The sequence below is a fragment of the Idiotropiscis lumnitzeri genome, chromosome 4 (genome assembly GCF_059441095.1).
Source record: "Idiotropiscis lumnitzeri isolate Australia: NSW breed Sydney's pygmy pipehorse chromosome 4, RoL_Ilum_1.0, whole genome shotgun sequence".
Lineage (NCBI taxonomy): Eukaryota > Metazoa > Chordata > Actinopteri > Syngnathiformes > Syngnathidae > Idiotropiscis > Idiotropiscis lumnitzeri.
In genome coordinates, this window is record NC_142394.1 from 10950447 (window position 1) to 11077500 (window position 127054).

At 41.2% G+C, this 127054-nt stretch overlaps 12 protein-coding genes across 23 annotated transcripts; 5 read left to right on the forward strand and 7 right to left on the reverse strand.

Annotated features, from left to right (window-relative positions):
- Positions 1-433: 433 nt before the first annotated feature.
- slc43a1a (solute carrier family 43 member 1a) lies at positions 434-24190 on the forward strand. Its single transcript, XM_088293056.1, has 15 exons — positions 434-674; positions 6007-6167; positions 6270-6462; positions 7777-7832; positions 8468-8544; positions 19082-19174; positions 19379-19512; positions 19602-19729; positions 20014-20160; positions 20245-20280; positions 20362-20497; positions 20946-21075; positions 21171-21244; positions 21536-21659; positions 22140-24190. The coding sequence occupies exons 2-15, from the start codon at positions 6014-6016 to the stop codon at positions 22320-22322; spliced, it is 1665 nt and encodes a 554-aa protein (XP_088149182.1). The 5' UTR covers positions 434-674; positions 6007-6013; the 3' UTR covers positions 22323-24190.
- On the reverse strand, positions 24191-28439 carry med19a (mediator complex subunit 19a). Its single transcript, XM_088293057.1, has 6 exons — positions 28086-28439; positions 27630-27752; positions 26832-26965; positions 26336-26432; positions 26167-26264; positions 24191-24791 (listed from the first exon to the last, which is right to left on the reverse strand). Exons 1-6 carry the CDS (start codon positions 28303-28305, stop codon positions 24726-24728), a joined length of 738 nt encoding a protein of 245 aa, XP_088149183.1. The 5' UTR covers positions 28306-28439; the 3' UTR covers positions 24191-24725.
- Positions 28440-29035: 596 nt separating this feature from the next.
- pmf1 (polyamine modulated factor 1) lies at positions 29036-33854 on the reverse strand. The gene is made up of 5 exons (XM_088292963.1): positions 33239-33854; positions 30879-30984; positions 30198-30298; positions 29798-29993; positions 29036-29188 (listed from the first exon to the last, which is right to left on the reverse strand). The coding sequence occupies exons 1-5, from the start codon at positions 33451-33453 to the stop codon at positions 29123-29125; spliced, it is 684 nt and encodes a 227-aa protein (XP_088149089.1). The 5' UTR covers positions 33454-33854; the 3' UTR covers positions 29036-29122.
- Positions 33553-36908, forward strand: tmx2a (thioredoxin-related transmembrane protein 2a). The gene is made up of 8 exons (XM_088292962.1): positions 33553-33814; positions 33959-34019; positions 35234-35347; positions 35545-35621; positions 35721-35827; positions 35981-36046; positions 36173-36302; positions 36369-36908. Exons 1-8 carry the CDS (start codon positions 33626-33628, stop codon positions 36534-36536), a joined length of 912 nt encoding a protein of 303 aa, XP_088149088.1. The 5' UTR covers positions 33553-33625; the 3' UTR covers positions 36537-36908.
- Positions 36909-38283: 1375 nt separating this feature from the next.
- Positions 38284-54439, reverse strand: zdhhc5b (zDHHC palmitoyltransferase 5b). Of its 3 annotated transcripts, XM_088292961.1 has the most exons (13): positions 54274-54439; positions 47881-49200; positions 46915-47036; positions 46484-46641; positions 46087-46259; positions 45862-45964; positions 45489-45580; positions 45207-45339; positions 42799-42907; positions 42614-42720; positions 40926-41860; positions 40803-40826; positions 38284-40114 (listed from the first exon to the last, which is right to left on the reverse strand). In XM_088292961.1, the coding sequence occupies exons 2-12, from the start codon at positions 48027-48029 to the stop codon at positions 40808-40810; spliced, it is 2100 nt and encodes a 699-aa protein (XP_088149087.1). In that variant the 5' UTR covers positions 48030-49200; positions 54274-54439; the 3' UTR covers positions 38284-40114; positions 40803-40807. The 3 variants fall into 3 exon arrangements, with proteins under 3 accessions (XP_088149087.1, XP_088149085.1, XP_088149086.1); XM_088292959.1 differs by lacking the exon at positions 40803-40826; XM_088292960.1 differs by lacking the exons at positions 40803-40826; positions 54274-54439 and adding an exon at positions 54119-54263.
- Positions 54440-55822: 1383 nt separating this feature from the next.
- Positions 55823-60118, reverse strand: clp1 (cleavage factor polyribonucleotide kinase subunit 1). Its single transcript, XM_088294083.1, has 6 exons — positions 60015-60118; positions 59329-59608; positions 59134-59241; positions 58114-58233; positions 57227-57364; positions 55823-56730 (listed from the first exon to the last, which is right to left on the reverse strand). Exons 2-6 carry the CDS (start codon positions 59599-59601, stop codon positions 56044-56046), a joined length of 1326 nt encoding a protein of 441 aa, XP_088150209.1. The 5' UTR covers positions 59602-59608; positions 60015-60118; the 3' UTR covers positions 55823-56043.
- A 240-nt stretch (positions 60119-60358) lies between these two features.
- Positions 60359-63399, reverse strand: selenoh (selenoprotein H). 3 transcript variants are annotated; one of them, XM_088294236.1, is made up of 5 exons: positions 63331-63399; positions 62905-63054; positions 61788-61930; positions 60711-60824; positions 60359-60598 (listed from the first exon to the last, which is right to left on the reverse strand). In XM_088294236.1, the coding sequence occupies exons 1-4, from the start codon at positions 63348-63350 to the stop codon at positions 60724-60726; spliced, it is 414 nt and encodes a 137-aa protein (XP_088150362.1). In that variant the 5' UTR covers positions 63351-63399; the 3' UTR covers positions 60359-60598; positions 60711-60723. The 3 variants fall into 3 exon arrangements, with proteins under 3 accessions (XP_088150362.1, XP_088150364.1, XP_088150363.1); XM_088294238.1 differs by having other exon boundaries at positions 62905-63022; positions 63335-63396; XM_088294237.1 differs by lacking the exon at positions 63331-63399 and adding an exon at positions 63189-63306 and having other exon boundaries at positions 62905-63022.
- Positions 63400-68206: 4807 nt separating this feature from the next.
- Positions 68207-72820, reverse strand: rtn4rl2b (reticulon 4 receptor-like 2b). The gene is made up of 4 exons (XM_088294971.1): positions 72591-72820; positions 71349-71575; positions 71019-71252; positions 68207-70874 (listed from the first exon to the last, which is right to left on the reverse strand). Exons 1-4 carry the CDS (start codon positions 72640-72642, stop codon positions 70005-70007), a joined length of 1383 nt encoding a protein of 460 aa, XP_088151097.1. The 5' UTR covers positions 72643-72820; the 3' UTR covers positions 68207-70004.
- Positions 72821-77785: 4965 nt separating this feature from the next.
- Positions 77786-86198, reverse strand: LOC148338094 (equilibrative nucleobase transporter 1-like). The gene is given in 12 exon segments (XM_088295126.1): positions 77786-78043; positions 78124-78247; positions 78701-78887; positions 79941-80048; positions 80272-80415; positions 80534-80637; positions 81010-81335; positions 82779-82855; positions 82966-83012; positions 84547-84676; positions 84754-84973; positions 85946-86198. Coding segments are annotated over 11 exon segments (1551 nt in total). The 5' UTR covers positions 84947-84973; positions 85946-86198; the 3' UTR covers positions 77786-77932.
- Positions 86199-90988: 4790 nt separating this feature from the next.
- Positions 90989-95173, forward strand: LOC148338095 (equilibrative nucleobase transporter 1-like). Of its 8 annotated transcripts, XM_088295179.1 has the most exons (7): positions 90989-91030; positions 91259-91542; positions 91831-91877; positions 92017-92116; positions 93266-93358; positions 93421-93560; positions 94378-95173. In XM_088295179.1, exons 2-7 carry the CDS (start codon positions 91279-91281, stop codon positions 94391-94393), a joined length of 660 nt encoding a protein of 219 aa, XP_088151305.1. In that variant the 5' UTR covers positions 90989-91030; positions 91259-91278; the 3' UTR covers positions 94394-95173. The 8 variants fall into 8 exon arrangements, 2 of the variants coding, with proteins under 2 accessions (XP_088151305.1, XP_088151306.1); XM_088295180.1 differs by lacking the exon at positions 92017-92116 and having other exon boundaries at positions 91259-91465; XR_015842997.1 differs by lacking the exon at positions 90989-91030 and having other exon boundaries at positions 91365-91465; positions 92017-93024; positions 93421-95173.
- A 12276-nt stretch (positions 95174-107449) lies between these two features.
- On the forward strand, positions 107450-112459 carry smtnl1 (smoothelin-like 1). Its single transcript, XM_088294457.1, has 5 exons — positions 107450-107641; positions 110107-110657; positions 111191-111305; positions 111384-111535; positions 111832-112459. The coding sequence occupies exons 1-5, from the start codon at positions 107561-107563 to the stop codon at positions 112214-112216; spliced, it is 1284 nt and encodes a 427-aa protein (XP_088150583.1). The 5' UTR covers positions 107450-107560; the 3' UTR covers positions 112217-112459.
- Positions 112460-114187: 1728 nt separating this feature from the next.
- LOC148338097 (uncharacterized) lies at positions 114188-122307 on the forward strand. The gene is made up of 4 exons (XM_088294076.1): positions 114188-114690; positions 117279-117364; positions 117440-117515; positions 121165-122307. The coding sequence occupies exons 1-4, from the start codon at positions 114396-114398 to the stop codon at positions 121917-121919; spliced, it is 1212 nt and encodes a 403-aa protein (XP_088150202.1). The 5' UTR covers positions 114188-114395; the 3' UTR covers positions 121920-122307.
- The last annotated feature ends 4747 nt before the right edge of the window (positions 122308-127054 follow it).

The following is a 127054-nucleotide window of genomic DNA, read 5'->3' on the forward strand; positions in this document are numbered from 1 at the left end:
CTTTATTTGTTAAGTAATGGGGTTACTTTGGTTGCGTGGCACATGTCATTATGGATGAAAAAGAAGAGAGCGCTTACCCTAGGTCTACCCATTGTCATAGAAATTATTTTTCCCCCTCATTTTGCTAATGATGTCATCATTGTAGACATTGCTTGTGTGTGAATTTAAAATAATTGTCAGAAAGCGTTCTATCCGTAATAAAGACCGAATAGAGACAGTCTGGTTTGTTGAGTGAATGGCTGCTTTTCAGCTCACTTTGCTGACATTCGCCTCGAGGAGTGTAAAAAAAAAAAAAAAAAAAAGAAAGAAAAGGAAAAAGTGGAGTGAAGGCTGATGGGTGGTAACTTCTCTCCACCCCTTTAACGGCGGTAAAGCCTCGAAGAGAGGGAGGGGATTAGAAGTCAAATTAGGCAAAAGAGGGGGCGCTTGAAATGAAACCAACCAGACAAAAGAAGCGTGGACTCTCTGGAATTAAAACAGGAAAGAAAGCAGTAAGAGTAGGAGGAAACTTTCTTTTGATTACATTGTTGGTTTAAGTTTTTTTCAATTTGCTGTGAGAGTCAGGCATACTTTTAAAAGTACACTTTTTTGTTTCAATTATTTAAACTAAGCAAGAAAAATCTTAAACGACCAACTTCACAAACATTTTCCTCAGGACAAGCGACACAACTACAGTAAGTCGTTTTTTCCTCTATCGGGGTTCCCATGTGTGTTCAGTGGCGCCATGAACGCAACTGGGCCAACCGGCTGCATTTCACCACACGTGGCATTTATACTACTCACTTTAAACACAGTTAAAAATCATACTTATGTCGGGCGATGGAATTATAACTTGCCAAGAGTTGGAGAGAAGAAAGGAAAAACAAAAAGGATCAAGTTGCTTTTTGGGAAGTGACCATGAGGGAGGGGGGAAATGTCATTGGGAAACTCGACCACATATATTTTAAACATTTGTATTCGCAAAGATAAACATTTCTACCAAACATTTTTATATTACACACACAAGTTAATTGATTTATATCCACAAGGAACAAACGTAGACCCCAAAAGTGGTCACAGACGCGTTTGTCTTGCAGATAAAAATGATGCATTCACAGACTCCGCGTAAAGTCTGGTATTCAGCAATTAAGTTTAGGGAAATAACGTTCATCAAAGTGACTGAATGTCAAACTTGCGTGATGCTCAATAAACCCTTTCATTATTCTTTTAAATGAATGAAGGTGTTCCGGGCACATTCAAATTCCTTCACCTCAAGTATCGAACTCAATGAACTCGCATGTTTGCAGTTGACATTTTTTGCTTTTTTTTCTTGGAGTGACTCTCCACTACTGATTCGCCCTTGTATGTGTTTTTTGGGTGGAAACTAGTAAGTGAAGGCCTCCTCTCCTCTATGTATAGTGGCAGGGTTGTTTCGCATGTCGCATACGAGCCTGGGGCCTGCACGTGAACGTTGCAGAAGACTGGTCTCGGGACGGGTCCTATGGCCGCCCCGCGGTACTCAGTAACCGGACCCGCAGAGAAACAGCTGTTCGCTCAGCATCTGGGATCTGTCGTGTCCCAGGCTTTGAACGCCTGTAGGGCCGCGTTTATTTTCACGGAAACTAGCGAGGATAAAGAGTTGTCTGCGTCTCCGCTGTTTTGGGTATCCCGCGGTTGTCCACAAACAAGAGTGGTCGAGGTCAGAAACATCCTTGTCGAGAAATCTGAGTGGGAACACCAACTAAAGGACTTACACCAAGTAGCGCCTAAAAATATTCTTGGCCCTTCGAGTGTATAACATCATAACCAACATTAAAGTACAGCAGCATAGCATTGCAAAAACAAAACTATGAGAATCACTACTGTACTTGTAGCACCAAATTAGTCCTCACATAACCTCAAACCAATGCAATGCAATATGGCCTTTGTGCAGTGGTGCGGACTATGTAAGTATGTTCCTGTATTTAAGTGAAATTTTCAGGTTTCTGTAGCTATACACAAGTATTTTTATGATAACTTTTTACTTTTACTCCATACATCCGAAAATAGCATGTGGTTTGACCTTTCGCAAATTCTCTTATTGACATTTTTTTTCAAGAATTGCTTTTTGCCATCTGTGGAATCACGCTGTCAAATAACCATGTTGAGGTGAGTTTTTGTTTGCTTCATTAAGACAAAATTAGAGCTTTGCCACCATCTTGCGCTATCTTGGTGCAGAGGAATGATGTTGAAGTGAGTTGAGTAGCTTCATTTAGACAAAAGTAGGGCTTTGCAGAGATGGGGATTCCTCCCCAGGGATGGAACGGTCCGTCCATCAGCCCCAGACCGACAAAGGTTTTTGGGACGCAGGATGAGAAGTTTTTTAAAACGATGGCCTGAGCATGGACGGAAGTGGGCTTTCGTCTGTGCCTTTAATCATCCCGAAATGGGTCAAGTACCGCCTGTATAGAATTTAAATATTTGTACTCTGTAAATGAAATCTTGAAATTATGTTATACTGGCCCTAGAACTGAGAGCGAGACAGCACCTATGTGAGAGAGGGAGAGAGAGAGAGAGAGGCTGCAAAACAACAGAAGCGATAAAACAGCATAGGCTGTGTGAAGAAGCAATTGAGTGCCAAAATAAGCACCTTAAATTGTGTTTTTGAGCAAGGGAATGAAAAGCAATAAATAAAGCCATCTCTACAGTTTGACCCCGGTCCGAGCTCTGATGAAAAGTAAGGACGGAAGCTCTTTAAAAGGACAAAGACAAACGCCGACGGAGGATGATTATTTTTTTGAATAAAGACGAAAGGACGATGACGGAAGGGTGCCCAGGTCGCGGATTGAGGACGAAGGACGGGCCGTCAAAATAGGGCAAAGTGCCCATCTGTGGTGCTTCGTCATCATCTTGTGGCATATTGAGCTATATTGATGTGAGTTGAGGAGCAAGACAAATCTTGTACGTTGTACATTACATTTGTGAGAAATTCTATTTATCTATCTATCTGATCTACACATCTATCTATCTATCTGTCTGTCTGTCTGTCTATCTTTCGGTCTGTCTATTTGTCTATTTGTCTATGTAACATTGCATCATTCAGTTTGTTGGGAGAGCTCATGCGTTTCAGGAAGCAGCTTCCTAATATGGCATGCTTCTCTCCTAGTCACCCCCCCCCCCCACACACACACGCACACACGCGCACACCCCCTTCACAGTGCTGTGACAACTCTCTTTCAACCTTTTGTTGTTTTGAGCTGTGTGTTAATTCTAAATGCGTCTTATGAGGGCCCTATGATCTCCCCTCCACACCACACACACACACACACACCCCCACCCCCACACACATGCACGCACCCCTACACGTGTGCAACACATTTACCGCAATGGTGTGCCTTAGGCTGCCCACAATGCCAGTAAAACTGTCCATTTTAGAGTGGCCTTTTATTGTGGGAAGCTTAAGGCACTTCCGTGTAATAATCATGCTTTATAATCAACATCTTGATGTGCCACACCTGGGATGTGGATGAAGTATATTTGGCAAAGGAGATGTGCTCACCATCGCAGGTTTGTGAGCCTGTTATCTACATAGAATAAGTCTTCGATGTTTTAGTTCAGCTCAGAAAAGTGGTCGCAAAAACAAGTGTTGTGTTTATATTTGTGTGCAGTATAAATACAAAACACCGCACATTTGCGACACTCAGAGCGTAGTGACACACACTGTGCTGTAACTGAGCCATGGAACACCTCAACTGACATTTGACTCTCTGCTCCTTATTGCTCCATTTATGCTTACAAACATGACCGTTTGACTTGTTGCATAGATCAAGGCCGCTTCCTGCATTTGGCTCAGAAGCGCAACATTTTCTTTTGGGTACGCTGCGTCTGGAAAAAAAGATCAAGTGTCACTTGCATAAGGAGAGGTTTCGGCATTTTATTATTTGGTGCAAATGTTGTAGACAGCAACACAGAATTAGTCTGCCCGTTCAATAGTTATTAGGTTACTACATGTTACATGCATACTGTATACCGAGCATTCCCAATTTAGCGTTGTGTGACATACGTGATGCTGGACTTTCCCTCGGGGTCTGGAATTTCATTCAATCTAATGTACAGTAGCGATCACATTGCTACTCAATTATAATGGCTATTTGCTTTAACTGTGAACTACTTTATCTGAAGTCCCAAATTAGTCCTAAATTCGCCATTTGGGCCTTCATACGTCCAGTACTGCCATTACATTACATACTCTTTAGAACCGATCTTTGTGCCAAGGACCTATGTTGATGTGTATTTCGGAGCTTCATTTATACAGCAATAGTGCTTTGCTTCATTGTGTGTGCATCGTCATCATTAATCATCAGAATTAGGAGACTCAGAGTCACACAAGATCAATTAATCATTAATTTACCAATGAACTTAACCATTTTTTGATCAAAGGACATCTAAAATAAGGAGTGTGTATGTGTGTGTAGTAGTAGGAGGGGGTTTCACTTACAAAACAACCGCTCCCCCATTGGAACTCTCTTTTCAGCACAATCGCAGCCTGCTGGACTGTGAATAATCACATTACACACTCGCCTCATGATCACATATTTGGTCATCGGTGGCACACGCATGTCATTCGGGTACAATTAGCGCCTGCGAGGGGAACCAATGGCCCGGGACACCATTCAATCCCGTCCCTTCAACTGGAATTAAATCTTAAATTGGGATTTTGTTAGTTAAGGAATAACTGTACTGTATACCCATATGAAATGATTGCATAAAAATCGGTGGTGTATCAGGGGAACACTGCACTAGGGTCCCCGGAGGACTTCCCAAAACAAATAGAAAAAGGTCCACAACAATTACACGTACATGATGAAGCCCTCATCAAGTTTGATTCACACTCGCAGCCAAAGAATTCCATCCCTATGTTCCCATCCACGTCTTCCTGGTCAACACCAAATGAAATAGCCGGTGCTAATTGGACTGGTGTTTCCTCCTGAAAAGTTTTCCTGCCTGGTGTGCGCGACAGAATGAAAGAGTGTGTGTGTCAGGTGGTCATGACTGTATTGGTCATTCATGTTCCAGGTTGGAGTGACCTGTCCTGTGTGTGCAGAAATGTGCGTGTCCTCTCCAGCCACCTGATATTGTTTGTTCCGTAACGTCATCTGTCACAGGGTGTGTGTTTATATTGACGTGTGTGTATGTGCAACACCACTGACCCATTCGGTGCTGTGGTAAGGTGAAACTGGAAAGACGTCACTTGTCTTCGCGGAGGAGTATTCACGCGCAAACATCGTCCTTCCCTTCATTCTAAAAGAGGCACAGCGGGTGTCAAGGGTGTCAAACTTGTACCAAACGATCACTCACCACATAGGGCCGTGTTCGGGAAAGGGAGAGAAACTGTCGTCATTCCATGTAAAGTAGTACTTGGAAAAATAAATGATCACTTTTTTCATTTGTACTGCAACTATATCGTAAACTCATTGATGTCAATCTGTTAAAATGTATATAATCATACACTCAAAACTGAAGAAAAACTGGCATAGTTTTTGACCACTTTGCACTCCAGCAACGAAAACGAAATAAATTCCCCAAAAAGAAATCGATGACTAAAATATACACCAACAGTATTAATGTCCCTTTGTAAGACAAGATGGTGAGGCTAGTGAGTCATGTTTTAAATACGCACATCAGCATCTGGATGTTCTTTGCTTTTGAAATGTTAATGTAATAATTTATTTTTAAAAATAGAGGAAAAGCATTTCTTTTTTCATTCTCGTGAAATTAGTTGAAGAGCCTGTAAAAGGAATTCTGACATTTGTTTGTAAATACATTAAACAGTATATGACATCAGTGAAATTGCGAGTTACTTAAATATTAACTAAGCCCAAGCCTGTTAGTTTGCGAACTAGCTGGTGACTAGCGCGTGGGATGCCTAGCCCATACCCAGTGAACACATACAGTAAATGGAAGCAAAAGTTTTATTCATGTTTGGCCTTGAATTTGTCTTTTGGAGAGTTAATAATGCGCCTTTAACTTCTTTCTCCTCTGTGGCAGAGCAGCGATGGCACCCTCTCTCCTCCAGGCCTACAGGAGGCGCTGGTGGATGGCGGTGACAGCGGTGATCGAGAATCTGCTGTGCTCGGCCGTGCTCTTGGGCTGGGGCTCGCTGCTCATCATGCTGAAACGAGAGGGATTCTACTCACACCTATGCTCAGGTGGCCCTCACTCATCTATCTGTTTAATATACTAGTGTGCCCCACATGGCTGTTTTGTTGTTTCTTCTTATACTTTGTGGACATGTGTTTCAATCACCACAGAGAACGAATCTGTGGTGGTGTCTTTGAGCAACTCGTCCGACGGTGAGGTGGAGGAGTGGCTCAGCTGTGTGGACCAAGAAGAAATGTTGAATCTGGGTTTCACCATCGGCTCCTTCTTGCTCAGCGCCACCACCTTGCCCCTTGGGATCCTGATGGACAAGTTTGGGCCGCGCCCCATTCGCCTGACGGGGAGGTAATGGATTGGAAGTCATCATTTTGGATGTCCTTGCTCAAACTGCTTAAACCATTTGCTCGAAACATTGCATTGCATCAGGGTGGTGCAGGGTGAGGCATATATATATATATATATATATATATATATATATATATATATATATATATATATATATATATATATATATATATATATATATATATATATATATATATATATATATATATATACATTAGGGCTGTCAAAATTAAAGCGTTACCTCAGGTGATTAATCCAAAAAAATTGTAACTAATAATTAACTACTAATTAAATATTTCTACTCATTTTATTGAAAAAATAATTTGCATACTTTGTAAACATTGGGCCATATTAGCTGTGCATCTTTAGCACGTCTCAGAACAAAACACCGTGTTCAAGTTACTACTGGGCCTTGCAAACCAACACTGCTGGAGTCTGATGCGTGTGGGCAGTTATGAGAAATGTTTCGAAGAAAAATGCCTGTAGATTTAGATCGGATTCAAGAATCAAAGGAAGCTATAAGAACAGTCTTTGAATTAAATATACTTCATATTGGGTGATTTTGCATCAATTCCAAGATATAATTCAATTAAAGATCTGTTTCAAGCTTCGCAAAAAATAGTAGTTGAAAAATGTGATTAATTGCAGTTAATGATGGATTTCTTTCTGATTAATTAGTTAAATTCCCACTAAGAAACAGGCAGCATGAGCAGAATTGTCAAATAAATCACTTTTAATTAGAGAGGTTAATTAAAATAATAATTTTAATCTCCCTGCAGGTTTAATTTGCGTCAGCAGTCGTGAGAATGTGGGGTGAATGAAACAGAGTGAGAGTATTTGATCCATTACGTCTACCTGCAGTAGTAAAAAGCAGACCGATTGCATTCCCAAAGTGGGAGGACTTTTTGTCTTTTGTGTGTCAATGAGTGTGGGTGGGGCACGAGTGTGCAAAGACTTGGGTGTGTGTGCATGTGCGTGTGTGTGTGTGTCAAAATGTTACAAAGTATTTAAGTGAGCCTGTCAAATGTGGAAATTCAAACAGAAGACGCAAATGAGGAAAAAAAAAATTTGACTTAGAAATTAAATTTCCAAGCATACACCATGACAAATTAAATATCAAATATGATCTTCCACTGTCCCTTTTTATTATTCATGTGTGTTGGCAAGTCGCACAATAGCCACTAGTGTCAAGCAGCATACAGACAAACATAGATGAGTAAGATGTCTCTGACACACATTAGAAAGTGTTATGAATGTGCGGCGATGACATGATGTCACATGTCGGAGGTTTCAATTTACTTTCTCTGGTTACAGCTCATGTTTTGGTTTGTCCTGCATCATGATGGCCGTGTCTGCCTACGACCCACCAAGTGAGTGCACAAACACACACAACCGATATGAACATCAGCCGTGATAACCTTCAGCTCTGTCACACGCTGTTCTCGCAATTGTGTCCGGATTGAAAGTGTCAGGAGACGAGTGCAAAAGTATGAAATGGAACATTAAGAGCTCACATGCCAATCACTAATGCGTCCCTTGGCAAGCATATAACAAAATGCCTGACGTGATGTCATCGCGATCCAACCATAGTTTTTCTGTCGCCACCGCAGCATCAGATGCTTTTAAATATGCCAACACTTCATTAGGAACACCTGCCCATTCCAGTGAGACACAAAAGATGCATCAAAAATTCTGCCATCGCAAAGACGATCTTCCTCATTCAGTTTTTTTTTTTTTTAATGTAGTGAAACCACATAAATACACATTTCAAGCATACTTTTATTATTGTGCAGCTGAATCATGTGTGATGTACAGTAGTTATCCTTTGAATGTATGTTTGAGAGTAGTCATAGCGTTACACGGTGTTGTGGCATAGCAGCGTGGGACTCAAGTTGCACATAAATACACACATCCTAAACACATTGAAATGAGAGACTTTTGTATCCATGCCAGAATCTGGCGACAAACGCGATGACAGTTTTGGCTTTTAACTCTTTGCTGGCAGCACTGTCGGCGCTCATCTTTCTGGCTCTGTCCATGAACGGCTTCGGGGGCATCTGCCTGACCTTCACATCGCTCACGGTAAGACACACAACCAATAAATGTACAGAAAGAAAGCATGCTGAGTTTCCACGTATATTGTTGTGGACATCCTGCATTTACAAAGTCAAAGGTCCTTGAGATTGTGCGATTTTGAAACGTTTGCCTTTCAAATCATGAAACTGCCGAGCGCTTGCTATCACATTTTTTTAAGACATTATTTATGTATGTTTATAATATTGTTTTACAATAGCATACTATTTTTCTTTATATACGGCATGTACTGAAAAAAAATTTTTTGGGACCTGGAACAGATTAATAGCATTTCACTTCATCTCAATGGGGAAACTGATTTTAGTGACAAACTGATCACAAACCAAATAGAACTCATCAGACCAGTTAAACACAGTATTAAAATGTTTCTTAAAACATTGGCTTTCTAGTTGATTTATGTTGTATGATGGAAAAAGTTCCAGTCAAGGTTCCAGTCTATTTGATATTGCCGCTTTCATATACGTTAACTTCCCCAGGTTTGAGGTCACATTGATGAATGATAAATCATTTTTCATCTGTCAGCAGACTTGAATACTGAATATTTGCCCTTTTTATGATAGTTGCTCCAACTGCCGCTTCTCAGTGTCCACCATGCAGTGCACTCCAAATATTTAGTGTTATGTTTAGAGGTGCCAAAGTACAAGACCAGTGTCCTAAACTCGAAGGCCGCAAACACACACAAATAAGAATCATGTTATGCTTTCAATGGCACACGTGTTCCGAGTCAAGTGCATGACGATCTTCCTCGTGAGGCCGAAGTGGCACTAAAATGTACTTTCTGACAGCTGCTTGTGTTAACCCGCCAAAGCCTCAAGCATCTGCGTTGCATAAGAGCTACACTGAGAAAATCGGCCATGTGTTCTTTTATCAGGAAGATTTTGGTAGCTAGCGTGGCCGCGGCCTCTGTTTGCCTCAGCTGAGGCAACAGTGTGTGTTGTGTTTACATTTACATCAAACACGTGTTTTCGCGTGTGATGTGTCAGCTGCTAAGAACAGCCATCAAGCGCATTTTATTGTTGCTGCGCCTCCCGTGGCTTGGCAAGTATTTTGGTTTGTACTGTCCCCTCAGCAGCGTATGTTTCCATCCCCTCCTCTCCACCAATAGCGGCCCTCGCTCAGCAACACACCCTCCGCCCGCCAGTTCTCGGCCCACTCACCTCTATTTCAAACAGTCAAGGCCACGCTTTCTCCTCTTTTAGCCCCGTAACTCCTGCCCTTCCCCTTTCTCTCGGGTTTGTGCTTCAGTCTGCGACTAATCAATTCTGTCTTTATACATGTGGCTGCGTAATGTGTCCACGTGTTTCGGGACACATAAAATGGACACTAAATAAATAAAGAGATTCAAAGCTAAATATTGGCAGATGACATCTACCTACTCTAGCCAGGAACTGTTCATTTATTTAATTTATTTATTTAAAATGAAGATACTTTGCACTGAGATAAATTGTGGCGAGCTGGTGGGTGGAGCAGGCCACCTCCACTGTAGTAGTACTTCGATGGGAAAAAGGTTGGATGTTTTGTCATTTCCCCAAGGATTCCCCAAGGAATTTTATGGAATAATCCATTGGATAATCGATTCTAAAATGATTTGTTTGTGACAGCCAGCCAATTGAACACAACTCTGAAATGTCATGTTCGCACAGATGCTAAAGCTGATATGATTGAAAAGGTCTTCTGGCTGTTCCACCAATATCATAGCGCACTTAAGTGATTGCCATGGTAACCACAGACACACAATGGGTCCCATTAATTTATTTTTAACATAGATTAATATTTTAGCATACTTTTACCAAATTTTTACACATTCCTCACATGGACGCACTTCAGTGTATAACGTGCGATTTTGGCCAACTTTCACAAATCCACAATGGTTTTTGGAGACACTAATCGGAGGAGTGGAAACACTCTACAGCGTTTGGAGGAGACGTTTCGATGCTTTGGAGGAGGAGGAATCCTGCCAGCGTGCTGGTTAAACTTCGTCAGCAAGGATTACGAGCTCCGCTCCCGTCAATTCGTCTTGGGAATCTATGCTCTCTGCCCAACAAAATAGACGAGCTTCTCTAGCTCACAAGGATTAACAGAGACTTTGCACGTTCTGCTGCTCTCTGCTTTATTGAAACTTGGCTCAGAGAATGCATCCCACAAGGGTCGCTACAGCTGCTTGGTCTTTCCCGTGTGCATCGTGTCGCTGAGTTTTTGGGGGAAACAAAAGATGGCGTAATATGCTTCTACATCAACAAAAACCGTATGTACGGATGTCAAGGAGCTCATCAAACACTGGAGCCCGGACTTGGAGTTTTTTGCTATGTCGGTGGGTGTGTGGAGAACCCAAGAGCGAAGAGGCAGATGGATTAGTAGAGAAAGGTGATGGTTTTATTTAATAAAGGCTGCAGCAGGTGATGGCAGTCCAGCGAGAGCAGTCCCAGGTAAAAGAAAGGAATCCAAGAGGTTACTGGGCTGGCAAGCAAGGAGCAGAAAACAAACAATCTGTGGAACGCAGGGAACAAACAATTGTCGGTATACAAGGCAAGCTGGCTGGATGTACAAACTCGTAGGTGAGGTGGAGCCAGTCCCGAGCTTAAGTCGTGCTTGCTTGCACCTGGTCCCAGCACCACAGTCTCGTCAGCGCTGAAAGACACGCACGAAAAGGGAGGGGCCCAAGGTGCAGGGCCAGGAGCCCTAACAGTATTTGAACTGTAAGTCATGCCACTCGATGTGCAGGTTTTCCTCTTTCATACTTGCCAATGTTTACATTCCACCTCTCACTAACACCAATGCCGCGCTGCAAACACAGGCTGACCAAGTAAGCGAACTCGAACAAAAGCACACAGATCATCCTGCTTGGGGATTTAACAGAGCAAAAGTTAAACATGAATGGATTAAATATAAGCAGCACATTGCTTGTCCCACCGGGGAAAGCAACATTCTTGACCACTTCTATACAATGTTGAAAGACTCCTAAGACTCCTCCTGTTGCCTGTACAGCTTTATTATAAATTTAAATGTGACGAGCCTGCAGTGAAAAGAGAGAAGGGGTGGACTAATGGAGCTAAAATGTCACGACAGGACTATATGGACTGCACAAATTGGAATGTCTTTGAGACTTCAGCAGGCAGATAAAATGAATTGTGACATCCTTCATCAGTTTTTGTGAAGATGTGTGTGTGTGTGTGTGTGTCCTGACAGAGTTCCGCACGTTCAACAACAACAAGCCATGATTCAACTGGCACATTTTGACAACTTTAAAAGGCGGAGGATAACGCCTTTCAGAAGGCTGTGAGAGCCCTTTACAAGCAGGCCCAAAACCAGCTAACCCAGAAAACTAAAAATTGCCAAGAAAGCTATGCAGATGAGATGAAAAAATGTTTTATGCTAAGTCAATGGAATGGTCTGAAATCAGTCACCATCCCCCAAGGAGAGAACAAGAAGGGACTAGCTGACGAAAGTCTACAATGACCAGTCTCCCTCCAGTCTTCACCCAGATATTCACCCGATCCATGAAACTGTGTGAAGTCCCATTCTCCTTCAAATGCTTCACCAATATTACAATCCCCAAGAAACCTGCAGTCTGGGGACTGAACAACAACAGGCCAGTCACTTTGAGAAGTCCGCAACTTTGCTACTTAGCCACTGCTCTCCTCCCTTGACACCAGGGGTTCCCAAGTCCGATCCTCAAGACTCCCTGCCACGCTTGTTTTAGATGGCTCCCTCTTCCAGCACACCCGATTTAGAAGTTCAGCTCATCAGCAAGCTCTAAGAATGGTAACAATCCTGATCATTTGAATCAGGTGTGTTGGAAGACCAAGACATCTAAATGCGTCTGGATAAGGGATCTTGAGGACCGGACTTGGTCACCACTGCTCTACATGAACGACTGCAGAACAACACACCCAGCTTTCAAACTCCTGAAGTTTGCCGACGACTTCACCGTCATCAGACTCATCAACGATGGTGACGAGTCTGTGTACTGACATGAAGTGGAGCAGCTGGTGCTCTGGTGCGGCCAACACGACCAAGACTGTAGAGATGATCGTGCACTTCAGGAAAGATTCTTTCCTTCATGTTCAACTGTTGAGACCTTCAAATTTCCGAAGGATGAACACCAAAGTGGGAAACCAACATCAACTCCATCCTTAATAAAAAGGCCCAGCAGATGTATGTAGTTCCTGCGGCTGTTGAGGAACCAAAGGCCTACCACAGGAGCGGTTGAAGTAGTTTTAAACAGCAGTCTTTGAATAAGCCCTGTGTTCACCTATCACAGTCAAGAATATCACAAAATCTGACTGCAGCAGACACTTAGGACTGCGGAAAAGATCATCAGGTCCTCCCCCCCACACTCTTGACGGCTTGTATGCCTCAAGAATCTAAGACAAGGGCAGACAAATTTCTCTCCCCTCACCCTGGTCAAACCCTTTCCAGCTTTTTCTCTTAGGTAGGAGCTATGAAACTGCACATTAAGACCAGCAGACATTCCAATAGCTTCTTCCTTCCTGCCATGAACTCGCTAAACAGTTGACTCACAATTCCATAGTGGCATTGTGAAAATGATTGCCTATTTTGCATATTCATTTTTATGGCTTTCTAAACTGTTACTGACCTCTATTCCACCTTACTGGGCACTATTTAGAGCTCAAGGACTCTCTGCATCATTTGCACAATTTTCATTGGATCGTAATTACCTCATTATTGTTCACTTAAGATTGCTTGATGACTCTTGGCATCATTTTTGCACAGCTGTCATTGTTTGGCACTATCACATTAATGCTATCCTTACATAACTGTGCTTGGGTGTTACATCCTAAATGTTCATTTTGTTATACTTGCTGCTATACTAGATGAACAAGTTGTGAAATTTTAACATACTTGGCCAATAACGATGATTCTGATTCAGACTTCACACGCATAAATAGACTTGTGGCTGTTTGACCTTCGATTGAGTCGTCCCCTCCCCACTGTTCAGCACTGAATAACATCCACAGTGTTGTTATTGTTGTTTGGAGAAGTTGGAGGCAAATCACCCAAATACCAACAGTTTGCTTCCTTGAATGAAAGCTTTCAGTTCCAGCTGGAAGGGAAATTCCCTTTTTTTTGTTTGTTTATTTGCCATACTGAGAAATGCATCAGTTCATTGTGTCACATGGTAGCTGCATACCATATCAAAACTAAATATAATTTTGACTAAATATCATCCTCCATTAAAACATATAGCCAGTTAAATTGCAGGTTGTGTAAGCAGCTAATGTTAGCAGTGAAGCTAAAACACTCTGTCTCATAGCGCCTCACTGGCTAGCCAGTCAACTCGAAGGTAATGTAAACAGCTAACGTTAGCCTGAAGCAAAAACACACATTATACCTTGTCAACCTGTGGCAAGTGTGAGCAGCTATTGTTAGAAGTGATGCTAAGATACTGATTTTCACAGCCAGTCAACTGGCTGGTTGCATAAGCGTCTACTTTTAGCCGTGGAGCAAAAAAACACACTGACACGCTAGCATGTAGCATTTGCAGCTTGCATTAGCCGTAGCACTGAAATACTCCTTCTGGTTTCTACAGACATGTTGCGGAGTCAATATGCGGCGAACATAAGAAGCTAATATACAGATACGGCTGGGTGACATAACTATAAAATAAAATTTCATTTTTTTTCTACAAAAAATCAGATTTCCAATTTTGATTATTATTTTCCTCTTTACGAAGCAAATGACATGTTATTTTCTCTCCTGAGCTTCAGGTTTCTTGATACCAAACATGCTTTGAAGCAATTATTTTTCCCTGCCTTAGCTAAGCAAGAATTTAATTAAATTATTCCCAACGTAAAACTGAAAAGTTGAAAAATATAGTTAAGCTAATTTGGCAACACTGGCTTTCCTTTTGTAAATGAGCCACGCTGTTTGCAAATATGTAGTTAGTATAAGCAGTGGGATCTGCTTTAAACTCTGCACGTCACAAAAATTAATTAAAAATAAAAAAAATATCCTCCTGACAAATACATTTGAATTCATCAATAAAATTGATTAATCATCCTGCCTTCGGCAGAGGTAACATTGTCTGAAAGACTCACTGTTTCCATTTATTTTGTCAACATATTCTCACATTTATTTTAAACATGTACTGCATACTTAAGGAAGTTGAAAAAGTAATTGAAATATTTCTTAAAAACAGCCCACAGAGCTCTTTTGGAAAGTTCAAACAAGGTGGAGGATACTTCGCTTAGACGCAACGCTTTCCCGCCAAACTATTACCAGAAATACACACCCTCCAACATACCTTACAGGTGTGCCTAATGATCACGCATGGTTTGGCTTTTACGTTTTTCATCGGCACTGCAGGAATGAAGACAGGCCTCTCGTGCACAGTCTTAACAGCCGTGGAATTTCCTCTCGGGGCCTGTTGCCACACAAAAAAAAACATGTTCTTTCACTGTATTACGAAAGTTGTCACAATTCCAAGCGCTCAGCAAATATTGAGAAAAAAATAATAAAACACTGTAGTGAAGCATGAAGGTGTCTGTAAAGTCACTCAGGGTCAACTCCAAAGTTTAGGTGTCTTATGTTGTTGTTATTAGAAAGTGGCATGATCGAGTCAAATCAAGTCAGCTTTTTGTACACGTGTGGCGAGAGGGCGAGGTACAAGTGAGAGTTTCTTTTACATGGTCGGCACTAAGTAGTTGTGGTTTGGTGATTCCCACTGGGAGCGCTGGGAGAAGCGCTGCAGCTGTCAAATCAAAAAGTTCACACTACAGGACTTTGTTATTATTAGCCGAGAAAATCACGAAGACGTGGATTCAGGATTTTTTTTTCCTGCAATGCAATAAATGGCACATTTTGCCATTTTCCGTACTTTGGCGGCAGTGATGTTTTGTCTGTGGTGTTATGCAATTAGTAGAACTAAATATGTAACACAAACATTAAATACATTAGCCTGACGATGGAAAATCAGAGAGCATAATAAGTGTCAGAAAACATTATATGGGAGACGTAAGGAGAGACAGAAAATGTTCCAAGTCTCCTCAACCCAGTTAGCAAGAGATTGAACAAGGCTAAGATACCCGCTGCCACATTTCACATTTTTTGCCAATGTTGTTGAACGGGTGTATACTATTCAGAAATGGTGCAAGAAATTTGTTACGTGCATCCATTATCCAAAGCACTTCTCCTCCCGAGGGTTGCGGGCATGTTGGAGCCTATCCCATCTGTCTTTGGGCAGTAGGCCAGGGTACACCCTAAACTGGTTTCCTGCTAATCACAGGGCACACAAAGACGAAAAACCATCCGCACTCACAATCACACCTAGGGATAATTTAGAGCCTTCAATCAACCTACCATGCATGTTTTTGGAATGTGGGAGGAAACTGGATTACTCACGCAGACACGGGGAGAACATGCAAACTCCACACGGGAAGGGCAGTGCTGGAATCGAACCCATGACCTCTGCACTGTGAGGCTGACGTGCTAACCCGTCTTCCACCGTGCTGCCCTGCTTTCTTTACCCATAAAAAAATGATTACAATGTCAGTACAGATTTTCTACCAAAATGAAAAGAGTAAATAGATTTAGCAAAACACTCTTATCTGCTTCAGTGTACCACCAAAAGATTACATGGCCGGCGGGCTCTATCCTCAGGGACTGGAGTTCGACACTTGGGATTTAGAAGTTTGAATTTTGCACGTTTATCAGATGCATTCTTCAAAGTAACAACATTTGTGTACAGAATATCATCCAGGACCATGTGCGTTTTATAATTTACTAAGCCTAATTTTTTAATATATTTTTTTAGTAATATTAGCAAACATATTTCTGTAATGATATTTTCACGTCACTGATGAAATGGTTCACTCATCTGAGTTCCATGTAGGCAAAGGGTCTGCAGTCCCCTCTCAGTGACGGTGTGAACGTGAGTGTGGAAGGTTGTACTTATGACTTTATTATGCTAAAAATATTGCTTAAATTATGTTCTTTATTGCTATATTTGACTGAATTTCCATGATCAGGAAAAAAATTACAATAAAATATTTTATCAATATGTTACTTTTAATGGAATGGACAGATTTGATTAAAAACAGATGGATGGGACAAGAGAATCTTTCTCTAAATGTGTAAAACTCCTGCTTCCATGTCAATGTTGCATTGAAAAACTGCCTGGAGGAGTTTGGGTGGAAGTTGCTCAATTTATCACAGCTAATATCATTGCGGGATTCTTTAGGCAACAAAAGTATTGCGTGAATCAGCAGCCCTCCTGGTTGCAGCACAATCAGCCGAATCGTTAATCGAGGATTACTCGATGCCAACCCGTAGTAATCTCAGTATGAACCAAAGGCGGAATGCTTAGCCTTAGCTCCACGTCCAGAAGGGGAGTCTCCGCTTTATGGGGTTATTTCCGTCCTTACTCATTTACACTCCTTTCATCTTTAATTATTACTAATCCAAGAACCGTTTTTTTTCCATCTAATTCCACTTCCCCTTAGAATCCAGTGTTGCATAATTAAACCCGAAATCTGGCACACTGTCTTGATTGATTAGTGGTGATTAAAGTCACTGCGAGGGTCGTACAAGCCTCAGGTGAGTGAGCCCACCAGGAGCAGATCTTGAGGTAATTGGGGGCGACAAGTGGGCAGCCAACTCTCCATTTGGGACTGACTTCTTTTCCCCGGTTTACCCATGTGAGCCTCAGTACGTCACTTAACACTGTCAATTCTGGACACAAATGTACCGGATGAGTGCAGACACGCTTTTTCTTGCTGCAGACATCAGTGGATTGTTAAACCTCACAAGGCTGGATTAATTTTGCTTTGAAATTAGTAAAAGACACAAAGTCCCCTGTGTGCTGAGGGCCCCCTCGCCTACATTTGATAAAAAATAGCTCAGCACTAAACTGCTCATGGCCTTTAACTACGTCCATTCTCCGAAGCCATGAAAGAGGACGGGTGTTCTGTGCCTCTATGACATCCTCTGGAAAGCTTTAAATTTCCTGTTTACCCATCATCGTCATCTTCATGTCAGCTCTCACTCTTACCCCCAAGGTCATCGTCGGACAGCAGCCAAGAACAAACACACTTGGAAAACATTGACATTTTCACATGTCTTTAGGCTTTTGGGCGCTGTTAAATTCCTAGAAGTTTTTATGACTCGCCGTGTCTGCTCTTACTTTTAATTTCAACAGTATTAAGTAGGGCCCAACCATAATGGGCCAATATTAACACTTTTCAGATCGAGAAAAGAAAATGCTTGAATTTGGTGTCAGTCCCATGATCGAATGACGAATGGCATTGTAGAGTTGTCGTTTTAAATGAGAATGCACACTTCCAGAAGCCACTTCTAGGATACGGAATAAAATGGAGACTTGCTGAATTGGGAAAACCCAGTCATGGAGGTTGTTGGGTTTTCATAGAGGTAATTGTTGGTTCGAGAGCAAAGTGGGCTTGTGGGGCAGCATACCTACAATCCGTCACATGTGATGCCATAATCGTCATTGGCCCACTGAAAACTTGTAATTAAAGAACACTGAGTGTGCCGCTGCCACAATAGAGGCTTTGTCGTGCAAGGTAAGCAGCTTATTCTATAAAAAGGTCAACCTGATATGTGGTGTCTCAGTGCCTGGTGCCAGCCTTTCTTTCCCGCCGACGTTCATCAGCGTTTTTAATCCGTCATTACTGAGAATGGGTGCTAAATGCGACATGAGCGGAGGTATTGCTTCGTCTGACTCCGTTGTACGAGGTCAGCATCCAGTCAGGTCAGATGTCTGCTGCTTTCTGTCCTTATGACACCGAATGTAAAATGGCTGACATTCTCAAAGTGTCATTGGGTGCGCACCTACAGTACTGTAATGGAATTGTGCGGTCTGGCTGACTCACACAGAAGATGCCAACAACCTTGGTCACCCGAAGAAACCAAGCAAAAAGAAAGACAGAAGAGGGCTGCCCCCTGCTGGTCACAATTATACAATAAAAGAACGCGATAAAGTAAAGGCAGAAATAAATAGGAAAAGACAACAAAAGAAGGAAAGAGAAAGCTAGTGAATAGAAAGGTGAATTTAACGTTTTTAAAAAGTTTATTTATTTGTCCCCACAATGGTCACGGGCGTGCTGGAGCCTGTCCCAGCTGGCTTTTAACAGATTTAACAAATATTTTTACGACAATATGTACAATATAGGTGACTTTCATTTAGGTGAGGATGGTTCGTTATCCGATGACAACATTCATCATTACTTTTCAACAAAATATTGAGGCAGATGGAAAGAAGGAATGAAGGATTTTTTTTTTTAAATAAAACAAAACCCACAATAAGACAACAAAATTACAGTCAACGTCACTGAATTTCATCTCATTTTATATCTCATTTATAAAGCAAGTGAGGTTGATGGCAAGAATGCAAGACAAAGGTAAAACAAGAGCGAGTGGGACACATCAGCTCGTTAGCTGTTGGCTAGGTTCACTGATTAGCGGGATAGAAAGATGGAATTTGTTCCTTGAGTTATCAATAGACATGAGACAGCATTTGTTTGATCCATCCTTCTTCTGTGTTTACCAGCTGCCTAATATGTTTGGTGCCCTGAGCTCCACTGTCATGTCTCTCATGATTGGCTCATATGCCTCATCCGCTGTCACCTTCCCGGGAGTAAAGGTAACTTTTTAATAACTAACATGCTGCTAAAGACGATGATTGTGTCACTTAATATTGTAATTGATGCAATGGTAAAGAAGAAGGTACAGTTCATATTTTGATGAAATGTATTTGATCAAATTATTCCTACTGATTATGATTTATTTGAACAGAAATCCCAAATGTGATGAATATTTTTTTTTGGTGTGTTCCACCGCCCTCCAGCTCATCTACGATGCAGGTGTGTCCTTTGAGGTGATCATGTGGTCCTGGGCAGGTCTTGCTGGCTTTGTCTTTGTAAACTGCTTCATCAATTGGCCCACTGAAGGTTTCCCAACGCCCGGAGAAGTTGATTACAGGTTAGTGCGCCGTGTCCTGCATTATGTCATGCTCCGAATATGATAAACTTCATCCCAACATGCTTTTTTTCCTGTTTTGTGGGTGATAGTAAAATCCTCACCGTGCAGGAGTTGCCATCACCAGACCAGAAGGCTGCTGGAGAGAAACTGAGGGAAACAAATGGCGACATCCAACCCTCCACAGAAAAACTTCCCAACGGAGGCAATGCTGGGCCTAGTATGTCAAACACATGTGATCAAGTAGCCATAATCACCTTTCGCCTATATACGGTCTAATGAGATGCAAACCATTATCAGAGAACTGTGTTTTTTAATTCAACAATATATTTATTTTTGGGTAGCATTTAGGTAGTGTTCCAAATTAGCCATAGAGAAGGTCCAAATTCCACACCTGTTTTGGATCTCATTCGATTGTTCTGTTGTTCCTAATAAAGTGAGTTGACCTGTGACTTAACTTGATTTGCTGTTTAAAGTAAAAAAGTTTCCTTCTCCCTTTTCAAGACACCGTTCCCTTCCGCCGCTCTGTCTTCTCGCCCATCTTCCTGTGGAGTCTGGTCACAATGGGGATGTCCCAGCTGAGAATCATCTTCTTCATGGGCGCCATGAACAAGATGCTGGAGTTCATGGTGATGCACGGCGAAGAACACCGTGAGTGTCTCTGTGCCTCCTCACCGTCCCAGAAGACAAGTTAATTTTACTGACAGACTGATTTTCCTCCCCTTCATATTACAGCATCTGAAGACTTGGTGATGGAGAGTGCAGAGAAAGGTGAGCAGTTGCTCGATCAAGACACGCCGCATAAATGCTTCATTTTGTCTGACAATATGACTTTATAATGCTCTCTTTCAGTGAGCTTCTACTCATCCATCTTCGGCACGCTGCAGCTGCTGTGCCTGGTCACGTGTCCTTTGATTGGTTACATCATGGATTGGAAGATGAAGGAGTGTGAAGAGGAAAAGGCCCTCACACCAGGAAGTGAAAAGAGGTAGTGGACCTTGCACTCGTAGATGAATTCTGATAGATTTCAGGGAAGTGCTTAGAGGGTGTGACAAAAAAAAGGTTGTCTTTGAGTGAGGCACAGCTCAGGTTGTCGTGATCATGTCCCAAGCGGAATGCTGTGGGCTCAATCCCCCATCCTCCCTTCATGGTCATGTCTAAGTGTACTTGAGGAAGATACTGAACCCGCGGTTGCTCCCGTTGCTGTGCCGTTAACAGGTGGTTGAACTGCTTTGAATACCTTGAAGCACTTTCCATGAGAAAGCCCATTTTACCCAGTTGATCGCTTTGAGAGGCACAGGCGATGCACATTTTCAAAATAAAACTTTTTTTTTTCAAACTCTGATAATTATTTTTTTTTTAATCAGTCAGTGCGGCCAGATGGATAATGTCGGCGTTGTTTGGTGGTTTTAACACGGCCGCTCATGTCCCCTCAGCCAGACCAGTGGGACCAAGCGAGACCGCACGATCCAAAAGCTGACCAACGTCATGAGGGCCTTCATCCTCACCAACCTGCTGCTCATCGCTTTCGGCTGCTGCTCCCTCATCGACTGCCTGCCGCTACAGGTGGCGCAGACATGCGAAACAAATACAACAACGTTCACAGCTGCGTGTCGGGAGTCAGCCGCTAACGTTGGCTTTTTTTCTCGTTTTTCTGCTAGATCCTCACCTTCATCCTTCACACGATGGTCCGAGGCTTCATCCATTCCTGCTGCGGAGGCCTCTATGCTGCTGTGTGAGTGTAGCTTTGAGATGTAGGATCATGTTCAATTAGACGTCTTGTAAATGAACGGGTCAAAACAGTCAATGAAATTTGCAAAAAAAAAAATCTGCCTTTATGGAAATAAAACTATGATCCATTATGCTCTTGGTATTAGCAGAAATTTTGTTACAGCTTTTCAATTGATTTCAAAGTCCTCTTTGTCACCCGTCTTTCGTTCAACTACACTTTTTTCCCAAGCATGCCTTTAGCGTATTCCTTTTTCATTCATCTTTTGCTAACTATTCATTGTTTCTCCCATCATAGCTACCCGTCCAACCACTTCGGCACCTTGACAGGCCTCCAGTCCATGATTAGCGCTGTGGTCGCCTTGCTCCAGCAGCCACTCTTCATCGCCATGGTCGGCCCCCTTAAAGGAAACCCCCACTGGGTGAGGACATGTTTCCCTATCTGGGCTTGTAAAACACTGCCCAGCAAATAATTTACACCAATGACCATTAATAGCATCTTTTAGCATGTCCGTCTTAGAATCAAAAGTTTCTAGGTTTGAGTCTCTGCTCATGCGCTCCTGTGGGGGATTTGCAAGTTCTCCCCGGTACTTGCAAGGGTTTTTTCCGGCTTTGCCCCGCATTCCAAGAAAATGCATGATAGGTTAATTGAAGACTCAAAATTGCCCAAAGGTGTGAATGGTTGTTTTTTATTTTTGTGTTGAACCGACAAAATGCAATTGCATCTGGTTCTTTGTTCTATTTATGCCAGTGACATACACTGAAAGGTTGAACAAATAAATACTAGGTGACAGAAGATACGTAATTCATTTTTATTTTCATATTTGTGATTTGGTGGTGTGCTGTGAGGTTTGATCAATAAAGGTTGTGCACTAACGCAGACATTTTTATTATCCAATCAGATCAACGTGGGCCTACTGATCCTCTCATTGGCCGGCTTCCTGTTGCCTGGTTACCTGTTTTTCCACCGCAGATCCCTGATGAGGGACAAGAGGGCAACCGGCCAGGAGATGCAAGCGCTCAACCACGCAGAAGCCAATGGTTACAAGCACCACGGCAACGGCCAGGCAGCAGTCGAGGCTTAAAACTCACCAACAGAAGCAAGGATTTGAGGAATTATAGGATTTATTTTTGTACGTGCCTTCATAATAAGCAGCAATATGTTCAATGTTTTTTGGCTCATCGTAAATCATATCATAGTTTAAGAAAGGAACAACCTCCCCTGGCCCCTAAACTCAAACGCCCGCGCTTTGCATTGGCAGAGTGTAAGCCACATTCACGCTGTGGTGTGATGTGGGCCTGAACTGTGTCACCGTCATTTGTTGTTGTTTATTTATTAGGATTGATGTTGTCACAGAGCCAAATGAGCGCGTTCCAAAGCCATACATGGGTTCTACTCAACAACGCACACATTCGCCATGGTGTGGCCTTGGCGTTACACTGCGGATATCACGGTACTTGAAACACTTGAATGGAGTTTTCAAAGACAAATCATTGCAATCCTCGCTAAAACCAAAGAGCAGCTTGGAAAACACTAATGTTCTTTTTCTGCTATTGTTCAGTTTTTAATGCATTATTAATCATGCAGCTTCCACTGAAATCCAATTCACAAATGTCCCAAGGGAGGAAACATGATCAACATTTAACTCTGCAGCTTTAGGCTTGGTTGTAGGGACACCATATCTACCTCCTCCATTTCATTATTTTGTACTGTTTCTCTGCAGCTGACTGCGCCATCTGTCCACCTACTTTTTTTTTTAACAGTAAAAGATATTAATTTTCCAAAACAACAACAAAATTTAGTCACTGCATTGTTTTCTCTAAATACTTTCATATTCACGTGGAGTTGATTTAACCATAGAAAGCCTAGACTGATTATTCAATGTAACCACACAGTGTGTGTTAATGTTGTGTAACACTTTGTACTGATTTATGCACAGAAATGAGATAGTGTGTGTGTAAAATATGTATTTAAAGTGTGTTTTTATACTATAGCTGCAGTAGAATTCAAAAGGGAAGCATTTGTTGGACCAGCAAATGTTTTGTAGTGTGCAAAGATGCTTGCCTGCATATGCTTTGATCTGTGTGAGTTTTCCTGCCATGTCGTGTTGATTCGCGTGTAACAATCCAGCCAAAATAATTAACTTTCTGTACATAGTTTTCTGTGTGACATATTTTACTTGCTTCACCATATACGGTGTGTGTGTCCAGTATGTTCCAGCGTATTGACCAGCAGATGCTTGCTTGAAGCTCATTCAACTACCGGTAGTTTTATTAGATGAGATGAGAAAGCTCACTCAAGTCTGCTGTATCATTGTACAATGCAACAGTACAGTTTGGACTTATGCAATCACTTTGTAAAGGATGATTTGTTTTGACTCAATGCATTTCAGTGTTCTTACATGTTTATTGTTTGGCTGCTTTTAGATGTGATGAATTCACATTTTCTTTCCTTTTCGAAATATATGCAATACATGCATTGTGTAGTTTGCCTTTCCCTGACATTTGGCTCCACGGCAACACTGACTTGAAGAACAAAACTGTGCCAAACTAAATCCAATGTATTCGGGACCGTAAACAGCATAGAGGTGGTCAAAGTTGCAGCACTTGCATGTGAAAAACGGACGATACGAAGAAGTAAAACACACGTGCGCATGCGATTTCTAAATGTCAGTGGTGTTGATTTCTCGTTCCTGCAGCCTGTGAACTTTCTAAATGTTAAATCGACGATTATCAGCATCAACGAAACTGAGGCAATGCTTGTTTTCTGGTCTAAGTCAGGAAGGGCTTGTTTTGCACATGGCATTTAATCAACACCTCTGACATTGTTTATTTTTGTATATCATCAATCATGCACCGTTGCTAATGTAATCCTGCTTGAAGTAATTAAACCTAGATACAACAATCATTTTAACAAGCTTATGCATTTTTATAAATAAATACATCAATGAAATACTTGTGTAAAAGAGGTTTTATTTACAATTGCTCCAAAACACTTGAGCCTATAAATTCACAACAACGTGGGTCAGTGTCACTGTATGCACAGGTAAGCCCAAAATATTCATAACTTGACCAAATTCTGAATTAAAATGAATTGTCATTCAGATCGATTATGAATCATTTTGGATTTGAATGTACACACCTGGTCCTACTGTTCAGAAATCTAAGCTATGAGGCATGTGGCGAAGCAAGCATTAAAGATTGTAAGAAAAGTTTATGTTGGAAATATGGTGAAACATTATTACAACCAAGTCAAAGAAAGAGGGACACAGAACTCACAGCTGGCCGTCAAAAAGAGTCTGAAGTGTTGTTGTGCCCACTGTTCCTGAACACATCACACAAACATTTGTACTTTCCAGTCAATTTGTTCTTCCACCGTAGCATACTTTGAATCATACAATAATCTGTGCAACACTCACACACGCGTGTGCGCACACGCTTACAAACACGACGCAGTCACTCTGAGGCATGCACACGCGGGCTCGGGCCTATCTGAGGCTGTTGCTGTTGGGTTGTGAGCCGGCCAGGCCAGTATGATCGGGGCTGTGGCGGTTCTGGAAGACAAAGAACAAACTCTATTAATATCAACAATATCGTTGAAGATTCCTGAGGCAGAGCTTTGTGTGGACAACACAGAGGGAGACGTGTGTATTTTGAAAAGGCAAACTGAAGGTTAAATCAAACAATCTGACTGATGTAACAATTTCATTTTTTTCTGTGCATTGTTATGGAAGTTAGAGTATTTTCTTTAAGTGACATTATGAAAACAAATAATGAATTGTTTGGGTTTTGGGGCTTTGTCTTGATTATAACATCATAATGACATTTTTACAATTCTTTCTCATACAATATATTGTTAAAGGGAACTCTGACTGCAATGTCATGTTTGCTTTATGATTTACTTGGTTGTTAGTACCATAAGTGTAAGATACAATTTTATGTGGTGCGTGTGCGTGCAAAAATATTTTTCTAAAGAATCAGTATCTATAATAAACCCAGCAAATTTCAGCTGGTTCAATGTATAGACCTGATAATTTTTATCAGTTGTCACATTGGAACATGCAGGCACAGCCTAGAGCCCTGGTTCAAATAAACCCCTCAGGCAAAAACTGAAGCTATGTTCAAAAAATGGCTCACGGTTTACATCGAAAGGTATTACCTCCTATGTCATGCAGCACAAGCTTGGACTCATAAAGTGACAGTAACCAGACACACCAACATCAGAGTATTTGAGGCAGCTTTGACTATCAGCCTGATGTAACGTAATATGGGCCCAATAAATAATCTGTCCAATAGTTATCGTGTATTCTTACACTTTATTGATATGTTTGAAACATTCATATCAGTAACTCTGATAATGAAGGGCACCAGCAAATCGGGGGCACAGTATTGTGCACAAGTACACAGGAAAAAAAATTGCATTTAAGGTGATTTTGGGGGAGGTGGGGGGGGCGTATTAAAAATGGGTGCATATAAATAAAATTGTATTGTATTGTATTGTTATTTATGGGATTTTACAGGAGTACTGTGTGGCACAGAAGCCCCAACTCATGGAGATAACATTTAATACAATTAATTTAAATTTTAAATTACCTCACCCTGATGCGAGATTGTAACATTGGAACCCGGCTGCCAGAAACGCTCAGTTTGCGTTCGGTATGACCGCAGGATTAGCTTAGTTGGACTACATTTCCCATGATTCTTAGACAAGGAAACAAGAAGCAGTTCTAGCTCTGGGATGTTGACAATAGACGCCTGTCAGCGATTAGATGCAAATGAGAATGAAAAGCCCACATCTATTCACAAGGTATACCAGATTACAAGGCGCACTGTCCAAATATTGAGAAAATTAATTTTTAGTACGCCGTATGGTCTGAAAAATACGCCATACATTAGAAGTGTCTTTATGTTTGTGATCTTGTTCCTTACCTTCTTCTTTTTCTTATCTTTCTTCTTCTTCTTGCGATCTGGATCATCGTCCCTCTTTTTCTTCTTCTTCTTGGGGTCGGTGTCTGACGGCGTTTCCGCTGTGTAGATAAGGTTCCGGATGAGAAGGAATGTTAAAAACGCTGATGTGTGTGAGTGGTGGTTGTCCTACCTTGTGGTAATGGATCCTGCGGGCGATGGTGTTTGTGCTTGTGCTTGCTCTTCTTCTTTGGAGGCTGTATGTGCATCAGTCGGTACTGTTCTGGGAGCTGGAACAGAGGGAAAAACACAGATCCACATGCACTGTGATTAGCTTTTTTTTTTTTTTTTTTTTTTTTTAAAGCATTATGACACACGCACTGGTCGCTAGCCTGTTGACAAACAACCATCATACACACATTCATCCCTAAGGGTAATTTAGAGTTTTCAATGAACCTCACATGCACATTTTTAGAATTTAGGGGGAAGCCCGAGTTCCTTGGACAAAAACTCACGCAAGCACCGTGAGAACACACAAACTGGATTAGCAAAACAGAAAATACATGGGAAGATCCACTATGACTCAAATGGGAAGTGTGAAGTTGACCCCAAACCCTGACTAATCAGTTGACTTATGGGAGTTGTGTCCCAATAAGACTGCCTCAAGAGATCATTGTACTTGATCTTACCGGCCCAGTGTGTAGTCTGAAGCCTGTTAGCAAAGCTCCGGTGAGCGGACTGAAGGAGTTTCCAGACACCGGAGGCTTATCGATCAGAGATCGCAGTGAGCTCCCATCTTGATTCCCTGGACAGTCGATCATACCTGTGACAAATAGGAAAACAGAAATGTTAGCATTCAACAGGGCTACCACAGATGACACGTTTTCTTATGGACTATTCATCAATAGTCGTCGCAATTCATTGACAAATCGGACCATATGTAAATCGCGACACAAAGCAGCTGCTCTTATATGACCATCATTAGCTTGCAGCTTGAATTCTTTAAGGAATGTGCAAATTAAAAAGACAATAGTACATTCAACTTTGATTCCACTTTGCAGATGGTACCAACATTTCTGTCATGATGGTGCAACATAAATTGAATTTGATATTCTGCGTAGTAGAGTACATTTTAAAATGGAACCAATAACTTTACAAGATGCATAGTTTATTGATGTCTTATTGGATTTATAATGAATACTCCATCCATACATGAGCCTGGTTGGAGATCCTCTACGGATTGAAATAAAGGGTTGCAGAGTATGCTGATTAAGACAACAAAATTACTGTGAAGCATCAAAGTGAAACAATACCACACATTTTTTGGTTGTATCTGATAGAATCATGTCACCAGTGTGGCAGTGTTTTACAGTAAAATACATGTTTTTAATCTAAAACCTAATAGGAAGAATAGAGGATAATGTATTGAAAACTGAACATCCTTAACTTGTGGTTCATCGTGTTAGCATCACGCGATTATTGCCCACCTGGTAACTCTGGTAGAAAGTTGCTGAGCTTCTCCTTCACCTTCTTCCCACAGAATTTGTTGTAGGCGTGTTCCAGGTTGTAGTGCGTGATGAGGTTACTATTCCCAGTTAACTCGTTCCCAACTAAACACAAGTGGTCCAGATTAACATGCAGAAGTTAATTACAGTGTGTACAAGTTGTTTTGTACATGATCAATTGTAAACATTATTAGCGTTTGGCGACACAAAGTTTTTTGTTGAAAGGTTGAATACACACATGAGAAATGTAGTCTTAAATGGGTTGCCAATGTGGCGTTTATGTGGCATTTGGTCGCAAAACGTGATGAGTTTGCCTGACGTTAGCTGCGTTACCATTGTTTACAAACTACTTTTGTTAACACGTCGGTTATTTTCATCGCCTTGCCACACGCAGAGCACACATTTCAATCAGGCAAAGCTCGTATAATGATGCAGTACCAGGTAGTTCTCGTAATAAGTAGAAAGGTTCATTCATGGCTCCAGACTTGCGCAGAGGAGGCCCCTCATCCCCGAGCTGTGGTGGCATCTGCCCCGCCACGGAGACTTGATTTTGCGGGAGAGGCGGCGGAGGTTTCCCGGGTCCGAATCCCAGGGAAGACGAACCAGGTGGTCCCTGAGTTTCATTTTGCCCAAATAAAGTGGAAAACATTTCCGTCATTCTTGTCAATATTAAAATTATCGCGATGTATGGGTTACGAGTGAACGCGTTTATAGGAAACGGTGATGTTTCCCATTGAAATATTATCTCTCTGTGACGTTCTCATGTAATGCCATGAGTAAAGTGGCAGCATAACCGTAATACCTGGTCAGTGTGCGCATGCGATTATGTGCCATATTTTTCGCGGTTAATTGGAACGGTACAGCTCGCGAAAAGTGAAAAACCGTGAAATAAAGGTGGACTTTAAAAAAAAAAATTATTATTATTTAAATGTTTATTTTTGGGTCAAGCCTCTATTACGCCCCCCAATCGACATGTTTTAAGGTGTTTTTAGACAACTGTTTACTATTTGCTTATCCGACTCGACTCTGACGAACTGAACACATTTGAAAAACTTTATGAGTTTCCAAATATGACATTTAAAAGTGCCCCTCGTTTATTGTATATATGTGCACTGGCAGAAAAAACAAGGGTAGATGCGCAGCCAATCAGCTCACGGGATAAAGCCACTTGTGCTCTCATTGGTCAATCTTGCAGCCGGGAACCAATCATGCGCCTCATTAGTGCCTGTCGGTGTTTCAAAGCCTCAGACTTCGTTCATATCTTCGGAGCAACCCGTTTTACCACAATTTGGCTGCATTTTGTTGTTGTTCCACAAAACACTGACTCCACAAAGTGAAGCACGAAGTGGCGAGGTATTACTGTATTCAGAAACCACAAAACCACATGCTTTGCCTCGGTTTTATTTTATTAAGCAATATACATAAAGAAAAATATATACAGTTATATAAGTACAGTCAGACAATTATTTTGAAGCTCACACATCAAACACATCTGCAGGGCACAATGAAGATGCCAGGCTTTCGATTTCAGTGGCTGATGCCTGCAGATACAGAAATACACACATAAACACACAAAAATTGTAAATAAAACTAGAGATACATGTAAAACACAAGTAAAAAATGTATGATAGTTCTATTTTTAATAAGACCTGGAAAGGAATTGCTGATGTACACCACCCACATATTAATGAAAAATAAATACAATATTTCGAAAACTGTGATCAATCATCACCAATATGTAAGTTTCCATCGTTATTTATGCTTACTTCAACCTACAAGCGTTTTCCTGAAAAAAAAAAAAAAAAGAAGTCCACACTCTCCCTCATAAAAATTAAAACAGATCTAGTAAGAGTACCTGACTGTGAATGCTGCAAAGCACGTTTTTTTTCTGGGCTTCTTATCTTGTTCAAGACATTCATTAATTTCATCGGATTTATGTATGAAATTATTAATGTCTCGGTTTGGCCAGCTGAACTTCGTGTGGCCCGACACAGACATCTCGTTGGCCCTGAACACTGTTACCATCGAACCCTGACTGCACATGAAGGCAGTGATTCCCAACCTGGGTGCTATGGTATGCTCGTGTGCCTTGAGAGATCATCACTGATCCAACCAGCCATATTAAACAATTTGCCACATTTGTTTCTCACCTCCCACTCTGCAACAGCTGTAGAAATCAGATGTTCGGTTTGAGCAATCTTCTCCCTGCCCTCCTGAACCTTTTGTGCAAGGACAGTATTCTCAGCTCGAATCTTTTTGAGCTCCCGTCGCAAATAAGCCTCCTGCTTTTGATAGAAGGGAATTACAAAGCTGCTGAAGTCTTGTTCCGGAATCCCAGAAGGGCGCCTAAGAAAAGAGGTGCACAATTATTCAAATTTTAACAACACTGTTGGATAAATAATAGTTTATGGTCAACGTAGACATTGTACCAAGCAATAAGGCAATGGCGCGACTAACACAAAAATTCTGACTTAGAAAAAATTTGAATGAGTCCAATATCGCAAGAAAAGGAGAAAATGGCAGTTTGAGTCTCTATTCTTGTATACCAACCATGCAGGGTCTGGATTGTTTTTAGCATCACTTTCCAGTTTGTCCAGTTCATTGAGTTTGCACCCCAATCTTGCTTCTTCATTCAGTTTGCCGAGATCACCCTTTTCAGGGAAAGAAACACTCAGGTAAATATGTCTACAAACAATACATCAAAAAAATAAAATGTTCAACGTAAAACAGCATGAATACGACTAGGCACAGTGTCACTGAATTCGCCCACCTTACCATGAAAGCTCATCGATTCGAACCACAAATTCACCCGCGTGATATTCTTCAGTACTAACAGTGGTTATTATCATGTCAAACATCAAAACACAATAACATCCCAAGTGTTCATAAAAAAACGACAAATAGGTTGTATTCCAGAAAATTAATATCATATCTCATTTGAATTCCATCCGCGTCCATCCTCTCATATTCTGGTTAAGATAGAATTACTTTCAATATATGTACAAAGTATGTTTATAAGGATTATATGAATGCATCATGAGTGCATTTCTACCAAAATGTACATGTTTATTTGTTCACTTCATTTCCACAAGGCTGAGAGAGTGCTTTTCTCTTTTCAATTCCACCCAGGTCCATCCACTCATGCAGTATTCCCAATACGATGCAATTTCTAGAAGTATATGAGTATCTATAGGGTTTATATTTGTGCTTTTTACATGATGTATTACTTACCTTTATAGCTCTTTGCAACTCGTCTACAAACTGCTTATGAATGTTTCCCATCTTCTGCCGGTTCATCTTGTAGAACTGTTGGAAAATGCTGGAAAACCTCTCTGAACTGTTTTAAAATAAAAGATACATGTGGTATAATAATAAATCCAAAGGGTATGAAAATATGCACTGCTCATTACAACTGAATAATTCAGCATTATTCATGTTACATATTTATATGTTGTCACTCGCCTGAATTAATCCGCCTCACGTCTCAATTTTAAAAACCACCCATATACAAAAATGGAGACATTTATCAAATAACATGACAAAAACTTCAAACATTCAAATAAAATACTTAATACTTAACATAGATGCTGACTATTAAATGCTTTCATGTGTGCAGTTTGCTAATGGAAATTGGCTGTCTCAAATTTTGCTCGAACCAGTTCATCAAAGGACGGTGACATCATTGAGGGTCAGGCCTCTGACCATGTGAGGACAAATGCAAAAATTGATCGGTTATAGAAATAGGGACAATGACTTTAAGTTACATCGGCCACTGTCAGAACTTCTGTGATTCTGGATACCATGTCGTGAATAAATTATTACCATTTCATATATCAAATTCGGGCTGAACGATTACTTGCATCTGCAATATAATTGCGATTTGAGAAAGGACGATTTTATAATCGCAAAGGCAGGAGTTTAAGTATTTTGTGATGTCATGGCTGCCGTTGTGACTAAAACATAAAATAATGATTTATTTGGTGTTTTGAGGCTTGGTCTTAATTATTAATAATGTTACACTGAAATAACAAATAACAATTTTAGAATTCTCTCTTACAAATTTGGTGTCTGGAGGTTGTCTGTAGCTGCAGCTACTCAACAAGCATTGTCCAGGAACGTGTACACCTCCTGTCTTTCGAGTCGAGCAGTTTTCACTCGTTGCTCATGGGCAGTTAGGCTCCTTGGGCCTCATTTACTAGTAAATGAGTGGGAATGTTCATACAAGTTGAGCACAAACGCAAAATCACTGTCGGATAAGATAATAAATCAGAATTCATCCTAAAAGACAAGGCTTGTGTGTGCCACCCTAATTTGCATAATCATGCTTAGACCAATAATCGGTTTGACCATTTACTGTGGCTTTAAAAAGTCAAGGTTTCAATACCCACTAATACTTGTATTGTCTGTCACCAGTAATGAGCCCTTTTTCTTTTTTTGATGGGACATCTAAGCAGCGCACAATAAGATGGGCTACTTGCAGAGTTGAGTAAACATGCAGCCTCATTAAAGTTGATGCCTCCAATTCTTTTTTGTTTTTCTCCCCAGCGAGTACCTATGCACAGAGGAGGACGATGACGGAGGACGGAGGGAGGTTAGACAAAGGACACAGATACCTTTTGCATCGTTCAAATAAAAAAAATGTGTATATGTTAAGGCTGACCGATTACTTGCATTTGCAATACAAACGCGATTTAAGAAAGCGCGATTTTGTAATCGCTAGGCTGCGGTTTAAACACACAACATGTACAGACAATAGTGTGCGGCTTTTTGAGATACGACAAATAAAAATGCATCAGTGCAAAGTTGTCATGTGGATGAATTTGCCCGTATGTTTCTAACCAAAAGATAGTCGAACATATGTTTAATGATAAGATGGAGCTGAGTGATAACGCAATAAATGATTATATCATTTCCTACTGGAGCTTTGGCGTGTGTGATGTTACTACCTTGGGTAATATTTAATTTCACACACACATGTTTTATTTATTTATCCGGCTATATGATTAACTGAGAGAGTGATTAATAAAAGGTGCAGTCTACGTTGACATCGGGTTTAATGAAACAAAGAGATCTGTAGGAAGTTGAAGAGCTACTAATTTGTTTTCATTACTGTTGTAATCTATACTTGAGTATATGCCTTTGCAGTATAATATACATTTATGTTTACACCACACCTATGTGGCAGAATGATGTCCCTGCGAACACTTCCCAAACTGCACGACAAAAACATTAAATAAGTTAATAAGTGTAATTGTAGTAGATAAAATTTAAATTAATCAATGCTTCATTTGTCTTTACCTCCGTATTCTATAATGCACAACAGATCGTTTGTCGTTTATTAGGAAAACAATCGCAACTAGATTATTTTCCATAATCGTTGAGGCCTAGACCAAAGAGAATTTAGTTTCAAGGTCACTAGTCAGTGTATCTGATAGTTTAGTCAGCTCAGAGCGAGAGTTTGGCTCGACATTGGCCACACCACTGCAGATTACACATTGTGTCTATTTATCAGAAAGAAATCCAAAACCAGAGCGCTGTATTAATCCCAATGTGTTATTCAAATCAAATCAAATCAAATAATAATAGCTCACCTGGTGAAGTCCATGAACTTTTCGAGGCTTTTCTCAATGACTTTATTGTACAGCTTTAACCTGTTGCCTGTAGTTTCGTCATTTTTGGATGGTTCACAAGCCTCTTTTGATTTTACAGCTTGTGACGAAACCTCCCCCGTGGATTCATCTGTGCGGCGTTCTGCAGAACAGTTTTCATTTGACATCTTTTCCGTTGCTGCTTCGGTGTCCTCCATCTTTTCTTCTGTTTACATTTTGTATTACGCGCCCAAACTACGGTATGCCACAAAGCCCAGAACACGCGTATTCGTTTTTCTCCGCGCATGCGCGGGACAATGCGGACGCAATACTACGTCACTTCCTTCAGTTGACTTTCGCCCGTCAGCTGGATAGCTCCCTTTGGTCGAAATGGGTTTAATCACCGGAGTCTGCGCTTTTTTGTACCACCTGCCTCAGATTTACAAATGGCTGCTGAAACCCTATTACATCACCTCCTTCTTCATGACGATCGCCTTCTTGGTTGTCCGAAAAACTCCCGGCTTGTGCGAGCACCTGGCGACGCAGCGTGAGGACGGCAACTCGTGCGACTTCGATTGGGTGAGCGCCACCCGGCCGGGCCGGGCCGGGCCGGGCCGGGCCGGGTCGGGTCGGGTCGAGTAACGCAGCTAAATTAATATCGAGGCGTCTTGTTACTTTCCAAGGGGTTCGCGTACATTCTTGTTTGCCCCCTTTCATATATAGAGAGAAGTGGAGATTCTCATGTTCCTCAGTGCCATAGTGATGATGAAAAACAGAAGAGCAAGTAAGTGCAACCCACCCGCCCCCTGCACACACGCCAGCTCACTGATTTGTCAAACAATTCATTAGGTGCATCTAATACGAATGTATGCAATGGCAGTTTGTCAAACAGATTGAACTAGCCACCAAAATTCACATGCACATCTCCATCAATACACGCTTCAACCTCTGGAAATATCAAAACAATCACGCCAATATTTTGCGAACGATCATTTTGATATTTCTAGATATTGATGTGGGTTGAGGTAGAGATTGGTCTTAGTTTATGCCATCAAGTGACTTTAAGCATTTTCACTATTGTGAACTCTATGGGGAGGAAAAACATTAATGCCCTTAAAATGCACAAAACTGTGTTGATTTATTTTCAGAGGTTGAAGTGAACATGAGTAGAGATGTGCATGTGAATTTTGGTGATAGTTGAAATCAGTTTTTTGAGATAAGGTGATGTTAGGCTTATTTTACATGTACATTAAGCATTTTAAACTTAATGCTTTTCAGTAATGAAGTAAAACTGTAAGCAGAACAACTGAATTGAAGTTTTTATTTCCCACTGAAAGGTGCTCTAATATTTTGGAAGGAGAATGCAGTGTAGTTCTACGCCACCACAAACTAATCAATGACTGGTACACTCTGCAGTTGAGTAAATAAGAGACTGCGTAATGAAATGTGATGGTCACACAAAATGGTGCAAATATTAGAAACAGCTAACAACTAAGGATTGTAATCTTTGTGAAGGAAGAATGTTTGATCAAGCGCTTATGTTTTGGCTGATATTAACAACTCAACTTTAAAAACAACAGCAGCTGCATACAAAGTGCTGTGCGTAATGTAAAAATGAATGAAATGATAAAAATTGTCAAATGTACTCCTCTAAAACAGTTTTAATTTTTGGGGGAGTTAGCATACTCATTAGAATTTATAAGGGGTAGATGAAATCCCATATTAGCAACAGTATTTACCTTTAATAGAACAATTGCATGCTGAAATGTAGACTTTGCTCTAACAGGACAATTGTGTCCTTTTTTTTTGTAACTGTTTAACCAACGTGTGATCTAATGTGTGACTATGTCACCTCCACACAAGTCTTGCCACAAGCAGGAAGCACTCCACTACAAACAAACCAGCCCATTGTTGTGTAAACATTACCCTTCAAGGTGCCCCTCTGACCTTGAATGCACTGTTTTTTTTTCTCCCACCTGTCTTTTCCCCTACCTGCAGTCACCTTGGAGCAGCACATTGGCAACCTGTTCCTGTTCAGCAAAGTGGCAAACGTCATCCTCTTTTTCCGGCTGGACATTCGCCTCGGCATCCTCTACCTCGCATTGTGTGTCGGTCAGTGGCTTCATCACAACCATTTTTAATAGTCTCCTTGAATCATTGTGCATCTGCAATTATGAGGCATGTGTAGATATATTTTAGGGAATTAAAGAAATAAGATGAAAATGAAAAATATATTTCCCTATACTTGACTATAAGCTTAATTAAAAAAAAAAAAAAAGTCATAGTAACGGTCTGTCCTTTCTCCCCAGCATTTGTCATGACATGCAAGCCTCCTCTATACATGGGCCCCGAGTACATCAAGTACTTCAGTGACAAGACCATTGATGTGAGTTGATTAAGATGCATCACATTGAGAGTTCTGCAAATGTTAAGGATCACTTCTGTTCTATCTTCGGAGAATATAATGTTTCTTGTTTTCTTTCAGGAGGAGCTGCAAAAAGACAGCCGCGTCACCTGGATTGTTGAATTCTACGCCAACTGGTCATCTGACTGCCAGTCCTTCGCTCCAGTCTATGCTGACCTTTCGCTCAAGTAAGAGATGATTTGTCACTCACTTTGATCAGAATTAGAAAATAAAATGCAGAGGTGCTAAGATCCCCTTCTGCGCAAATATACGCATCCATAACATGACTTGAATGTGCCAAGTGTATGGCTTTGAGAGGTTTGCGTGATCTGTATCTGCAGGTACAACTGTGCTGGGCTGAGGTTTGGGAAGGTGGATATTGGACGTTATGGGGAAGTATCACAGAGGTAGTTTTGAAACAGCACATTTCCTCTTCTTTTTGATATTATGGACGTGTGCCAGTAATTTTGTTCATGCCAACTGTTTACGGCAAATGGTGAGCAACCATTCCATCCATGGATCTTCTTGACCAGGTACAAAGTGAGCACGTCGCCTCTGTCCAAGCAGCTTCCTTCACTGGTGTTATTCCAAGGTGGGAAGGAAGTTATGAGGCGTCCAGCAGTAGACAGCAAAGGCAGAGCTATTTCTTGGACTTTCAATGAGGTTTGAAAACCACAGTAGTAACGTAGCTACAAATTTACCCCCACTAATATTTTTTCTCATTGTTAGGAGAACATCATCAGAGAGTTTGATCTCAATGAGCGCTTCCAGAAGTCTAAGAAGCTGAACAAGAGTCGTGGTTTGAAGGAAGAGGAGCAGCAGAACCCCCGGCAAGAGGAGGCGGAGTCTGACGCAGCCACTCAGGAGCAAAGCTCAGAGAGCAAGAAAGACAAGTGAAGATTGGGAAGCGTGGTTCACAGATCGACTATATGTTTTGTTTTTTTCTAATGATGACCTGCCTTCCAGTATTTTTTAAAAAGAAATCCCTAATAAGGTAGAACGTAGACTGATTTAGAGTTTTCCAAGTGAAAAAAAGTGGGTCAGTGCACTGGTCTGTTTCTGGAGTGAAGTCGGTAGCCTAATAGTGATCATGCAAAATGTTAGGCGATGACGAAGGGAAGTTTTATCAACTTATTTAAATAACTTTTTTTGTATGTAATGTTTGTTGGCTGCATAACACCTCTACTGTGTAAAGTTGTGGAAACTTGTGTTTACTAATGTCCCATTATTCAAAAGCAAATTAAAACATGCATAGAAAGCTTTGTCACACTTTGTTTCATCAATTTGACCTTTTTATTCTTAGAAGACATCTTCAAAAAATCTTGATAAGGCCATTTTGGAAAAGTCTTAAATGTTAGATATTTGTGAAACTTGTTCCAATCCCACATGAGCAATATTTATTCTCACAAGTATTGTCAACGTACTCACACAGGTTTGAATTGTTCAGCGGGCCTCATCCTCGGCCAGAGCGGAAGGAAAAGTAACACAGGTTTGCTAATCTCTTTTTCAGCTACTTGTGCCATTAATGTTGACTCAATCGTGATCTCGGGAAGAGGTACAAAAAAAAAAGTCATGTTTGCGCACCAGGGAAACAATCAGCATGAACAAGGATCACATGCATGATGAAGACACAGCCTGGCAGAATTGAATGTTAAACAGTCCCAGTTAAAAAAAATGGTATATTTTCCTTGATTGGGGAAAAAAATAAATAAATAAAAAGCAATAACTTTTGCAATGCTCAATTGGAACAAACATGAACTGACAACCCATGTTTTTTTCCTCCTCAACATGGCTGCGGGTAGCAAATATTTTTGGAATAGATTCTATCGATCATTTCATCATCATTATAGTGTATTGTGATAATCTTTTTCCCCAATTACTGTTTATTGACCAATTATTGTTTGTACGATTAAGCAACATCACAACAGAGAGTTTGATGTACTCACCATTTTTTAAATTGATTCACTTGCTAGTTCGGTCGTTGTTTTCCAAAGTAAAAGCAGACGTTGCCAATTGATTAAACACAAAGACAATCAGTCTGCGTTCTTAAAGGATTACATAAATCAGAGAATAATTACTGTAGAGAAGCTGAAATCAGAGGACTTGGACAATTTCAAGGTAATGAGCAGCTCTAAATGATGGTGATTGTTAAAATAATTGTATTAATTTGATTTATTGGTGTTTTTGCTGTCCTTGGTGGGTGTTCAAATCACTTGTACTTTGCAGACGTTTTGAGTGTAAATCGCCCCCAAAAAATAAAAATAAATCCTACCTGCTTTACATGCGTCAGGAAAAGTTAAAAATACCAACGGGAAAACTTTGCATCTGTCTAAAGGGAAACAAATATTCTAAATTTTTTATGCAAATCTGTCTCGTACGATAAAAGACAATGTATATTCTAGTGATGCACCGAAAGGGAAATTCTTGGCCGAAACTGAATATGAAGAAATCAAGGCCGAAAACTCAATAAATAAATCATGTATATCTATTTTTTTTTTTTAAATTGGGGTTGGGAGGGGCGCTCATCTTCCACAGGATCATATTCTGCATTTCACCAAATGTGTCTTGTGCAAGCTCCCTGCTTCCTAAGCACAACAGTATGACTGCAGGCTTGTTAAAAATAAGCAGCTCGCTGAAGCTGGCATAAACGTTCAAGTTGATGCTTTATTAAGCACAAGAACTTTACAAATTCAGAGTGATGTAGACAAATTCACGGCCACCAGAGAGGATGTCCACTGTGGCTGATCGAGGTGCACCGTGAGCAGCCACGGCAAAATGACGCACGACTAACCTTGTCTGGTCCTTTTCTGCACCTCCTCCCTTTCCCTAACCTAATCTGATCAGGCCGAGCTGCCAATTTATAGAAATTCACATTTACAACAATTTTTTGGGCTTGGGGCCCCAAATGACTAGCTGCTAGGTCTGCACAATATTGGAAAAACGTGAACGTTAAATCAATTGTGAGAAAATACAGTTCAGACAACACAAGCTAGGCTTTGTGAATACGTCAAATATCGCAGTTATCGACCAACTACTTCAGCTGGTTTTCAACCAGTTTGAGAGATTTGACCCATGACTTTTCTTTTCTTTTCTTTTAAATACGAGATTTAATGTTACGGTGAGTTAGCGTTGAGTCATTTCTGAATAATTTCAGATGATCCTTTACATTTGACAACATGGCAGTGATAAAGATGAAGAGTGACGAGACAAGACTGCTTTGGCCGCCTAGGTTGCTTGCTTAAAAGATTTTTGCATGCACAGCATCCTATTTTTGAAGTGTTACCTCTGGAACAAAAGTCTTTTGGACCGAAATCGAAAATGTACTTTAGGGCCATTCTTACCCGGAAAATTTCCTTTGCCAAATTTTCGGTACATCACTAGTATATTCCACTCTTAAAAACATATCCAAACCTAAGTTGAAAAGAACTGAAAGCGATTGGTTTAACATGTTTTGCACTGAACTACATTTTCTTTTACTGCTGGTGAAATAAATAAGCCCATCCCTCGCTGCCCTTAACTGGCTGGTCATCCATGGAAAGGATTAAAACAGTTCTGCAAGCATCGGAAACAAGACAGACGATGATCTTAAAGCTACAAAACTGATTTTGCATAACGCCTCAAGCACAAAAACATTACACAGGTACATTCAACGAAAATGCGTTCCACTCCACATTTTTCTGTGGCTTTTGAAAATAAAGCTCAATTGTTTGCCACGTCCGAGGTCGACTCTTTGGATCACGACAATTTCGGCAAGAGCTCACGAGTGGCTGATGCAGCCGTCAATTATAAACAGGCAACACATTTGTAATTAAAAATAAACAATTATACACATTATACATTTGCCACCCTCATCGATAAGTCATCTTAACCACCTGACGAAAGGACCCATTAATAATCTGTAAGGTCTTAAACATTTATATAAAAAACATATTTAAAAACAAGGACTTATAAAACTAAAATGATATTGTGTTTTATAGGTTGGATGCTCTCAATGCTTTTCACTCGACAGGATGTGTGGTCCATAAACAAGACAGTTCTCATTGGTCAACACTCAAATCCTCCTTAAAATTCAATAGGCCACCCTCAAGTGTGAAAAATACTGTGTCCTAATGGAACCACCTCAAACCGTACCCATGCATGTTCTGTCCTTGAAGAAACAGCTTCCAAACGCTCTGTGCCGGTGAAACAAGAGCCATGTGCAGTGTTTTTTCGGATTGAAAAGGCCAGTCGGAACCGGGGAGGAAGGTGCGCGCGCAGGGCTGCTTTTGGCTCTGCAGGTGTGAATAGTATCCAGCTCGGAGAAGAGACAAGTGGAAGTTGTCCAGTGACTTTTCTTTCCTCCTCCTCAGTGGAATAGACTTCCTGTCACTCAAACCGAAATCTCGTAAGTTGTCCCTCCGACACCAGTCACCTTCTTCACGCCGCCGCCTGGTTTAGATGTGTTGTGATTGGCCAAGATTGTGCGAGAGGACGATCTGAATGGAGCGCAATCGGGAAGGGAGAGGAAGACAAATGAGGGTGAGAGGTGTTATTTTTCAAAATCACAAGTATATAACAACACTACGGCTGCGTTCGGAATCAATCACTCATTCCCAACTCACTTTATGAGGCTCTTGATGTTGTGGACAAATTAGTTCACCCATCAGCCAAATGAAAACGACTTGAGAACACTACTTGGGCGTGACGCAATTACGTCATTGTTGTGGCATACTGACAGCTATTGGACCTTCCATGAATAATTGTGAACAAATGAATAAATTACTACTGTTTTTAAGAGGAGTATAGTGTGAAAAAATTTGTGCAAATTAAGTACTTAAAGAATATTTGCATGATAGTTGCCCTCGTACGTCGCTGGCTGGCATTTTTCCCCCTCGATTAGTGCAATGCATCATGGGATACAGTATATGGCTTTTCTAGTTACCATTGTTTGTTTTTTTTATTTAAGTTATATGCAACAGAACTTGACGTAAAACGTTTGAGAACCACAGAGTGGATAAGGAGTGATTCCGACCACAGACTAAAATTCTCTTTGATTAAACTTGAGATCTAGAGGGTTCGAATGGGACGACAAAAGAAAAAAGCTACTTGAAAATGACTGCATGCCGGCATGCTCCTTACAATAATTGTCTGTCTGGAAACTAAAGGAGGAAAAAGAAGACTCACACAGATCAGGGAGGAAGAGGATGGCTGACACAAAGTAGGGAGGAAGAAGAGGAAGATTAGGAAGAAAGGGGAAAAAGAGGAGGAGCAGGCTAAGCGTGACGATGACGACGTATCTTTACTCACTGTGGAGCCTGATGCCCTCCTCCAACTCCTCCCCCTCCCAGTGCCACTGCGGCCCGAAGCTTGTGCTGGGGCCCCGCCTCCCCAGTGTAAGACTGGGACTTGCCCAGGGAGAGGCCACGAGGCGGTGGGGAGACAGGAGGCTCTGGCGAGCGAGCCCCCGGGGAGGAGGACGATGACAGAGAGTTACGGGGAACTCTGGACGAGGAGGAGGAGTCGTGGTTATGCTGTAGCAGGTGCAGCGTCTCGGGAGGCCCGGAGAGAGGGGGCGGACTGATGGCACGCAGGTAGGCTCTGTGAGGGGAGGAGAAAGTGGCGGAGCCCTGGAGTAGATGGCCCTCCCTCTGCTGACTGAGCTGAGCTGAGAGAAAGGGCGACGTATAGCCCTGCAGTGGAGAAGTGGGGGACACGGCTTCAGGCTGGCCTCTGACCGCAGCCCCTGTCGTGGAGGGGAACGGAGCACGAGGCTTCTGCGGCGACAACTCGTGGGCGGCAGACTCAAACTCGGGGCTATCGGATGGCGTCAGCAGGCTGTCGTAAGACAGACTGCCGTTGCGAGGGGTCTGGTTAGCCAGACTTTTGTAGCTGGTGTCTGTAGTACCTTCTGACTGGAGGGTGGCCAGAGGATTGTGTGCCAAGTGCGCGGAGCGCAGGCTGGAGGAGTGGGAGCCCCCAGTTGACAGAACCAGAGAGGATGGGTATGAAGTGTGGGAGCGCCCGGTCAGGGAGTAACCCGACATGCCCCCCGAGACCCCACCGACAGTCCTGCTTAAGCCTCCGGGGCCCTCGCCCCTCTCCCCTCCCCCTCTGAACGCCCCCGCACCACCCGCCACCACTGTGGCCCCGTCCAGGCTGCTCGGTTCCGAACGGTAACTGGGATGACGGCTGGAGTGAAGAATAGAGGGAGATGGAGAGTCGAGACTCTCCCCGCGGATCACCTGAGGAGAGCAGAGAGGAGGAGAGACAGATATACAAATAGTAGGGGAGGTGTTCACAGGGGAGAGGGGGAGGGACAGTGATGAGGATGATGAGTGAGGAGAGGATGAAGAAAGACCAACAAGTCCCCATGTTACCACAGGAAAATTTGCAGAGGCAGCACAGAAACACAGTTTGTCCGACAGATTCCAACAGGAATAAAAGAGTGGTGGTGGACAAAGGAGGGGGGGGGGGTGGATGCTTAATCTGTGCTCTACTCCATCATCACACTACTGCATTGGAAACATTGACTGGCTTGAACAGGCACTGACGCTGCATGTCAAAGACAGAAATGGAAATATACACAGTACGTCGACTACACATTCCAGTCAATGCACTTTAGGGGGGAAGGGCAAGATCCACTCCAACACACAGACTGGCAAAGGGAAACACACATGACACTTGCTGAGGACTTACTGATCAACCGATGGCCACTGAACGATCAATTTCAAGTAAAAACAAAAAAAAAAAGAGGGGCTTGGTGTTAACCACAAAGGACATCAAAGAGAGGAGGGAGTAATAGTTTCCAAAGCATTTGGGAATACAAAAGTAGAAGGGAAATGCAGGGGAGCTAAGTTTTCCTTATGAGAGTTTTTCCAACTTCTGATTTAACTTTTTAAGTTAAATCACAGGCTGCAGTGTAACATATTTAAGGTTTATATTATGAACTTTACACTATCCGTATAATACAGTATGAACATGTATTCAAATTGTACCTTGCCGGCATGTGTGTGGGCACTGTGGTTCCTTCCTGGGCTGTTGTACGCAGGTCGATACTTGTACATAGACTGTGTGGGCACACCTTCATTCAACAAGCTGCTTTCTACAATTCAAATTGAGCATGTGATTAGGAAAGAAAATCTCAACTTGGATACGACAATTATGTGTGCGTGCGTCCTACCCTCAGCGTCACCACGAGGCAGCCCAGGGTAACGAAGCTCTGGCTTCGGGGGAGGTGGAGGTTCGGTGTCTGCCGACTGGCTCTCCATTTGATCCAAACTGCTCTTTGACTGAAATGACAAACACAAGGACCAACCAAAATGTTGAAAATTAAACAAAGTATTCCCTTCAAAACTAGATTTTGCCTCTTTCCAAAGTCTGTAAAAAAAAAACAGAGGGCACCTGCTATTGTATAATTTAGATTCTTTTGTTTTAACCTTTTAACCTTCAACAAGAGGTCAACAGCTATGAAAAACTCAAATAAACTGGTTAATACAAGATTAAATAAAAGCCTTTTTAAACAACATGCTTAGTAGAGCAGGGCGATATGACTGAAAAGTGTTTCACAATATAACTATTGCATTTCAGTCAATATTGATAATTCCTGTTTTTTTTCATACCAATTTAACATTAAAGGAAAGAAGTTAAGGTTAGGCCACACTTTCATTAAGCATACGGATCCCACACACAAACATTTTTTCAGTAGTTCGGCGGACAAGGTTGACAAAAACAGTTCTTGTGCACTCAAAACATGCTTTTGTACACAAGATCTCTTCCTACGGAGTTTTTAATAGTGTATGTAGTATGCCTACAGCACACAGAATGCTATCTTCTGGGTTTACTTACTGATTTAAAAAAACATATATAATATTGAGTGAAATTTCTACTGATGAACTATCTACGGTGATTTATATCGATATTGAATTATTGTCCAGCCCTACAAGCACATGACATCAGGCACTGGCACACCAATACGCACACTAGCACATTGCACCAAAAGGTATCAAGTCATTACATTTAACTTTTGTCATTTATTGGTTTCTTTTGACTGAGAACAAGGTCCATTCAAGGACTGCCAACAAAAAAGGACACCTCAAACTTTTAAATTGGCATCGGAAAAGTATCTCCTAAGTATTTGTGCGTACCAGTGACAAGCTCCCTCTCAGAGCATCTTTTCAGCACTAACGGCAACATTGTAAATTGCGATTGTGCATGTCTGATACAAGCAGTGGTTGATATGCTGCTTTTTCTAGCCCCACAAAAAACAAATAGAATACAATATAATCGCCAGAAGAGAGCACCTTGTACTTTTCATCAAATAATGACATTAGTGATTTGTATTATAATATTGATCAAATTCTTTGAAACTAAACTGACTCACAATCGTAGTTTTGCGAGCATTGTGACAAGCTTGTGTGTGACGTGTGGGTGTGCGTGTGCATGCGTTAGGAAGAGAGCGGTGGAGGAGATGAGCGGATATGCTGCAGTGGCGAGCGAGGAAATGAGAGACAAGTGTCAAGGAAAAGTTGAAGAGTGAATAAATAAAGCAAGTCGAAGCAGAAATGGATAACAGTGTAATGTATTGTGAGATATGTTTACTGTCCGCGATTGTTTTTGTCCGTCCCGCTTGCTGTACTGAGCGGCAGCGAGTCATGGAAGTGCACAATAAAGAGACAGCGCTACAGCCTTGACTGACATACTGATTGGCTCTTGTCGTTAATACTCCTTAATAATTATTTTACAAACAGTAGCATTTTAACGTGTAAAATACAAAACCCCCAAATCGAACCGTAATCGCAATATTGGTCTGAATAATCGCAATTAGTTTTTCTTTTTCAAAATTATGCAGCCCTAGTGAGTAAGATGAGACAAGAACAAAGTTTTGTCACACTTTTGTTCGGTAATATGCCTTAGTGAATTTAAAATATGTCCCTTAGCTCATTAAAGGTTGTGAAACACTGCTCTAACATGACGCCAGACATCTATAGAGCTTACAGAGCTTAAACCATCCCGCCTACACATGACAGATCCCGGTCCAATGCGCACCGAGGCAAAGGCTAAAATACACTGCACCGTGCTCGTGCGTGTTCAAAAATAAATTATTTAAAGGTATCTAAATATTGCCATATCAATGCAAGTTTCCCATAATGTTAACGAAATCTCGCAGATTTGATGCAATGGTAAATGGCACGAAATTAAGCTTCCCAGAGAGAGGGCTGCTCTCGCCAACACTGTGAGCACATTGATACTGATAGTAGTACATGGTTGTCTTCATTAATATTATTTTATTAATCATTGTTTTGTTTTTTTCATGTCCCTAGTATGGTTGTATCTGCCCTGTGCAGGCGCACAGTAACAATAATGGCTTTCTATTCTACAGTATTTATGTTCAATCTGTATTTATGTACAGCACTTACAGCTGTGGTTGCTTTTTAAGGTGCTCTAAAAATAAACATTGGGGTGGGAGGATGGGCCAAGTGACGGCTTGTATCTCAAAAAACTCAAATCGGCTGACTTGTAAGTCGAGGTAGTGGTACAACAGAATATTTTTTAGATAGGGAATAGTCTGTGAATGTTCACTGAACTTACTCTTGTGCTGTGTCGATCATTCTGGATTCCATTGTCCAGGACCTTGGCTTCTAGCTGTGCCTCCGTGAGAGGCGGCCTGAGGAAAGGGGGCTGTATTTCGACTGTCTGAGGCTTCCGGGAACGACCCGTATATCTGGACAAAAGACATGCCGATGCCAGATGTTAGTCATTATTTACTTCAATTAAAAAAAAAAAAATGCAAACGGACGGAAAGAAAGAAAGAGTGGGGCAGGCAAAAGAAGAACTTAATTAGAAGCTTTTAAAAGATAAGTGAAGACCAACCTGGGTGCCAGTGAGCTGCAAAGTACATGTGAAATATTCCTAACACAGCCGTTGGTGAAGGGGTTAACACCTCCACGAAACTTTCCTGTCACCTAAAGAGTGTCAGAGATGGAAGGAGGAAGAACACGTGGATTAGGTAATTTATCTGGAATATAAAAAAAAATTCCACAAATAAATAATAATAAAAATGAAGTAAGATAAAATGTAAATACACCAATAGGTAAATCTAACAAAACAAAAGACAACAAGTACATTTTGAAGAGCAAAGTCCATTGTTTAGATCAAGGATAGTAGACTAATATGTGAAGTGTAGAATGGGTACGAGAGATTGCAGTTTAAGTGGTGTTGGTAAATAGTGTCAATTTCCATATACCTGCTCATTTGTGGTCCGACCTCGAGCCACCAGCACAATATGGAACCCAGTCAGGCCAGCAACTGGGACAAAAAACAGACCCGCAACACACATCACAGCCATACTGGTAGGGCAGAAACTAAGGAAACATCCCAAAACCAAACCCCAACAAAGGCACATATGAGGGGAAAAAATAATCAGGGAAGAGTGCAGTAATTTGTATCTTGGACACAGAGTTAAGGATACGTCACTGCAGCATGTGGCGTGTCGAGTTCCTGGCGGTGGTGCAGCACATAAACGAGGCCAAAGCCAAAAACATCCACGATGTGGGTGGTGAGTGACAGCAGGAAGAGGAAGAAGTAGCGATAGTTGCGCCGACCAATACAGTTGTTCACCCATGGACAGTGGTGGTCAAAGTCCTGACAGTGCACAGATGAGAATTTATTAGGACCAGCAATTCAGGACAATCTCCATCCAAAAGTCAACATTATTTATCGATCTGTGCACTTGCATACAATTAATTCACTGTCAATATTGCAGATGAAACTATTGGAAAATGTTGAATATTAAATGTAATAAACTTAATAATTAGGTGCGGAATTTAGTATCGGCAAGTCAGACAATGCGAGTGTTGTGCACATACCTCCACACAGTTGTCACAGACCGAGCAATGTGAGCATCGCGGTGGTCGGTAGAAGCGACAGGTGGAGCACCACTTCATGCGCACCTGGATGCCTTTGATCTCCACCGTCTTGTAGAGAGGAGCGCGGAAATCATCCTCTTTGTCCTCATCCTCCTCCGCTATATTGGGGATGAGGACAAAACATAAGATTTCAGTCTGTTTACAACAGCCAAGATCAAATGGCGTTGATGAGTTTGCGTGACTCAAACTTAAAATGTTTCAGATACATGAACACCGCATTCCAACTTAAACCTACCGACATTGAAACTGACAGAAAAAGAAAAATGCAGTAAATGCTTGTCAGTGACACTGGCCCATCTGTAACAATTTTACTTGTATGCACCTGTGATCCTTGTAACATCATCCTTATGTACAGCTGAAAAAACTATTACCTCGGGGGAAAACTCCCGGATCCATGAATGTAGCCATACAGAAGTTGGCCAGCGTGAAGAGGAAGATCACAGCAATATAAACGGGAATGACTGGGGAGAAATACTCGTACAACCACGGACAGCTATAAGGTGGAAGAAAAGTGCAAGAAAAATACATTGTCGTTAACAAAACAGTCAGTCATTCCTTCATCACCACACAAGTCCCATAAGGATGCGGAAAGGATTCAAATTCTTGATTTGTCTGTAAATACAGTAATGTGTACTCGAATTGTACAAATCTGGCCTTCCTGCGATCACCAGGTCAATTGACATCAGAGGCACTGGCGACTAGAACTGAATCAATGAAGCTGTATCATTGCACCATGTTGACACAATGGGGAAATATTGGGTTTCAGTTCTTGACAATAAAACGTCATAGGATTTAAAAAAAAAAAAATTGCTCATGAATATTTGCTCCTCAATACTTCAACAAGAGTGACTTGGGCAAGTTGAGGCTGTTTTAAGCAAGCTTTGTTCCTCCATGTTCTACACCATTGCCTCTAGTAAAAAGCTGGGCTACCCTGAGGATACCCACGCAGGTGCAAGGAGAAGATGCAACCTGGGGTGAGAATCAAACTCGAGACCTCTTAACAGTGAGAGAGGCGGGCTAAGAAGCAGTCCGCCGAGCTGCAACCCAGCACTGTTTGTTACGTAAATAGATCTAAATGTGATTAGAAAACATTTCCAAAACCTGTTTTTGCTTTCTTGCTGTACATAGCTTGCAGGGAGAACGATTTGAATCCATTATGAATTTGGCAGCGTAAAAAGTTAAACAGTTCTGCCAACATTTTGTGGGCTCGAATACAAAAAACTGCGCACCACACACTATAAACAGAATACGAATATAAAGCAGATGTATTCCACGTTAATGCACTTCCTATATGTACATTGCACAGTGTATCGTTTGATTTACAGTATGAAACTCACGTGAAGCAGAAGAAGAGGGTGGTGGATCCAACAAGGAAGGTGGTGGCTGCAGACACCGGGACATATCGGCTTGGTTTAAAAGGGCGGGGAGGAGCAGAAACCTGGCCACCCACTCCTCCCCCAACACCGCCACTGCTGAAGCCCGGCATCAGTGATGGAGCAATGGGAGGAAGACCAAGAAAGAGGTAGCTATCTACGGTCTACCCACTTTAAAGGCTTGTTCTACCAGCTAATATAACAAATATGGTGTTTGTTTGGGCGAGGCCATGGGTTGACTCGAAGCGAAGCAGCATATAAATGGAAAGAGTCAGGAACACTTGCCACCACTACAACACTTAATCAAATATATATACGCTTTAAAATCATACAGCAATATACAATTCCACTTGCATGTTTAGACAATGTAAATATAAAATGTTCTATGAAGAATTATAATTTAAGCATAAAAAAGCAGGAGCAATGTGATACAAAAATATGTAGTGGAAATTCATAAATATTTTTGTATGGCTTCAATGGTTTGGTGCAAGAAGGTAATTAGGTCTTAATTGTAAAACCGTTGCTCGTGCATACAAAAGCAGTCTCAGACTTTTTTTTTAAGTGAATTGCAATTGTTGTGCTTGAATTCTGATTATCTGGCGTGGAAAGAAAAAAAGGAAACCTTAAAGTAAGGGAGCAGAAAATGCAAAATTTTGCGGACGAAGGGTCAGCAGGCGGATAGCAGATGGACATCGAAGAAAACAGGCAAAGGATTGAGCACGGTAGCTGCTGATGACTTTTGTGATTGTCCCGAGGGGGCTTATTTAGGCACTGGGTGGGAGGAAGAAGCTGAGGATGGCTGAGGGCTGCAGGCGGGACGGTTCCACACTGTTGAACTGTCAGCAGCAATACACAACTGAAGAAAAGAACAAATCCAACTCCAAAGGCGTCTTTGGAAAGTTGCTAAAATGGTATAGTTGCGTCTCTAACCTTAAAAAACTCTCGCCAAGTCCATAACGGATCGTTTGAGAGCACTGCCGTCAGTTTGTATGACAATGTGGCAACAGGAGGGGAAACAAAAGAAGAAAAAAAAAAAAAATCAACTCATTCCAAAATGAAGCCCTGTGCACGTCACTGCGGCGTCATTGCACTTGTCCAGGCCTGGATGTAGAAACCTCTCCCACCTCCACATTCTCTGCACATAGACCTCCTCTCCCATTGTCCAGCTTTGAGATACAGCCATCTGCAACATGGCGATTACATCGTCTAAAGCATGATAGTCCTTATAGCTCGTCCCTGTGATGTTATTCCTCCACACCTTGTGATGGCCGATTGAAGGAAGCCCTGTTCAAAAAAAAAAAAAAAAAGTAAATGTCATCGTGGATATGAATGGTTATCTGTCTCGATATGCTACCCTTATCTTGCACAGTAACATGATGTTGGTTAAACAAAAGAGGCCTTTTAAGGGTTATGTTTTTAGTAGAATGTAGTTAATGGAGTACTGTAAAATTTCCTGAAAAAACAGATCTCGAAAGTCAAGGAAAATTTGAGAGTTGAAACCATCCTCATTCATGATGAGAGCACAGATAGTGTTTGTCAACCAGTGGGTCGGTGTCCTGAAAGGCGCTTCCAAATCTAATTTATTATTATTGTTAAAAGTGGGACACAGTAAAAATGACAGAGATCGAGACTTGTCAACAATTGGGAAACGCGGGTCGCAACAACAGTTGAGAACCAATGATCTAAAGCAGGTGGGAGCAATTAATTTTGCAAAGGGGGCGCATGATAAATTAGAACGCTTGCCGACTGTCAATATTTTCAATGCATTTTGAAAAAGTACATTATTGTACTGTTTTAATAAAATGTTGCTTGTCTAGATTTTGCACGTACTGTTAAAAATGAGGCATTATAAAGAAAATTAGAAGCATTATTTCAAATGACATATTTCCACTTAAAAAAAATATCAAACATTAATTTGTGAACGAACAGCCAACTCATTGAAGCCATTCTTAGTCAGGACTCCAAAAATATATAGTTAAGTGGGAAGTATCATATTATTGACAGTGATGTAATGATACAGTGATGACTCGAAATACACCCAATATGTACAATATGTGAGACTGTAGATTTGCATACAGTATTATGAGGCCAAATGTTGAGATCGAATCTAAAAATAAAAACGTTGGTAATATTAGGACCACTGTTGTCATTTTTGCCACTCTCTTTTTGGGGATAAAAGGGAGTCGTAAAAGTCGTTAAAGATGGGGGAAAAACATCTCTGAGTTGGCAACATTTCAGACAAGTCACATCTCTTGCTCGCTACCTCGCATGTACTGCCACCCATACGTGTGCACATTAGAAGCACAACTTTCAAAATAAAAGTAGCACTTATATTACATTTTACTTTGACTTCATAGTTACTGTGAGGAACGCTCAGAGACTGTGGCCGGGCCGGATGCAGCACCATGGTCTGATCTAAAGGATTTATAGGTGCGTGGCTTTTCGTTTTATTTTTATTTATGGTGCCGCCAAAGAATGATGCACCGATGACAAAGCGACGCGTGCTGATAACAATACACTGACCTTGTTGTGACGGGAAAAAACGTCTGACTGGTTGATACAACGTGAGCAATACCAATGACATACACAAATTAATTCTACCAAGCAGTAGCAAACATCAATGCACTTTTTATACACTACACAACACACTGTGTAATTAATTCTAGCAGAATCTTTAAAACACTATGCTATGTACCTGCCAGGTGAGCGGTTTTATACATTTTGACATGTCAATCAGGCAATGTATTAAGTAACATTTGAATAAACTTTAAGTAACTTTAAAAATGGCCGTTAAAGCTAACAAGTTTTATGGCGGCTTTAGCTTGGAATGAATCTTCTCTGGGTAATTTGGTTTTGATACCAGAACAATTTGAAAGTCCACCAGGCTCATGGAACACAAATATTTTTGACATTGGTTGCTTTCATCGTAATATTTGGCACTATACAACATTTTGAAAATTCACACACAGTACAAACCCAATCCACAATACTCAAAAACAAATTACGTATTACATTAGGTATTCACTGAACTCAAGATGCCTGACAGAAGCAGAACTTTGACAAGCACGTCACAGGAAGATTGACTAACTTCTCAGAGTGAGTCACTTTTGGTTTCACCATCACAACCTTACAACATTGAGGAGTTATTAAAACAAAGACAAAGAAAAATAATCAAGCCATATCATTGTATTCACCCTTTTTTTTTTTACTGTGCACATCTGCATACATTAAGATCTCTTATCTACTGTGCGTACATTCTAAGTTCGACTATAGCTGCATCATGCTTATCAACAACCCCTTAAAGGGTCTGTAGCAAATGAAATCAAGTTTGTTTGTTTTTTTTGCCATGTTAAAATGCCAATTCTTCTCCCCCAAAGTAGTGTTTCCTCCATTCACCCATGTCAGAGCATACCTGCTTTCTAAACACCAGACCATCCAAATGCCAGAAAATGAAAATGTCAATGATTGAGTTGTCACCTCTGAACCACCCCTGCAGCCTAAACACACGCCCACGTTCTCCCAGGCACCGGAGTTGGGGACAAGTAGTTTGTTAGTTGCAACATTTTAGTTTAGAAAATGTGCAAGTGGCCAAAATTTGTGTTTGGCTATAAGAAGTAGGGCTGCACAATATAATTGAAAAATGATATAGACATTGTGATATTGGCACATGCAATATGGATATCACAAAAACTTGCTGTACATTTGTATGGAATTGTATGCTTTTATCTGAGTTTTGACGATTCAGATGCAAAATGTGCATCGCCATCCAATAGTTGAACATTGCCTGCAGTGATTACAATTAATTAGCCAAGATCACATTGATCTTGCTTATTTTGCTTTGTGAAAAAAATTTATTCTTTCATTGGATAATAATTATGTAACTTGTTAACTATTGCAACAATATTGATATCAATAAACTCAACAACCATTTCCAATATCGTACCGCCCTAAACGTTTAGGATAAGTGCGATGTGTTGGTAACACAGCACACTGTTTTTGCTGAGCAATGTTATTTCAGAGTGTTCTTGAATACATCACATGACTGACTGGACAGGAGGGTGGGATTGCGAGAGCAGTCGGGTAAGCGGACGTTATGCTACCAAGAGAAGAGTTCGCCTGTGTGTGCTTTGCCTCGGGCTGTTGTTGCTCTGTTTTGATGTGTTTGTGATTTATAAACAAGTTGAGATAAACAACGTCTGCCGTCATATCCTTGAGAGATCTTACAAAATGTTCTTCCATCATTATTACGATTTACTGTTTCGTGGGCTGTGCGCTCAGCAGCTGGCTTCAGGACATTACGAAAGGGGCGTGGAAGCCACACGTAGAGAGGTGGGGTTTTAGTGAGCCAGGTATCTTACTTAAACAATCATCAAAATAAATATTATTTCATTAGAAATTAGATCACCATCGTGCCAAAGGTAATATATAAATCATATATATTCCAATAGTTAACTGTGGAAAGCTGAAAATACAATAATACAGATTAGGGCTGCACAAAACATTGAAATAATTTGGATATTGCGATCAGGGCATATCGCAAAGACATGCAATAACTTTCTTATGGAATCGTATGCTTTTCTCAGAATTTTACCAGTCTGGAGCAAATTTATATGTGCGTCCACCCAATAGTTAGAAATTATCTACGGTAATTACAATCAATTAGCTAAGAACATATTGAGCTTGCTTATTTTGTCACATGAAAATTTTTACTTTTTTCATTAGATAATAAAAATGTAATTTCTTTAGATACATGTTAAATGTTGCAATAATTCCAATATCAACATCCATATTGCATGTTTTTCCCAATCTTGTGCAGCCCTAATTATAGACCCTCTAAAGGGGAAGTCAACACAAAAATTTCTTCACAATAATATGTTCTATTCGGCCCCACTCGTCAAAACGTGGTATTCTGATTAACATGACATTTTATCATTTGGTGTCACCTGAAAAAGACATTAGATTTGCGCCGGGCTTAATTAATGACCAACCATGGCTTATGTTGCAAATGTCACATAACCAAACCCAGAAAACAGGTGAGCCATTATTGATCAATAGTTGAACCGAGAGCAACTGTAATGTCATTTGAAGTCAGTAGCAAAAGGCAGAGATGGATAAAAATGGGTGGGTTTTGCATCTTAATTCGTATTACACAAATGCTATATTAATCAGAACTGTGTTGAGACTATTGGGGCCACATAAAACATTTGTGCAAGGATATTTTTGTTGACTTCACCTTTAATGTTACAGGTGTTAGAGTATACAGCATATATAATACAACTTTATTTATATAGCGCATTTCACAACAACTTGAGCTGTCACAAATGTACAACTGTCATATCGTTACCTCCATCCAACTAGCTTTACCAACGTTTTTTTTAGACATTTCGTGAAGAATTATCATTTAAAAATTCGGAGGCTCAATGTCGTTGAGCAGCAAGGAAGACCAACTCCCATCAGGCGGCGTGCAGTTTTGCCGTATGAATGCCGCAAAAATTAGGACGAAAGATCCGTTTAGGTGACAACCGCAACAGTATTGCACTTTTTTACCTATTGTGTTTAAACGTAATCTTCATTGGGAATGTCGTTGTCTGTGGATTCAGTAGGTCCCCCCACCCGTCACAAGATGAAAAACTAGTTAGTGCGGTGTGAAACCCCGTGAAAACGGATCTGGAGGAACAAGCGTAATCTGATCGTTTGGACACGCCCCTCTTCCAGACAACCGAGTTGGGACAAACGCCGAGCTGTCGGACTGACACTGTGACACTGTGTCTGTTGTTAATCATCTCATCTGCCCCACACCAAATCCCCCCATCCCAGCACTATAATGGATGTTAATCCTAAAATCTCCGCGTCGCCCGTGATGTTACCGCAACAATTCACATCAGAAGCTAACGGTCACGTCACCAGGCGTCCAGTCAAGAAAAATCCAATCGGTTTAATGCTCAACGATGTCCAAATGACCTTCTGGTGTTTTTAGTCTGATCTTAATATGCACTGATTGATAGATCATAGCGCCATGTTTCAATGATCTGTCCAAATTGGGAGCTGGCGTTGAACAGGCCAGGGCAGTGTTCGGCATCATCATCAAGCAACGCAATCAACCACATCAAATTAATGTAATAACCGACGACGTTACGTGTGATCCAAAATGACAACAACAACGGGTTTTGGAAGCAGTTCCTTCATGATTCCTTGTGCTTACCTTGCTTCGAAAGTTTTTGCGACAGCATACGCTAACGGAGTTAGCCGACGAGCAATGAAACCTTCACACTCTCGACTAAGCCTCTTTGGCTCCCACCGTTCTCAAATATTCAACATCATTTACCGCGATTATTGAAAAAAGAAAGACACACGTACCTAAACAGGCAAATCGTTAGTGGTTATGCTCTTGGATATAAGAGGTTTCGGTCCGACCTCAGTTAGCCGATAGCAGACCGCATAGCTCGCCTAGGCCGACAACGGAATCCCGGAAAAGGAGCATTGTTTGCTCGTCCTCCAGGTGGGGCGAGTAGCCAATCAGAAGCCTAGGGGCGTGGTCTTATGAATCGGTTCAGAAACATACTTCTGCACTTTGCCATTTTCCTCGAATACACTGAATTATGGAAAATAGGAACCGTATAGGTACTCGAAGTTTCTAAAATTGAAAAAGAAAGACAATTAAAAATAACTGATATTGATGATTGGGAAAAAATATTAACCGTTTTTACTGTAAACAGAAAAGCACGAAGCACTGGTTAGCACGTCTGTCAGTCGAGAGGAGGCAGGTAAGAAATAATCGATAAAATTAGGAAGTCCCCCCCCCCCCAACTTGTTTGTGGACAAAACACACTCTGTAAAATAAATTACACGGTTATCCTGTATTGTTGTATATCTATTTGCAAGAAATGCATTAATCTCAATTGCCCATTCTGGAATTTGAGCACGTTTCCCATGTTTTTGTCAACGCAAAGATTTCTTCGTGGAGTATTTTCTCTGGCCCTATGTTCATTTCTGAAGCCAATTACAAGAAGCAAGACAAATTCAAGTGACAATTCTCATTAGTTTTTTACTGCAGAGACAATTGCACGCTGACCCTAACTTTAACAACGTGGTCTTTTGAAAGCCAATTGAATTTTGGAGTTTCCAGACCACAGAAAACTTTACTTGTTTGGAGAAGTGGGGTTTTGAAGGGGTTTTATGCAGTGCGTCTGAAATAAATGAACTTAAGTTCAGTGTTATTTTTGGCATAGTGAAAATGGGTTGGTAATAATCAAAACTCTTATAATGCTAGTAGTAGTCTTTCAACAGCCAGCAGAGATCTTGCTTACCACTTCTTAAAATCAAAATTATATTAATTTGCCCCAATTGAAAACAACATTACATGAATTTGCTCCCTTGTCCAAGAATTTTTAAACTATTAATCTCCGAGATTGTTGAGTCTAGAATGAAACCTTTTTTTTTTAACCACTTAGTTATTTTGGTTGTAAGCCAACATTTAGTTCATTTAAAAAGCATGACATTGATATTTCTGTCGAGTCAAAGTTGGAAACAACAAAATGTGACAAAAAAAATCCCTACACCCACACAAAAGGAAGTCGCCCAAAAACAGCTATCAAAGAGGTGAGAGGGTTATTTATAGTAAGTATAAGATAAAATAAAAATATTTACACACTCACATACTGTTTTTAATCCACAAGTTGAAAACAAATTGAGGAATGTTAAATATGACCTGCAAAGTGAGGTGTCAAGTGTTGAACAATGAGCTTTCACGACATCAGTGTACTTTCCCACATTTGTAGTCAAACATCATCGGGTGTATCCTTCTTACCTTTTAAAATATTTATTGTGCTCGGCAAACTAGGATAGGCTGCAGCTCACCCTCGACCCTTATGAGGACAAGCGTTATGGAATCAGCAATGCACAAAGGTCAAGGGGGAAGTTAATTTTTATTCTTAAAGAACTTATTTCCAATACGACAAAGGAAAAAGAAAATTTGTATTTACAATCAGACAAGAAAATTAAAAAAACAACAGACTATAAAATATTACTTATCAAAAATAGCACAATGCAATCTAGTTAATAAAGTGGAAACTATTGTACAGGAGATTCTGTTTTGTAAGCATACCATCATTTGGTGTAATCGGGACCTCATTTGGTGTCCATGAAACGTATGTCCATGATGAGCAGTGTGTGTCTTGGCAGTGGTCTGGGTGCGGGGGACAACACTTTCATCACCTGCGCTTGCGTGTCCACATTGGTCACCACAATAAAGCCACACACGGGACTCTCCACAATTCCCTTTCTTGCCCCCTCGTCTCCGTCCTCTGCACTGCTAACACTCAGCACGTGATAGGTGAGGTCTCTTCCTGGTGTCACAGGCACCAGCTTCAGTTGAGTGTCATCCTGAGACATTCCCAATGGGAGGCATGAGTCTGGGATGGAGGGTGCCCCGATTTTATAGATGCGGACATCAGAAAACCGCACTTCGAATGAGAAAGGGTAGAAGGACACTCCCCGGAAGCCGTAGAAGTATTCCCGTATTTTCTCATCCCGAACCTCGCGTCGGCACTCCTTGGAGCGCTCGACCACTCCCCCTGACTTGGGCAGGAGCACCACGCGGACAAAGTGAGGAAGATCTCGTTTTAGTTCATTGTACAGCCTCTCGTGGTCCAGCACCAGCACCACGTCCACCTCAAAGACGGAGGCACAGTGGACCAGAGCATGGTAACCAGAGCCTTTCACCCAGCCACATGTGTTGATGATACAGCCACCCACGCTGGCCTTCCTGTTCACCTCACAGCGCTGAGAAAATACCTCAGCCAGGCACGATGTGAGCTTGTGGTACATAAAAACATTTCAGGTCATCGGAAGTGAACAGATACACTTGATATAAAAAAAAAAAAGTCTACACACACACACACACATAGGATGTGGCTGCATTCAGATTTAAGCAATCACATTCATACATTAAGAGGGCTAGTCAGCAAACACCTATCACAATATAAAATGCCCCTGATTAACAACTAATAAATTTCATAACTTTTGTGACAGGAGTATACTGGCTCCTAATTTAACATGAGTTTGAATGTGGTTAAATCAGAACGCAGCCACATTCCAATTATAAAAGGATGTGAACACCTGTGCAACCACATTATCTCAATTGTTTATTTTTACTTCTCCTTCCAAAATGATTTAAAAAAAAATCTATTGAGTTGTACATTTGATAGGTCATTAATGGTGGAAACGTTTTCAAATCATTTATCTTGCACTCACTAAAGTAAATGTGAATTTGGCTTTTATTTGACACCCTCATGTTTAGTCTGGCTCTCACCTTATTGTAAAGTTTGATGTTGGTCCCTGGAGAAGTCGAGCCAAAGTGGTAGACCAAAGGAGCCTGGACTGAGAAGCCCTCCTCCACATCTGCTGGACGTTCGATGCACAGTGCTGACACTGTCCCTGGTACTGACACCTTGAGAAAAAATAAAGTCCAAAATCCATGTTGTGAATCGCTAATCCTCACCAAAGATCTCACTCAACTAATAGGTATACTACCCCCACAGTAAAAAAAAAAAAATAATGTCAGAATTCTAGCAGAATGCCGAAAGAGATTAATTACATTAAAAAATCCAAATATTCGTGTGGAATACAGTATTCTTAGACCCATTGATATTCTGCTATGAGTTGTTGATATTAAATGCACAAAAAACACGTATAAATTGATATTTACAAACTTAAAAAGAAGTTGCCTTTCTTGCAGTCAATATCAATCAAAATCATTACTTTCACATCATAGCAAGCGAACAACATTGGCTTAGAAGGCATTGTTTATCATTCCATCCAGTCATGGTGTCATGAAATAAAATGTACACATGTATCAACACACACAAAAACATAGCCACAGCAAAGAAAATGGCATTACCTAGTAAATTAAGCTCAGAAAAACATTGCGTTTTACTTAGACTTGTTCCTGCTTGATTATGAGTGTAATGGGCATTGTTCTGGATATGTGTGAATTTTATTTCATGAAATCCTGACTGTGGATGGTATGATAAAGAATGACGCAACCTGTTGTTTTTTTTTAAAGCCAAGGAATCTGAAACTTAAAAGAAATTGTTCTGTTCTTTTCAGGCAGGATGGGTGTGTCCAGAAGGTGCAACAGTTGAAACATCATATTATGTTTCAATTCATTAAAGTAATGTGCATGTGTATTCATCATACCCCGCTCTGGCCAACATCTAGTTCCACCAGCGTGGGCCTCCTGCCCACTCTCACAGCGTAGCTCAGTAAGAGGCGACAAACTGTCGACTTGCCCACGTCGGTAGGTCCCACTACCATAACCTAGAAAAAAAATGAAGCGATAAATTATATAAACGGGAAGCCAGAGGTCAGCAACACAGGGAGGGGAGCCCGGGAACGGTGCATGCTTGCCGCAAAGAGCATATTTCGGGCCTTTTGGAACCAAGGTCATGCATCATATTGGTTTGCTATTTATTATTTATTATACACATTTTCTTGTACACGTGCACACTGCTTACCAATGTGTTGTCAACAGACGTGTTTCAAGCTATGCTAAGTTAAATGTAGCATTCTTGCAATTTAAAAACTAAATTGTTTCCATATCCAACTGTCACACATCTTATATTTATTCTTGCAGTACTTTCCAAGTAGCAGTGCTGCGGTAACTACGTTCCAACTAGTGATGGGACATTAAAAACATGTTACCATGGGTTGAGCATGGCACAAGGGACCACGGTTCAAACCCCAGTTAGTACCCTAGCCCTAGTTCCAACAGAGCTGCATAGATGCCACTCATTAGCCTTTCGACAGCATTTCCCATTATGTGTCAAAAATAAGATTTGAAGGCAAATTAATGTTGTTTTAAATACATAACATGTATTTCTTCCTGTCTAATGTTTAGTTTAAATGTCAATTGGGAGTGATACGAAACAGCTTGAAGCATCTTTTTTGAAGAACAGTTCACTATTTGCCTAACTGTTGCTTCGTGTCATTGGGTTAAATTGAGCCCACCTACATGATGAGTGCTTGCATCTCAAATATCTGCAGTTGAATCTGAGCAAAAAAAAAAAATATTTTTAAAAAAAAAACATATGAACAAAGCCTAAAAGCTCAAAAGATTCATAAATCGAGTCTATCGTATCTCAAGGTACCAACGTGGTCCATATTTCAGTTTACAAAGAACTTTAAGGGTTGTGTTTATGACTGGATATTCAAACATACCCTAGGCCCTCTCTCATTTTCCCGCTCGGCCTGTTTTCTCATCTGTTCCAGCGCAGCGTGTGTATTCAGGTAAAGCAGCATAGGAGTATCTTTGGACACGTAAGCCACCTGAAGTAGTTAGGAAAAGAAGCTGATTATTGAGCATGATGAAATGCCACTACCATAAAAATCAATCGGGATGAGCACCATGCTGACCTCTGGCTTCCCGTAGAGGTTTACACTGCAACCTTGCCAGGTGAAAACTGCAATCTTGGCGCCTGCTCCAAAAGTGTACTTCTTGTTTCGGTTCAATTCTGATCCAAACACTTCTGCCATTCCGGTGAGGAGTTCCAACTCGACCTGCTCTGCAGCCTCCCCTCCCTCCACCTCAAAACGAAGTTCAGTCTCCTTCTCCAAGTCATATCTGGTGCCGACTTTACCTGGTTGCAATGGATCATCACTTGTTTTTTCTACCCCTTCTGTTGCCATGGTAATTCTAAAAAGAAAAAAACAGGTAAATATGTTCACATGTTCATTAAGATCAGATACGCAGTTCCACACCCGCCACTTAGTTTGGATATGATGCATTTTACTTGATAAGTAGAATATAAAATGGCGACCTTGACGAAAAATCTGCTTGTTAAAGACAGAAAAACAATACACATATATAATAGTAAGCTTAGCATTATGTTTCATTGCATGATAATTCAGTTAAATATTTCATCTAGTGTGGCGTTTGTGGTTAGATTTGAGTCTAAAGCAGCTAACCTCTTAACTACTGCTACTACCACTAACATAAGCGACACAAACGTTAAACATTGCCAAATATATCAAGTCTAAGAATAAAACACTAACTTAAAAATTAATATAAGCACACTCATAATCATTAATGCCATACTTACAGATGTATTTACGGACTAATAACGTGTTTTCTGGCATCAATCGCGTTCGTGGTGTGGCTGTAATGGTCGCGTGTTGATGACGTCGCTACTAGCAGCCAATAAAAGGCAACAGTAAATGACACGCGTGTACTTATGTTGTTCGTTACTGTTTATCATAGTCGCCCATTACTGTAATACTAGCGTCGCTCATACAGCAGAGTCAAAAACCTTGTTTGTTTTACATGCTTGGCCATTTAAATATTATTCTGATTTCGTTGCGGTGTACCGCTGGTAGCTTTTGGTTTGTCCTGTACACTGCTTCATTCACAAGTCATTAATAACAATCCAATAACATAAACAATACAAACAAGTAAAGATTTTATTTGATAAGAAATATCTCAAAATACCCAAAATGTCAAACTTGGAACACAGAAAACGTTAACACTGATGAAAGCGTTAGTTCTATAATGCTCCAGCAGATGTCGCCAAATGTTCATATATATGTGAGCTGGAAAAGCTTCGTTCATCAGAAGAGAGACTGTGCGCTTCCAATTGAGTCACTCCTCGTCATTCTGCTCCGCAAGCCACACCCCATGAACAATTACCTGAATGAGAGAGAATAAGGGTCTTTATAGACGACAATATTTTCTAATATAGTACAAACGACTTTGAGAAATGTTACGAGTTTTACCAACTGTAGCTTTCAAAATGACCAACCTTCACTCTGCATCTAGTCAACAGCTTCCTGTAGAGCAGAAACTACAACATCAGGTTCTGGAAATTTGAGTTTACGAGGCGGCCCCTTTTTTATTCCAGTCCAGAGAGTTGTTTCTATTGATATGAGACAAGAAAGAAAATATGGTAGAATGAGAAACCAACTAAATAACTGTGAGTATTAATTATAGGAATATAGAGTAGGTCAAATCGCACACATCCTCTTCCATCCCCACCTCTGAGGCAGGTTAAAGAGCATCTAGCATTACCACGAGGCTGAGGAACAGCTTCTTTCCGCAAGATGTTAAGGTCGTGAAACTCAAACAGTGCTCCGCAGCCCCCACATCAGCCCCCCATTTCTTTTCATCCCTGCAATTGAATACATCATTATCTACAATTTGTTCTACAAAGCCCAATCCCAGTAAAATGGAGGCTCCTGGGACCTTGGCTATAGTATTTCATGGCATATCATGGGGAAATGTGTGTGATGATAGTATGACAATAAAATTCCTTGAATCTTTGACATCAAACACAATCAAGGCGGACTTCCAAGTTGTCTAATTTAAAACCAATTTACCAATAGGAAATGTATTAGTGATAAAGTAATTCAAGTTCCAGTTAAATAATTGTACAAATAATTTTCCAAGTCAGGGAAAAAAATGACAAAATAACACACTTAAATCATAGGTGTCACCTGGCTGCAAGACAGCAGATTCAAATGATCAGATCCTAAGCCATCTCTGAAGAAGCCTGATAAGTGTCCTGCTCATTTGAATCAGGTGTTTCGCAGCTGGGGGAGATGGAAAACATGCATGGAAAGCAGCCCTCAAGGACTCGAGTTTGACACATGTGCACTAAACTAACAAGTGCCTATTGTGCTTTATGTCAGAAGGGGAGAAAGACAACAGCTCCTCCATTGAAAAAGAGTCTCCTTCCAAATAACGTTATTTAAGCAGAAAACTTGTGTAGAGTAAAAAGATGTTGCAGATTTCCAGCATTTAAGTTGCCCATCCCTTTTCTAAGTAATATCTTAACGGTCATGCAATTCTAAAAGTATTGAGCACCATTCATTCAGCTCACCTTTGCCTCCATCAATGAGAGTGATCTCAAAGCTGTTCCTGCGAGGCTTCTCAGGGTTTAGCACCACAGTCAGTTCTGGGCGTGCAGCCAAAAGGGCAGCTTTCACCCCCTCGGCATGACGCCCATACACTCGTCAGCTCTTACTGCCAACAATAACAGATCACCACAAGGATGTTAGTGCTGCTAGTTTTATTTTCAGCCGGAGTACAAGAACTTACATTTGACTACATGCAAATACAGAGTCTGTGATAATGCCATTCTGTCTAGTGAGTGATGAAAATGTTTCATCTCAAGAAAATGTTCAAAAACACAATAACTTGAATATGGCTTACGTTTCCCTGAAATCTAACATGATTGAAGTCACAATTTTGCACTTTCACAATCCAGGTCCGTGTGCACTTTGACAGTCAACCTTAGCACCCACGGATTTGCATATACGAGTTGTTCATTCCACAAAATATTTTTTCAGTTTTTTTTATTTATTTATTTTTTTTGGGGGGGGGTGAAATTATTAGATTTTTATTGTCAAATGCATCTGAATTGGTGCCAATTATATTTAGGTTTTCGCTATTCACGGGTCAACCCGGTCAATATCCCTTCGAATAGCGGCGGCCGCGGCGGACGATTGCATATGGATAATGCTAAAAACAGGATAAAACAGATAGACTCCAAGTCTTGCACATTGGATTAATGATAACCAGTAAAATGAGACACACTATAGTGTATGGCATGGTGACCAGACGTCCTCTTTGTTCACTGTGTCTGGGCGACCGAGTGAGTTTAATAAATCCATAAAAAGGTCCAGTTTTAATTTTATTTCACACTAACAATTAGCATGTGTGAGGTGTTGCACGACAAATGAGAGATGGAGTGCTTTTTTTTAAGTCACTGGACTGGGAACTACTATAATATTAATATTGCAATATGCAACACTGATATTGCATGTTATTCCAATATTGTGCAGTCTCTCTCTCTCTCTCTTTCAGTATCATTTCATTCCATATCACATATCTCGAGGCCGGGCCAGTGTCTTCATTTTTGGAAATCAATATTCAGACGTATTTTGAACACTAGCTCTAGACATGTAGGTCCCCTGTTTTATCAAATACATGCTTACCAATGTTCAATAACCACTCTTTGGTTTTGCAGCGCAGGCACCTCTTCTGGTTTTGTCGCTTTGGCGGGTTTTTCCTCCACATCCTCATCCTCAGTTTTGCGCTTTCCCCCACGGCGGTCTAAAGACGTCGTCACAATATGTTGTTTACATCTATAATATGCATATTTGTGAGTTCATGTTGTATTAAATAACACACAACAAAACGGAGATAACGACTCCACATATTCAATCACAGCAGACCGCTGAAGCCAGCAACTTGCGGTGTTGTATTTGAAAATACTGACATTTAAAAAAAATTGCCCCACTTTGAAGAATTAATAGCGACATAAAGTCACAACCAACAACGTAACCCCAAATAACTGAACGTTTGTAAATAACCTTGTTTTTGTGACATCACGTAAGACAAAACACAAATGTGGAATTTACCGACCCACTCCAGACGCCATTGCTGTTGTGAAACTTTCGCGGGTTAGCGGATTGTACTAATACGACATTGGCTGATGGGGGTGTGGATTAAACCATTACAAAACTTTTTAGGAATGACGACGACACGCCCACGCTATCTGAGAATAGCAAACGTTAATTGAGTTAACAATTTCTAACATGGGTTCTCAAAGATAATGGGTGTAGATTCCTCTAACAATGGCGGAAATTAGTGAATAACATTTTCAATAATCCCTTACACTCTCCGTAGATTGAAACCTGCCTTTAAAACGTTATTGTTCTGCACTTGCCATAAAACAGAAATGTTAAGTCGTTATCTTGTCTTTCATTTTAGACGGTCTTTTCAAATATGCTGTTTTATGCTCGTGTTTATATTGAGTTTTATCTTTTGATTTATTTTCATTTCTTTGCCTCTATAAAGCACTGATTTGATCATGAATTAGGGCTGGACGATTAAGAAAAAAAAAATGATAATCCCGATTATTTTGATTGAGATGAAATTACGATATGAATTAGCTGATTATTCACTTCTTTCATGTATTTAACTACTAAAACTCAGCAACTCCAAACTATCATAATAGCCTCATGCCCATTCATCCCTGCATGTGAACACAATTTTTTTTTTCAACTACAAAAGGACCTTGTAAATAATGTGAAATTCAAACGTCTTGAATTTTAATTCTTAAGCATTATCCTTATCCCTGTATCATGTTATCAGGATGGCCGAGTGGTCTAAGGCGCCGCGTTCAGGACCCAGTCTCCCCAGGATGCCTGGGTTCGAATCTCGAATTTCCCCATTGTGGGACTAATAAAGGGCAAATTATTATTATTATTATTATGTTATATATTTGCATCCATTTTGAGCAAAGTAAAATTGCTTGAAAATTCAATTGGAAAGGAGGAGAAAATTAATTACAACCCCTATTCCATTCCAACATCACAGTTGCTCAGGGCTGAGAAAACGACCATCATGGCTCACCTTCAGAAAACAGGTGAACCGTGATGTTGATGTTATTTTCAGTGGACAGAAATTACAAAATGGCCGCCTCCTGACAAAGCTGAAAACGGGTGGATTTTACTGCTTAACATCTTATTCTACAAACACATTAATTAGAATACCATGTTTAGACTAGTGACGGCACATAGAACATATGATTGAAAAGCCGTCCCCTTAAAAACTACTCATTTTGCCAATAATTTTGTAGACCCCCCAACCAACAACTCATGAACCCCAGGATGCCCGGGGAACCCAGTTTGAGAACCACTGCACGACTTTGTTATTAACTAATTAAGTGTATGTCTTTAGTTGTGTCATCGTTTTAAATTGTATTTTTCCCAACAACAGGGTACTTTTTCAAAATATTTGTAAAACACATAAACCTAAACATTAATGAGGGAAAGTGCCACAAATGTCTGAAAAAGGGATGAAACTATTGTTTGAATTATTTAAAATTTCTGTTAATGCTAATGCATTCCACCACATCATTCCATTTGCTAATCATTTCATTCAACATTTTGGCACTCATAAAGAAAAAAGATCAGCTTTGATTTAAGTTGCTTCATCCATCTTAAGTCACCCTTCTGGTACTTGTTACTGAAAATCTGTGCTTAAAAACGTCAGTGCTGGATACAGAATACAGTGCTGGTGTCCATTTGTGACTTTTAGTAATCCCTGAATATCCACTTGTGTTGAACATCTTAAGATGATATCCAAAAGACAGACAAATACACGAGCAAATCTGCCAAGTACCAGATGGATGTCCTCCATTACTGTACTTCAAATCCAAAAGCCAATACCATATGTGGTGACCAAAATCATAACGGATGCCTGCTTCTTACACAGGATGTGGCGTTGGCATTTATAGAAACTGTGCAAATTTAAATGTTTGACGACATTAGAGGGCGCGACTGTGCCAACAAACAAAGGCTGTCAAATCTCCCAGAGCGAGGTGGCTGGTGACTCACACGTGCTCATAATCTCTGTCTTTTTTGTTTTGTCCTCAAACAATTCCACATTTACACTTTTTTTCTCTTGTTTCAGTTTCAAGTTGTTTTACATGGTAACATGAGTTGCGCCCTAATCGCTCCATCCTGTCCTCTCTTTCCTTAGGCGGTGCGCCCGGCTGTCACCTCCAGGCTTGGACATCAGTAACACAATCACAATCATTCCTAGCTTGACTTCAAATTAGGGTATTGGTAGGGTTTAAACTAGTGTTAGGTTTTGAAAGTTGGGTTTTACACTCGAGTAAGAGTTTGAAAGCAGGTTTTAAAACTAGAGTTAGGGTTTCAAAGTGGGGTTTCAAACAAGCTTTAGGGTTTCCAAATACTGATATCATCTTTCGGTACTAGCCTTATTTCAAAGTATAGAATACTCACAAAGGCGGCCGATAGTAGTCACGATACAAGTCACTGGCACCCTCTTGTGGTCGTTCTACTATTAGGAAGTGAATTCATTCATGGGTGAAGAACGTGTTTCTAAGAGCACTGAATCCATTTCAATCCTTTAAAATGGCCATTTAGATGCAATCTTGTGTGTACGTACGTCTATGTATCTATATAGTTTGTATGAACAAAGCATGTATGTTTATACGGTACTTTATATGAATGCTTGGAGTTCATTATTAGTATGTTGATACCACCATTCGTTGCAAACTCAATTTCTGCATGGCTGACTGGACGTTTTTCTCTTTTAAATCCCATCCATGTCATGCTTTATTTTGCACTTTTGTTAATTTATTACAAAGTAACAGAATCAGAGTGAGATGTTTGTGTTTAAATAAAATCGTATTGTATTGTATTATTTTGATCTTCATTTTGCTATTGCAGAGTGACCGCTCAGCCTTCTGTCAGAAATGAATCAAAGGTTTTTCTTTAAAATGATCTGTCATTGGTTTAATTGGAATTCCATGAATCAAAATGTTCTAGTGGTATCGGTTACTTGGTATCTATCTGTCTATCTATCTATCTATCTATCTATCTATCTATCTATCTATCTATCTATCTATCTATCTATCTATCTATCTATCTATCTATCTATCTATCTATCTATCTATCTATCTATCTATCTATCTATCTATCTATCTATCTATCTATCTATCTATCTATCTATCTATCTATCTATCTATCTATCAATCTATCTATACACTATTTTTATTAGATTGTTTTGTCCCTCCTAAACCAAATTTTGACTGAAATTTTCAGATACACAGCAGCTCTTGTATTGGGTCTCATTGGAAGGCCTCAATATTTTATTCTTCACATTGTTGGTGCAATCATAAACCCAAAGACTCAGGTTTCCATGAGCAAGACAAAAGGACTACAGGTAAAAGTTGAGCTATTATGCATGATATGGGTCTCTGGATATTCTATTCTATTCTATTCTTTTCTATTCTATTCTATTCTATTCTACCCTCTAGAAGCCATAGACACCAATGCGCCAACGCGTCAGTTGTCTTAGCCAAATATGAAATGTGCGTGAGTGAACGTCATCAAAACACGTCAATGACAGCGACTCATAAGGGCAGATGCACGTTAGAAGCATCTGCACGTGTGTGAGAGCGACAGAGAGGGAGAATTGTTGTCCAGGCAAAGAATGAGTGACAGCATAAAAAGCACACACAAAAGCGAGAGAAAGAAAAGCCAGGGAAAAAATAGCACAGACATTTTGGAAGACAGGGAGTGGGTGCTGTGTGCGCACGTCACCAGTGACCAATGACTTCCTCTTTTCTAAATAATAACCTTAACATTTATGGTTGCGTTGTTGTCAAATCAGAAAAAAAAATACAATATATTCAATTTTTGGATCACAAGTTTTGCCGAGAACGAATGCAACCACCTGCAGTTTTCTGAAATGAGAACATACTGTAGAAATATACAAAATGAAGCAGAATCATAAATTCAAGGCGTGCGTGCTAACTTTCATCAAGTAAAATTTCAGGATTAACTATTTTGCTAAAAGTAAAATTCACAAGATGTAAATTTACTTTTCGATTTTGCCTCTATTGTACTAGTCAGTCAGACCTCAGTGGATGTTGCGATAAATGCAATTTTAGGTTTGATGAGTCTCATCACTTTTCATTCGTGCGACACTTCTGTGGTGGCATCACAACACAAAACTCCTTTAGGTGCTCACTAAGCTGAAGTCTCACAAGATTTGCAATTGAACTGCCATTTTTCTTTGAATTAGAGAATCTTTTGTTTTCCACTTAATTGGCATGGAAGTTCCGCTAAATCTCGTATTACAGTGAGACATTGGTTGTACAGTATTTTGGATTTGTGTGGGTGTGTATATATCACTATCACATTTGAATCAGTAATATCACAGTTATGATTCTGTTGAGGGGGTGTGCGAACTCCAGGACGCGTTATTGCATCACTGACAAGTATATGACGTGTATCCTATTTGGATATTTACACCTTTACTCCAGCAGACCCTTCCCAACACATTTCAGACAGGTCATATACATGTTATAGCGCCAATCTTGTGAAGTATGAAGTTTGAATAGTATTGTTTTTGATCAACTTTACCAGATACAAAGACACTGTCACTCGAAGTGCTCATAATTGAAGGACTCTCACACAACAAACATGATGAAGGACAAACAGTGACTCACGTCACAACTATCATCTTGCAGTGCCAAAACTTATTTCTCACAACTTCCCAAGTGACATCAACGTCGAGAGTTATTTTAATATAATTGTTTTGCTGTAAATGTTTATGTTATATTGATTTTAGTGAATTGAGTACTTGAATTGAGCTTAGCGTTTGTCACAGACGTCTAATTTTTATTCCTATGAACCAGACTCAGCCACTTAATGCAGTGAAAAAACAAAAACAAAAAAAAAACGCCCACTCACATATGTTTGATCATTTCTTTATTAAAAATGAGAAACAAAAGCAAATCACTGTTTCTACCAGCTTTCAGTTGAAAAACACAGAACTTGTTGAGTCGTCAGATCAAATGCAAAAGCAGTTTGGTAAAAAATTGACGATACAGTATACATTTGACAAACGGCTTCAGTGAGTACTGCCGCTTACAATAGTGTGTTTCACACTGTCGAAAAGCATGTTGTCTAAAATGAAGCTGTAAAATGTCAAATAAATAAATACAGAAATAAATAGATAAATAAATAAGCTACTACAGCAAATCTGTAAATTACTTTCCCAATTTTGGAAATTTCCACGGAAACACACACAAACAGATGTGCAACATAAAATCTACATTTATGAGTTGATTTGTTTGACTTTGACAGCCAAGTTCGTTTGTGTGTCCATTACTAAAGGCTACTGAGTGAAAAGTCAAACTAGGCAACAGAAGTGCGGAGAAGCGTGTGGCATTTGACGTATGTCGTGTGATGCGTGTTTCAAGTTCCTCGAGTTGTTTCAAGTTGCATGTACAAGTGTGGGCGGCTGCGCTGCTGGCATCTCGGTGTTGACAAGACGAGTAATCTCAGAGAAGAGAGTCACCCTTGGCTGCAATATCCTGCACTTGGCCGCTCACTTTCTTTCTGCAGCTCAACGTCCGAGGCAGTTTATTCCCTTAATTTCAGAGCATTTCTCTTGGCTGCACTTCTTTCACAAACTGTATGCGGATGTTGGATATTTCTTATTTTGTCCGTCCGATTTAAGACTCGATTTGCTGCCATGTTTAAATATAATCTGCCCAGCCCGTTCGAAATCAGAAGTAGGCCGATGCAATTTAAACGCTTACCAATCAGATGGATTCTGTAACCAATCAGATTTCAATTTGACCTTGCAGGCCTTTGTTGAAAGCAGCATTTTTCTGTTATCTAATTGGTTGGTCAGAGTAAGCTAGGTTCAACAAGTAAAACATACAATCAAAAAAATCTGTATTGATTCGCAGTGATACATAATAATCTATAGCTCTGGTGAGTATGATCTATTTTAGGGCCACGTTTTTGTTATGTTATTAGATAAATATTCAAGTTCAATTATGTGGCACAGTTGTGTGCTGTTAGGTTAAAAACTTTCTCTAATTGTGGTATGATAGTGGTGTGATAGCTTATATTTGCTAAGTGCCTTCGGACTGCCCGGTTTTAGATGTTCTGACTTGAGTGACCACATCAACTCATGAAAAGAAACAGTAGGAAAACCAAACTTTTGCAACCGTACATACTTCCTAATCATTGTTTACTTAAATTTTTACTTCTTGCAAAGCAATGTGTTCAAAGTTTTTTTTTATCTCCATTGGTGATGTAAATAAAATCAGTGGTACAGATTGTGGTTCGTTGTTCGTGTAGAAAAGATCTCAAGACAAGAAGGTGCAATTGGTGCATTAATTGCTGCCAAATAAGCAAAACAAATGCATGCCCCTACAACTTACGATGTGTTGTGTTGTCTATCAACGGTAGTTGTTTGCCACCTATCACAGTCTCCATGATATGATTGCTGTTATTGTCAAGGCCACATCTTTTAATAAGCTGCAGCCAAATCAACAATAATGATTAGCCTTATATTGCCTCAAACTTGTATCTGCTTCTGAAAACAGATTTTTAGCTCCCTCGCCTGTTTCCTGTGATTGTGCACCGCCACCTACTTGCAGCTCAAGGAGTTGAGACTCCAGGCTTTTGTTTGAAGTTGAAAAGAGCAGGACGGAGGAATGAGAAAACATAGATAGGTTGAGGGAATGGTGGATTCAGCCAAAAAGTAAATGAAGGGAGAAAGCAACTATGCAGAAGGAGAGAGGGTGAAGGAGGGCTGGACTGGTGGCAAAGGATGAGACTGAGGATGCAAAAGCTGGATTGTCATAGCCTGGGGAGCACTCTGGCTCAAGGCAGCGGATGGCGGCATCTTCGTTGCCATAGTTGTCCCAGTACTCTTCTGGGTCGAGCTTAGGGAGAGCCACTTCGTCCTCTGATAATTCATACTTGGGAGGAAATGCATCGAATTTGCTTTTGGGGAAATACTGTGGCTTTCCTAGTGGGAAAGCCTTCACTGTCTCTGTGGTCTTCTGATTATTGACCTTGGTGGAAGAAACGGGCTTCTGCTTGGAGAACCACCAGCGTGTCTTGGTACTAAAGGTGGTTGTGGTGGTTCCAGCCAGGGAGCCCGGGTCAGGCATTGGGCAGAGGGCAAAGTCCAGCTCCCGGAGGAATCTGAGATCTTGGCCGCGACGCTGTGATGGTGATGAGCATATCAGCTCAGAAGAGGAAATGCGAGCCTTGCGAAACCATTCCCACAAGGAACGGGCCTCACAACCACAGGACCATGGGTTGCCATTGAGCCGAAGGAAGTTAATGCCCTGGGTGTCTCTCATAGCTTGGCCCGGGAGCTCAGCGAGGGAGTTGTTGAACAGGTAAAGAATGGAGAGGCGGCCCAGGTCACGGAAAGCGCGACGGTTGACCTGCCTGATTCGATTGTCGTGGATAAGGAGGCGGTCCAGATTGACCAAGCCTCGGAATACGTTCTCAGAGAGGACACGGATGCGGTTGCCATGGAGGAATAGGTGGGTGAGGTTGACCAGATCTGAGAACAGGTCATCCTGCAGAAAGTGGAGTTGATTCTCCTGAAACAATGTTAAAACATCAGATGAGAAATTGATTTTGCTTCGACTTATGAGCGCAAACTTGAGAACATATAACAAATATTTATCAGAAAAGAAGTTTTCATTTAATTGTATGTTCAAAATGTGTGTTAATGCAGTCTTCACCTGCAAGTAGAGAAACTGCAGACTGTATAATTTGTGAAAGAGGTCATGGGGTAGCATGGCAAGCTTGCATCGGTGCATGTGCAGACTCTGCAGCTTCTCCAAGCCTCTGAAAGCTCCACCTTCTAGGCGCCGCAGTGTGGGGTTGTCACCCAGGTCCAACTCCTCCAGCACCCTGAGGTTACTAAAAGCCCCAGCCTCAATCCATGTGATGTTATTACCATAGAGCCAAAGCACCTGTGTCGGATGAAGAGAGAGAGAGGGGGGGGGGGGGGGTGTGAGTTGATCCTTCAAACACCGTAATGAAAGTACATACCGGTCACGCAATTTTACCTGTGTTTCAAAGCCAAAAGAATCTGCACGTAGCTCTGTGATGCGATTGTTTTGCAGGAACACACGTTGTGAGTCGTAGGGCACGCCAGCGGGAACGATGGTGAGGTTCTGGGACTGGCAGCTGACTGTCATGGGCGTAGGGTAACACACACAAAGCCTGGGGCATGCAGCCACACTGCTGGGCTTTACCACCACCAGCCACAGGGTCAGCCACAGACACAGCCCACCTAAGACACAATTGGAAAATAAAAAACAAAGAGATGATCAAAAACACACAGGTCAACGAATTCATACATAAGTAAATCTAGAGAAAAGGAGCATGTAAATTAATCCATTGAGTTTACAATAACGGATGTCCTGGAAAAGGAGTCTTTCCATTGAGGCGTTTGCTAAACAGAGGACACACGTAAAAGCAGTAATTGGACCCAGATCAATTTCACTCCGGCTTCAGTTACTTCCCTGTGTCTTGGCGCTGCTCGGATGACGGCCCACAAAAAAGGTTACAGAAGTGAAGTGCAGTCATTAATTTATGATGAACGTCCCATTCATCTGTTGTACGCAGGATTTTCCAGTGGCTCACCCCTTGACCTCTCAACAAGTTGAACCGTTATCTACTACGACTTGTGTTCACAAGACTGGGATTTCAAGTGGAATAAGACACCAATCTGAAATCGTGGGTAGTCTTATTTACCGCGAGGCAAATTAAGATCAGTTTCATGATTGCATGAAGATACAGTATGTAAAGGACATATGTTGGAATTTGACAAATTTGCAGAAAACTACACACAAAAACCACTCACTGACAATAACTTTAGATCAACCTACACAACATAATGGGATTCAATACAACATCAACAATATACATTAGTGCTCAAAGGTTTTGGGTCACTTTGTAATGTCCTACGTTGTTTTGATCAACACTACGGCAACAGACTGGTAAATTCCCATGAGATGTAAAACCAAGTAATTTGGAGGGGGATTTTTTTTTTGTCACAAGACATCCAAACAAAAAGGATATTTCAACAGATTTATTTGCAAGTAGAATTTTATCAAGTTTTCAAATATGCTATTGAACAATCAATTATTTTATTGAAGAACAATAACATGAATTTTGAGTTGACTATTAAATATTCCTCCCTTTCCCCCAACCGGTTAAAAAAAAACAAAAACAAAAAAATCAAACAATCAAACCACAGAATAAGAACAAATGTTTAAATGAATGTTGAGTGCATGGCAACTCACTCTTGAAGTTGTGGGCTGTTCTGGAGCTCTTCGTGGTCCAGCGAGTCTCCATGGCGAGTAAAACCGAGAGCGAGTTAGCCTGCGCGGCGAGAAAATGCCTGCTTGCTGCTATCTCTGCTGACGTTCGGCTCCGGAGACTGCGTTGCTGTGCCTCCACGGGGAAGTGAAACTCGGGAGTCTCCGCAAGCTTGTTTATACTTGGCGGTGGCTTGGTCGCCCACCAGACAACGTAGGCAGAGTGGTGGACGTTATCATACGTCAGCCTTCTAGGTGGGAGGAAGAGGGATGGCACTCAGCGAAGGAAGAGCCAAGAAAGGGAGCAGCACACAAGGTTTGGCTTCTTCCTTCTTATGTCACTCAACAATTCAGCATCATGCGGTGGGAAGTGAATATTTATTTTTCTGAAGACTCTTTTATTTTACTCATGACAATGGGTTTTTACTAGAGCTGGGCATTCCGGCCCGGGGGGCGGAACAACCCGGCTCCCCAACACGGCCGGACTCCCGTTTTTTAGCAGTCTATTTCAATGCAATGCAAATGCCAATTAAAACAGAGATTTGTATGAAAATAATGGACAGCAATTTGCAGTCACAACTCCAAGCTTCGTGTAAACATTTTGTAATTGTTATCTTCTGTCAGAAAATTCTACCTGAGATTTAATCTTTCTCGACCAAACACAAATTGGACAGACCAAGCAAACTGAACAAAAATGGGGATGCCAAAAATCATGGCATTTGACGGCAAATGCATTATTCGGCCCAAAGTAGTATGGTCATCATCAGAACAGGACTAACTTTTGTAATAATGCTTATAATGTTGCATAACACTTCTTTGTAAACAAAATGAATATGTACGGTTTATATTGTTTTTTTCTCATCTTATTAGTGGGTCTGCTTTCAAGTGTTAGCTGGTAATGTGCAGTCAACTGTGTGATGCTTAGTGAGAAAGGGACAAATGGGCAGCACCACTTGTTTTATGTAACAGACATAACACCACCATTTCATTATTCTTTTCGTCATCGTGTTCTTTTTTTTCATTTTCTTTTTTTTTAGCTTTTAGAGTTGTGTAATTGATATAGAGTAATATCAGCCATCTGTCAGAGGTTGGCCCCACCAGCCCGTGCCACACAAGACACAGTGAGCGTGAGAAGGAGGAGGTGGGGAAAATCATATTCATTGTGAGCAGGTTGAAGATGAATGAATATAGGGAAACACTGTGTTCCATGTTTTTATGTTTGATCCCCCGCAATCACTGACTTCTGAGGACAGTGTGCCATATCCATCCATGCATTTTCTGTACCGCTTCTCCTCACTCGGGCCTATCCCAACTATCTTCGGGAAGTAGGCGGGGGACACCCTGAACTGGTTGCAGTGTGCCACAATTTTTGTAAAGTTCGTCTTTTTTCATTTGTGACTCGTTGGTTAATAAGGTGATTATCTGATAATGCTGTTTGATCATTCCCACGACAAGCCCCGTTTATACTAATTAGCCGTTCTGTCTTTCATAATTCGCCAGCGATTTGCTTGCCAGAGATTTGCTTGCCAGTCTGTCACCATCAGTCCGTCATTGTTTCAGTCAGTCAGTGATAACTCTGTCATCTTCATTTTAACCGTGCTTCCGTCATTGTTGAATTACAATTCGACAGTGCTATTTCAGGACTGTCAGTAAAAAGCTGTTTACAAGGGTACAGCTCACAATTTTATTCATGACAGACGGACCTTCCGTTGGTACTGACGGATTGCAGACTACTGTTATTTTGCATAATTAAATGGGGGCGTGAAGTGGTCTGGTACCCCAACTATTTTGCATTGACTGAGATACATGAAAGGAATGTGCTTGGATTCATGTGCAGACAGCTTCATATATTTAGATTATTTTTTTTTGTGCATGCAAACATTTTCTGGATTTGGCCATACATTGTTTTTTAGCAAAAAGCCGTGCAAGTCTTTGTATATGAGGCCCTTTTTGAAAATACTTGATATGCCTTAACATAGTATTAGCTATCGTCTAAGAAAAGGAGGCATGTAGTGTATGTCATTCCAGGAAAGGTGTGGCATAAAATACATGACACCCGCTGACGTGTCCAGAGGCGCGTGATGTCATGGAAAAACTCTCTATTTCATACAAAATTATGTGAATTTGAGAATTGAGTTCATCAAGGTAAGATCGAGTTAAGACAAAGGGTTCGACTGCTAAAGTTAGCTGCTAATTAGCTAGCAGCTAACTGGTTTACTTCTATATGCGTTATTATTTGTAAAAAATAAATAAATAAATAAAAGTTATTTTTTTTACAATAAAATTCAAACAAACTAGAGGGCAACTAATGTCTTTCACTGGATCGTTTATTTTTCTGGAAAAGATGGAAAAACAATGCAGTCTGCCCGTGGGTTTCTGTGACAAGACTTGGGGTTACTCATAAATTGATCTTTCATCCACCACATGGGTCAAGGTGAGTACCTCCATGACGCACTCCATCTGTTCCCAAACAATTACATTTACACCAAACTGAAATTCCCAGTTGAAAGATGCTTACAACGCATAGTTTCTTGGCTTTGGCGATTAGAGGATACATACTGTACATTTCACCGTACAGACTTTGGCAAGTAGTCACCTCTGGGTTGTGGAACAGCTTTGGAAGCGTGAATGTGACATTTTTACAATATTCTTGGCCCTGGGGTAAACCGACCAGACTCCGTGGAGGAGGAGGAAGTCTGTGATTTCACCGCATGTGCGTATCATGTAGATGCAACGTGTATCTATCTACACACTCCACGCCAGCCGCTCCTCCCTTAATGATGCATCATTTCACTCGCCCGCTTGTGTCAATGTGATTCACAGGCACAGTGACATTTGAATTGGTGTAAACACAGCATGTTCATAGGATCTGTCTTGATTCTATTAATGTGTCACTGACTCTGTCTATAGCCAATTCTCACACATGCAAACTCATCTCACACAGCTGAAGACCTTCTACAGTATGTGGTTAGTGTGCGCTTCTGCTCAACGTGTACATCAGGCCAGTGAGGATACAAACCATCAGAAGTTGCACTTGACGTTTCTTTTGAAACTTGGAAGTGTCTCGTGTGTGCAATTTGTTGTCTCATTTTTTTGCATGAAACGGATGAAAGGTGCAGAGGATTTGCAAGGTCCGTCCGGATTTTGTTGAATTTACATGTCTTTTGATATTTACTTTTAGCACCATATCGCACTTAAATTGACAAAAAGTGAAAGAACGTAACAACAATAACAAGAAGATTGCAGATTCAAACTGTGCATATGTCAATAAAATTCAATACATCATTATTGTGGTACTTGGTGAGCAAAGTATTTTTCAAGGTGGTGTGAGGTATTAAAAGAACGTCTGTCTTAGAGTAAAGTGAGTCATGTGGAACTGCCAAAACATGTTGCGCATTCCATTCATTTGAATTGTTTTGTTTTTCCAAGAGCGACCCTGAAAACAGATGGAGACTAACACTGACGCTTGGTGTTCGGTTTTTGTTTCTATTCTCAGCTCCTCCCACTTGTGATTCTATTTCTGTCATTTTTGTTGTGCAAGTCTCCATCTGTAATTGGGAGATGTACACACACTTACATTCGAAGTGACAGGCTTGATCAAACTCACGTGTTGTTGCACAGCAGGGGTACGGTGGGAGATTTGGTCAGTGAAGTTGTCGCTGTTATTTCTGGGCGCAGACACAATTTAGCGTTGATGAAGAGTTGCACAACACGTTATTTATTCTCTGAAAACAGATTTACTTGGACAGCTCGCTGTTCCAGAGGGCATTGGTTGATCCTGGGATAAGTGAAAGATAATGTTGATAATCCCCATTTGTGTTGTCCAAAATTGCTATTTGCCACAAACTTACGTTTTGGGAGGTGTTTGGTCATATTCGAGGGATAAATAAAATAAGCAAAAGTTTTATTCTTGTTTAAATCTAAAGGTAATTTTCTACCGTTAAAACAATAATTTAGTGTACATTTTCTGTCAGCGTGCATTCTAGCTTTCGCCAGCAGAGGGTGCTTAGAACCTTGCTTATCGGTGCAGGGATTGATAACCATAGACAAAGATAAGTCAGTTTGAGATGAAATGCACTGTAGACATAATGAAATCACACGGTTACAAATGAACAATGTGTTTCTTTACTTAATTTTTGAACGTATAGTATATAAACAAAATATTTATAGTCCTGCTGTAGCTGCGCAGTTAGTCGGCGAGGGCGGAGTTCGCGCTGAATTAGTGACGTCTAAAACCAAAAAAGATGGGGTTAGTGATGTATAAAACCGATCTGCTAAAACAGGGTGTTTGATAGTGATGTTTGAGCTTTGTTTATACAAACTGCTGCATAGGTCGTTTTTCTCACAACTTCTGGGACTTTGTTAGGTTGAGTCAATGCATATTTATGATGAAAACCTCAACAAAAAGAGAATATCATATTAGGGCCCCTTTAAGAAGGTTTTCATTAAAATACCTGAGCCTAATTTAGCAATTCAAAGTGATGTGGCGCCCCTAGAGGCGGTCAGGAGTAATGCAGGAATTTCTCCAGGTTGCTATTAAATACCTACACTCTTACAAGTGGCTCTTATACTCACTACATCAGAAACTGCATGTTTTAGTACTTTGTATTTGTATTTTTTTTTATTTGATGTGTGAGACGTAAAATGTACTAACATTCTGTAATGACCCATAATCAGTGCATGAGTGTTGGATATTTACAATGAGAAGAAAGCAATTGAAGTTTTGGTTGGCCTTCCTAAAGTCAATCATGTTCACAGCTTACGAATCAAAGACTGCGTATCCCTTTATATTCTTTTTAATGCCGCTATAATTAATGTCCAACCTTCATCGCGTCAAAGTCGTTGAGTTAAAACTCCATGGAAGCGTCTCTTTTCTACATTTGCGATGTGGTCTGGAAACTTTGCCAGTTTGTAGCATGACTACTAGTCACCACTAGGTGGCAGAGCAGAGTCGTGAACTGCTCTGTTGAGTCTGCAACTTGTATCTGAGTTATATTATGTCAACAGTAACAAATATGCTACATGAGTTCAGTGACTGTACCCTTCTGGATTTTATCCAGTTAAAAAAGTGTCTCGACAAACTTAACATAAGGTGGGCAAAATAAAACAAAACTGTTCGTGCAAGCAGCAGCTTTGGTTTTGCTGACAGCACATACACCACAATATAGGATTCTAAAATACACAATTTGAACTATGTTATTCATTTAAAACTTTAAAAACAAGCATATATAGCAAATATATTGCACTAACAGTACAGTATTGATATTGCAGTTGCTGTGTCAGCGTCATTGGTGGAATTGAGAAATTGTCATAAGTCTTTTTTTCCTCTACTGAAGCTGGTTCTTGGCTCGCTGTGATGCGAGACTTCGACAGTGCAAAAAGACAGACATAGGGTGGACAAAGGCGAGCAGGATGACCAGCGTCAGTGCGATGTTCACCTGCGGACACATGGAAATGAAAGTGTCTGAAGGAATTTCTACAGGTATTTATTAAAGAGTTTGTCTGTGTGTGTACTCACATATAAAGGATCTCCATGCAGAACAGATTTTACCAAAGCAAAGCAGGCATACTGCAGTAAAGAGAAGAATGCCGAAAGAGCCATGATGAGGCCGTACAGCTTCCCAAAGTGGCACGATGGGAATCTACAAAATAGAAATCACAACATAACACGAAGTTCACATTTTAATGAATATTATAACGACTACTCGGGGGATAAATATACAATGCACACATAGCAACTACTAGAAGAGCAACGAACAATAAGCTTGGAAAGCGACCTTTTGGAATCGACCACATTGTACAGAGCAGGTGTGAGCAGTGGTGTGCACTCTGACAAAAAGGTGAAATTTGAAAAATCCAGCACGCCCGCGCATTACCTTTGTGAGGATAAGCAGTACAGAAAATAAATGGATAGTTGGACAAACTGTGAAAATTTCAGATCACCAAGAAGAAAAAGAAACAAATGACCATGTGTCTAGCTTGCTCAACATATAACCAAACAGCAATAAGAAAAATAGATCTCTCTGCAAGACTTTCCTGCTTTGTGGAGGAATAAAGAGAGATTTTGTTCCACTTTTATGTGCAGTTTTACTCACGCCACGCTGAGGAATGCTGCATTGCCACCATACAGGAAGGAGCGATTGAGCACTTGGATGATGAAGGTAAAGTACTGAAGTGGTAGGAGTGGTGTAGCGGCAGAAATTGAGAACACCAACGCCATCAATGATGTCAGCAAGAGAGAAAGAACTGAGGAATTCAGATCTGCCTCTTGTTCACTCATACCTACCGATAAAAATCACAGTCATTTGCATTTCAATTTACATTGGCAAGCTACCAGTTGAGTGTAGTTTGAGGACTAGACTTCCCAGCCCCTGCGTTACACTTTAGCAGGAGTCTCCAAGTCCAGTACTCGGGTTCCCCGATTCATAACCTTCATATCATATACTGTTACAACGGCACCCTGCGCCCTATTAAGTGCAGTGTGAAAAGGACTTAAGCGTGTGCATGGGAGGAGTTTACTTTCCTGTGATATTTTCCTACACCAGCGTTGATAGAAAGGGGCATTTGCTCCGTTGTGGGAGGGAACATAGCCGACTTGTTTGTCATCTAAGGAAAGCGGCTTTCCTCATTTCTTTTAAATTCGATGCAGCGAGACGCACGCCGGCGTTCGAGAATTACATTTTAAAGGAACTGCAAGAGGATCTCCACTTGGAAACTGCCTTCTACCTCAATCATGGGTCTGTGTATGACAATTATCACTCGCTTTCTGTCACCCTGGCGCCAGCCAGTTGTTTTACAAACATTATGAAAGTGTCTATACCTGTATGCGAAACAGAGAAAAACTGTGGAAACTTTAAAAACAGCTTCCCATAACCAGACAATGAGATACATGACAACATTGCTGCCCGCACCTGATAGTATATATGAAATACTTGACCGACTTGCTTTCAACAAAGCAGAGTGAAAGAAATGAGTTTTATGGGTCAAATCTCTGTAAAAGCTTCACAACTTTTAATTTTAATCTTTTGCTTGATGCAGGTCAATAATTTGACTTCCCTCAAATGTGTTTTTAAACACCTTAGGATGTGGCTTGTCTGTCAGGTTCATCATTTGTTTGAAACACATGAATCACCGCATTTTCTCTTACCAATTTGCTTAATCCAGCCCTGATGGTGACTTCTTTTTTTGGACTGACATTGTATTTGTTCAGCGGGTTTTACTTTGTACCCACGATCAACGTCCCACTGAGTTTGTTCTCCACCAATGTTTCCGTCGGTTAATTTTTAATTTTTTTTTTAGGTGATGACAATGTCAAACATGCTTGTTGTTCATTACCTTCCGCCCGAGGCTTGCGCTTGTTCCTGTCCATTATGAGGCCATTCCAGGGTGCACACAACACGCCGCACAGTTGGGTAAAGGCAAAGGCGTTGATGTACTGGCTGACTGCCAATTTAAAGAGAAAAGTTTAAACGTTTACATGAGGTCGACTGCCAATTTAACAGTGTCAGTTTGTGTTTCGTGTCTTTCTGGGATAATGAACTAAAACGGAAAAAAAAAAAAAACATTGAGTACAATTACGGACCAAGTAGACTTGTTTGTGTAGTACAGGATTTAAATTGCATTCCACTGCAATGTTTGAAGGTGATGCTATGAAGTGTGATCTTACCAAGTGAGGGCTCTCCACCAGTTAGCTTCTGCAGCGTGGGGTTTAGGGTGCCAATGAACAGATAATGCCTCAATTGGATCACCGACAACCAGATTACATGCCATATAAATAATCTGGACAGAACACACTCACGTAAAGTTTTCTCTGGTGGGACAAGAAATTGCAGAGATTTGACAATCATTCGTTTCACCAAAAGGTTCACCACAACACTTACACTGGACAATTATTCAACCCGATGTATCTCAACAGAACACACACTGACCTTGTTTTACAGGTCCCTTGTTGGCTAATTGCTCTGTCTCTGTGGTCTCCTGTGTGCTCACATTCATAGACCGCTTGGCGGTATTTAGGTTGCTGCAGGATAGCCTGAGGTCACAAAACAGTGTAAGATGGATTGCAATTAGTTACGTGTCTATGTGTCATGCCTCACAGGCCTGAATATTTACACTTTCTAAGAACAAATTGCCATTTTGCATATAGCGTCGGGCCAAAACCTCATAAGTCACATTTTGGTGAATTATGTATATTTTCAAGAATCTATGCTATTTCACAATCCACAAGCGTGGGTGATACTTTTACACATTCTTGACAAATCCAAAGTGTTGAAAATGGCTTGCTCTCTTTCACGGTGCAGTGATAATGGTTTAACAAACTTGATATTTTTGGATCCTCCTGAAAAGTGACCATTTGGAGGTACAAGGTTTTGACCCGACGCCAGCGCTATCCATACATACATACCCATATGTGTAGTGATCAGGCAGTGGGTATGGAATGAAGGTTCTGGGAAACAGGAAGAAAGTCCTGAGTACGTGAATGACACTGCAGATGGACAGGAACAGGAAACAGGCACGTAGAGAGATGCCCGACTCGTATACCAACTATAGCAGTAAAAAGCAAGATCAATATCAGTGTGGGATTAGAGAAATCACGTGATTTGGGGGAGTGAGGAAAATCACTGCATTTAGACTCACCTTGATGAGTAAGAAAAGTGCTGAGGAAGAGTCAAAGGCCCCGTTGTAGAGAGTGATGACTGTTGAACGACGAGTGCCAAAAAGGTTTCCCACCTTCAGGAGGACATTGTATTAATGTTGAAATGTGTTATACTGATGTGTTCCATGCAATTTAGTCTTTTCTTGTTCGTATATATCCTTTATATGATGTTCACAAGAAACGTTCATTGACACCGATGTGGCATATTTAAGACTGCGGTGTCAAACTTGGTTTCATCATGAGGGCAAGGGCAAACCTTCGAGACCCATTCCAAATATGGGCCGCATCGTTGGAAAGGGGCTTCATATGTAGAGAACATATGTTTGAATGTACATGCAAGTACGTACTTGCGAATATGTTCGGGTATACTTGCCAATACATTCGAATGTACTTGTAGGCTGAATGCTACAAAGGTAGCCTTTTTCCCCATAATGGCATGGGGTATTGACTTGCATACTCAGACAGTATTTGTAAGAATAAGCAATGTAGAAGCTGTCATTAAGTTCTGTTAAGTCAAGATTAGTAAAGTACAATAAGTGCGGACTACTACATAAACAGGAAAAGATTCAAGTGTTTACAAAAATCTTCAAAATAATGATGTTGTTGTGCCAAAGTACTGAGTATGTCAATCTTTATTCATATAAGACTAGGACGAGGGCTGCTCGATTATGGAAAAGAATGACTAATTACTCTTATTAGTAATAATATAAATCACAATTGTTGAAACGATTAATTTTGGGGTGAACAAACAATGTTTGAAAACATGCCATCTCCAAAGTAGATTTGGTAGCTTCGTGAAGTTTTTCAAACCATTCCACATGACCAGTTTGTTACTTTGTAAATGGTAGAAAAGAGAGAAGAAGCTGAGTAGACACTAAGCGTGCAATTGTTGGCACTGCGGAGAATAACGGGAAGGAAGAGTGTTAGTTTCACCACCGTTTACTTATCTATTTTTTTGGGGGTGGGGGGGCAGACGTGGCATAGGCGAATTTTCGGGGGAGCTGAGCTTCCTTAATTTCAACTTCAAATTAAGGAAGTGCCTGTCTAGCCTTCACATGTTTCAGAAGCTGTTAATGTAAAAAAATAAAAAGGCGCCTAAAGATAAGTGTAGTCTATAGTTTGACATCATGAATTAAAATACGTTGCTTCATTGAGAAGCAATTTGAATTGCATGAATGTACACACATGTACTAGTGCGCGTGCACTTGTGCAAGTTCTGGCTCCATCCCGGTTACTAACAGTATGTGTTTGCTGTGTCCAATCCTGTGCTGGGTCAAATTTCATTTATGTGTGTGTACATGACAAATATTGATGATTCTTCATCAAACTATCATATACTTAAACATGCCAAGCCCTGTTTTCACACCGAGTAAGTCAGTTGGTGAGGTCATTTAACATCATTTCGAAAATTTATACTTCATGTGACATTTTTGTTTGGCAACGTAAAACCGTGTCAAATAATTAACTGCTGCTTGAAGCAACCACTTCAAGATAAGTCCCAAATGTTTTTGACCTACCTGCATGTTGGTGATGAGCAACATGAGGCCACCCACAGCGATGAAGGAGAGGGCTGGAAAAAGCAGGATGGACAGAGCTAATGGAAAAAAAAGACGAATCAATGAGTATGCTCCCCTGTTTGCTTTCGGGACTCAGTAAAAGCACAGACAAAAAAAAAAAACACCGATAGTGTTTTGTTTGTTCTACCTGAATTTGAGAAGGCCACCATCAAGGTACCTACAGTGTGAAAACCTCTGAAAAAAATAAGCACATTATATTCATTATCTATGCATGTTTTAAGAACCTAACAATGTAATAAAGGCTTTTGATTGTTGTATTTCCTGAAAATACATACACTACACATATTAGAAACAAACAGAGACATTGAGAGAATACTTTACACATTGTGTTTATGCAAAAGTATTTGAACAGTGACCTTTTCAGGATTTGGCCTTTACGCGACAACATATTAGATTTGAAATAAAATATGCACATGTGATTTAAGTGTACTTTCAACTTTAGTAAAAGATGTTTCTAAAAGATTTGGTACATCAATTGAGAGTCGAACCGTTTTAAGCAGGATATCTCAAGTTTTCTCAAAGGATTTTGTTGTCCAAACATTTAATTACCAGGCTCATGACTCGACTACGCCTGGGGCTTCTGTCTTCCTATGTGTTCCTTACATTTTTTTGTACATACCCCAGAACAGGAGATCCCTCCAACTCATCAAACTATGAAGTAGAGAGCTGGGAAAAACTATTTGCATTCCTCAATCCTGTATTTTCCCTCCACCCTGTTTTAGTGGAAACACATGGACATTCCTTGTGCCAGTATATTTTTGTTGTTCGTTTGGATTATTCTGGAGCAATAGCTCGGTTTAAATTACAAAATAGTTAGACAAGTAGTCAGACAACTCCTGCTTTCAGTCTGCCAAACTATTTATCATTCGCAGGTCAGGTATTATCGTTTCCTGCTTTCATTTATTTAGAGATTCCTTTCCCCCAACACCACCACCACACACAAAAATATCTGTTTTAGAGTCAGCCATTTCAGTGCAAATTTGATTCCTTGCTAGGTGTGTGTGGAGACCTGGATTAAATTAGATTTTAGTTATTTTAGCCGGCCGCCTAAAATGAAAAAAACAACAGCACCGATTTGCGGTCCAATTTAAAATCATTACACAATTTAAAACCCAAGATTGACAATTGACTTAAGAGGTCAGGATGTCCAGCTCAACAGGGTGGAAAAAAAAATCTGTGCCACCTAGGTCCCCAAACAGGACAAAAGAGACCTTCATAAGAAAGGGTCCTTTTTTTTTCTCAGCGGAGCATAGATTTGACTCTCATCCTCAAAGCAGTGGAAGGAAATACTATGTTTTCTAACAACAGAACCAAGGGGCAGCAAATAAAATGAAAATAGAAGGGGCCCCAAAATAAAACCCTGTGGAACACCATAAATACAGAGGGGCAGAGCAGGACTCAGAGCAACCACAAAAAGTTTCCTCTACCAAATAGGATCTAAACCAACCCAGGGTGGACGCACAAATGCCCACCAGGTGCAGAATACTGTGTCCACCATATCAAACGCTGCAGTCAGATTCAACAAAACAAGACATAAATAATCTCCTTTGCCATTTGCCAGGAGGATATCATAAAAAAATGTAGCAGTGCAGTGGTATATCATATTATTAAAAAATATTTCTAAATGCCTATGAAGTGAAAACAAATCTGTTGTAAATTTGACACAGCACCGACAGTAGTATAGTCAACAACTTTAAGATGCACTCACATTCCCAAGAGTCGAGCCACTGTTGTGCCAAAATGGTCGAAAATGAAACCACTTGCCACTGTGATAAAATTATTCATAAAGGATGCAATGGTGAAGACTAGTGAGAACTGCTCATCCTGTCCACTGCAATCTGAAAGAGGCAAAATAAAAAACAATGTTGAACATTTTTTTTTTTCAGTTAAAGGAGTGAGAGAACCGCAAACTGACCTAAGACCAGTGAGCCATTGATTCCTGTGCTGTTGACACACAGATAGTCGAAGTAACCGTCCTTCTTGAGGACAAAAACAAGTGAGGCCCACCCAAATAAGATGCCTGCAAAACAAAGACACTCCACCAGCCCCGTGATGAAAGTGAGGCTTCGTCGCACCCCCGGCATGGTCCCAGCTTCTGCCACTCGCATACACACCAGAGGAGTCTTTGTTCACACCTGCCAAAAATAACCAAAGATCAGTGGTGAGAAGTGATGAAGGACAAATATTTAAGTAGATTTTTCAGTTATCTCCAGTTTGAGTATGTATTCTGATTTTCTTATTGCTTTTCATTTTCTTTGCCCATTACTTCGAGGAAGAAGTGAAGGAGCTCTCAAGAGTGGTCAAGACAGTACAAGGGATCATTAGCTGCCCCCCCCGCCCCACTCTGTGAAGGACATCTAAATGTCCGGTTACCTCCGAAGAACAGAGGCAGTCACAAGTAACAACACCCATCCAGTCTACCACCGCTTTGACCCAATGTCCTCTGGCAGGCGCTCTCATCAGGATTAGAACGAACAGACTCGGCCAACCATCACTGCACTGACCTCACAATAACACCAACACTCAATGCGCTTTGCTGCGCAGTGAGAGCAAAAATATTTTGACATGCCAACCCTTTGATAAAGACGATTAAAAAAATAATTTCGAGAACTCTATCGATATAACATCATGTATCTTCAATGAAAGTTTCATTTGTCAATTTCATTAGTCATTTATATTTATTTCGCAAGGTATTGTGGATGTTAAACTATTGTTATTTTCTATAAAAGATGTTTTCGTTGCTATTTTCGGCTGCCTTGAATGGATACATTGGATTTACATTATTTCACATGCAAAATACTGCTTTGTTTTTGTCAAACTTTTTTGGACTGCATTCATCACAAAAACTTTGAAGAGTCAAACTTCTGAGTCCAGCATTTTTTTTTTTTTTTTGCGTTGTTTAGCACGTGTTTGAAACACAAATCTGAGATGGTGCCCCAATTTCATTGTATCTTCACCATAGAATGACAATAAAGGCTTTGGGTAAGCGAGAGGCGCAACTTTCTTAGAGAAAATGTTGATTATTGGGTTTATTGTCCTCCGAACATTACTCATTAATTTTGACAAAAAAATGATAGCTGCAGTTAAGAAGAAAAAAGGACACAGACCTTTGACGCTCTCGTCTGCCTTGGTGGCTCTCACAAATCACATCTCCATATGTTCTGACTCATTCTCTTCCTTTTAAGTAGTACAGCTCCTCCTTCCTCTTGCCTTTTAGCTTCCGCTCTCCAGTCTCAATTTTTCTCAATCGCTTTTATGCAAAGAGAGACCCTTTCCACCTTGGTTAGTTGCAAAAGAAAAACCAAAAAGGCTCCACAGTTCCACTGCTGCTATGATGAAAATGTTGCAATTGCTGCAACACTTGTTTCTTCGGTCTAAAGGTCGTGTGACTGCAGCAAGAGAAAAAAAATGTTGAAAGCTGATTGGAAACAGACACAAAAGCATTCTTTCAAACAATTACTGTTGTTTCTCAGAACTGATTCTACTAGTTGAATCCTTTGTTTAAAAATTCCCTTCAAAGATCTACGCTGACTTTAATTATTTCCAATATCATTGAAGACTACAAACAATAAAAAATTTTTTTCTAAATGCTTTATGCTTGTTTGATGAAGAAGGTGCAACGACCAAAAATTCTGTCGTACTCACGTGAGGAGATATAGTGCAACTGTTTTTCACCTTTTTCTGTATTTCGATGTGGCTCAATGGTAGAGTGGTCGTTTCCCAACCTGATGGTTGTGGGTTTGATCCCTGGCCATTGTGACCATGTCAAAGTATTCTTGCTCCTGATGGCATGTCATCACTAGGTAGATGTGGTAACAGTGTGAAGAGCTTTGAGTACCAACGGTAGAAAAACTCTATACAAGTGACAGCCCATTTACCATTTTTTTTATAACTAAAACAGGGACAAGTGACAAATTTGAGCCAAGGCATAAGTTGCCCCTTCCTGACAATACGGTGCATAAACTTGCGTCCCTTTGTTCATCGTGATGTGCAGTTGGCTAGCTAGCTTTACCATCACCCCAAAAATGCACATTCCTTCATATATATACCTCGGACAACGCTGCTTTTTTCGGCCACGGGAGACTAAAGTTTCACACAGGTGTCAAACCCAAGGCCCGTGGGCCGGATCTGGCCCGCAACCTCATTTTATGTGGCCTGCGAAGGGCAAATCATGTGCGTCAACTTCCTGTTTCTAGCACATTTTCTTCACTTTTAACTACATTGAGATATGAGATATTGCCAATTATTTGTTACCAATCCTCCCCCATTTAAAATAAATTGAAAAATTGTTGAACAAACAATTACTGACTGGCTTCTGATTTCAAATCTGGTTTTCCATCAATTCATACATTTCTATGGGTTCACAGTCATAACGGCTCTCTGAGGAAAACCATAACTACGATGTGGCCCATCCACAAAAATGAGTCTGACACCCCTGCTTTAAAGTGATAGATATACATATACTTACAATGTGTGATTTTCTCCAGGTCATAGAAGTGATATTTGATTGACAGGTGAGCAAAGGGTGTTTTTAGTGCATCCAGTAGGCCCGCCCACAGCATTGAGTGCAGTGGGAACTCTTTGATTTATTTATTTTTGTAATAATTATTATAGCCTCATTTGACATACTTGGCAATTTATTTTTAATCATTCAAATTTGGCATCACTCATATCTACGATGTGGCAAATTTAGAAGCCATATTTATTTTCACTTAACATAGCCAAATTATGGAGCGCAAAGAATGTGTCCTAAGCTTGTTAATTTGTCTGCAAGCATCTGCAATGGAATACCGCGTAAACATCGACAATGAAAAACTTGAATTTCTGAAATCACATTTTAACAGATGATCTCACTTCAACCAGCGCACTAACTGCAATTTAGCAACGGTTGGCACGCATGATTCCGAAATTCAGGAACCCCAAAACGAAATTCAGGAACCCCAAAACAAGAATGGTGCCAACATCAGCAAACCTTTGTAGCAACTTATGATCTAATGTCATTGAATTTAAGATGTGACGGAAAAAGGAGCCAAAATAGAGATGAACACGGGATTGTCTTTCCCAATCATTGCTTCCTCTTTTACAAAATTTTGTATAGAAAATGATGACAGTGGCTCGAAAACCTATGATAGTGTTGCTTAACCCACAATATAACATAGTATAAGAAAACTTTCCATTCAAAACATGTGATTTGATGTAATATCTATCTCACAAAAATGTTGGTAGAAATGTTTATGGCAGGGGTCAATCCTGTTCTTCGTGCCTGTTTTCCATCACGCCCTTTTACAACCCTCCTGATTCAAATGATCTGATAATCAGCAAGGTAACGAGCCAAACCATTTCAGTCAGGTATGTTGCAGCAGGGAGACATAAAACATCGAAAAACCGGCCCTCGAAGAACAGGAATGAACATTCCTGGTTTGTGGAACATTGGTTTACATTTTTCTCTCTGTTGGTTTTGCTCATTTCTTGAAACTGAAATTACTTTCTTAAAACTAAAAGGGCATTTGGCCAAACAGGCTTACAGTTCTACACAACAGTACAATCAAATTGCAAAGACACTTCTTAATTGCTTTGGCTCATTTATTTTCACAAAGCAAGTTTGCCAAAATGTTGCAGGAGCGCAATCATTTGTGCGTGATGTGTGCGATGGCACCCCCTGTGGTCATTCCTAGCCATTGCCTTTCATTGCTGAACGCACTGGAACAGATCGCTCCCTCTAAAAAGCACACGTGACAAACTAAGGTCCCTTATTCTGCATGATTTAGTTTCCCTACTCCTACTTATCATATTGGAATGATCAGCTCATCAGCAAGCTCTGCAGGAGCCTGATAACGACACAATCAGATGTGTTGTAATAAATGCTCAAGTTGAAGTGCTAAAAATCACACTCAATAAGTATTATAAAACACACACGTAAATACTAAAATTAATCCAATTCAATACAATACATCAAATTAGTGCTCAAAGCCAGTTAAAAATAAGCACTAAAATTCCTGTCATTCCCCCAATTAAGGAGAGCAAACAAAAGAATGTCCACTCATCCACCAATCATTACCCATCCATCCCCTTCACCAGGGATCAATTTTAAAGGGGCCCCATCATCCTGGAGCTTCTGGTTCAGGGTTCTTGTTTTCCCTTTAATCTCTCTGTTATAGTGGGAACGCGCATGCGTATCTCCATTGCGTCTCCTGCATGATAACAGGCTGTTGTATATTCCGACGGACAAGATCACCCCTGTTCCCTTTCAAAATTTGATACACGTGCTGTTTAATCCGCCATTTCAGCGCATTCCCCGTTTCTCCTTTAATACAGCATCTAACACTGTATGCATCTGATTCCACAAAACACATTGTTTTTCCGAGTCAATCATCTGATAGACAGGCCGTCCTCGTCTCGAGTGGGGATTTGTGACATACGTTAAACAAAATGAAAAAACTAAGGTCCTCCCTTTGTGATTTCATTCGTTCATTTTGGAGTTTTGAGCCAACCAATACATCCTTTAAGCTTTTATTTTTCCAATAGGACGAAATTATTCTAAAATCCTGCAGTGCCAGGTCCGCCTCTTGGGCCTCACAAAAGTGTCTTTTCAATTTATAGCCGAGGTTTCCCGCTGTGGCTGAAAAAGTGAAGACAAAAGGTGTTGGGTGCGGCTTCTCCTCCCTGATGGGTTGCTAAACCTCTCTTCTCCAAAATAAATCCCTAACTTCTCTTTTCATGTCTCTCAAGTCACATTCCGAATATCCTCTCCGTCTCAGATTTGCAAAAAAGAAAAAAGGCCCGGGTTGCTGTCTCCACGTCCTCCATCCGTGTACAAATCCTATGAAATCTGATGAGTTGAGATTTGAGGTCCCTGGGATGAAAAGGATTTGTGTGTCCAGGAACTCTAGCTCCCTCTGCTGGACATTGTGTGTGGTGGAAATGGTTGGATGGTGGGAGTCGAAGATGGAAATAAAATTGTAGAATTCCTCCTCCAATCCTATCCAGATCCCAAAGATGCCATCCCGGTACCACGGGTAGAGGGCTGGCTGAACTTCCCATTTTTCAAAAGCTATCTCCTCCCACATGCTTATGTATGGGTTAGCGTAAGCCGGAGCAAATTTCTTCCCCAATACAGTGGCATGAATTTGTAAATATTTCTCATTAAAAACAAAATCATTGCAGGACAGACAATTGTATTAAGGCCGAGTCAGGGCAGTTCTGGTCCAGGTATTCATTAAAGGCCCTGCTCACCACCTACAGACTCAATTTTGTATCAATATTGGTATCGCGTGCACTCATGTCAATGGAAAATAGAAAGGATTGTGTTGGTACCTGAATGTCTTTCAGCCTATTGATGAAATAATGTTTTAGGGTTGAGGGTTAGGGATTAGTGTTAGGGGGGTAAGGGTTTGATTGGTTAGGGTTCGGGGTAAGGATTTAGGGTTACAGGGTCAAGGTGGTTAGGGTTGTTGTTACCTTATCTTGTCCATGTTGACATAATTCCCCCATGGAAAAAAGAGCTGCGGGTTATCCTTGTCTTCGGATATTCTTCGACGTGAAGTGCGGTAAAGTGTTTTGCTACACGCGTCTCCTTCCCTTCAGCACCAAACCAGCCAGAACCGCACGAGACAATCGTTCCACCAATTGTTACTGATTAATTTATAGTCAACATCGAGCCTTCATTCCACAAGTTTAGAAATTATTTGAAAGGTGTTATGAATTCGAATTTCAAACACTGGTTTTATTTTATTTTTTTCAGCATGGAAATTCCCAACACAGAATTTTTTTAGCGTTGAAATTGCACACGTACAAAAAAAATCAACATCTCAAAATATTCAAAAGTAAATATTCAAGCTAAAGAAATAAATCAGTGGAAAAATGTTAAGTCTTAAATAATTATTCAGTCTGAAATCAATTCTGCTGAAAAAAATGACTGCAAAAAAAAAATCTGCAGCAAAAAAATTCTGAAACATCTGGGTAACAAGGGTGACGAATCAATCCCTGAATTTTGAATTCCGGCTCCGATGGCACAGACACTTCCATAGTTTAGACTACCAAAAATGCCGCTCATGTGTGTAAAAAGATGAGCCACAGTCACACATGTTCACGTGGTTAGGTGAGGAATGTGAACAGATAAAGCGTAAAAAATGAAACAGCAACACGGAGGAGGTGTGGCATGTGATGACATTAGGAGAGAACAGAGCTGAGAGGTCTGTACTGTATATTGTCTATTTCAACTTTTGTTCTAACAAAATTCGTAAAGCATATGGTTGTGCAACATTTTTCAGTTTTAATTACAAAAAAGGTCCATTGCTTAAACATTTAAGTTGGATTCTGTTGTTCTAGTTTACCTGTGCAAATGTACATTTCATCTTATTGTGTTTCATGAACATTGATTGAAAAATTAATTGTGTTTATTTTGTCTCTTCTTTTTGCAGTGGCTTGAAAAGCTGAGACAATGTTGAAGTGTCTGAACGGTTTCGGGGTGCAACAAAGTCTCTCCTTTTTCACGGGCATGTTGGAGTGTATATGTTTGGAAGAAATCATATATGGTTGGGCCTCACTTGTTTTGATCCTCAAGACGCAGCGTTTCTTCAGCTCTTATTGCGTCAACGCCACAGGACTCGATGGCTTGCAGGTCTTAGGTCAGTGTGCTCTTCTTATCACTGAGAAAATGATAAAGACACCACTTTGGCACCCTCGTTTTGCGGCTCTTGGGAATGTGAGTGCATTTTGATAACAGTCACTTAGAACCCCATCATGAAATGATCACGTATCGCTCGCATTAGTCAAAATTAAGTTCAACCTGTTAGCATGTAAAACCAAAATGAATAAAATATGTTGACTTTTTTTTTTTTTTTAGCCGGTTGTAATTTTTTGAAGCCATATTAGTCGTAAATCACAAGACTTGCTGCGCAAATAAATTATGCACCCATTTCTACCGGCTGTGCTATGAAACAATTGGCATGATGACGATGATGATGTATGAAAGGTCTTTTCATTCCGCCAGATGTCTTTACATCACGGGTACCATGTTGCTGGCTTTTTCGACTCCAGGTATTCTGCCGTGTGCTTTTGTAGGCTCATTTTCAACACAAAGTAACAAGTGGAAAAACTAAACTTTTCGACAAGAATGAGAGCCAATCAAAAGTAATTCATGTATATTTCTGATTCTTCTGATTCTGATTTCCATTAGCTCTGTCCATCCTGCTTTTCCCAGCACTCTCCTTCATTGCTGTGGCTGGTGGCATGTTGCTCCTCTCCAACCTACAGGAAAGCGAATATTACATAAACCAGTTACGTACAGTCATATTTTTAGCGACTTTCTGAACTCTGTCGATTCAGACGATAAAGCAGTGTGTAATCTTAAACGCTCGGAGGTGCATCAGTATCTACACTGATGATCGTTTAGAAAAGGAAACAAAACAAAAGACAAGCATTCAAACATACCACTTTGGAAAACTAAAGCAATTGAAACAAAAGGCCAACCATTTCTTTTGGTGTCTCTCAGGAAGTCACTCCCGTAATCATTCCTCCATGAGAGTGCTCAAGAATAAGGTGGATGCAAACAATTACAAAAACTGAAATGCTACTTTTACCGACTGAAAAACATTTACATTGTAAATGACATAACATTTCGACAGATCTAATCTTGTGTATTTTTTGTGTGCGGCATCATAACTAGACAGTTTTACAGGGTGGCAGCTGCCACAATTTCCAAATGGCTTGCAAAGTATGTTTAGAATTTACTCCCACTCCAACCCCTCCTTTCAAGAAAAACCCGTTGTGTTCTAGTGATGGGCATGATCGTTCTTTTCTGTGAACGGAATCATCATTATCAATCATCCATCATCATCCATCCATTATCTGATCTGCTTCTCCTCACAAGGGTCGTAGGTATGCTGGCAGAAGGCGGGGGACACCCTAACTGGTGTCCAGCCAATCACAGGCCACACAAAGACAAACAACCATCTGCGCTCACAATCACACCTAGGGACGATTGAGAGTGTCCAGTCAACCTACCATGCATTTTTTGGGAATGTGGGAGGAAAGCGGAGTACCCAGAGAAAATCCCCGCAGGCATGTTGAGAACATGCAAACTCCACACAGGAAGGCCGGAGTCGGAATCGAACCCTTCCCCGCTGTACTGTGAGGTCATCGCGATAACCAGTCATTCAAAAGCTTCATTCACCGACTCCTTCGCGTAATTAACACTTTAACCTGGTCCCTTCTTGTTATATTTAAGTAACGCATCACCTTATACATTCATACAATTATGTATTCATTTCCAACATAAAATTACCCAAGTTCTAACTTAACTAAAAAACTATAAATTATTTTCAAATCTAAGAGTCGTGTGCAACAATTACAATTCGCTTTATTGTCTTCCCACATGAAATGGAAACATTTGTCACCTTTAACCTATTCAATGTCTACTCCCAAAGGTGGCAAATCTGTTCGACGCTCATCGTTCCACCATCATCACGTTCATCAACGGAGCTTATGACTCTGCTGCAGTCGTCTTTCTCATCATCAGCGTGAGTAGCATTGTTGTTGATATTTTATTGAAGTGTTTATATCACAATTTTTTTTCCTACAGGTGGTATACCTGTCTGGCATCCCTCTGAAAGCCACTTTCCTGTTCATGTCTGCCTGCAGCATTATTCACCTACTCAGGACCTTCTTCCTGCTTCCCAGTTCTTTTATCCCATACCCGCTGCCTGATCATTACACATATGGGTATGAATCCTAAAGCTCACGTTCTTAATGCATTTAAATTTGACTATGAAATCAGTTTATTCGTGAGCTAAGGACTCATTTATCCACATGATTTTGACTCGGTTCACTGTAACAATATTTATTGTCATTTATTTGGGTGGGGTGAGGATATCTAAAAAAATCCATATCTATACAGTAGAACTTCTGCAGGTCCCTTTCAGGACATCCAAATTATTGTATTAAGTCACAAGAGTTTAACTATTAGCACTTACTCTAAAACATATTTTGGTTTAGTTTTGGGGCTACACAGCATGCAACATTCTTTTTAACTTTAACTGTCACACAAATGTAAACTGAAGTGAACCACTGAACAATAGAATTTACAACAAAAAATAATTGCGTACCCTGCCAAAAATTTGCCAATCTGGCAGTTGGACTTCAGAGGACACTGCAAATTGCATACTTTTCTCATGCTTAAGTGGACTCTTTTACCTCAGGTTTTCCTGTGGTAAATTAAAAAAGTCACGCTATATTTATCCTTGACTTTGGTCAGTGTTTTGGGTTTGTCTCGTTTTCCTGTTTTTTCTACCAGCGTCATTTGTTTCACTTTGTCGATTATGCATATTTTTGTATTAATAAAATGTTTTTGTTCAATTCCATCCAAATAACCCATTTTTAGAGTCTGATTCTCTTCCGGATCATTCCAGATTTCCAAATATTTTAAAATTTAATGTACCCCCTGAAGTGTTTTCACACCCCCAGGGGTACATGTATAGAACATACACAGCACCTCATCAAACACACCTTTGATGTGAACTCCCGCTTCATGTGTCTGCAGGTCAACATCGCTATGACGCTGCTTATCCTGTTCTGTTTCATCCACCCGCTGTCTGTGTTTTTGCACTGCAGAAGAATTGCATCTAAAAAAACACAGTCACGGGAAAACATTTACCCTGCAATTTGATCATTGAAGTGATTCCCCCTAATGAGTTTCTCTTGTAGATGAATTAAGTATCAGTCTGTCAGCAGTGACACCGACACTGTCAGTCACATAACACTGTTGGTTACTTTTTGCAGGTCTTCCTCCTTAAGCCACTTGGTGTGGACCCTGTTGAAACCGCTGGTTCTTCTTTGTTAAAACAATCTGATTGTAGATTCACCTCTTGAACGGGTTTCTGCGTCCTCTCATTGGTTCAAATACGTGTAGCTTTTGATTGGTTGAGCTCAATGTGCACTGAACCATGATTTACAATAGAGGCTGGGTATTCCTCCCACACCTCCTTGTGGGGGATGTGCAAATTTCAGGGGAACCGATCCCACACCCCTACACACAAGCCAGGCGAGTGTACCACTACACCATCCGGGACACAGTGTAATCGTCATGATCAAGTTCCTGGGAGTACAGATCTCCGACGACCTTTCTTGGACTCACAACACCACAGCAGTGGTAAAGAAGGTCCGCCAGCGTCTGCACTTTCTGAGAGTCCTCAGGAAATTCAACCTGGACAGGAAGCTGCTGCTAGCCTTCTACCACTCGTCCATCGAGAGCCTGCTGACGTACTGTGTCTCCACCTGGTACAGCGGCTGCACTGAGGCGGACAGAGTGAGGCTCCAGAGGACAGTCAAAACAGCGTAAAGGAGTGGAAGAGTTGAAACCTGGCTAGTTTTATTCGATGTCCTGCATCTTGTGTCACTGTTATTCTGTGGAATGCTGAGTGTGTGGCTGGTGAAGTTGGAAAAAGAAAGTGAAAGAATGTGAGGTTTGGGAGGTTTTAGGTTGGTGCCTGGCGCAGACAGACACCTCGAGCGGGAAGGGGGTCGACAAGAAACTGGACCCTTCAGCCACAAGCAGGAGGGGCCACCACTTGAAGAAAGACCAAGAGAAGCAAGCTAAAGTTAACTGCAGCATACACATAGCCAATAGAATCATGCCAGGATGCCTTTGTCTCTGTGTCATTTGCATATTGTGTCTATAAATTAATGCTGAACAGCGAAGACAAAGAGAGCTGTATTGAGAGGGACCCAAACTCAAGTTGTAGATTTGTGTGTTAGGAATAAATCCACTCGTGTGTGAAAATGCCGGCTTCCTGATACCTTTCTATTGCAGAACGAGCGCGCATATTGTTGGATGAGTGAGAGTTGGGTAAAGTCACAAATTGGAGTCAGATTATTAATTTGAGTTTACATTGGTTTAAAATTAAATTCTAACATTGATTTAAAGATAAATTCCAACAATTTATGGTGACCCCGACGTGATGCATGAGAGGTAAAAGAAGTTTGGAACTTCGAGAAAGACCACATGAGACTGGGTCTCGCACGTCCACACCAGGTGACGACCTGATAGGAGCCGCACATCCGACCGTCTTTCCTCTTTGGGCCCACAGTGACATAAGGTAAGCAGATCCTTTTCAAATTCTGCACATTGGCAACGCTAAATTATAAGAGGAAGGAGGAGCGGAACGGCATAATAAAAAGAAAAAATAAATTAAAAAAAATAAATAAATAAATAAATTTTACAGTGTGGACGTTAGTAGGATATAAAATCTGGGATTTACCTACTAGAATAGTTTGGAACTATTCGTGGTTAAGATACGGTATAAAATCTGGGATTTACGTATCAGGACACGGTTTAAAATCTGGGATTTACGTGTCTGTGTGGAAGCGGTGTGAATGTGAAGCCTAAATTTGTTCTGCGTATGAAGTGCTTGGGACACGCACGAGTGGATTTGGAGATGGAAAATGGGAGGAAATGTGAGGGTTTTCTTGTGTCTGGCGCTTCAGACGAGCGGGCGGAAGTCTGGTCGGAGATTAATGGTCATTATGCTCAGCTGGAATCACAGTTGATTAGTGGAATGGAAAGTAAGAAAATTAAGAAGGTGAAAGAACGGAGTCAGAAGTTGTTTCTGAAATTAAAAAAGGATGATTTGTTTTGCGGTGGTCCCGGAACGTGGGGCATGTCGAAGTTAGCGAGGCAGTTACAGAAAAAGGAAACCAGAATGTTGGCAAATATTCGAGATATGAAGGAGGATCAGAGCCAAGCTGGATGGCGACAGCGTATTAAACTTGAGAAGGAAGTGAAGGAATTGGACAAAGATAGACGAGGCATTCACCAATTGGCAATCATTGCCACTGCGCTGGGGGCAATAAAAGAGGAAGAGAGTGTGAATGAAGTGAAAAAGAAGGATGAAGTGATTGGAAAAGTGGAAGAAAAGACGGAAGGTCGGAGAGGCATTTATCCACAGTTGCCTGACTCGCGACAGTATGTGTATGAGCCGCCGCCGTATCCGATGGCGCAAATAATGGCCCCCGTAGTGACTTTGGGCGGCAAAATGGTTTTGGATGTAGAAGATCACGATTCACGGATGACGCCAGCGACCATACAGTTGATTGAACAGGCTGTGAATAATGAAAGGAAGAGAGTGCGCGGAGAGCAGCAGGGGAACGTGGAGTCGCCCGTGCTGACGTCAGGGGCAGCGCTCGCAGGAGGTGGGGGCACCCCAAGTGCCGGGAGTGAGAGAAATTCGAAACCGCTGATGAAGGAGGCGTCGCGAAAGTTGTTGGAAGGACACAGGGTGCAAAGTGAGGAAAGAGAGATGTTAGAGGGAGTGATGACGGGGACACGGAAACGTGGGCAGGCAATGCCCAGTGACGCTGATCCCCGCGAGGAGGAAGTGGAAAGTGATGAGGAAGCCGAGGTAGTGTTACGTGAACAGCGGCAGATGCTCAGAGCGTTGAGTGAAGGAGAGAGGCTGGGCGATAGTGAGGAGAGCATGTCTAGGGCTGAGCGAGGCTATAATACACGCAGTAAAGATAAGATGATGGCACAGCAGGAGCAGCCTCAAACAATGGCACCCCTAGTGGTGACTCACGCTGGCCGTCACTATGAGCCTCTGGTGCTTCGGGATGTGGCTGCATTGGTGGAAAAATTGCCTCCGCTGCATAAAGGGGCACGAGCCTGGATTACTAAATTCTTAGCCGCCATGTCAGGACAGGGAGTAGCATTGGGAGATTTTAGACAAGCCATTTTGGGATCGTGTTCCCTGATTCAATTACAGAATATTGAGGGGGCAGCTGGCACCCGCCAGCTGGGGAGAGAAACCCCCTTGGCTGAGACTTCTGAGGCGTTGTTTCGGGAGCTGAGGGCGGCCTTTCCCTCCCCAGTGGATGTGGCGCCAACAATTTTTAATTACGGAAAAGATGTGACTCCCGAGCAACATTATGCTCAGGCATTGGAGCTGTGGATTGAGACCACAGGTAAACACCCAGGCAACTATCCTGAAGCTGAAATGATGTTCAGGACGGCGATGCTGAACGGCCTCCCAAATGAGGTGCAGGCGATTTTGAGAATTGATCCGGACATTTTGGTTTGTCCGGAACCGAGATTTAAGAGGCATTTGATACACCATTGCCGCATCTACATGGAAAAAGCAAATAAAGATCAAAAGGAATCTGACGCTCTGGCGACTAGTTTGGTTAAACTACAGTTGGCAAAGTTGCATGGTGAGGCAAAACAAGAAAAGGTGAAACAAAAACAGATGTATCAAACTCCAGTGGGGGCTGAACGGCGCCAAGGTCAAGGGTTCCGTGGTAGATACAGAGGGCGTGGTCGTGGCGCCCCCCCAGGCCGGGGGCGGAATGGGTTCGCTCCAGGAACTTGCTTCAACTGCGGGTCCCTTGACCACTGGGCACGTGATTGTCATGGCAACCCACCACCAGGGGTGGAGCAGCAGAACCAGCAAGCAGGGCCACCACACCAAGGGGGACCGCAGCAGCCCCGCCCGTGGCCACAGCCGAATCCAAGGGGTCAGTATTTCCAAGCTGACCAGTGGTACGGCCCAGACGAATAGGGGGGCCTGGGAAGCTCGGGAAGCACTGGCCAGGCAGAGCCAATGCTTCAGTTGACAGTGGCGGACACTCCAGTCCAGATGTTGGTGGACACTGGAGCAACACATTCATCAATCAACATGCCACTGCCAAGTACAGCGTTGTCGAGGCGAGTTACAACGTTAGTCGGCTTCTCGGGACGTCCTCAGACTCTGCCCTTTACTCGGCCACTGAAAACGGAAATTACAAACACTGGACAGAGACTATATCATTCCTATGTTCATGCAATGGACACACCCATCAATTTAATGGGCAGAGACATGTTGTCAGCATTGAGAGCCCAGATATTGTGCGGCGAGAAGGGACTTACAGTGACATTTCCTGACGGACAGGTACTGGAATGCTTCCAGCCTGTGACACCTAGGGGTCAGTGGTTGATGGCACCACTCCCCACAGTACCTGAAACGGCACGGATCTACTGGGCTAGATTGAATCCTGAGACTCCACTTCGGGGAGGTGTCTACTCCACATACCTCTTGTGGAAACCGTGGATCCAGACATTGGCACCGTACCACCCCCCACTGGATCCATTGCACTGCACTCTATATTATGATAGAGAATCAGATGACATATATAGAGATGCGTTTGAAGAAATTGAGGAGGATGGTTGGATATTGCGCGCACCATGCATCTTTGTGGGCCCCGAGGGGGTGGCAGCATATGTGCAGTTGTCGCCGGAGCAAGAGCAATGGTATCGAATGAGTGAGGAAGGTTTGCCTCACGTGTCACTAGCTGTGTCGCCAGGCCATGAGCCCCGCCAATTGGGGCCCATGGTGAAACGATTAACACAACAACATGACTGGATGATGACTGAAATTCAAGATGTGTGGCACTCAGCTGCAACCAAAAGTTACAGGATAATGGCAAAAATGGTAGATAAGTCAGACCTTGAATTGGTATTCTTGGACCGCCATCATGGGCGGGAACAGACGGACCATGAGTCCGCACAGGCAATGTTGGATCAAATGCCACAGACCGTGTGGTCACAGGGTCCATTTGATGTTGGTTTTTGTCGGACGGTTCAGCCAATCCAATTGGAAGTTGACTGCTCCATTCCGGTTCGCCGTCCTCAATATCGATGGCCGAAGGAAGCAGACAAAGGAATGGAGGACACAGTGGCAGGATTGTGGGATGCGGGGGTGTTGGAAACGTCGGCGTCCTCTTGGAACACACCTCTGAGGCCGGTCCAGAAGGCTGATGGGGTGACATGGAGGATGGCCCACGATTTGCGGCCAGTGAATGACATCACTATAACTCCAGTTTTGCCAGTTCCTGACCCCCATCGCATCCTGTCCTCCCTGGACCCGCAGAAACAGTGGTATACGGTTATTGATTTGGCGAATGCATATTTCTGTTTACCGCTGGCTGAATCAATACGACACGTGTTTGCATTTTCTTACAAAGGGGTGAAATTGCAGTACAAAAGACTCCCTCAGGGCTTTAAGAATTCGCCAGGAATTTTTAATCAGGTCTTGAAGGACTTGTTATTTTCATGTGCGCTACCCCAAGGCTCAGTGCTCCTGCAGTATGTGGACGATCTCCTCATTGCGGCCGAAACATCCGACCAGTGTGTGGAAGCCACACGAGCAGTGCTGTTGATGCTTGCTGACCTGGGCTTCAAAGTGTCAAGGAAAAAGTTACAGTGCTGTCGTAAGTCTGTGATTTTTCTGGGGCGTGTCATCACCCCAGCCGGCTTGGCTATGTCCCCAAATCACCGCAGCTCCATCCTGCGACACCCACGTCCACACACAGTGCAGGACATGTTGTCTTTCTTGGGATTGTGTGGCTACAGCCGAGCATACATCCCATGTTATGTGGATAAAACAGCAGGCTTGCGGGCCCTGGTCAAACAACAAGGGGTCCGAAATTTGAAGGCCACATTGCAGTGGACCCCTGAGGATGATGCATTGTTTGTGCAATTAATTCAGGAATTAGCATCAGCAGCAGCTTTGGCTACTCCAGATTACACTAAGGTGTTTTATTTAGACGTTGCGAGCAGTGAGAAAACGGTGAATGCGGCATTGTACCAAAGACATGGAACAGACAGGGCAGTTTTATTGTATTGTAGTGTGCCATTAGACGGAATTGAACAGAAACAAGCAGACTGTGTTAGGTACGCGGCAGGCCTGGCAAAGGTCCTACAGAAAACAGCTCATGTGGTCATGGGGTATCCCGTCCAGGTGTTGACAGATCATGGGGTGTCAGCTTTTGTAGCATCGGTGGCATTTACATTGACACCCCTGCGACAAACACGGATGATGAAAACATTGACGGCACCAAACGTTACTTATGTGCATGATGGTGTGAACATGGCTAATCACCTCCTGGAAGGGGCACATGAGTGCGCTCTGAAAGTACAGAAAGATCAGAAGGTCCGTGAGGACTTGTATGCGGAACCATTGGAAGGTGGACGGGTTATGTTCACCGATGGGTGTTGTTGGCGTGCCAAGGATGGGACACTCCACGCGGCCGCGGCAGTGGTGGAGTGGAAAGGTTCTTTCTTCCTCCCAGTGACAGCTCAGAAGTTGACAATAAAACCCTCCGCCCAGGCGGCAGAGGTGTTGGCGCTGGTGTTGGCCTTGGAACAGTGTCCAGGACAGCAATTAACTGTATATACTGATTCGGCATATGCAGCATCAGCTGCCCTGATTGACCTAAAGGGGTGGTTGCACAATGGCTGGCTAACAGCGAAAGGCAAAGAAATTGCTCATAGAACTTTGATGGAGCGATTGTATGAAGCAATTAAGGGTCCACACGAATTGGCGATTGTAAAGGTCCCGGGACACTCAAAGGCCAACACCATGGTGGCGAAAGGTAATGAGAGGGCGGATGCTCTCGCGAAAGAGGTGGCTGGATACACGCCTCAGGGCGGGATGATGTTAACAACCCCAGCTGTGGTCTGGGATGGGGAACCCCCGGATCTTCCAGTGGCACCCGAAGTGGCACTGGAGGATATTATGGATGCACAAGGTAAGTCGTCGCCGGAACAAAAATCAATGTGGATCGCATCTAAGGCGGTCAGGCGATCGGATGGTCTCTGGGTGGGTCCCAGGGGCCAGCCGGTCCTCCCTGAGGGAAAACTCATGACCTCAGTGTTGGCTGAGGCCCATACAGTGGCACATGTGGGGCCTCAGGCAATGCTTCCAAAACTTCGTCAGTGGTGGCATCCAAGGTTACAGGAGGTGGTCTGGCAGTTTGTGGCGGCTTGTGAACTATGTCAAACATTTAATGCACGACCGACATTAAAACCCAAGCCAGGGGCATTCTCCCCTGTGGCCTGGCCTGGAGCAGAAATTGTAATTGATTTCACGGACATGATTGACGGGGTGAACGGGAAGCGGTTCCTTCTGGTCATTGTGGATTCTTATTCACGCTGGCCGGAGGCGTATCCGTGTGCAAAGGAAGATACCACGTCAGTCATTAAAGCTTTGGTAAATCATTATATTCCGACACATGGTTTCCCTGCTTTAATCAGATCTGATAATGGGACACATTTTAACAACAAAGCGCTGGCTAAAGTGGAGGCGCTGTTGGGGCTGAAGCATCGTTTTGGGTGTGTCTACCACCCCCAGAGCCAAGGCAAAGTTGAAAGGTTTAACAGGAATTTGAAAGAAAAATTGGCTAAGATCATGGCTCAAACAAAAATGACGTGGTTGCAAGCTTTGCCCCTAGCCCTGTTGGTCGTCCGCCAAACTGTTCACAAAATAACAGGTTTTGCGCCATTCGAACTATTAACTGGTCGCTTAATGCCAGGGCCTGCCTCCACCTTGGTCCCGCCAGTTGATGTACCGACACCTGATTTGTCGCACGCGGCGTATTGGAAGTATCTTCATTCACTTGTATCCAGTGTGTCTGCGCAGGTCACCGACAAGGCAGTTGCAGATTCGTCATCAACACCGCTGGAGTCGGACATCGCTCCGTACGTCTACCTCCGGGTGCTGTCCCGGAAGTGGACTGAACCTCGCTGGAAAGGACCGTTTAGAGTTCTGGCTAGAACCTCGCATGCTGTCCAATTGGAAACTAAAGGACAAAAGTGGTACCATTATTCACAGTTGCGCCCGGCCCCAGGTTTTGTACCTGCCAATGGTGAGCTTAGAGGTTGACCGCCCTGACGGGCAGGTCAAGAGAGGGATTGTGAAGATGGCGAGAATTGGATCAAAGTCGGACTCGAAAGTGTCTGAACAAAGACGAGGACGATGCAAATGTTTGACTATATTGACTATTTTGCTGGCTGGCTTGTGCTTTGTGTGGACTATGTTGGCGTTTGAACATAGGATGCAGGATGACAGAAGTGATGGAGAGAAAGGAGAACGAGTGATGGTGTACTATTCCTGTAATGGAACGGTATGGTATGAAGCAGAGCGAGATGGTGGTAAGACGCTGACACAGACACAACAACTACTGCTAAATCTGAAATGTCAACAACCGACACAGGTGAACACTTGGGTGACAATTTTTAATTGGACACACACGTGGAATGATGTAGTCTATAAATTGGGGAATTATCAGCATCAATATCAAGAGTGGCCTGTGAAACCTCCAGTAACCCGTAAAGTGAAAAGACAGACAGGACAAGGTTACTGGGACCAATTTGAAAAGGGATTTCAGCCATGGATAGTTAAGTGGGCATATAATAACTCGTTACGGTTTACAGTGGCTCCAAACACAACCACCCAAATTAGTGTGCCAATAAAAGCATTGAGAGGGTTCCAAGAAGCATGGTACTCCTCAGCATGGAGAGCAATGTCTGAAGTAACGGGGGCTATGTTTCCGCGATATTGGTGGTATTTGACAGGACATGTGACAAAATTCGGGTGGGATGCATTAATAACAACACAGGTAGGTGACTACTGGAGTCCCCCTCGAAGTGAGATAAGTAAGTACTATAGACATAAAGTGACTATGGGCAAGGAGGGGGAAGTGTTGAAATTAAAGGTGGCAATGGGGAATACATCTATTGCATACCCACAGCAGGAGATAATGATTGTAAATACGTCATGCTGGGGATTCTTGTTATGGGCATACTCAGCAGGAAAGGATCCGTATTTTCCTATCATAATTTGTGAAGATACTACTATGAATAGAGGAGATGCACCGTTAATGAATAAGTATACTGCAACAGCGGGAGCAACTGCTAAGACTATGGTGACGGTAGACGACTGGTTTAGGATTCAGACAGGTATTTCAATGGTCACTAATAATTGGCTCCTGATGGCTGAGCAGGCAGCTAATAATACTAATGAGAATTGTTTGGTATGTTTAGGTGCAAGACCAGTTTTGAAAATCGTGGCAGCAACTGCCATATCTAAAACCTGCCTCATGGGTTTCCTGTATAATAAGACTCTCCGAGGAGAGTGCGGCCAATTGGACTCAACCTTTCCACTGACAGGAATGGAAAAGAAAAAGCCTATTTTTGACCCCCAAGTTGCAAAACAAAATTTCACCTGCCTAAAGTTAAATGGGACTGGCCCTGGGATTGGAAATATCCAGGAGTCATGGTGTAATGAAAATGTGTCCTTGCCAGCAGGAATCCCTCTCGCTCGTGCTGATGTTTGGCTGTGGTGTGGAGAGAAAGTGCTGTACGATAGGCTTCCCACCAATGCCTCAGGTAAGTGCGCCCTGGTAACGCTGATCATGCCAGTTAGTGTGACAGCCTTAGATATGGCCAAAACGGAATGGGAAGACGTTAGAAAATGGGGAAGAGTCCCCTTCCTTAACAGGAAGAGAAGGGACATGCACGAATGGTTGAGTGCAGGAGATCCCACGTATATAGATGCAATTGGAGTTCCAAGAGGGGTCCCTGACGAGTATAAATTGGTGGATCAAATTGCGGCAGGATGGGAGAGTATTTTCCTGTTTGTTACGGTAAACAAAAATGTGGACCGGATTAATTATGTTCATTATAATGTCCAACGATTGGCGAACTTCACCACCTCGGCACTCCAGGCAGTGCATGAGCAATTGGCTGCCACATCTCTGATGGCATTCCAAAATAGAATGGGCTTAGATATGGTGTTGGCTGAAAGAGGAGGAGTGTGTAGTATTTTTGGGGATCAGTGTTGTACTCTGATTCCCAACAATACATCTCCTGACGGTCGCCTTACCAAGGCATTGGAGGGTCTGCGCACGTTAAGTGACAAAATGAAGGAGCACTCAGGTGTGGACACCAGTTGGTACTCTGACTGGTTAAGCATCTTTGGCAAATATAAAAGCTTGATTGCATCAGTACTGATTTCTATCGCTGTGTTTGCCGCTATTATGGTGTTATGTGGATGTTGTTGTATTCCATGTATCAGATCATTAACTGTTAAGACAATTGAACGCACGTTGGGGCCGCTCCCTCCTGGTGGCCAGTACATGATGATCCCTCAGAAGGACCCCCAGGAGGGGGAGACAGCTGTGGCCCTCCGGGAGTCCGGGATGTGAGTATGTGTAGATGGCCTCAGCGACCTGAGGCCATGAGGAGGGAATGAAATTTTCTATTGATTTTTAAGTTTTACTAATTCTCTATTGATTTTTAAGTTTTACTAATTCTCTATTGATTTTTAAGTTTTACTAATTTTCTATTGATTTTTAATTTTTACTAGTTTTCTATTGATTTTTAATTTTTACTCATTTTTATTGATCTTTAGTCTTTTACTAACTCTCTATTGAGCTTTACCTCACATTCTATTGATTTGTAAGTTGTTACTAACTTTTCATTGTTTGATTTTTAGCTCGTGTTTAACAATAAAATAAGGGGTTCGAGTGATGACCTCAGTTGTCTGAGGTCATGAGAGGGAATAAAGGAGTGGAAGAGTTGAAACCTGGCTAGTTTTATTCGATGTCCTGCATCTTGTGTCACTGTTATTCTGTGGAATGCTGAGTGTGTGGCTGGTGAAGTTGGAAAAAGAAAGTGAAAGAATGTGAGGTTTGGGAGGTTTTAGGTTGGTGCCTGGCGCAGACAGACACCTCGAGCGGGAAGGGGGTCGACAAGAAACTGGACCCTTCAGCCACAAGCAGGAGGGGCCACCACTTGAAGAAAGACCAAGAGAAGCAAGCTAAAGTTAACTGCAGCATACACATAGCCAATAGAATCATGCCAGGATGCCTTTGTCTCTGTGTCATTTGCATATTGTGTCTATAAATTAATGCTGAACAGCGAAGACAAAGAGAGCTGTATTGAGAGGGACCCAAACTCAAGTTGTAGATTTGTGTGTTAGGAATAAATCCACTCGTGTGTGAAAATGCCGGCTTCCTGATACCTTTCTATTGCAGAACGAGCGCGCATATTGTTGGATGAGTGAGAGTTGGGTAAAGTCACAAATTGGAGTCAGATTATTAATTTGAGTTTACATTGGTTTAAAATTAAATTCTAACATTGATTTAAAGATAAATTCCAACAAGCGCAAAGGATTATTGGCTGCTCTCTCCCCTCACTATCGGACATCTACACCGCCCGGTGCCTCAGAAGGGCTCTCAACATCGTCAAAGACAATACCCACCCAAACTCACACCTGTTCGACCTGATGCCCTCTGGCAGGCGCTACAGATGCATCAAATCGAGGACCAATAGACTGAGAAACAGTTTCTTTCCGAGAGCCATCTCCATTCTGAACTCTCACACACACACGAGAACACCCTTACCTTGCAGAACAGCATTGTGATGTGTTTTTATATACACTATTCAGTACTAAATTCCATTGCACTCTCTTATTTATTTATCTAATTTATATATTTGTCTGTATTATTGTTGTATTGCACTGGAGAGGGGAGCCCTCTAATCTTGTTGCACACTTGAGTACAATGACAATAAAGGGATTTCTAATTCTAATTCTAATATTAATATGTAAAGCACTGTTCAAGTGACAATCTGTATGTAAATAAATAAAGTATTGAATGAATGATTGATATTGCATCATCTGCACCTCCAAGTCTGCTTCTCCTGCATGCTGCTTCAATGAACATTTGACAGTTTGAAACACAAAGCAGCATCACTAGACCACAACTTGACACTCCTGACTGTGGGCTTGGAATGTTTCCCTATTATTTCTAGTTTGGGTCCAGCAGTATGGAGATGTGTTCAAAGAAGGCAACTTGGGGCGGGGCAGTGCAAATGCCTCAGGGTGCTTGGGTTGTAGGGAGCTAATTGTGTCTTGGAGCTCCTGTAACGCCTTAGCATGAGCTTTTGAAGCAATGTAAACTGCAGTGACAGAGACAGCTGTGAACTTGTGAGGCAAGTAGTATGGCTGACATCTAACAGTCAAAAGCTCTTTGGCTTCCTATAGATCCACTGTTTGTGCACCAACATTTGTTGATATTAGGTACAGAACCCACCTCTATGTTTCTTCCCCAAACAGGCGTGATGGTCGGCTCGAAAAAGATGTTGTCCATCGATGTTGAAGGCTGAGTTGAGTAGGTTGTCATCTAGTCAAAGCAGAGAGGTATTTCTCATCTCGCTAGAGCCACCCAGCCTCAGGCAATGTTGCTCCATTTTATTGTCCAAAGGGTGATCGTTGGCTAGGAAGAGTGATGCTATCTGTGACTTGCTAGCCTTAAGAGGAGTTTGCCATCCGTTTGCCATGTTTTTGTTGCTGTGAGCAACGCTTTCTTCGGCCAGTGGCTCCGCTGTGTGAGGTTCAGTTTCGAATGAGCTACAATCTGCCGAGAAAAACTTTCAGTGTCGTAGAAATAGTTGCTGTTGAACTAAATTGGTATCGTTTGTCCAAGCCTTACCTCACTAGCATCATTTAGAAAACAGTACATCACATTTATATGGATTTGATTCAAACACTTACACTTTCACACATTCTGTAGCTACAGATGCTGTGGCAGGTTGACATTGAGTCAGTGACTTGTCTTTGTAGTTGTGCCGAATGTCAAAATAGTGGAGTGTGTGTGTTTGTGTGCATGTGTGTACTGCCACGGTTTCCACAGCAGATGCAGCTGTCCGGCCACGTTGGACTTCGCCTATGTCACTAAGATGCTATTTTTGGGACATGTGTTGTAAGAAAGGTCAGATAAAGAAGCAAAGGCATCCTCGCAAAGTGGAGGGAGAGGGTGTCGGGTGAATGGAGCGGAGAGACAACAGAGTGAAGAAGCGAGCGTAGCACTGCATTGAACAGGTTGTTGAGAAATCGGATTTAACTGCAGTTGTGATGGATGGAGATGGAGTAAACCAGGAGACCCCTGAGTTTTCAGAGGGGACAAGTCAGACTGATTCAAGCGACAGCAAGCAGGTATGTGTGTCTGTCCATTCAAAATGCTTTATTCTGTTCATCTTTACTGACAGTACTGCATGACTCTCACACTGACAACTGAACAATGTAAATATCTCAATCACTTTTTGCTATGGTGTCAACATGCGTACTCAAGTAGTCAGATATTCATTAGGTGACACTTGCTGTAAAAATGTTTGTGAAGCTCTGCCTTATAAGCCAAGGTAAGAGTACAATAGCAGTAGTTGTAAATTGTGATGCAAAACGTCGATGTGCAATTTTAGGTGGTAGTGTATGATCTACCACCCATATCGTAAAATTACATTATATCATATAATATCAGCCCATCAAATAGGAAAGTGTTATTTGAAAGGTAAAGAAAATTAAGATAGAAACAAGATGAGTTGTGGTATTTTATGTCTGTATTCTAAAACTTTTCAAGCTCAGCTATTTAAAAGAAATTTGAATCTACTTAAAATGCTCATGTTGCATCAGATCTTTCAGTTGCCAGAATGAATGACGCACTTCAAATATTTGATCGGTGATAAGTGATGATTTTCAACATTTGACCCCGTATAGTAAGACAATACACGTACCACTATAATATCACCGCAATACACATGCCACCATATATCATTGCTGTCCAACAAAAAAGCAAGCATGCACATTTTTTAAATTCTTTTTTTTAATCTCAAAGTCAAATTTAAAAAAAAAAAAAAAATTGGATAGGTTTTCATTTGTCAACATGTTCAACAGATGATTCCCCTTGAAAGTGAACGTTGACCATCCGGATGTAAAATGTCTAAATCGAGATGCTCCACAATTCCAGAGTGGTGTTTCCTATCTCACGTTGCATGACTGCTCGCTTTGGGCTGTCAGTTCTCCAGAGGAGAGTGCTGACTAATATTAGCTGCTCTGACTTCAAACCATAATCTTTAGTCTTGAGTGCCAACAAAACAAGTATCTTTACTACTGAAGATCCACCACTTTTGTGTTTGCTAACTATTATTGAACCAAGGCACCGATTTTACAATACAGCTGCATCAATGGCAACAGGCGAATACACAAGTTTAGTGTACCTTCTGCCCTCTAGTCAGTGGCAAGCTCTGCCTTTGCTATCTTGATCTTAAATGGGGATTTATACGGCTCAATCCGCCACTCAATATAACCCCTATCACCTTGCCATTATAGAAACCGTCGATATAAACACCATATGACAGCACACAGCTGTGCCATGTGCATCATCTGGAGTAGTTAAGAGTTAATATTAATTTATTACTCTGCTAATATATTTTAAAACACATGTGTCAAACTCAAGGCCCGGGGGCCAGATGTGGCCCGCGACCTCATTTTATGTGGCCCGCGAAGGGAAAATCATGTGCTTCAACTTGCTGCTTCTAGCACATTTTCGTCACTTTTAACAACATTGAGATATGAGATATTGCCATTTATTACTGGCTTTTGACTTCAAAACTAGCTTTGTATCAATGTGTTGTGTGTAAGTGATAATGTAAGGTGATTTATGAGTTTGCAGTCATAACGGCCCTCTGAGGGAAACCAGAACCACGATGTGGCCCGTTCACAAAAAATGACTTTGACACCTCTGTTTTAAAATTTTATATAATGGCCAGCACTATTGATTGTGAAGGCCCTGGACAGATTAGTTTGCCTAAACAGCACACCTACTGGGAAAAAATGGTGGCATGAATTTACTCAATTCTATTTTGTCAAGTGGCTGCACAAAATAAAATCAACTGGATCCTGATCAAATTTTTTAAGTAGATGCTTAGTCTAAGGGCGGGACGGTGGCCGACTGGTTAGCACGATGGCCTCACAGTGAAAGACAACATCGGGCGTGGGTTCAATCTCAGCTCCGGCCATCCTGTGTAGAGTTTGCATGTTCTCCCGTGCTTGCGTGGGTTTCCTCCGGGTACTCCGGTTTCCTCCCACATTCCAAAAACATGCATGGCAGGCCGATTGGACACTCTAAATTGCCCCTAGGTATGAGTGTGAGTGCGGAAGGTTGTTCGCCTCTGTGTGCCCTGCAATTGGCTGGCAACCAGTTCAGGGTGTACCCCGCCTACTGCCCGAAGATGGCTGAGATAGGCTCCAGCACCCCCCGCAACCCTAGTGAGGAGAAGTGGTACAGAAGATGGATGGATGGATAGTCTTCTTAAAAAAAAAATCAATATCACCATGATGTCACGACTCTGAAGTGAATTACACATCTATACCCAAATCACATTTGCCTAGTGGAAGTCTGCTAGCTAAATGCTAATAAATTGCAAAATTGCATAGCCAATTGAAGAAAACTAGTATTAATGTTGTAGTAGTTAAAAAGTTTTAAACAATATATTTGAATAGAAACATTCATCATGGCAACGCATGCACAGACAAAACAAAAATACCTACAACTCTACCAGTGGAATGTTCAATGACTTTATGGATTGAGTCCCTGAGTGAGTTCTGTGCTGATTGCCCTGCAGACAGATGAACCAGAGCTTGTGCAGAACAGCGACCCCGGAGGCGGGACTCCAGAGAGGGGCGCGATGGAAGGTCAGGGGATAATGGCAGAGGTGAGGGAGGGTCCGGCACCACAAGTGGGGGGTGAGGAGGCTGTGGACACACACTCTTTGAAGACAACTGCTTCAAAGTCAGTTGAAGGTGTCACTGAAGAAACTGGACAAGAAGACCAGAAGGACCTTGGAGAGAAAGAAAAGGAAAAAGATAGGGAAGAGGTCAAACATAGAGATAATGGGGAGGAGAAGATCGAGAGCAAAGAAAAAGTTGAAGAAAATGTAAGTGAAGACAAAAATGTTGAGAAAAAGCCAGAAAAGGAAGAGGGGGAGAAAAAGCAAGTCCAAGAAGATCAAGCAAAAGACAAAGAAAAGTTAAAAGAGGCCGAGAAACCAGTGAAGGCCAAAAGAAACCCAAAAGCAACACCTCAAGCTGTGCCTCGTCCCAGACCCTCAGCTCGCTCTGGCCGAGCGTCCAAAAAGAGTGACATCATCGCTAAGTTCCAACAGGGCGCACCTGAGTGAGTCACAAAATACAAGAGACACAAATCGATCAATCTATGTATCTATCTATCTACCCACCCTTCCATCTATCCTTCCATTATCAATCGGTTTTCTATCCATCCATCATCGAGCCATAAGCCATTTATCCATTTATCTATCCAGCCTTCTATCTTTCATCATCAATCTATCTATATCCCTGTCATCCTTCTAATCCTCCATCAAGCTTTCATCCATTATCCATGTTTTCATCAATCTGTTCATCAATCCCTCCCAATCTGTCCATTAGTGCATCTGTCATCCATCCATCCATTTTTTCATCAACCCATTCATCCTTCCATCCATAATCAATCTATCAGACTTTCATCCATCTTTCCATGCCCCCACCTCTTGGTCTGTCTAACCATCTTTTCATCCAAAAGCCACCCTTTTCTCCTCCATCCCACCATCCATCATCAATACATCTGTCTATCTATCCATCCACCCACCAACAAGAGCTGCACTTTGCTCTGTTAGATGTACTTCAGCACACACCTGTTTATGACCTGTCTAGGACACCAGTAGCACGCAATTTCAAAATTCAGAAGTCATCCACAGCTTCGGCCACGGGGGCTTCCATCAAACAGAGAATGTTGCAGTGGTGCCGCAGCAAAACTCAACACTATCAGGTACGCTGTCAAATGACGATTCAGCAATATATATTATTCAGTCAACTGAAGACATTAAGATTTCTCTCTTTCTTTCAGGGCGTCAACATAGAAAACTTCTCCTCATCTTGGTCTGACGGGATGGCTTTCTGTGCGTTGATCCACCGCTACTTCCCCGACGCTTTCGATTACAATGCCTTGAAACCCACCGAAAGGGAGAAGAATTTCACACTGGCCTTCCAGACCGCAGAGTATGCATCTATTTATGTCTGTCTAGTTTTATGTCGATCTGTCTGTCGTCTAGCAATCTGCCATGCGTGCATATATCTTTCAATCCCTCCTTCTATCAACATCCAGCATGCAACTATCATCGAACTTTCATCTACTGTATCTATTTGTCCATCTGTCATCTATCAATCTATCCATCCATCCTCAATTATCTGAATCCACCCGCACATCCACAGCACCATCATCCATCCAACGGTCCACCCACTCATCCATGATTGATTTCACTCATGCCGTTGTTCTTCTCTGCACTTTCCCCCAGGACGCTGGCAGACTGCTGGCCACTGTTGGAAGTGCCTGACATGCTCATGATGGGCAACCACCCGGACCCCATGTGTGTGTTCACCTACGTCCAGTCCCTGTGTCACAGCCTCTCCAAACTGGAGAAAGACAAGAAAGACAAAGAGGAGAAAGAGAAAGAGGACAAAGTCAAAGCAGACGAAGAGAAGGACGAGAAGGGAGAGGATGTCGCCAAAGAGCTGTCGGTGGACAAGGATGAGGCTGAGCATGCTGAGAATGGGACACTGATGAGTGGCCAGGAAGTGAAAGGCAGAGATGGCCCAGAAACAACTGGAAAGGAAGGAGAGGCAACAAAGAGCTGTGAGACGGAGGGTGATGGAGGCGTGCCAGTGAAGGCAGAGTCCTAGGAAGGAAATGACCCCAAAAATATTTTGGGTTCGAGGATAATTGAGAATGTCTTAGTATGTTGTTGGTTTGACACTGTGTCACTTATGTAAGCTGTGTAATGTTTACTTTTGTATAAAATTATGTTTTGTTCCAGTACACATCAAGTAGACACCTTTAAATTCTAACGATTGTGTATTTTAAGAAAATAACTGCAACAATAAATATTTTTAATGATCCATTGATGCAAGAACCATTTAAGAGTTTCAGAATGGCTGTACAACACTGTGATGAACAATAAAATATGATTATAATCATAGTTGTTACGAATGAAATATTGACGATTTGAACAATTTGTAGAGGACTTCATGCAGGGGTGGGAAACATAGGGCTCATGGGCCATAAAATGAGTTTAATCCAGCCCATAGTAAATAAATCAATAAGTCATAACATATTATACAGTACTACTAGTACTAATAATTATACTTTTATTTATATAGCGCTGAAGGATTGTATTACGATCACTGGCATTATTTTAAACACATACGGGACAGAATGTCGATTATTAAAGTTAGCAGGTTCATATTTATTGAATATTTTAAACATTGATGAAACAAGAAGCATTTATCAAAGGAATCTAGAAGTACGGGTCACAAGAATGACTGGGATTGTAGTCCTGATGTTCACAGTTTTTCTATATTATTCTCATATGCTAAATTTATAGTACTTAGTTTAAATGTGTGAACTTTATTGAAATTCTCAGTAGTGAGAACAGATTTGCACACATAGCATTTCCTTGAGCTGCCCTCACATTCACAGCACTTCATGGACAAAGACGACGAAGCACATTCTCCACATTGGCTGTAAAGATGCAAACATACCAAATTGGGCACTGGAGGACTCACACAGACGCTATCGCAAAAAACACATTTCGAAAGACGTAACTATTGGAGATTGGAGCACACGCACATACACACTTGCACATACACAGACACACGCATACACCTGCACATACACGCGCACATACACAGGCACATATAAATACACATGCACATACACGTATACCTGCATACACATGCACACCGACAAGATTACAGAGGAATGCCAGCGGGGAGAGAGACGGAGAGACTGCCCGCCGGAGAAGGCCAGCCTTGGCGTGCCAGTGTTGGGGACCAGACGGGAATCAACTATCCAGACGATGACTAACCTGGGGAGGACCTTCCCTTGGACATGGACCCGTGCCGTGGGAGGGAGAGAGGACGACCGATTCAACCGATTTAACCTACATTAGCCTTGACATAAAAAACTCCTATAAAAACTGAAGCTGGGCTGAAAGATGGTGCGCATTTTTCGACTGTGCTCGCCCGAGTGCAGTTTCTCGTGAGATTAAGAAAAGGCCGCCCAGATATCTGTCTTTGTACTATTTCCTGAACTCCAGAAATTGAAGAAACTAAATATCGGAACTCTAATCAGTTGTTGAGTCTTTATTTGACCCTCTTCTTCTTGAGTACAAAAAAATGAACACGCATTGGAGTACGTTTGGCTTTTAAAGGTTGATTTACTCACTGCTTCTCATTTCCACGGTGACTCAACTCCAACAGCGCATTTAAAAGTACCCTAGAACACATAATCTACGTGCCTGTGTGCAATTTTCGAAACAGACTCAATTAGGATTTTAAAGAAAGTTTTCAAAACATTGTTAGGGGGGCAAAATATGGTTTTCTTTCATGCTTTGGGGTTCAAGGTAATGTTTCATCCTGTAAGGGTTTGAACGAAGGTTACAGTTTTAGACAGCTGGGTTGAGTTTCAAGGCCAGTGTGAGGGTTTCAAGTGAGGGTGTGGGTTTGTGTTGACTCTAAAAGTGGCAGTGAGACCGTCCTTAATTTCTTTCTGCCTTTCATTTTCTTAATTTCTGTCCTGCCTTTTAACAAGTTACTTAAAAAAAGTGGATACTCTACCTACGTTTCGCCCACCTCAACAATAATAAAAGAGAGTCTTGTCGACAGTGACAGTTCATTTGTCGTATCTGACGAAGAATCAAAAGAGGAGGCGGCGCCCGTATCCTTAGCATTACGGTAATTATCGTCACGTATCGGAAGTGCTATTGTGTTATCCAGCTTGGCAGACTGAAGCTAATCTAGCCGTTGTAGCGTTACGTTTTCCTCCTCGTACGGTTTTTCTACCCCGACAACCACCTGACTAATGTCAACAAACATGCTGACGGACAATTTGAATCTCGAGTCCCAGCTTTTATCCATCATGGACGTGCTGGTGAAAGCGGCGGTGCTGGAAATAAGCCAGCTTTTCTCGGAGAGCTCAGCGTCCCTGCGGCTCCATCTCAGCCGGAGCCTGAGGGACAACGAGAGCCTGAGGATGAGGATGAAAGCGATGAGGAGTGAGATCTTCTCCCTCCGCCTGCAGACCAGGAGCAATCGGCCAGCCAGCCGCTTCTCTTCCTTCAGAGCAAATGTGACCAAAGCCCGGTGCAAAACACCAGGTAACCGACCCATAAAAAGTTTCAGTCACATAAAGTGGCCATCAATGTGCGTGAAATGCCAAAGATGAATCGATTTACACCAAATCTGAAAGATTCAAAGACTAGTCTTGTGATGTATTATTTTCGCAAATATTAAGAAAGTTGTGACTGTTTAAAGCAAAGTCAACGGGGGCGATTATTTATTTATTTATTTAGAGGGGTTGGGCGAGGAGTGTAATGAGTTTCAAACTTTCTTTTACTCGATTCTGTTTTTAAGACCGCTATCATTGTAAAGATTGTTACATACAGAAACATACTTTATACAACAACAATTGTTATTTTTTTTAATTGATTAGTTAATCAAGAAATTCCAAATCTACGCATAAGTCATTCTGATTTGAAAATTGCCATTAACATTACATTCAAATTTTCGAAAGATATCTGAAAGACCCATTTTAGGAAGGCAATATAGTGTGAAAGTAGGAAAAATATTTACTTTTATTGCTGCACATTATTTGTATAATAGATACCATGCATAAAAAAAATAAAAAGAAACAAAAATGAACAAAAACTTCATACGTCTTTAATATAGCAACTGTTTAAGAAACAGCTATATCACGGTTAAGATACATTTTTAGTTGATAAACATCATGGAATTAGAGTTGGATCCTGCGGAAAATATTAGTTATCATTTTAGGTCAGAGTAACATCACAAGGGACGTGGCAATCTGTAAGCCAAAAAATTTACCTGTAAGTAGATCAATTTACTTCACTTTTTGAAGAACCCTAGAAACGTATATAATAAATATAAGGGATTGGGTAGCACTTTTTTACCACCGGTTCCAAGTAACTGATACCACGAGTAGTTTTGATGCATAATATTTTTTTAAAACCAGTGACAGATAATTTTAACAACCTTCTGGCAAAGGAAACAAGATACAAACAACTCATTCTGATTCATTGGTCATAAATTAACTGTAATGCTTATAAAAATGTCCACAACGGTGAATGAGTTTTAATAATGAGCCTTATTTATTTATGTGATTACACTTACCATCTTAATTATACCTCACAATAATTGTACTTGGTTGGAAACAAATAAAGGCAACAGTTTATTTCTGTAAAACATTTTCAAATGATCACTTCTACAACACTTTTTTAACAACGAAAATAGCACTTTCTAATCTTGTACTTTGTATAAAAACAAAGTAAAACCATAATGAAGCGGATGTAAACGATTCAACGGTTTGTGCATTGTAACTGATTAATGAGGCTCCTTGTGGCGTGTGTGACTTGGCTGCCGAGGTGCAGTATAAGAAAGTCTTGCAGACGCAAACAAAACAAGAGTTTCAGAACTACTTCAAGTGACTCAGTAAGTTCGACAACTAATCGATTATCAAATTAATCAACAGCTATGTACAGGATCAGTAGTGTCAATGATGACATTTTCTTTACTCTTTGTATTCATCAAAATAAGATATATGCAAACATCTGCTTTTACTTTGGAAAAGGATGACTTAACCGAATTGAACTGATATCTGTTTCAAAAATCTTGCAAAATAAAATTTTATCCAATTATTTAATTCATCGATGGAATATTTAATCGATTTGTTTTGATGCTAATTTATTTTGGGCTGGTTCACGCTCCCTTTAGGTAATTGGCATGGGACGGCTTTAACTGTTATGTTCATGAATCAACCAGGTTATTAATGACTTCCTCGGATCTGTGAGTCCTCTTGCTGACTAACAGTACATAAGGTGAGTTAGCAGACTTGGATAATGCGCTTGAGTGACTCCAGTTGGCGGACTCACTGAAAACAGCACAGGCTCATATGATTTGGTTCACTGACTGAAGTTGGCTTACTCAGATGATTTGGCTCACTGACTCGAGTAAACGCAATCCCCAGAAACACAGCAGACATGAGATTTGCTTCACTGATCTCACAAGTAACACATTTACTATAAAAATAAGTAATTCCACTCACTAGATGATATCATTTTTGTCCTCCTTAGTTATTGAGTAACAAAAAGTTTTATCATTTTAATCATTTTTACTTGATTATTTTTTTCTGACACCTGCGTTTTATTTCTATCTTGTACTACCTTTATTTTTAAGCGCACAATAATAAAACTAAAAAAAGTTAAGTGTTACTTTTGTGGGCTGGATAAAAAGAATGGATTGATTGTATTTCCTTTCAATTCAACAGTATATGCAGTAAATAAACAATTTTTATATATTACTTCAGCTTGTGATCAGATGGTGATTAGTGATATATATTTTTTTAAACTCGCTTATCAGTGATTGGCCTGATCCTGATCGCATAAAGCCAAACAGTGATACCAAGATGCCACCAGATGGCGCTTAGTTGATACTTAAATTGCTTAAAGTACGGAAGCTAAGTTCCAACCTTTGCCCAACCAAGAATGGGAGGGTTCGCTGTACAGTTTTTGAATATTAAACATATTTGTTGTCGGTTGCTTTATGGCTGTTTCCATCCAGCCATCCATTAATTGTAAAAAAAATAAAATAAAATATGTCTTCAACTCGAACTCTATATTCAAATTTGACCACTTTGCATTTCACACACAATGTTTCCTTGCATTTCTAGTTGTCTTAAAACCTCCCGCAACCCAAGAAACTTCTTCCATCTCTGTGCACCTGGCGGCCGTGACATCCCCTCCTGATCCAAAAGAGGTATATTTTCTTTACGTGCCCTGCAGCAACAAATGTGATGTTTTGTTTTTACACATGCACTTGCTTTTTTGTTAGCGTGCAGTTGAAGAGATCCCTGATGTCATCCTGATCAAAGATGAAGAGGATACCGGAGGATGCGAGCCAAGTGAAAGTGAGTCAAGTGTGCATGGTCAAGGTCTTTGGAAGCATACGTTAAATGGACAAAAGTATTGGGACGTAGCACTTAATGGTGAAAGTACTTAAGTCGTGATTGGCTTGTCCGTGAATCTCTTTGCAGCATTTCACCCGAAAAAAGATGTGATAGCACCATTTCTAGTATCAGTTTTCACATTAACTCTAGATTCAATTTCCACTCTCTGTAGGTGTAATGGGTTCACGTGGTCAGAAAGCAGAAGTGCGGGTGTTCCTACGAGTTGCTGCTATTTCAGCTCAATGTACAAAAGATGCTTGCTCTTGCAGTCGACAATCTTAATACTTAATTTCCTCATGTAGAACATTTTTCTTTTTTCTTTTATTTGTCAACAAAATGTTGACGCGTATAAAGGACCTGATGTCGTGAAAGTCGATGTTTCACTAACAAACTCACCAGATGTCTTTCTTGCTCAGGAAAGTAAAACGAGCATTCATATTCAATGATATCAAGATTTGAAGCAATGTGTAAATAATATTTATCAATAAAAAATAAATAATATACCCACACGTCTTGGTGTACACATCAACGACAGAACTGGACACCAATTTCACTGTGCAGCCAATCAAAGACAAAGACGTGTATTATATCATTATCGTTGATAATTATTTTTTTATTTTGTGTATTCGTATGCTATTGCTTAAGCACCCGATCAGACACAAGAAAAGTTGTTTTATTTTTAATAGGAAAAAAGTAGGTCACCTTTGTACTCTAGAAAACCTCACGGTACAAGGTGTTTGGTTACTATGGCAACGGTTGGGTCCTTGGGTCACGTGACGTAGTTGGGGAATGCTGGGTAATTTAAATAGGTGTGCTTACCCGTTGCGCGGCTGTCAGGTTTAAATACCCTGACGCTTTTGGGAGAGCGGTTACTAAAATGAACAAGGTTACTAAAGGCGACTGAGGCCAGAAAGAATCAGGCAAGGTTGTTCGTTTTTACCGGTCGCGAGTGGGAGAGAGACACAGAGAGCAGACCCGAGTTGGGTGGACGCTTCAAGAGTAAAACGCCACCGATAGTGGTTGACGCAGCCTGCCTATTTTACGTCATCGTCACTTGTTGTTTCTGAAAGCCATAAGCGAAAAACGATACATACAGCAATGATTTTACTAAACCCTTTTATACAAGCGGAAATGAATCTGCACAAACTCATCACATGACATCTCATGTTACTTTTAGCCGGCGAATGCATGGTCAGAGCAGATACGATGTGGCTCAGTCCTCCCTGACTGAGTCACTGGGTGTTTCCTCTTTCTTCTTGTTCGGCCCAAGGTCCCACAGCAAGTATCTTGTAGCCGATAAAAGCGCACTTTTCACAATTAGTGCTGTCTTAACGTTGAATTTTGATCTTTATTAGCTGCAGTGATCGATTTTAACAAAACTCGCCTACTCGTATGTGTCGAGAGTCACTATTTTCTCTCGTTATTGTCTAAATATACATCCAAATGTTCAAATATTCTACATGGCATGGCTTTCTTCCACAGAGCAAGGAAATCGGCGAAGTTTCTCACGCAACACATTTTTGAACGTTAATTGCTTTCTTAGATTTGTCTCCTCACTATTTTCACCATATCAAACAGGTGAATGTGTAAAAATAACAGACGGAGAGGGTACATACACGTGTACTATTATGGTGAAATGGGCTTCTCCTCTGCCTCCGCCAGCAATCTGACGTCGCAGTTTTTAACCTAAATGTGAGCATTCTAAAATCTGCTGAACATTTTTAGAATGGCAAGCCTAAAATCACTTTTGTTTATTTTTTTTAGTGCAGACATGAATTTAAAGTCCAGAACTATAGAATAAGAGCCGGTGTTCGTCCAATTAAAGGGGCGAGTTGAGTGCCTCATTAAAATGATAAACAGCCTTACCATTTGTGTTATTACAAGTTGAACACTCGAGAAGTCGTACAAACAGAGTTGGAAAAAAATGTAGAGGCTGCTTGTGCATTAATTCTGCAAATTGGAGATTTAAAATGTATTATTTTAGTTGTTGTTTGTGTTCTTTTTTTTCTGCCACCAAAAAGTGTGGTGATAACCATAAAACCTCCTGCAACATAGGAAAGTGTATGTCTGCTCAGTACAATTTGAACAAAAAAATGTATTCAATAAATATCAATCTCGCACATGATGTATTTCTTAGGAAATGGACCATAGTTGCACTTATTATACAACATACAGCAATTCCAGCAATATCTATGCCACAAGGTGACATATTGCTCTGTTGCAACCTTGTCAGGTTGGTATCTTTAATTTTATTGAGTGTTACTACATAGTGGAATGCCAATTAAATATGAAATTCGGATTATTTTAATATCGTGGAAGACATCCAATTGCATCACAGCACAGATTTTTTTCTCCTACAGTTCCATTTTGTATACTGTATGTTGAAAAAGACATCACATAGGGGTATATTCTGGCACATAAAAAAAAAAGTAGTTATGGAATTTTATGTTGATAGTCCTCACGAGTCCTGTTTGTGTTAGAAGTCCCATACTGGGCATATTGCCAAGCTGCAATGCATTTCAAGTTGGCAAAAGAATTCACCTCTGTGGGTAAACGTAATTTCAGTGACTATTCACGTGGGCCAATTATTGGTGACGGTTCAAAGACGTCCACTTTGGTTGGTGAGCGTGGAGTGCTTTGGAGGGACTCATCTGAGCAAGATGGGCTTCATTTGTGCATTAGTAGCAAAACATAAACTTGTTTCAAGACTAAATATATTGTGGTTAGAGTAGAAAACATGGACAGTATGCTGCCTGGCTGGCATGTCCCTGTTGATCTTGTCATGTCAGTCAAAGTTATTGCTGGATCCAGTCTAAAATTCCACGTCTGACCCCAGTTTAAATTTTCAGCCGGGCCGAAGCCCCGTCACAAAAACCTGTGCGTTAAGGACGCCCCCCTTCCCCAATTTCCTATAGGTGCCACTAGATGGCGGCAAATGTCGCTTTTTCCGAAAAGACAGGTCAGTGAATGGCCCGTGTAATGGACGCTCATCTCAGACTTCAACATGCCGCGAGTTATTTGATGTCAAGATAGCACAAAAGCAAAATTTTTAGTTTGGATTTTAATATTGGATAGAGGATAGACCCCCTCCCTAAAACAATCCGAGATTAGGTGAATCTATGAGTAAAAATAATTGTGACTACGCACGCAGGAGGTTGGAAAAATAGTAGGCCCTTAGCAGTTGTAAAATGTATTCTATTTGAGTCATAACCTCATATATTTTTTTTGCTTTTATGCAAGGTTAAGAAGAAACATCCTTCTCTCTGATATTGTATTATCACTCCACTGTAAGTCAAAGTCTGAGGGGTGTGCATGAGTCTGTTCATGTTTAAATGTCCTGTAAATGATCTCGCTTGGAGCAATATTCAGAAAATTCTAAGCAACCATTCTGGTTGCATTTCAGCTGACTCTTGACATGTACGTTTTTATTCAATTTTGTCTGTCGTTATTCTCCAAGCACTAATCCTCCCTTTTGTACGCTGAAAGATTTATATTTGTCCGTTGACAGGAGGAACACTGACTGTACTTTAGAAAATCCCAATGAATGCCTTTGTTTTATCCCCAGTGGAGGTCTGCGCTTGTTCGGTGACAATGTCTTTTGTCTTTTAAGGTCAGGACACCTTCCTAAATCCCTCTGTACAGAGTGAGATTGCCACTGGGCTACAAAACATGGAGCCTGTGGGATCTTCATCAATGACAGGAAGTAACAAGGAGCTGAGAATCGTCAGCGTTCGCGGGCGAACACAAGGACCTCTCCAGGATGAGATTGAAACCCTCTTTGCTGCAAGCGATCAGCAAGTTTTTAACTCTCAGGACCTTACAGTCACCCATGATGGTTTCTTGAATGTCGTCCCCACTGCCAGTGACAGAGCCCTGCTGAGAAATAGCCAGCTTGAAAGAATTGCCTCCTCTCAGACGACCATATTAAGAACAGCCGACGGTCACGGAGGACATCCCAGTCACATCGACCAGTTCCCCCAGCAATTGAATCCCGTCTTGTCATCTCACACAGTCAACAAATCTTTAGATTGCAACGTTTGTGGCATTTCCGTGCCCAGTCGCGAGGACTTGATGGCACACCGGGCCTCTCACACAGGGGAGCTGCACATTTCCTGCGCATTGTGCGGCAAGTCATTTGCCAACAAGACCACGCTGGGCATCCACATGCGCATACACACTGGAGAGAAGCCGTACGCGTGCTCGCTTTGCGGGAAGCGCTTCACGCAGAACGGCAGCCTGAAGATCCACTTGAGGACGCACTCCGGGGAGAAGCCGTATTCGTGCTCAAAGTGCACGGCCAGCTTTAACAACCCCAGCAACCTCCGGAGGCACATGATGACACACAACACTAACGGACCGATCTGACCGCCATTTGAGGAAAAGGATCCTTGACTGTGCAATGAGAATGTGTTTGCCTCCTTTCTGATTTCCACAAAGACAACCCAAGTAAATGTAAAATTTGGTTTCTAAATGACGATTTTACTTATGACGGGGGAAAAACATATTAACCTATCTGGCCGTATATGAAAAAGTATTTTCTCGCTGAACCTCATAGCTGGTTATTTTGGTTGTTCAAAGTTAACTGCTGGAATTGGAATTTACTTTGTATCCCGCTTCGCTTAATCAGATGTATTTCAGTCTCCTCCACAGTTATTGCCGTTCTTCGTTTGGACGCCATGATCTACACACGTAAATGTAAATGATTGGATTTGAAATCTTTCTCAATTTCAGTAAAACTCATGCCAAAGGGTCATTTACATGTCGCCGTTTTGGATCCGATCATGGGGGAGCTGTCAATGTTTTCCCGTTTTATGGAGCGGGAACTGCTCGAGTTTGCGCCACTGCGGGCTTCGCTATGGCTTCCGGGTTCCGAATATCGAAATTTCCATGGTAAGGAATTGATTGTCAACGTAATATAGTAGTAGAAAATTTTATGCATACGTTTTTTTTCCGGGTGAGGGAATTTCCGTTTGACAGAGGTCCGTATGAGGGAATACTTACTTTATCCAATAAAAGACTATTCGGTACATATCTCAATAAATTTTAAAGTGGAACAATTTGGTTCAATTTTCTATTTCAAAACCGGGGCCACATGCGGCCTTGTTAAATGTTTTAATCCAGCGCGCCAAACTTGAAAAATATTAAATGAATAAACCTTGTTAAAGTTTTATTTTCTAAACACTGTGTTTTTTCAAAGACATATATTGTTGTAATGCTTTTGTTCACTTTTATTTAAAATTAAATGTATTTTTTTTTCCTCCGATGAGGTGAGGTTACCAAAACACTCCATCCATCTGCTCCTGGTCCGGCCCCACTGTCAAATTTTAGACCCCATTGTGGCCCGCCAATCAAAAAGTTTGCACACCCCTGGTTTAGAGTGTTCCATCAACCCACCATGCAAGTTTTGGGAACGAGGGAGGAAACTGGAGTACAAGGAGGAAACCCACGCAGGTATGGGGAAAACATGGATACTTACTTTGTCTTATTTTTTCATGGTTTATCATATTTACGTGACAAACCTATGAATAAATCTGGTTAAACTTTGTGCGAGTGATATATCATGTACTGCCCTCGTGGTAAAATAAACCAGAGTGATTTAATTAAAGTAAAGTAAATTTAATTTGGTGTAATCATCACCACCGTACATGGAAAAAAAAAAGAGTATTCAGTACGTGATGGAAGGGCATACACGGTGCTCTTAGTAATGGTATTTTTTTGTGATTAGAGGGGGGGTACTTACACCTGCCAGAATCTGTATCCCCCCCAGTAACTTTGCCTAGGAAGAAGGGATCCTGCTCAAATTTGCCACACTTACTCAAAAAGATCCAATAAGTACACAGAATAAATCACTTGATGGTTGGGGTTAATATTTTTGTGATTGGAGGGGGGGTACTTATTGTGGCAGCACCTGCCAGAATCTGTATCCCCCTTGCAACTTTGCATTGGAAAGAGGGATCCTGCTCAAATTTGCCACACTTACTCAAGATGATTCATTAAGTACACAGAATAAGTCACTTGATGGGTTAGGTTAATATTTTTGTGATTAGAGGGGGGGTACTTATTCTGGCGGGTGCTGACTCAGCATCCCCTGGTAACTTTCCTACTGCGTGAGTGGTCAGTGAATGCACCTCGAGTCCGACGCAGAACGCGAGTGACTTTATTTATTTATTCTTTTGCTCCTCTTGACGCGGCTATCAGTGGTTATAAAAAATAAACAAATCAGTCAATTGGAATACAATTACGTGTTCTCTAACAGGATATCACCTATCTGCATTTTGCCACTTAATTTGATCTCGCTGGAAACACGATAGCCCACTTCACTCATCCTCTTCCCTTTTCATCGTGTTTTGATCACTGAAATTCCCTTATGGTAGCTTCATTGATTGCAAAATTTATTTGGTCTAACGAATGCAAATGCAGGAAATTACCCCCCAATTTCGGCGGAGTCAAACGCATACTTTACGTGTTAAATTGTAGCGAAAACCACACCGACGAAGACTACCACTTTTATGGAAAACCTAGTTTAAATGACAGCAAAACAAAATCATACATTCTTCGTGCCTTTCAATGAAAACAAACGTAGTAACATCGCGCCGCCTTCAGTCAATGCGTGCGCGCTTTCGCGACAGGGGATACAGATTTTTTCGGGGGTAAGTACTTTGGCACGACACTTACTAGCAAAGTGTGGTCTGTCCGAGGCACCATTGTACCCACTGCTTGAATATGCTTTTGTTGTTGTATTCTATTAATTCACCACTAGATGGCACTAAAGTCTACACCACCTTTACTAAGTCATATAATTTAAAACGGCATTTTATTTGGATATCTTCGGTCTTTACATTTGTTTGATTATCTTATACATTAAAGTTGGGAAACTATGCAGTAAAATAATTTTCAAAAGGGTCAAATACTTTTTCAAGGTACTGTACTTTTATATGGCACTGTGGTCTTTTTTGTTGTTGATGCTATTGGTGTTTTGTGAAAAGTTTTCACCTTTTCCACACTTCTCTCTTTTGGACAAATGTGGGTTAGAAAAGAGACCAAACATTACACGGTTTCAACACCAGCTGTAACAAATAAAACCTAATCCTGTTGTACTGCAGAGGTTTTTATGCTGAAATAGAGCAAATTCCAGCTAACGATAACACTTATGATTGCATTTATTTTAACTCTAATTTATGATGCTACTGTACTTACCTTACCCCAACCATGATGGAATTTTGTATTGCTGCATCATTGTGCACATGTAAAAACACATTTCCACAGTATATTGACGATGCTCAACTGGCCATGTAAGAAACACTCTCAACTTCATTGTTACTTTGCAATGTGTTGTTAGATTACTTTGTAATTTGTTGTACTTTGCATAATACATTTTGTTCCATTGAATTCAGGGGTAAATCCTGAATTGGATGGAACATTTACTGTCTTCCACTTTACAGATCCTACCATAGCTGTTCAGTCGGGTTTTGCAGTTTTAAAATACAGAAATGATGTTGACTTGAATTTTAAGCAAGAAAGTGTCATTATTTGACCTTTTGCAATGCATATTTAGCGACAGACAAGTGACAAAGAGCATTGGGTGGTTGTTTAATGGGGTTGTTCATGTTTTAACCTACCTCCATTGTTGTTGAACTTGTCCTTACTTTTTGTACTTTTGTACTGTTCTTTCTTGTAGTTTCTCTTGGTTATAAACTCTGTTGGCTTAACATGAATAAACCACCTTCCTCTTTTTTTAACAGCACTTAAGTGCTTTTGTTTACGTTGTATAACAAATGGTACATTGAGTTTGGGCCCTTTGATTGCAGCCTTATTCAGATTACTGGGACTCATTTTTGCACCACACAATAGAGCAGAGATGGGCAAAATCTGGCCTGGGTGCATCACACAGGACGTTGCATTTTTTTCTTCAAGTGTGGTCTACCGGGCATTTTGATTGAGTCCTGTTGCATTACAGTAATGTAGTTGATTTATTTCCTCAAATTTGTTTCATTTTTTTTGTGATTTTTTTTTTATAACAAAACAATTCATGAAATAAACAATTCTACATCACGTTTAACGTTTTAAATGATTAAAATGTGTCAAATGTTTTTTTTATACCATTTCATCAGAAATAAAAACATGTTTGACTGAATGTTTTTTAATCATTTATTTTAATACATCAAAATACAGTTATTTAAAATAGACTATGGGTATTTAAAGTTTTTTCTTTTGGAAATTGACAAATTATCTCTGACCTATCTGCCCGAAAGAGTGTCCACACTGATGGCTGCATCATGCAGTACTTTCTGAAACGGGGAAATTCCTTGCTTGATGTTCCTCTTTCCATCTCTTAAGGGTTTTTTGTTTTTATGGGAGCTGAAGGGGGGTGGGCTATCTAGAAAGAAAATCCTTATAGGAAACCTGTAACTCCAATTAGATTTCATTATCAAGTACTTGAAAAGTGATTAGCAGCAGCAGAGTATTTCTCTTGACCATACTGCAGTGGAAGGCTCTTGAGATGTCAATTTGCGCTATTTTTTATTTTTTTTTGGCGTGTGACTGAGGAATGTGGTGCGTGTATTTCCACAAGCAGCGCGCTTCCTCCCGGGCTATTGTTCTTGGGCAATCACAGAAATGACATCAGTGTGAGTTCATGTGGACGAGAAGAGGGAGGAGAGAAGGGAGGCGGTTCGTTTTTTCTGCTGTAACAGCGTAACAAAAAAAAAAAAACTGTGACTACTTTGGCAAGCCGTTCGATTGTAGTGTTCTGTATTTTCAATATTATCACTTTAAGGTTGATATACTAGTAGGATTGGTGTCCTTATACTTACTAGAACGAATTCAACGAATTAGTAGAATTATTCCAACAAATTTTCCATTACTGCCTCCCACTACTGTATAACATTTCTGCACATCAGTAGGACAACGTTGTCATAATAGTTGGAGACATTTACATGTTCCGAAGTAAATAAAAATGCCCTAGTAAAGATCTGCGCACTACCAGCACTAGTATCTGTGAAATATTTTTGTATGCTGTCTTTCAGATTCTAATCTCATTTCAGGTTTTCATTTGCTGACCTCTTGTCTTTTGTCAGGATGAAGGATGGTTTAAACGCTACTGTTGAATCCAGATGCACATAGTTGTCAACAAATACACAGCGTGCCTCAATAGTAAAATGAATTGTTCTATCATTAAGGTAAAGTTGTCCTACTAGTAATAATAAAGCATGTACTAGAACAGGGGTATCAAACTCATTTTTGTGGACGGGCCACATCGTAGTTGTGGTTTCCCTCAGAGGGCGGTATGACTGTGAACCCATATAAATTGATTGGAAAGCCAGTTTAGAAATCAGAAGCTAGTAAGTAATTGTTCAACAATTTTTCAATTTATTTTAAAAGGGGAGGATTGGTAACAAATAAATGGCAATATCTCATATCTCAGTGTTGTTAAAAGTGAAGAAAATATGCTAGAAACAGAAAGTTGATGCAGATGATTTGCCCTTTGCGGGCCACATAAA

Coding starts and splice junctions, on each gene's coding strand:
- rtn4rl2b (XM_088294971.1), bottom strand. CDS start 72,642: ATGGAGACTCGCTGGACCACGAAGAGCTCCAGAACAGCCCACAACTTC. Junction 71,576..72,590: donor AACAGCCCACAACTTCAAGA/GTGAGTTGCCAT, acceptor ATTGTGTCTTAG/GTGGGCTGTGTCTGTGGCTG. Junction 70,875..71,018: donor TGCAGTTTCTCTACTTGCAG/GTGAAGACTGCA, acceptor ACATTGTTTCAG/GAGAATCAACTCCACTTTCT.
- pmf1 (XM_088292963.1), bottom strand. CDS start 33,453: ATGGAGGACACCGAAGCAGCAACGGAAAAGATGTCAAATGAAAACTGT. Junction 30,299..30,878: donor AGTTGCAAAGAGCTATAAAG/GTAAGTAATACA, acceptor TTCCCTGAAAAG/GGTGATCTCGGCAAACTGAA. Junction 29,994..30,197: donor AACAATCCAGACCCTGCATG/GTTGGTATACAA, acceptor CTCTTTTCTTAG/GCGCCCTTCTGGGATTCCGG.
- clp1 (XM_088294083.1), bottom strand. CDS start 59,601: ATGGCAACAGAAGGGGTAGAAAAAACAAGTGATGATCCATTGCAACCA. Junction 59,242..59,328: donor ACCTCTACGGGAAGCCAGAG/GTCAGCATGGTG, acceptor TAACTACTTCAG/GTGGCTTACGTGTCCAAAGA. Junction 56,731..57,226: donor ACATCAAACTTTACAATAAG/GTGAGAGCCAGA, acceptor ATGTACCACAAG/CTCACATCGTGCCTGGCTGA.
- LOC148338095 (XM_088295179.1), top strand. CDS start 91,279: ATGTTGAAGTGTCTGAACGGTTTCGGGGTGCAACAAAGTCTCTCCTTT. Junction 91,878..92,016: donor GCTGGCTTTTTCGACTCCAG/GTATTCTGCCGT, acceptor GATTTCCATTAG/CTCTGTCCATCCTGCTTTTC. Junction 93,359..93,420: donor TCGTCTTTCTCATCATCAGC/GTGAGTAGCATT, acceptor TTTTTCCTACAG/GTGGTATACCTGTCTGGCAT.
- smtnl1 (XM_088294457.1), top strand. CDS start 107,561: ATGGATGGAGATGGAGTAAACCAGGAGACCCCTGAGTTTTCAGAGGGG. Junction 111,306..111,383: donor GCAAAACTCAACACTATCAG/GTACGCTGTCAA, acceptor TCTTTCTTTCAG/GGCGTCAACATAGAAAACTT. Junction 111,536..111,831: donor CTGGCCTTCCAGACCGCAGA/GTATGCATCTAT, acceptor ACTTTCCCCCAG/GACGCTGGCAGACTGCTGGC.
- LOC148338097 (XM_088294076.1), top strand. CDS start 114,396: ATGTCAACAAACATGCTGACGGACAATTTGAATCTCGAGTCCCAGCTT. Junction 117,365..117,439: donor CCCCTCCTGATCCAAAAGAG/GTATATTTTCTT, acceptor CTTTTTTGTTAG/CGTGCAGTTGAAGAGATCCC. Junction 117,516..121,164: donor AGGATGCGAGCCAAGTGAAA/GTGAGTCAAGTG, acceptor TTGTCTTTTAAG/GTCAGGACACCTTCCTAAAT.
- med19a (XM_088293057.1), bottom strand. CDS start 28,305: ATGACGGAAATGTTTTCCACTTTATTTGGGCAAAATGAAACTCAGGGA. Junction 26,966..27,629: donor CTTTCTACCAGAGTTACCAG/GTGGGCAATAAT, acceptor TATTTGTCACAG/GTATGATCGACTGTCCAGGG. Junction 24,792..26,166: donor AAGATAAGAAAAAGAAGAAG/GTAAGGAACAAG, acceptor TTTGTCTTCCAG/AACCGCCACAGCCCCGATCA.
- slc43a1a (XM_088293056.1), top strand. CDS start 6,014: ATGGCACCCTCTCTCCTCCAGGCCTACAGGAGGCGCTGGTGGATGGCG. Junction 8,545..19,081: donor TGACCTTCACATCGCTCACG/GTAAGACACACA, acceptor TGTGTTTACCAG/CTGCCTAATATGTTTGGTGC. Junction 21,660..22,139: donor TTAAAGGAAACCCCCACTGG/GTGAGGACATGT, acceptor TTATCCAATCAG/ATCAACGTGGGCCTACTGAT.
- zdhhc5b (XM_088292959.1), bottom strand. CDS start 48,029: ATGCCGGGCTTCAGCAGTGGCGGTGTTGGGGGAGGAGTGGGTGGCCAG. Junction 47,037..47,880: donor ACCCTCTTCTTCTGCTTCAC/GTGAGTTTCATA, acceptor TCCACCTTATAG/CTGTCCGTGGTTGTACGAGT. Junction 42,721..42,798: donor GCCTCGTGGTGACGCTGAGG/GTAGGACGCACG, acceptor TTTGAATTGTAG/AAAGCAGCTTGTTGAATGAA.
- tmx2a (XM_088292962.1), top strand. CDS start 33,626: ATGGGTTTAATCACCGGAGTCTGCGCTTTTTTGTACCACCTGCCTCAG. Junction 33,815..33,958: donor ACTCGTGCGACTTCGATTGG/GTGAGCGCCACC, acceptor TTTCATATATAG/AGAGAAGTGGAGATTCTCAT. Junction 35,622..35,720: donor TCAGTGACAAGACCATTGAT/GTGAGTTGATTA, acceptor GTTTTCTTTCAG/GAGGAGCTGCAAAAAGACAG.